Genomic DNA, 144179 nt, shown 5'->3' with positions numbered 1-144179 from the left:
CACTGAGATATGCCGTTATAACCTATGACACCAGTTGGTAGCAGACTCCAGGCATTAAAGGGGAAGGATATATGATGAGCTTCCTGTTCCTGTATGGCTGACAATAATGAATATTAATGACAAATGAAAAATGCATTAGTCTGGGAGATGTTGTATCTGCTATGTAATGTTTTTCCATGGGAGCTGAGAGGAGCCAAAGATGCCCTGTGGTGGTGGGGCAGAGAATAGAACATAAACCAAGAGGTGTCTTGTCTCCATCACTGTGTGGCTAGTCTGCTAGCAGGACAGGGTTTTAGATAATAATGTAAAAACACAACACTATCAGAATATTTCAGGATTATTCTTTTTTTCTCCCTTTATCATTTTACCAGTGTGTCCCACTGAGATTGTTTTAAGGACAAAAAGTGAATGTTTGAGACTAAACTGCTTTGAAACTGTAATGACGTGCGCTGAGAGTCGGGAAGCAAGTTCAGGGAGTGAGTGTTTCAATAAATAAATGAAACATAATACAAAACAAGAAACACGAGCAACGCACAGACAGGAAACAGAAACAATGACGCCTGGAGAAGGAACAAAAGGGAGTCCCTTTTTCAGGACGCTGTCTTGCTAAGATAATTTGTAAAAATCCAAATAACTTCATAGATCTTCATTGTAAAGGGTTTAATTACTGTTTCACATGCTTGTTCAATGAACCATAAACAATTAATGAACATGAACCTGTAGAACGGTCGTTAAGACACTAACAGCTTACAGACGGAAGGCAATTACGGTCACAGTCATGAACATTTAGGACACTAAAGAGGCCTTTCTACTGACTCTGAAAAACACCAAAAGAAAGATGCCCAGGGTCCCTGCTCATCTGTGTGAACGTGCCTTAATTGCAATGTCTGTACTGTGAGATGCCTAAGACAGCACTACAGGGAGACAGGACGGACAGCTGATCGTCCTCACAGTGGCAGACCCCGTGTAACAACACCTGCACAGGATTGGTACACTTAAACATCACACCTGCGGGACAGGTACAGGATGGCAACAACAACTGCCCGAGTTACACCCGGAATGCACAATCCCTCCATCCGTGCTCAGACTGTCCGCAGAGAGGCTAGACTGAGGGCTTGAAGGCCTGTTGTAAGGCAGGTCCTCACCAAACATCACCGGTAACAACGTCGCCTATGGGCACAAACCCACCGTTGCTGGACCAGACAGGACTGGGAAAAAGTGCTCTTCGCTGACGAGTCACAGTTTTGTCTCACTAGGGATGATGGTCGGATTCGCGTTTATCGTCGAAAGAATGAGCGTTACACTGAGGCCTGTATTCTGGAGCGGGAACGATTTGGAGGTGGAGAGTCCGCCATGTTCTGGGGCGGTGTGTCACAGCATCATCGGACTGAGCTTTTTGTCATTGCATGCAATCTCAACGCTGTGCGTTACATGGAAGGCATCCTCCTCCCTCTTGTGGTACCCTTCCTGCAGACTCATCATGACATGACCCTCCAGCATGACAATGCCACCAGCCATACTGCTCGTTCTGTGTGTGATTTCCTGCAAGACAGGAATGTCAGTGTTCTGCCATGGCCAGCGAAGAGCCCGGATCTCAATCCCATTGAGCACGTCTGAGACCTGTTGGATCGGAGGGTGAGAACTAGGGCCATTCCCCCGAGAAATGTCCGGGAACTTGGAGGTGCCTTGGTGGAAGAGTGGGGTGACATCTCACAGCAAGAACTGGCAAATCTTGTGTAGTCCATGAGGAGGAGATGCACTGCAGTACTTAATGCAGCTGGTGCCCATACCAGATACTGACTGTCACTTTTGATGTTGACCCCCCTTTGTTCAGGGACACATTATTCCATTTCTGTAAGTCACATGTCTGTGGAACTTGTTCAGTTTATGCCTCAGTTGTTGAATCTTGTTATGTTCATATAAATATTTACACGTTAAGTTTGCTGATAATAAACGCAGTTGACAGTGAGAGGACGTTTCTTTTTTGCTGAGTTTATATAGGGCAGGTAAACAAGGAAGTGATGGAGTCCAGGTGAGTGATGACTCGCGAGTGGTAACAGGTGTGCGCCATTACGAGCAGCGTGGTGACCAAGAGGCCGGAGAGGGAGAACAACGTGACAGAAACGATCAGCAGTGTGGTGCTGCAGATTTGAATCACCAGTTAACCATCCACATAGCTTACATAGAGGTATTGTTCACCTATAGTAGTAATTCATGCATGCTTGTGTGAAGTGGTTATTTAGCAGAGAGCATAGACCATTAGTGGTCTTTGAAAACTGAAAAACTCAGGGACTTAAAAGTGCCAATTAGCGGAATCAGATTATTAAATTGATACACCACTGACTAAGTGACTTATTTGTCATGTAAACAAAGCCACAGCCAATGCAATGTACTTTCTTCAAACCAAGTGTTTGATCTAAAATGCCACCAGCTATGCTTCGGAAGGTGACGATTGAATCATCCAACACCCGTGGCGAGTGGAGCGAAGACTAGCCAATCGCCAAGCGGCACTGACAATTACAGACACCACCTGCGGATTTGGAGAGGGGGGGGCGGCACGGAGAACAGAAGGCTACAGAGACTGGTAGAACTCCCCTTAGAAACAAACAGGGAAAATAAAGCCCACTAAACTCAATTGACTTTGAATTAACTCGTATGATAGACTGAGCCCCTACAGTGAAGTGTTTGATTGAGAACTGGGTGTGTTCTTTTTCATGAATACCAAATCAAGGACAAAAATATTCCCTCCTTAGTTTATAATTGGTTTGAATATGTGCATCATACTTGATGTGGGAAAATTGAATCCAAACTGATTGAATCAAATTCAACTCTCAGTTGGGTACTGTATGTGTTGTGATTAGCATTCAGAGTGGTTTGCCACAGGTACTGTAGGCTACCTGAGGAGTTTCTACTGTCAGATATGCACTGTGTACAAAACATTAGCAACACCTTCCTAATATTGAGTTGCACCTCTTTTTGCCTTTAGAACAGCCTCATTTCGTTAGCGGCGTGGACTCCACAAGGTGTCAAAAGTTCTTGACACTCAAACTGGTGAGCCTGGCATCTACTACTGTACCCTGTTCAAAGGCACTTAAATCTTTTGTCTTGCCCATTCTCCCTCTGAATGGCACACATACTCAACCCATGTCTCAATTGCCCCAAGACTTGAAAATCATTTAACCTGTCTCCTCCCCTTCATCTACACAAGCATTTCGTTACACCCGCAGTAACATCTGCTAAACATGTATTTTTTTTAAACCTTTATTTAACTAGGCAAGTCAATTAAGAACAAATTCTTATTTTCAATGAAGGCCTAGGAACAGTGGGATAACTGCCTTGTTCAGGAGCAGAACGACAGATTTGTACCTTGTCAGCTCAGGGATTCAAACTTGCAACCTTTTGGTTACTAGTCCAACGCTCTAACCACTAGGCTACGCTGCCGCCCCTGTGACTAATACATTTGATTTGATTTACAATGATTTAAAAGTGGATTTCACAAGTGACATCAATAAGGGATCATAGCTTTCACCTGGATTCAACTAGTCAGTCTATGTCATGGAAAGAGCAAGTGTTCCTAATGTTTTGTACACTCAGTGTAGAACACACAGACTACCCCATTCAGGGTTGGATCCAATTCCATTTAAGTTTGGTCAATTCAGGAAGTAAACTGAAATTCTAATCTCAAAATTGAAACTTTCCTAATTGAAAATCACTTCCTCGTTTATAAAGAATTGACCCCCCATCCCTGACCTCAACGCCAAATTACCGTCGTCAGGGAGTTGACTATTAAGATGTGAAGCAAAATAGAAGGTTAAAATGTGTAGAGAGAGAGAGAGACATTTTGGATGAGGAACTACTATATTGCATACACAATGGCAAGAAAAAATGATTCACTGTGCCAAACTTCACAGTAGTCCCTCGTGAACTACACGCTCAGCGGTCTGAATAAGTGATGATCCTCTTGAAAGGTTTGGTGCTCCAAGGGCAGGCTGTTCCCTCTGCCTTAGCAGTAACTTTCCTGCAGTTCTGTCCCAACAAGGAAACTTCATGTGCAGGACTCTCACTCCAAGACCCCACAGTTCTTTTCCACTGGAGGCACATGCAGGGAAATCTCCTGTAAAGACACAAGCAGCGTACAAGCCTGTTACTGTAACCGCCTTTTCACCCACTCTAATCCAGAACTATCTCTGTGTGTGTGCAGACTGCAGAATTGTATCAGATTACTACCGTTGTAGTTAACACACACTAAACCAGTTCCTAATGCCTGTGTGTGTGTGTGTGTGTGTGTGTGTGTGTGTGTGTGTGTGTGTGTGTGTGTGTGTGTGTGTGTGTGTGTGTGTGTGTGTGTGTGTGTGTGTGTGTGTGTGTGTGTGTGTGTGTGTGTGTGTGTGTGTGTGTGTGTGTGTGTGTGTGTGCGTGCGTGCGTGCGTGGAAAAGCATTGTGCTGAGCTTTAATGGGAGGCAGGAATAGCTGAGAGGGCTTCCTATGTTTTCCTACTAACATTTCACACAAGGTTAATATGTTCCATTAGGGTTCATATGTTCCATTAGGTATAAAAAAAATAAATAAGAGAAAATATTGAAATAATAAATGGTGAAAAATAAATCATAAGGAATAAGGTTTTGAAGAGTATGTCCTATATCTAGACAGATATCTCTAGCTTAACTTGAACGATTTTGATAGGGATTTTTAAAATTATGTTACTTCAATTGACGCAAGGGTGTGTCAAGAGACTCTAGGGGGTTAAAAAAAAACATTTATTTTAATTTAACTAGGCCTACCCCAGCCGAACACGGACGACACTGGGTCAATTGTGCGCCGCCCTATGGGACTCCCAAACACGGCCGGATGTGATACAGCCTGGAATCGAACCAGGGACTGTAATGACGCCTCTTGCACTGAGATGCAGTGCCTTAGACCGCTGCGCCACAATAAATGGATTTCCAACTAATTTGATGTGTACATTTCTATCAGGAAATGTTCACTACTTCCACTAACAGGAGCAGTAGAACAAATACAGTTAAGTATGAGCTCTAATCAGAAGTCACCCCTTTTTCTTCTCCTTTGATTGGATGGATGATATGCAATCACAAATCAGTCACAAAGGTTTCAAATTCTGTAACAAAATCACCTTGGGCCACATATGTATCCTGGTAGTTGGGGTAAGTGGAAAGTGGTTTCATGATTTACACAAAATACATACACAATAGTAGAGACACTGATGCAAAGGGATCATATTTACATATGATACATACCTATAAAGAAAGCGCCGATAATACTGTTCCCGCTATTATCCTAATGACGACTCTTTACAGCTAAATATCTCGAAGTAGAGGCTGGAAATTTGCCATTGTGATAACAAGTGGGTGTGTGGTGCACAACTCTACATTTCTATCTTTGGGAAATGGAAGAAAGCGTAGAAATAATTAAGGGGTGAGAAGCTTGTGTTAATTGCCTGCTTTGTGGGTGACACAGCTGTGTTGCCGAAAAGCTTGGTGTGTTTGGCAGCCAACCAGGTCTGTGTCATGTTCATTAGTGTACACCGTAGCAAAATGTTTTGCAATGGGAAACAAAAATACGTTTTTCTTATTGGATGAGTTCAGGTAGTCCCAACCCTGTTTCTTATATTTTTCTTCTTCTTCTCCTTTGGTGCCTTATGAATACGACGCTGGTTTTCCGTCTCCAGGAAACCTTATCGCTCATTCCTGTACGGCAGATAAATGAGCAAATCTCTTTTTCACTAACACAAGGACACCGGGATATACACACGGTTCGGTAGGGATATACACACAGTTCAGTAGGGGTATACACACGGTTCGGTAGGGATGTACACACGGTTCAGTAGGGGTATACACACGGTTCAGTAGGGATATACACACGGTTCAGTAGGGGTATACACACGGTTCAGTAGGAATATACACACGGTTCAGTAGGGATATACACACGGTTCGGTAGGGATGTACACACGGTTCAGTAGGGATATACACACGGTTCAGTAGGGATATACACACGGTTCAGTAGGGATATACACACGGTTCAGTAGGGATGTACACATGGTTCAGTAGGGATATACACACGGTTCAGTAGGAATATACACACGGTTCGGTAGGGATATACACACGTTTCGGTAGGGATGTACACACGGTTCAGTAGGGATATACACACGGTTCGGTAGGGATGTACACAAGGTTCAGTAGGGATATACACACGGTTCAGTAGGGATATACACACGGTTCAGTAGGGATATACACACGGTTCAGTAGGGATATACACACGGTTCGGTAGGGATGTACACACGGTTCGGTAGGGATGTACACACGGTTCGGTAGGGATGTACACACGGTTCGGTAGGGATATACACACGGTTCGGTAGGGATGTACACACGGTTCGGTAGGGATGTACACACGGTTCGGTAGGGATGTACACAAGGTTCGGTAGGGATATACACACAGTTCAGTAGGGTTGTACACACGGTTTGGTAGGGATGTACACACGGTTTGGTAGGGATGTACACACGGTTTGGTATAATGGAGGCATTTCAATTCTTCTGTTGTGAAGAAATGCGTCCGGTGAGAATTGCAGGCTTTGCCACCACAGTGCTGTTAAAATGTGAATAGGTAATACACAGACATAGTTGAAGGCTGAAAAGAGGACAGTATGGGGTGGGTGTGGAAACATATTAAAGGGCATGGATGGCTATTCTTCTTTCTAGGAAGCAGTACACTCCTGTTGGAGCTAGTTCCACCCCTACTGTAACAAACCTGATTCTACTGATCGGCTGCTCCTCAGCACATTGACTAGCTGAATAAGGTGTATTATAGTAAAGATGGGGCAAAAACCTGCACAACCAGCTCTCCAGGAGAAGACTTGGTCGTCCCTGTTATAGGGTGACCTCTTTGGGTGAAATAAATACAGTAAGTATTTGAGGGGAGAGGGGTTGAAGTTATTGAGTGAATACATTACTGCTATTATCCCTGCAACAGGGATGTACACAGGCTTTTCACTCACTAATGATCCATTTGCTGCTAAGGGTTAAGTGTGAGAGAGGAGCTTAACACAAGGTTCATTATAGGGTGTTTCTTCTCACGCATGGTTTATATTTAACCAATAAGGTACGAGGGGGTGTGGTAAATGGCTAAGGGCTGTTCTTAAGTGCCTGGTTACAGCCCTTAGCCGTGCTATATTGGCCATATACCACAAACCCCAGTGGTTCCGTATTACTATTATGAACAGGTTACTAACATAATTAGAGCAGTAACAATAAATGTTTTGTCAAACCCGTGGTATACGGTCTGATATATCACGGCTGTCAGCCAATCAGCATTCAGAGTTTGAACCACCCAGTTGATAAAAAAACAATATAATCTTACCCATAAGGTAAGATATATACATAATCAATTATCATTTAATGATCCCTTAATCTCTCCAGTTTTGTCAAACAGTCTAAACAACCTGGTTATCCATCCCGTGACTGCATTAAGCCCTTAACTCAGCGTTTCCCAAACTCGGCCCCGGGGGCCCCCCTGGGTGCACGTTCTGATTTTAGCCCTAGCGCTTCACAGCTGATTTAAATAATGAACTCATCATCAAGCTTTGATTATTTTAATCAGATGTGTAGTGCTACGGTAAAAAACCTAAATGTGCACCACTTGGAGTCCCCAGGATCGAGTTTGGGAAACACTGCCTTAACTGTAGCTGTGTCCTTTATGTTTTTAACGAAATGTGTTGCACCCCCACCGATGTGTTGTCAATATGTATTTTTCTATTTCCGTTTATGAGTTGATTTTTTAAATGTTTTTTTATTTATTGTCTGCTTGGTCTGTAACGTTGTCACTTGTCTGCTGGTCTGTAACGTTGTCACTTGTCTGCTTGGTCTGTAACGTTGTCACTTGTCTGCTTGGTCTGTAACGTTGTCACTTGTCTGCTTGGTCTGTAACGTTGTCACTTGTCTGCTTGGTCTGTAACGTTGTCCCTTGTCTGCTGGTCTGTAACGTTGTCACTTGTCTGCTTGGTCTGTAACGTTGTCCCTTGTCTGCTGGTCTGTAACGTTGTCACTTGTCTGCTGGTCTGTAACGTTGTCACTTGTCTGCTGGTCTGTAACGTTGTCACTTGTCTGCTGGTCTGTAACGTTGTCACTTGCCTGCTTGGTCTGTAACGTTGTCACTTGTCTGCTTGGTCTGTAACGTTGTCCCTTGTCTGCTGGTCTGTAACGTTGTCACTTGTCTGCTTGGTCTGTAACGTTGTCACTTGTCTGCTTGGTCTGTAACGTTGTCACTTGTCTGCTTGGTCTGTAACGTTGTCACTTGTCTGCTGGTCTGTAACATTGTCACTTGTCTGCTGGTCTGTAACGTTGTCACTTGTCTGCTGGTCTGTAACGTTGTCACTTGTCTGCTGGTCTGTAACGTTGTCACTTGTCTGCTTGGTCTGTAACGTTGTCACTTGTCTGCTTGGTCTGTAACGTTGTCACTTGTCTGCTTGGTCTGTAACGTTGTCACTTGTCTGCTTGGTCTGTAACGTTGTCACTTGTCTGCTTGGTCTGTAACGTTGTCACTTGTCTGCTTGGTCTGTAACGTTGTCCCTTGTCTGCTGGTCTGTAACGTTGTCACTTGTCTGCTTGGTCTGTAACGTTGTCACTTGTCTGCTTGGTCTGTAACGTTGTCACTTGTCTGCTTGGTCTGTAACGTTGTCACTTGTCTGCTGGTCTGTAACGTTGTCACTTGTCTGCTGGTCTGTAACGTTGTCACTTGTCTGCTGGTCTGTAACGTTGTCACTTGTCTGCTGGTCTGTAATGTTGTCACTTGTCTGCTGGTCTGTAACGTTGTCACTTGTCTGCTGGTCTGTAACGTTGTCACTTGTCTGCTTGGTCTGTAACGTTGTCACTTGTCTGCTGGTCTGTAACGTTGTCACTTGTCTACTGGTCTGTAACGTTGTCACTTGTCTGCTTGGTCTGTAACGTTGTCACTTGTCTGCTTGGTCTGTAACGTTGTCACTTGTCTGCTTGGTCTGTAACGTTGTCACTTGTCTGCTTGGTCTGTAACGTTGTCACTTGTCTGCTTGGTCTGTAACGTTGTCACTTGTCTGCTTGGTCTGTAACGTTGTCACTTGTCTGCTTGGTCTGTAACGTTGTCACTTGTCTGCTTGGTCTGTAACGTTGTCACTTGTCTGCTGGTCTGTAACGTTGTCACTTGTCTGCTGGTCTGTAACGTTGTCACTTGTCTGCTGGTCTGTAACGTTGTCACTTGTCTGCTTGGTCTGTAACGTTGTCACTTGTCTGCTGGTCTGTAACGTTGTCACTTGTCTGCTGGTCTGTAACGTTGTCACTTGTCTGCTGGTCTGGTAACGTTGTCACTTGTCTTGTCTGCTTGGTCTGTAACGCTGTCACGTTGTCAACTTGTCTGCTGGTCTGTACTTGTCTGCTTGGTCTGTCACTTGTCTACTGGTCTGTAACGTTGTCACTTGACTGCTTGGTCTGTAATGTTGTCACTTGTCTGCTGGTCTGTAACGTTGTCACTTGTCTGCTGGTCTGTAACGTTGTCACTTGTCTGCTTGGTCTGTAACGTTGTCACTTGTCTGCTGGTCTGTAACGTTGTCACTTGTCTGCTTGGTCTGTAACGTTGTCACTTGTCTGCTGGTCTGTAACGTTGTCACTTGTCTGCTGGTCTGTAACGTTGTCACTTGTCTGCTGGTCTGTAACGTTGTCACTTGTCTGCTTGGTCTGTAACGTTGTCACTTGTCTGCTTGGTCTGTAACGTTGTCACTTCTCTGCTTGCAGCACAGTTCATTCCTCCATCTTGGCAAGGTCGTTATTGTAAAAGATCATGTATTCTCAATGACTTCCTGCATATAGCTAGTGGTTCAGTAACATAAATACCCAATGAGAGTGCATGTACTGTATGTTGATGGAGTAGGCTAAATACAAGTCACAATGTTGAATGTTGTCACGGTTGCTCAGTTTCGGCTGTGATTGCATCACAACCACACAGGCTTGTGTTTGATCCATCCGCCAAAATCTCCATGCCCCTGTGGCGGCTAACCGTCACCCCCATCCACTGTACCTTCACCACACCCTTCCTAAAACTGAGGTAACACATTGCTCCTCTGACAAACTAGCTTAGCACAAACAATTTAACAAAAAAATGAATGTCTGTCTCTATCAAAAAGGAGGAATAGAAATTAGGAATACACTTACAAGAATATGTTACCTCTCCCTGAAACAGACACGACAAAAACACAACAACTCTCCCTGCTCAATTCCCTAAATATAGGGCTTTTATTTTGAAAGGTTTGCCTGGCTTACGTCTGAGAGGGGATGCAGGTTGTCAGACCACCACAATGGCTTCCCCTCCACCACAACAACAAACACCACTCCCTCCCCATATACCTGACAGCTAACCCTGAGCAAATATCAATATAACCCGGCTATGTCCTCCTGTCAATGTGAGGATAAATCACAGTTGACCGCATAGTGCATAAAGGCAATGCCAAGAACCATTAATGTTGAGGTTTTTTTAGGCTCAGGTCACAGAGATGCGTCGGAAAAATCTATAATTCCTCTGATCGGTAGTTTACCTAAATTTAGTCCACTCAACTGTAATAGAAGTGAGCCATAGAGATGGCTAGAGGCACACTTGCCACAAAAGACTGTGATGGTGTGATGGCATAGGCAACACCATGGAGGGCTTTCACCATTTTCAAAGAGTTAACTGGGTGGGATTTGCTATGGTTTCTGAGTGATCGGGCAATGATCAACGCATAGTATTCTTCCTCAAATGCGTTTGTCTATACTTTGTAAGAATTGAATCCAGGTCAGTGGGAGGGATCAGCCAATGAAGTAATCTCCTGTTATAACATTCCAGCGTGACTTGATGTCAGTATATTGCCAACGATGGCTTTATGCTGGTTTGAAACACAAAATAAGACAACTGACTACTTATAATGGAGATAGCCATCCATGCTGCTGCCCATGCTGTCACAGAGCGATCAATGGCAAAGATAAGACGTGCACCATCAATCAATCAACCAATCAAATGTATTTATAAAGCCCTTTTGACATCAGCAGATGTAGATCGAGCCTAAAACCCCCAAACAGCAAGCAATGCAGATGTAGAAGCACCATCTATCCATCTCTATGATGTGAGCAGTTAAAAAAACAAACATATATAGGCAGAGGCCTGGTTTAAATCAGTAAGGGCTACCTGCAGGTCTACGGGTCAAGGTTTGTTGGCCAATCTTACAGTGGCAAGGATTTATAGAACACATCGCTATTGAAGTCCCCTGTCAGTCATACCATCTATCAAATGATAATATGAAGATCGGTGTGTGCATTATGGAACAATGTTACTCTAAGCCCTTACATACGGCATCATACTGTACTACTGTCTTTACCCCATTAGCAAGACATGTATCAATAATGTGAGGAATATATCAAATGTAATATCTGCTGTAGCAGGTCATTCTCTGTTTATTGCATGTGGCAGCAGTGGCTGTGTCCACAATGTATGTACCGTATGGTCAAACAAGTGGGGATGGGTTGAGGGAATCACTTCTGGACACACCCACATATGCACAAACACATGCACAGCTACACACACAGGGCCATATATTTCTAGTGTATATATGGCTCTACACACACACACACACTTATTTACTGTGCGCAAAATGCTACGGGTGATACTCTTTTCCTACTCCCGGTCGGTTCTACTCTATCGCTCCAGTCCAACGATGATCCTGAGAGGATTCTCCAACAGCTGTGCTGTTGTCACTGATATTTGGGCAGATTATGTCCAGGGGGCGTGTACACACACTAGCGTGCACGGTGGGAGTGCACGTCAGCACTCCTGATTAATAACCAACCAAGATGGTGGGTAAAACCCTTCTCTTGATAAGATTGTTTGGGAAAAACGTGACTCGATTCATGTTGTCCACGGCACTCGAGCCGTGCAACACAGGGCTGCCACGATGGGCATAGGGTAAGGACTTGTTGAGGTAGGACATCAGAAATCACTACACGCCACACGTGAACTGCGCAGTAGCCAACCATTGTTAGATAAGCAGTAGCTTCATGCAATGGAACTAGCAGGTCATCGTTTAAACCAATTCCCTCAACCCATCAAATCTCTAAGTAGTGATTTAATGGAACGCAGGCTACATACAGTACACAGTATTACTAACACAGTATCATTTCCTGATTTAAATCGTATGAACATCCATCCATGCACACTTCGCCATATGCATGTATTGCAAGTACATTCCAGTCAAGGTATGAGGCGAGTGGACATGTCTGAAGTGAAGTAAACGATACGTAGCACTAAGCACAAATGTCCCATTGGAGCGTTATCATCTCTGTCCGCCATGTGGATGGGTTTGTGGGTAGCCTAGGCAAACAGGGCAGGCCTTAGGAGAACACTGTAATCTGTGGCCAAGATTAAGCAGGTCCTATGTGCTTAATCCCTGAGCAGAGCACACTCTGATGAAACCCCAGCAGGCTAAATCAGGGCCAAATAATCCCACATCCCAATGAACGCATGTTTTAATTGAAAGGATTCTTTAGCTCCTGCTACTCCTAAACTACAGTATCAGCGGCTTGCGGCCGATAGATAAAAAGAGAATATGAGCATAACATTAGAAAAGGCTATAGAGTACCACAGTATGAGCCATAATACCCATATAACCTAGAGGTCAAACAGGGAAATGATTCCAATCATTTTTACACCATTCATTTTTCCCATTGGGGATTTTAGAATCACTTAAAATAAGGGCTGTGTTTTGTGTAGGCTTACCCTGGCTTGACGTTTTTATAACCATGTAAATCTCTCTAGGGCAAGGTGACTTTTCTCAATATATTTGACTGTATTTACTCCCCCAAAAAAATAAATGCAAATTAGCTATGTGTCTATCATTAAGAACTACAAATCCCATGATGGTCTGGATGAGACTTCCCAATCAACGCTAAAGTAAGAATCTCTGGATTAACTATCTAATGTTAGCTAAATGTAGTAATGAATAAATAGGCTACATTTCTTTAAATAGACAATTCTGTGAACTGTCTTGTGCAAGTTTTAAATTGACACAATACCTGTTAGCAAAGGTATCAGCTATGCAGGAGCTTGCAGGGATTCATAATATATTGATAAAAGTCACCTTGTCCGAGAGAGATTTACATGATTTTCAAAACGTCACGCGAGAGTAAGCATACACAAAACACAGCCCTTTATTTGAAGTGTTTCTAAAATCCCCTATGTGAAAAATGAATGATGGAAAAAACGATTGGAAACATTTCCCTGTTTGACCGCTAGGTTTTATGGGTATTATGACACCTCCACTTTGGGACTCTATGAACAAACGCTTTAAAATGATTAGTTTGGTGCTGCAATGCAACAGCGGGAACCAGCACTAATATAAATGCTACAGCTTTAAGAATGGAGTAATCTAAGAAAGGGAAAATTGTATGTAAATCCCAACTATCATCAGGATAGGCATACTTTAGGGTTGTTTTTATTACAGAAAGTTCTCTGTCTTCAGTTCCCTTGTGAAAAGCAATGATTGGACACATCTGTGATTCTTATTGTTTCAATTTAACCCTAATGAATGAAAGTGTCATCCAACTAATACATCAACAGCTGTCCTATTCTGATCTTTCTCCAAAATAATAAAGTGTTCCCGCCAGCTAGCAGACAAAGCACCTGACCACTGTGCTTTGTGTGGGGTACAAGGCCTGGCTGTCTCAGACAAGGCACCATCAGTTTAGTTGGTGATTCTCAATTGAGGGCTTTGGCGCCACTAGGTGGCCAGATACCGTAGTCCTTGTGCATCTCTGAAGTTGCATGTCATGGTTGTGTTCAATTGGGCACACCATAGTTAAACATTTTGCAACTGTGTGTTCTTATTGGATAAGTTTGGCTAGTAGCTCCACACTGAACACACCACAGCTGTGAATGTTGGTTCCCCTTTTAAAATGATATATATTCTGCCTGTGCAGATGGATGGAGTGATTTGAGCGAGACAGAAGCATGCAGTGCACCCATCTGCCAACCCAAGTTCAGCGTCTGGCTTGGGTCACTCTGTGCCACACCACCAGAGGAATCATCTGTTCTCTGTTCTCATTTGACGTGATTAAAAAGAAAGATCGGAAATGACCTCAACCCCAGCCGGGACCCCAAGCCTCCCAAGCCTTTCAAATCAGTGTAAACAAAGTCCTAAAATAAAGAGCTATTTTTGTGTACTTCCTCTTAGGATAGGGGTGGCATAGGCACTAGTTTGAGGCTGTCAACACAGCGACCACCAGTACAAAATCTACACAAAACCTGTGTGACTGCCAGATTGATTAAATATATTGCATCCGCCACTGTTCCACTCTTGATGTCCCGTCATATTTACGTAGTACAGTCAAACGGTTGAGGGATTTAACAGAAAACACAATTGTGTTGATGTACGCACTACTCCTCTTTAAACGGAGGTACTCAAAAGGAGAAGTACAACTCATAGATATTCACGATCTGTGATGCATAAAGAGTATGAGCTGTGTAGAATTTGTGGTTTAGAGATCATAGACAACAGCACCCTACGGTCCCCAAGAGAGTGAAGGATTGTTGTATTTTATTGTTCATGCTTTTAGGCACAGGTCCAAATACGCTGTCACTAAAAAAATGAGATATCAAATGATAAAGGGTTTAAAACGTGAAGTTGAGGGATTAAATCAAACTAATCTCCTGACATTTTTTGGGGGGAGGGGAGTGTATATCCTGAATTGTTCAACTAGCCAACTGATGTCAATTCAATTTTGTAATACACGGTTTTTGTTTTGTTTTTACAAAAAAAGAGAGTTGATCATGTTGCACATATGGTCTATTGTATAAAAGACAAAGGGGAATAATTTAGAACAACCATAACATTGAGACATATACAGTGTATTCGGAAAATATTCAGACCCCTTCCCTTTTCCACATTTTGTTACATTACATCATTATTCTAAAATTGATTCAATAGTTTTTTCCCATCATCAAGCTACACACAATACCCCATCATGACAAAGCAAAAACAGTTAAAAGAAAAAAAAGAAAGCTAATTTATTTAAAAAAAATGTTTTACATAAGTATTCAGACGCTTTCCTCAGTACTTTGTTGAAGCACATTTGGCAGTGATTACAGCATTGAGTCTTCTTGGGTATGATGCTACTAGCTTGGCACACTTGTATTTGGGGAGTTTCTCACATTCTTCTCTGCAGATCCTCTCAAGCTCTGTCAGGTTGGATGGGGAGCGTTGCTGCACAGCTATTTTCAGGTCTCTCCAGAGATGTTCGATCAGGTTCAAGTCCGGGCTCTGGCTGGGCCACGCAAGCCTCTCCTGCATTGTTTTGGCTATATGCTTAGGGTCATTGTCCTGTTGGGAAGGTGAACTGTCACCCCAGTCTGGGGTCCTGAGCGCTCTGGAGCAGGTTTTCATCAAGGATCTCTCTGTACTTTGCTCCATTTATCATTATCTCGATCCTGACTCGATCCCAGTCCCTGAAGCTGAAAAACATCTCCAAAGCATGATGCTGCCACTACCATGCTTCACCGTAGGGATACTGCCAGGTTTCCTCCAGATGTGACTCTTGGCATTCAACATTAGTTTCATCAGACCAGAGAATCTTGTTTCTCATGGTCTGAGTCTTTACAGTAGGTGCCTTTTGGCAAACTCCAAGCAGGCTGTCATGTGTCTTTTTACTGAGGAGTGGCTTCCCGTCTTGCCACTCTACCATAAAGGCCTGATTGGTGGAATGCTGCAGAGATGGTTGTCCTTCTGGAAGGTTCTCCCATCTCCACAGAGGAACTCTAGAGCTCTGTCAGAGTAACCATCGGTTTCTTGGTCACCTCCCTGACCAAGGCCCTTCTCCTCCGATTGCTCAGTTTGGCCGGGTGGCCAGCTCTAGGAAGAGTCTTGGTGGTTCCAAACTTCTTCCATTTAAGAATGATGGAGGCCACTGTGTTCTTGGGAACCTTCAATGCTGCAGAAATGTGGTACCCTTCCCCAGATCTGTGTCTCGACACAATCCTGTGGGACCTTACATAGACAGGTGTGTGCCTTTCCAAATCATGTCCAATCAATTGAATTTACCATAGGTGGACTCCCAATCGAGTTGTAGAAACATCTCAAGGATGATCACTGGAAACAGGATGCACCTGAGCTCAACTTCAAGTCTCATAGCAATGAGTCTGAATACTTATGCAAATAAGGGATTTGTTTTTTATTTTGAATACATTTGCAAAAATATCTAAAAACCTATTTTCACATTGTCATTATGGGGTATTGTGTGTAGATTGATTTTAGTTTTTTTCTTATCCATTTTAGAATAAGGCAGCAACTTAACAAAATGTGTCAAAAGTCAAGGGGACTGAAGACTTTCCGAAGGCAATGTAGAAACTGACTGTAGAGACAGTCTGTAATTATTTTCTGGCACAAGTAACAGAGAAATGAGAGTTATTTGCCTCTCCAACAGAGATAAAAACATAAGAAATAATTATGAGACTCAAGGGAAAGAAAATGTCTTAATTGTGTCCATTCCTGGAATTAAATCACTTTTCACACAGAAAATGGATTAAATTGAGATTAAGGTGACGGTAAATGAATCCTCTCCAATGCAGTAGAGTACACAATTGATATGTTGACATGTCGTAAATGCTGTAATGGACAAAGATAGTGTGATGTAAGTGAGTAGATCATCATCATTTTGCTCATATTCATCATCATTATCATTGTCATCCTCGTCACGGTGCTCCTGTTTGGCTCAGTTAGTAGAGCATGTCTCTCTTCGTGGGTTCAATACCTGCTGCCATACAAAAATGTATGCATGTACTGCTATGAATTGCTTAGGATGAAAGTGTCTGTGAAAGGGCATATATTGTTAAGATATATATGATATATCATGTTGTTGATTTTAGTGGGAGGTGAGACATCATGGAAAATACAGTCTAGTTCATTGTCCAGAGATGGATCATTAAAAATGATAAGTGATATTGGCCCTCCTCCAGAGTTAAATTATATGATATTGGCCCTCCTCCAGAGTTAAATTATGATATTGGCCCTCCTCCAGAGTTAAATTATGATATTGGCCCTCCTCCAGAGTTAAATTATGATATTGGCCCTCCTCCAGAGTTAAATTATGATATTGGCCCTCCTCCAGAGTTAAATTATATGATATTGGCCCTCCTCCAGAGTTAAATTATGATATTGGCCCTCCTCCAGAGTTAAATTATGATATTGGCCCTCCTCCAGAGTTAAATTATGATATTGGCCCTCCTCCAGAGTTAAATTATGATATTGGCCCTCCTCCAGAGTTAAATTATGATATTGGCCCTCCTCCAGAGTTAAATTATGATATTGGCCCTCCCCCAGAGTTAAATTATATGATATTGGCCCTCCTCCAGAGTTAAATTATATGATATTGGCCCTCCTCCAGAGTTAAATTATGATATTGGCCCTCCTCCAGAGTTAAATTATATGATATTGGCCCTCCTCCAGAGTTAAATTATGATATTGGCCCTCCCCCAGAGTTAAATTATATGATATTGGCCCTCCTCCAGAGTTAAATGATATGATATTGGCCCCCCTCCAGTTAAATTATATGATATTGGCCCCCCTCCAGTTAAATGATATGATATTGGCCCTCCTCCAGAGTTAAATTATATGACATTGGCCCTCCTCCAGAGTTAAATGATATGACATTGGCCCTCCTCCAGAGTTAAATGATATGACATTGGCCCTCCTCCAGAGTTAAATGATATGACATTGGCCCTCTTCCAGAGTTAAATGAGTGAGGGACTTTGAGGCTCATAAAAGCCTAAACGTTTTTAACTGCACTGCAACAAGAAGTGAAAATAGATGAGTGATGCTGACAACAGCACTGCTAGTCATAACATGCCGTATACCGGAATTGAGCCATTCCTGACAATTGAATGACTGATTCTATCATCAACATTAACGAGATTAGAGGACTTTACCATTTGGAGGAAAGCGGGAGTGCAACAAAATGTGTGAACATGACTGTGACAATAGTAAGCCTGCTAGTCATGGACATGTTCAGGAGGAAGGAGCGGACGGTGGAAGAGCAGCTGGAGTTTCCCATCAAAAGTATCTGGCGATACCCCATCGTGCTGTTCACTGGGGGTGACGCTCTGAGGGAGGAGGACTCGAGGATAGAGCAGCTCTTGGAGAGAGAAGCCAGCTGGAAGCAGCTGGTGGAGAAACGCAATAACAGGTACCATGTGTTTGACAATGTGAGCGGGGACAATGATGTCAAACAGGTCAGAAGGCTGCTGGAGAGGATAGAGGTGATGTCGGGAAACAATGGCAGATGCTTTGAAATCAATGACAGTCTGGGAAAATGTTGAACATGAGGAGGGAGATTGAAAAAAGGGCAGATGATAGACTGAAGTGGGCCCAAAGAGGGACATAGACACTCAGAGCTCTTCTTCACTCAGGTGAAAAACGCTCATTTCAACCAAACACACAGAACAGTACATATTTGTAACAAACTACTGTATTTTGGTTAGATTTGGATGAGATCTTATGTCTCACTGTCTCACTCATAGAAGCAACCCACAGACTGACAGAGCTAAGGATTTTGCTCCTAGGAGGAAAATATGATGGAAAAAGCTCTGCGGTAGCGTGGTTGACACTGGGCTGGGGCTGGCGCTCCGTGCAGGACAAGTCTGAGCGGGTGAAGCGGGAGGTGGTACGCAGCGTTCATCTGTCTCCTCCGGAGACTCACGCCCTCCTCCTCGTGGTCTCGGGTGACATGACCTTCACAGAGAGCGACAGGCAAGCTTTGGAGCAACATCTGGAGCTACTGGTCCTAGGGGTGTGAACCCTCACCCTGGTACTGTTCACCATGGGGGACTGCTTCAGAAAGGTCACCCCTGAGGAGCACATCGAGAGCTGGAGTGCCCTCCGGTGGCTGGTGGAGAAAAGTGGGAACAGGTACCACGTCATGGAGAATGAAAACCCAGTGAATAGCCAACAGGTGGCTGAGCAGCTGGAGAAGATTGAGATGGTTGTGAGCTCCTTCTCACAATGTACCAGCAGGCGGAGGAAAGCAACCTGGAGCGAAAACTGTTATGTGAGGACAACCTAAAGACAATGGCGAGCATGAGGAAGTCTATCAAAGAGAGGGAGGAGAAAATAAAAGAGATGGAGGACATCTACGAGAACGAGATAGAGTGGTTGAAACGTGTCTAGAGAAAGACAAAGTCATCAAGGAGATGGAAACTAGTTTTAAAGCGGACAACAGCGGTGTATCCGTCAATGTATAGACAAATGCACAATAGCTGAAAAACTCTGTCAGCCAATAACTATTGTTTTGGCAATGCAGGTAAATATATAGATCCTTAACTAAAAACAGCCTGCAATAGGGGGTTGTTTTAAGATGGTCACACCATGGCTCATTTAGCTATTTGGCCTTTACTAGTATAGCCCATAGAAACACATTGAATAACACAAATGGCATTAATGGCAAAAAAAAGACAGTCAGAAAAAACATCATAAGGAATAAGTTTTTGAAGTGTTTGTCCTACAAATGGAGCTGGCTGAGGCTTAAACTGGTGATCGTCGATGGGTATAGGGATATTGTTATCCATGTCGGTTCCAGCGATGTTAGGACGAAACAGTCAGAGGTCACCAAGCGCAACATAACTTCCGCGTGTAACTTAGCTAGAAAGATGTGCTGGCGACGATAATTGTCTTTGGCCCCCTCCCAGTTAAGGGGGAGTGATGAGCTCTACAGCAGACTCGTACATCTCAATCGCTGGTTGAAAACTGTTTTCTGTCCTCCCAAAAGATAGATTTTGTAGATAACTGGCCCTCTTTCTGGGACTCACCCACAAACAGGGCCAAGCCTGGCCTGCTGAGGGAGTGACGGACTCCATCCTAGCTGGAGGGGTGCTCTCATCTTATCTACGAACATAGACAGGGCTCTAACTCCACAATGAAATAGGGTGCAGGCCAGGTAACCAGTTAGCCAGCCTGCCAGCATAGTGGAGTCTGCCGCTAGCACAGTCAGTGTAGTCAGCTCAGCTATCCCGATTGAGACCGTATCTGTGACTCGTTCTAGGTCGGGAAAAACGAAACATGGCGGTGTTCGCTTTGGCAGTCTCACTGGAATAAAGACCTCCTCCATTCCTGTCATTATTGAAAGAGATTGTGATAATATCTCACATCTCAAAACAGGACTACTTCATGTTAGATCCCTCACTTCCAAAGCAGTCATTATTCAATGAACTAATCACTGATCATAATTCATAACCTTAATGTGATTGCCCTGATTGAAACATGGCTCAAGCCTGACAAATTTACTGTGTTAAATGAGGCCCTCTCCTCCAGGTTACACTAGTGACCATATCCCCCGTGCATCCCACAAAGGTGGAGGTGTTGCTAACATTTACAAAAGCCAATTTCAATTTACAAATGGAAAAAAAATGACTGTGTTTTCATTATTGAGCTTCTAGTCATGAAATCTCTGCAGCCTACTCAATCCCTTTATAAAGCTACTGTTTACAGGCCTCCTGGGCTGTATACGGCGTTCCTCACTGAGTTCCCTGAATTCTTATCGGACCTCGTAGTCATGGCAGATAATATTCACATTTTTGGTGACTTTAATATTCACATGGAAAAGTCCACAGAGCCAGTCCAGAAGGCTGTCAGAGCCATCTTCAACTCAGTGGGTTTGGTCCAACATGTCTCCAGACCTACTCATTGCCACAGTCATACCCTGGATCTAGTTTTGTCCTGTGGAATAAATATTGTGGATCTAAATGTTTTTCCTCGTAATCGGACAACCATTTTAGTATGTTTGAAATTGCAACAAATTATCTGCTCAGACTCCAACCAAGGATTATCAAAAGCTGCACTGCAAATTCTCAGACAACCCAAAGATTCCTAGATGCCCTTCCAGACTTCCTCCACCTACCCAAGGACATCGGGGTACAAAAATCAGTTAACCACCTAAACGAGGATCAACATTTTTTTTGCGTAATAGTCGCACCTCTAAAAACATTTGTCTCAACAAAGTAGCTCCCTGGTATACAGAAAATACCAGAGCCCTGAAGCAAAGCTTCCAGAAAATTGGAATGGAAATGGCGCACCACCAAACTGGAAGTCTTCCAACTAGCTTGGAAAGACCGTACCATGCAATATCAAAGAGCCCTCACTGCTGCTCGATCAGCCTACTTTTCCAACCTGATTGAGGAGAATAAAAATAATCCAACATAAAAAATGTTATGCTGTCGAAAAGCAGCATTCCCCAAGTGAGGATGAACAAATACATGAACTTCTTCGCCGAAAAGATAATGTTCATTAGAAAGCAAATTACGGTCTCCTCTTGAATCTGCGTATTTTTCCAAAACTCACTTTTCCTGAGTCTGCACAGAACTGCCAGGATCTAGGGTCAGTGGAGACACTAGTGTTTGTTTATCCTGAATCTCTTGACACATTCACGAAAATGGTCATCATGGCCTCTCAACCTTCCATCTGCCTACCAGACCTTATTCCAACTAAACAACTAAAAGAGCTACTTCCTGTGTTTGGCCCTCTTATGTTGAACATAATAAACGACTGACTATCCTCTGGATGTGTTCCAAACTCACTAAAAGTGGCGGTAATAAAGCCTCTCCTGAAAAAGCCAAACCTTGACCCGGCAAATGTAAAAAACAAACTATTGGCCTAGATCGAATCTCCCATTCCTCTCAATAAAATGTTTTTAAAAGCTTGTGAAGGTGGTACCTTTTAATGATACCTTTTAATGGTGTCAGCCCATGGTTCTACAACTGTCCTCATGCTCCTAGACCTTAGTACCGCTTTTTACACCATCGATCACTATATTCTTTTGGAGAGATTGGAAACCCTATTGGTGTATGCAGACAGGTTCTTGCCTGGTTTAGATCTTATCTGTCGGAAAGATATCAGTTTGTCTATCGATCACTACATTCTTTTGGAGAGATTGGGAACCCTAAATGGTCTACACAGAAAAGTTCTTGCCTGGTTTGATCTCATCTGTCGGAAAGATATCAGTTTGTCTCTGTGGATGGGTTTTCCTCTGACAAATGAATGGTAAGTTTCAGTGTTCCTCAAGGTTCCGTTTTAGGACCACTAAATGTTCCTAAAATATGCATGTGTGTTTTGTGTGTGTGAGTGTATATATGTAGTATGTGAGTGTTTGTGTGTGTGTGTGTGTGTGTGTGTGTGTTTGTGTGTTGGAGTGTCGGTGTGGTATGTGTGAGTGTGTGTGTGTGTGTGTGTGTGTGTGTGTGTGTGTGTGTGTGTGTGTGTGTGTGTTTGTGTGTTGGAGTGTCGGTGTGGTATGTGTGAGTGTGTGGGTAGAGTACATTGAGTGTTCATAGAGCCTGAGCAAGAATGTCAGTGCAAAAACAAGGGGGGCAATGCAAATACTCCGGTGCTCAGCCCTCCGTTTCCTGTAGTCCATGCTCAGCTCCTTTGTCTTGCTGACGTTGAGGGAGACGTTGTCCTTGCACCACACTGCCAGGTCTCTGACCTCCTCCCTGTAAGCTGTCTCATCATCGTCAGTGATCAGGTCTACCACGGTCCGTCGTGTCATCGGCTAACTTAATGATGGTGTTTGAGTCGAAGATGGGCACGCAGACATGGGTGAACAGGGAGTAGAGGAGACTAAGCAGGCGCCCCTGTGTTGAGGTTCAGCATGGCGGATGTGTTGTCAGAATGTCCAGGGTCCAGTTGCAGAGGGAGGTGTTTAGTCCCAGGGTCCTCATCTTAGTGATGAGCTTGGAGGACACTATGGTGTTGAACACTGAGCTGTAGTCAATGAACAGCATTCTCACGTAGGTGTTCCTTTTGTCCAGGTGTGAAAGAGCAGTGTGGAGTGCAATAGAGATTGCTTTAACTGTGGATCTGTGACATACAGGTGTAAATTTGGAATCATTCCTTTATCTATTTTTTTATTTGTCAGAAAGGCATGTCATTATTTAAATAAAACAAGAAGCCGAACTTTAAAGTACATAAAGACTGTTTTAAATGAAAATGTCCTTGGCTGAATTGGCCAGCGTAAATGCAAGACAATGGGCACAGCATCAGTGGTGTGGCAACTGTACAATAGCACATAGCAGCTCCAGTAATGATGTATTTTACAGTCAAATATATTATAGGAAATATATCAGTCAATGTATGTTGGTACTGTAATCTGATATTTCCTGCATCAACCTTAGTGCCTCGTAACAAATATAGCACTATTTATTCTCTGGTGTAGAGGGTGAATTAGCCTTGCCCACAATATTCAGGTGGTTGAGTCGCGCCGTCACCTTGGCACCAAGTCTATTGGTCTGAGACTTCAGAAACATCTCCAGCTGCTGCTCTCTTGATTCCCTGTGGAAGTTATGAGTCAAAGTTAAAGACATATTAATAATCATACCTGTTGTTCTTGGTTTTGAAATCTTCCATTAAATAAAAAAGAGATATGTCTTAGATTAGAAAGAGAAAGAATCACAAAGTGTGTGTATATATGTGTGTGTGTGTGTGTGTGTGTGTGTGTGTGTGTGTGTGTGTGTGTGTGTGTGTGTGTGTGTGTGTGTGTGTGTGAGATAGTAGTTGATGCTAACACCAGATGCTGAGTGGGAGGGAAAGGAACAGTGTTGTGTTCACCTGGAGGTGTTTACTGTACTGACAGGCATCCTCTGGGGAGTTTTACAGGGACTCAGGGAACTAGCGGAGGGTGGAGGAGAAGCAAAATGAGCTGTTGTTATCTCCACTTTAATCTAACCTTTATGTAACATCCTCTTTTACAATCCCAACCTGGCCACAAGAGGGCAGTAGTACAGCAGCATAATAATAATTCTGTATCTCTTGACTAATTTTGCATCATGCTGATGTAACGTCATTATTTTAGCCAAATTAGAAGAGATCATTTGATTATAATATGATTTTTGACAAATCCAATTACTAACAATTAGTATGCCACACCATCAATAGAAGTACAGAGATAACGACAAACCAAACATGAAGGAAGAAACAGAAAATGGAGTGCGTGACATAAATGCTAATTGAAGATATTGATTGATGACAATTGGCAAGGACTCAAGGGAAGGCACACTGATTGAGTTGTAGGCTAAATTAAATGCAAGTATTCCTCATAGGGATTAGAGGTTAATTTAGTGGAAACACAGATGCATGATGTGTGTGTGTGTGTGTGCGCGTGCGTGCGTGTGTGTGCGTGTGCGCGCGTGCGAACAGTATACCTCCTGTCATCTTTAGAGCTGTCGTCTTTCAGCTGTCTGGGAGTGGAAGGTACATTCTCTGGCAGGGGAAACTCGGCTCGGATCATCTCAGGCGTGAGAGATACTCCCGTGCTTTCAGACCTGGTAAAACACATCAGTCACACAAACCTCTGAAATGGATTCCTGTTACTTTCAGTCCGCCTGCCTGTCAGTGTGTGTTAGTGCTTACGGTCCATCCAGTAGCTCCTCTGTCATATCTTCTGGAAGGCCATTCAGAGCTGTGGGCGCCATGGTGGGCAGAATGTCACTGTTGAAGGGGTCAGACCTGGTGGAGCACACGGTTAGGTGATAGAGACTCGGAGATCATTAAAGGACTGGTACATTAACTGACTCAATGACTCAACTCTATTATATCAACTGTATTTATAAAAGGTAACACAATTTCAGCCCATGTTGTACAGCTGAGTATAAACATACAGGCTAACATCCTGTTGATGTTTGCAATATCTTCACGTCAGATGACTAGGCAGCCCTATGGTTTGTTGTAGAGGCCTACTTTAACTGATAGGCAACATTTCACTTGGACTTGTTTGGACACTACTTCAACAAAGCAGAGGATATAGCGCTGGCTCTTAGTAACCCTGGTGTTGGAATGGATTCCAGAAAGGAGTCTGCACCATGGCCATAAATCTTAGACAAGGGAACAGAGTGCCGGTCCCCCCTCACCCTGTAAATATGAAGTAAATCACTGTGTTTCCATTCATAAGTCTGTCTGTGAGACTTGCACTGGTCTGAGCCTGTAGCTAACGTGCTACAGCTTAGCATTAGCCATTCAAATGATCTGGAGGCAGAGAAGAAGCACGCAAGTACATCCTTGGAAGAAGTGGACACGCACAAACACACTGAGCCAGCTGGTGGAAGTTTGTGGATGACAGTGTACTTCCTAAGGAGCAAAAGGGTTTTCCACGTTCGTCAAGTCAAAATGCTCTGAGGAAGGGTAGGAGGTTTTTTAAGTGCAACTTACTGGTTGCGTGCGGTGCCTTCATTGAAGCTCTATGCAATCAATGGAAAATCTGCATATAATAGCAAAACAATCCTAACTAACTATCTCCCACAGGAGACGGCTGAGGGGAGAACGGCTCATTATAATGGCTGGAATGGAGAAAATGGAATGGAATCAAATGCCTGGAAACCACGTGTTTGATGTATTTGATACCATTCCACTCATTCTATTCCTGTAATTCCCACGAGCCCGTCCTCCCCAATTAAGGTGTCACCAACATCCTGTGCTATCTACCTACCCATAGCATCCCAGTACCATGAAACCTCGGCTGTGAGCTGGTCAAACCAGATGATCAAACAAGATAAGCTCATTAATAAATAAAAAAAAGTGTTCAGTTGTGTGTGAAGAACAACAGTCTATACGTTGCACTGTTTACTCAAGAACACATAGTATAGATGAGTTAGTACATCAGGATCCGTTAAGACACTGTCACTTTAGCGGTCGCTTTACGCAGCTGTATGTGTGGTGTGAGGCCTGTAAAGCTGTGCTACTGGATCCTTACATGCGCGGGGCCCAGCTACTGGTGAGTGTGGGACTGTTGGACAGAGAGGCCAGGGCAGCCGATGGGAACTTCTTCCAGGTCATCACGCCTCGGATCACATCCTGCAATTTGATCAGGATAAAGAATTGTGTAATTGTTGTAAAAACGACTTTGGCTTTAGTCTTACCACAAATGTCCACATTGTGTGAAAAATCAAGGTATTCTATCCTATTATTTTTAATTCTATTTTAATTATATAGAAATGCAATGCTAGTACACAAAAATGTGAGAGTTTTAACTCCTCTTGATATGAGAGACCTACTGTTCGGTCTAAAAATGTCTTCTGAGTGCTGGGGGTGTGCATTCCAAACACAGAGGGCTTTGGGATGGTGTACCGGGGCAGTGGACACAGGTGGAACTCCAGATCACACTCTAGGTAGAGGGGGTCTGCTTTGAAGGCATGGAGACCTGGGGGCTGGGTTCTACAGAGCAGAACAAAGTCCAACATGGAACACGAACAGTATAAATGATCAATGCAAAATTATTCACAATTATCGATATTCTCAGGCCCGGTGAAGGATTCCACTATTGGCAAGAGGAACAGCTGTTGTGGGCATCATCAGGACAGAGATTCCAACAAAACATTTCCAACACTATGCATGATGGTAACACCAATCATTACAACTACATCTACTGCATACAGCCTTATAATGGACAACCTGGAGATATTTACTAGAGATATGACATAGACGTGGTCCATACTGTAGATATGCATGATGAACACATTTATTTATACAGCAGTGGAGGCTGGTGGGAGGAGCTATAGGAGGACGGGGTTGTTGTAATGGCTGGAATGAAATATTGGAACAGAGTCAAACGTGGTTTCCATATGTTTGATGTGTTTCATACCGTTCCATTTATTCAATTCCAGCCATTACAATGGGCCCGTCCTCCTATAGCGCCTCCCACCAGCCTCCAGTGATATACTGTAAATAAATAAATACATGTGTTCTATCATATTCTGTGATATTCCCTTACAAAGATTCCGAGGGGGTGTGCGTAGGGAGGCTTCATCAGGGCGGTGGGGGCCGTGAAGCTCAGACTGGGACACTTATCCTCGTCGCCCTCTGGCTCGGCCACTGCACACCCCGAGGGAGAACGGATCACCCTGGGAAACAGTTCATCCTGAAAGAGAGGGACACAACCACGTAAGCAACCAGTGCATTAGGAGACTGAAACAGGAGAGACGACCTGAACTCAATACCAAACACACATTTTTGTTTTCTGTTACAAAATGTTTTTCTACAGTGTTCCCTAATGAATATGACCCAGCAGAGAAAAAAATAAAAAAATATTTATCAGTCTTGTATAACAGCCATGCTGGCAAGATTAGAGATACACTATAAAATGAGATGGGGCCAATCTATTAGAAACTCTAGTTCTGCAATTGCAAAAAACCTACTTGACGTTGTCCTAAAGTAAGATCAGATCTGACAGTTGTAGGATGTTCCTGTAATAAGTATTGTTGTGGTAAAGAGTTTGCTATGGAGAGCTGCCTGCAAATGAGTAAGTGTTTGTATGATGGGAGTTAAGTGGGGACCATGAGCTCTGGAGAAGGGTGATTAATGGTTGTCTTGTCACGGTCTTGTCAACCATGGGAAACTATAGGAACATTAAAAAAAATAATGGTTTGATTACATAAACAACGAGGTTATTGCTGCATCAGTTTGAGCAAATACACACACGCTATTGGATGTCAGAGGAGCAGAGCAGATCCTAGTCTCTGACAGTGACACCATTAAGTAATCAATCAAACCATTCAGAGTTCTCAAGGTTATTGCTGCTTCACATCATTGTTTATGTTATATCACTTGTACATCGTCTCATAAAAGGCTTAAAGGATTGACTGTGATGTATTTCCTTTGTATAAATGGATCTGTGTATTACACACCACCTACGTAAGTGTCCCACAGTGTTGCTGGTGAGTTGTCTCTTGGCTCACCTGTGCCCCAGTGCATAGCGTCCTGGGCTGGGATGGGGGGGGAATGTAGCTAGCGGCAGCCTCAAAGGCCCGAAACAGGCTTGTACCCCATTAACTTGTAGTGCTGGGGAACCTTGAGAAACAACACACGTAATGGGACACAAGTGAGCACGTGACTGTACAATTTCTAAGCAAAATCCCTGTCATCATCAGCGGGTACGTTTAAATGAGTGACTGAAAGGCAAACGTAGCTCGTTGTTAGTGCTACAATGTACAAGCAACATCAACGATTCTTTATTCAGGCAAAGACCTCTCATGTAAACATACCTTCAGGTTGAAGAACGGAGTGTGTCGTTTGACCAGGGCCTCAATGGGCCTAACAGGGACGGCACCCCGTGCATTGGGAGCCTGGGCATACAGTACAAGGCCAACACTACGTTATGGTCATTTTCACTAAATCATTTCAATGAATACAAGCTACTGGGCAAATCAAATCAGTGTCCCTTCTTTTCAAGTAGTCCACGCAAGAACAAGATGGCTTTTTATCAAAGTGCACTGCATTTACCAGTTCATCAGACTGGTTAGGAAGAGAGAAGATGGGGAATGTGAAAGGAACCACGTTGTCTGGTGAGATCTTCGGGGGGGATGAAGGGGCTCCTCCTCAACTGAAAACAGAAAAATGCATGCATCTTGCTTGCTTCCAACATCAAAATGACTTGGGGGTTCACATCATTTGAAAATAGATTTTTATTTTATTTTGGCACAACAAATGTGTGTGCTGCATCGTTCAGGTATGTATTTTGATCATATGCCTGTGTCAAATAGAGAACACATTTGCCCTGTGGGGTCTCAACAGTGCAATACCTCTTACTCCTGTGGACAGGCGCTTCAAGCTTTGAGTCAGCTGCCTCAACGAGACCAGTCTGTTGTTCACACGACATTGAATCACCACCTGAAACACATGGCGCACTCACTTAGAGGTCGTGTTGTTTCGAAAGGTTATGCATGTTTATGAGTAAACCCTCTTCCTGCTGCATGACATCTGTTACGGTACATGTTTCTTGCTCAAATAGACAATGATATAAATACAAAACCCCCAAAAAAATTCAAGTATGTATTGGGATACATTTTATATTAAAGAGAACCAGGACTTGGACATTGTCAGCTTTCCAACTGCCTATGAGATATTGTATAACATACTGGTTTTACAGTTTGTCATTTGGTTGAATGTAGGCTACATCATTAAATATAGCTTACCTTAGGAATTCCCATCCCAGACATACGACAGGGACTACTACATGGCTTAAGATCGTTATCATAGAGAGTATACACACCGCCTCACAGCGTTTTGGCTTGTGGTTTGTGAGTGAAACCGTTGTGTTGAGTGGGCTGGGATGAGGCACTCGATGCCTATAGGGCCTAATCTAAGGCCAATGGAGTGAAAGAGAGAGGGCTAAGTACTGTACCTTGTGGGCTGCCTGCTGGAAGAGTCTCAGAGCTCTCTGCCTGATCTCCAGATGACTGCTGGAGTACATGCGAAAGGAAGGCGTGCCCACCGGTGCCTGGAAGGTACAAACAGAACAGACGTTTTGATTGTGAAAAAGAAAATGGATGAAAGCAGCTCTCATACTCAAGGGGGAAAAAGCAATATGCATTCCATTTGAAGCCATTTTAGAGGCAAACAGGTCAGTTTTGACTTCGACATGGTACCTGGCCTGTGTTACGCAGGACCCGTCTGGTAGAGAGCTTAGGTTGGCCTCTAGCAAAGTCCCTCTCCTTCCTCACCTCTCCTTTTCTAACCTGGAATTAAGACGGGCGTTCGTCATGTTCAGAATACGAGCAAGTGTGACTAACAGGGATCAATCCCGGGAGAATGCATTAGCCCACTAAGCCAAAGCCTAGGCGTTTGCTAGGGGAGCCATTGCAACTCTTCAAGTCTCAGGTAAGGTTACTGATCATCACACTAGCATGGTCACTAAACTACCTCTGTTATACAAACGTATGAAACAGATGAGGACAAGGCATAGGGAAGAGGTGTAAAGGCTGTTTGGGTTCCTGGCCTGAGCTCCAGATTCCAGAGAAGACACATGAAAGGAGTTTATCCAATCACCAAGTGGAGTGATTGGCCTCTCTAAAAACAATGGTGGCCTGTAAAGAACAGAGTAAATACAGCCAATAAACAGAGAGAGGGGAGAGGAAGTGCTGTTAAGTGTCCTGGGAGAGATCTGTCATCTGTTCCCCTTTAGAAGAAACAGCAATAGCAGTAGCTCTCCCTGACATTACAGCGTCATGTTGTATATCTAATTTAAAGTCACTATGGTTGGCTTTATACATTTACTGGCCGTTCTCAATAAAACTCAAATACAGTTGCACAGCCTGACTTCAAACCAAATCAAATCAAATTGTATTTGTCACATGCTCCGAATACAACAGTGAAATGCTTACTTACAAGCCCTTAACCAGCAATGCAGTTCTAAGAAAAATAACTTAATACACTACACACACAAAAGTACGTGGACACCCCTTCAAATGAGTGGATTTGTCTATTTCAGCCCCACCCGTTGCTGACAGTTGTACAAAATTGAGCACACAGACATGCAATCTCCATAGAGAAACATTGGCAGTAATTCTACTGCCAATGTTTCTCTATGGAGATTGCATGTCTGTGGAGGATGTTGCAGGCAGCAGAACGTTAAGGACATTACATCAAAGTTGGAACAGCCTGTAGTGTGGTTTTCCACTTTAATTTTGAGTGTGACTCCAAATCCAGACCTCCATGGGTTGATAAATTTGATTTCCATTGATCATTTTTGTGTGATTTTGTTGTCAGCACATTCAACTATGTAAAGAAAAAAGTATTTCATAAGAATATTTCATTCATTCAGATCTAGGATGAATTATTTTAGTGTTCCCTTTATTTTTTTGAGCAGTGTATATACACACATTTGAAGTTTACATACACCTTAGCCAAATACATTTAAACTAATTTTTTCACAATTCCTGACATTTAATCCCAGGAAAAATTCCTGTTTTAGGTCAGTTAGGATCACCACTTTATTTTAAGAATGTGAAATGTCGGAATAATAGTAGAGAGAATGATTTATTTAAGCTTTTATTTCTTTCATCACATCCCCAGTGGGTCAGAAGTTTACATACACTCAATTAGTATTGCCTTTAAAATGTTTAACTTGGGTCAAATGTTTCAGGTAGCCTTTCACAAGCGTCCCACAATAAGTTGGGTGAATTTTCCTGACAGAGCTGGCGTAACTGAGTCAGGTTTGTAGGCCTCCTTGCTTGCACACGCTTTTCAGTTCTGCCCACAAATTTTCTATAGGATTGAGGTCAGGGCTTTGTGATGGCCACTCCAATACCTTGACTTTGTTGTCCTTAAGCCATTTTGCCACAACTTTGGAAATATGCTTGGGGTCATTGTCCATTTGGAAGACCCATTTGCGACCAAGCATTAACTTCCTGATGTCTTGAGATGTTGCTTCAAAATATCCACAATTTTCCTCCTTCATGATGCCATCTATTTTGTGAAGTGCACCAGTCCCTCCTGCAGCAAAGCACCCCCACAACATGATGCTGCCACCCCCGTGCTTCACGGTTGGGATGGTGTTCTTCAGCTTAAAAGCCTCCCCCTTTTTCCTCCAAACATAACGATGGTCATTATGACCAAACAGTTCTATTTTGTTTCATCAGACCAGAGGACATTTCTCCAAAACGTACAATCTTTGTTCCATGTGCAGTTGCAAACCGTAGGTAGTCTGGTTCTTTATGGCGGTTTTGGACTAGTGGCTTCTTCCTTGCTGAGCGACCTTTCAGGTTATGTCGACATAGGACTCGTTTTACTGTGGATATAGATACTTTTGTTCCTGTTTCCTCCAGCATCTTCACAAGGTCCTTTGCTGTTGTTCTGGGATTGATTTGCACTTTTCGCACCAAAGTACGTTAATCTCTAGGAGACAGAAAGCGTCTCCTTCCTGAGCGGTATGACGGCTGCGTGGTCCCGTGGTGTTTATACTTGCGTACTATTGTTTGTACAGATGAATGTGGTACCTTCAGACATTTGGAAATTGCTCCCAAGGATGGACCAGACTTGTGGCGGTCTACAATTTTTTTTCTGAGGTCTTGGCTGATTTCTTTTTTTCTTTCATCCACAGGTACACCTCCAATTGACTCAAATGATGTCAATTAGCCTATCAGAAGCTTCTAAAGCCATGACATCATTTTCTGGTTTTCCAAGCTGTTTAATGGCACAGTCAGCTTAGTGTATGTAAACTTCTGAGCCACTGGAATTGTGATACAGTGAATCATAAGTGAAATAATCTGTCTGCAAACAATTGTTGGAAAAATTACCTGTCATGCACAAAGTAAATGTCCTAACAGACTTGCCAAAACTATAGTTTGTTAACAAGAAATGTGTGGTATGGTTGAAAAACGAGTTTTAATGACTCCAACCTAAGTGTATGTAAACTTCCGACTTCAACTGTATATCTGTAACTTAGTAACAGCAAATACAGTCTGCAGCAGACCCAAATGGCAATGAATTAAGCATTCCAGACTTTGAATCATCTGAGTTAGCTTTCAGTCATACTAGCAAACAAGTCATCCGACAAACCCCGTTTCTCCCCTCTTTACATGTAGTGAATAGTGAATGACACTCCTTCATCTCTTAGAGAAAATCTCATGTATGTTGATTACTGGTGTAAAACTTGTCCAGGTACCTTCCCTTAGGTCTTTAGAGCTCAGTTTATCAGTCCATTGTATCCGTATCTTGACCACTCCAGCAGGGGCGGACACATCAACTGCTGTCTTCAGGCTCAGCTTCGCATCACTCTCTCTTCTCTCCCTTACAGTCTATTGAAATCATACAATACCAATCACACACCAGATATGTTCCTATTCGTATGATTACCTCAGTATCTACGTCATTGTATAGTCTGCTAAATGAACTGGAGTGAGTTTCTGGAAAGCCCTGTCGCTAACATTGTCCTTTATTTCTAGGATGACTCTTATCTCTGTGCAGCTGGGTTTGCAAGATAAATAAGGTGTGATGTCAGCTAGAAGGCTTTCTGGAAACGCACCCCTGGTACTGCAGGAGTTAAATGGTTGCAGTACCTTTGACTTTTCAGGTGTCCGCATTGACCTCTGCTTGGTTTTGGTCAGAGGCTGTCTCAAGGGGACAGGTGGAGGCCCTCGACTGTCAACAAACAAAACTTATTTTGCGTGTCCCATGTCTTTCTCCTGTTGACTGGGTCAGAAACAACACCAATAAATGTATGTAGCACATTTCCTGCAGTCAAATTACCAAATTACCCTCTAGTGGCTTCATCTGTGGAATGTTACTCATATATTTTTGGGTAATTTCATAATTAATAAACTTTTTTAAATTTTTTAAATGCTGAAAAGCCGATGTTTCTATGCCAAACGGTTTTGTAATATTGGGATGCAAACTGAAAATGTAATACATTTTAACGCTATATCTGACATGGTACAGGTGTCTTCTTTTTTTAAGCCCATAACCATGTATGTGAGGTGTAAACTTATGTTTCACAGTAAATTTGTTTAAGAATACCAAGAAACACTCTGTGTGACCCTGATTTAGCCCACTGCAGTAAAATGTCAATAATAGTTTGTTTCCATCACTCTAGGCCAAGGGCCCAAACCTAATGCTAACGGAGTAAAAGAGAGAGGGATAAGTACTGTACCTTGGGGACTGCCTGCTGGAAGACCTCCAGAGCTCAACATAGCTATAGTTGACTAACAACTTACCAGGCTTTATCTGCCATTAATAACTTAATTGTGTACTTAGCTAATAATTTGACTTTGATACTGTCATTGGGGCTGTTGGCATTGTATGAGTAGATATATCCTATCAATATTTGCAAAAAAAATAAACAATCATCTTCAAAATGGTATCAGTGTAGATGAAGGGGAGGAGACAGGTTAAAGAAGGATTTTGAAGCCTTGAGACAATTTAGACATGAATTAGATATGTGTGCCATTCGGAGGATGAATGGGCAAGACAAAATATGTAAGTGCCTTTGTATGGTAGTAGGTGCCAGGCGCACGGGATTGAGGGTGTCAAGAACTACAATGTTACTGGATTTTTCTAGCTTGACAGTTTCCCGTGTGTATCAAGAATAGTCCACCACCCAAAGGGCATCCAGTCAGCTTCAAATCAAATCAAATTGACACAACTGTGGGAAGTATTGGACTCAACGTGGGCCAGCATCCCTGTGGAACGCTTTTGACACCTTGTAGTCCATGCCCCGATGAATTCAAATCAAATCTATTCATATAGCCCTTCGTACGTCAGCTGATATCTCAAAGTGCTGTACAGAAACCCAGCCTAAAACCCCAAACAGCAAGCAATGCAGGTGCATTGAGGCTGTTCTGAGGGCAAAAGAGGGTGCAACTCAATCTGCCAATTCTTCAATTAACTCATTCATATCTTATCTTCACATCTTTTATTGCGAGTCCAGGGAGAAGTAAACATGGGAATATTTGATCCGAAGCACACACATTGAATGGATTGGATACCGATGCATTTTGATATGACTGCACTTCCCTTGCTTGATAAATCATTAACTTCTCTTAGTCATAACACAGGGGAGTAAAACTTATTCACTGTCAGTGATGGAGTGCACCCATTTTCTCATGGGAACTGAATCAAGAAATGATATTTTATATACAGACTAGAAACAAGAATAACCTGTTTATCAGTACAAGTGACTGTGCATGGTTTTGAGTCTGTAGCCCAGGACTAAACAAAGAAGTTAGCCATGAACAGAAATCAATGAAACAAAAGGATATCATCATAACTAGAATCGTGCAGAAGAACCATATATGTGCATTTTCAAGAAATGTAGATAAACATGATACATCATCATAATTTTTCAGGGGGGGGGGGGTTTATTCAAGTATCTATCAACTATAAAATCCCTAATGTGTTATATACACACTTAGAAACAGAAAAAACATTTGATTATATGAACATGGAACAGTATGCACTTGTATGGTTCTTCTCTGCAAGAGTTCATTTTTATCTCTCTAAATGTTTGTACAATTTCTATTTTCAAAGTTTGCAGACAGAGAGTTTCAGAACAGTACATGTGCTGCACTTATGTGCATAGCACTCGCTCTAGGAAATGTGCGTAAGCATTGTTTACACAAGGATATTGTAACCACTTAACAATCACATATTTTCCATTCTTATCAGTGAAGAAATATATTTGGCTCAGTGCATCAATTGACGGAACTCACAATGACACAAAATAACAAGCAATAACGTGACACAAACCAAGAAAACAGGAACTTTGCTGACCATATATCAAATATGTACATAATTGTAACTATGACCTGGTAAAAAATGGCATAATTCAATATAGTGTTTGATGAACTAACCTTTAACATTTCAAAATGGTTCTGGCATACGTAAGTGTCAGGTGGGGGCGAGGAGGACCCGCTGAGGCTGCAGACATAGGGTTTGGAGTTGAACTGGGAGATGACCACCTGTAGAGTGACCTGGGACGTGTCATACTGGAACGGTCTGAATGTGACGGTCACCTCCACCTTCCCATTGGCTGGAATCACTCCTAGAATCACAAACAAACGATTATACCGGTCTTGACAAACTCAGAATTTTGACCAATAATGCATTTTTGAAAGGAAAACATTGCGTAGGCCTACCTAAACTCAACACTTCGAACCCCTCAAACCACGGAAAACCTAGAGATAGGCTTTCAGATCTCTCTACCTAGTCTGAGTACTAGGCTATTTGCGTAACCCAGGAAATCCAGCATCACTCATTGTCTGGAAAGCATCACCATCAATGCCAGGGACAAAACAGCACAGTTCCCCCTGTTCTAGATGCACCGAGTCCCTGACTGCTTTATGTCAATGTGGCTGTTGCAGACCATGAGCATCTTTCCACAGTAATTCAGACACAAGACATGGTGGTGGTGTTGAGGAATCACAGGTCAGGGCTAGGTAATGAGCTAATAATATTACGTGAGTTCGTAGAGGTTAGTCTGGCTGACAGCAACAACAACAAAAAAAACGAAACGAATCACCTCAATTAACTAACACCAAAACATAGTCGGAACCTTTTTGTGAACCAGAAATGATTCTACCGTCAAATACTTCAAAATAAATTGATACACATCTGGCAATGAGACTCGTGGGCTTAATACATTAATCACAGAATATATACCAACTGTAGATAGAATAATACAGGTGTTATCCTCACTGTCTGTGTGACTGAGCTGTTAAGATGTTGTTGCTATCTCCTTCTAACATAATGGTGTTATTACCACTTTATTCAGTGGCCTAATGTAAAGTGCTACCAAGTCTGTTGATTGGAGTTACCTGACAGGGGCTGGACAGAGAAGGCCTTGTGTGGCTGGATGATGTACACCTGGAACTCAAAGTCAACGGGACAGCTGCAGCTCAGAGGGATCACATGGTTGACACTGGAAGGTCAAAGACGAGTCAAAGGTCAAAGATAACAAGCATAGATATCGCACAGCCCCAGAAAGGGCAACAGCCTACATGTTCATTGTGACCTACAATGTAAAGCTAAATCAAATTCAGTCGGCCACTCAGTTCAAAAGACAATCATTTTCATCAAGAGATAAAAATACCCTCCGAAAAAAATCTGTAAAATGAATAATAAACAATTATTATATCTCTAGGGCTCTACAAATGTTTATATTCTGATATTTGTGAAGTATTCTCTTTCCAAGCGTATTGTTTTAACTGAATATTGTTGAATATGCAAGACAAATACTACTGACCCTAGCATATACCCCAGCATACGTCTTATTTAGAGAACTACGATTAGCTATCTACCTGTGCAAATGGACTCTAATATATTGACTGCCCACCGCATCATTAGTGTCAACAGAGATTATTAAAAACAAACGTTTATGATCCGTTACATGACCATAATAACACACTGAGTTTATTCCACAAACAAGCCTTTGTTGCCACTCATCATGTTTATCTGGCGGGCTAATTCAGAAACTGGTGCACTTAGCAAACACTTAGCAGACTAGGCTGTAGCTGTTGCCTATCCCTTACGGAAAAAACACATGAATTTCACATGTAAACACATGTGAAGTGTTCCAAAAACACATGTGAAGTGTGATCATATGTGATCTTATGTGAAGTTGTGATAAAATGTGACAAGATTTAAAGCAACATGTGAGAACATGAAACTACACATGTGGAAATGTGATCATATGTGAAGTGTTCTAAAAACACATGATTTCACAAATGATGTGTTTTTTTCTGTAAGGGATATGAGTGGCCATGCAACTCATGTACAATCCTCTTAACAAGTTTCATTGATGGGTTTAAAGACTATTCAAAAGGCAAAGATGCACAGAGAGGCACAAATGTCTACTTCACCTCACCTTTGGCCCAGTGGGACAGCTGGTATGGTGATGTGTGTTGGGATGTGCAAGTCATCGATGATGGGGTAGGCATGGGCTGGAACCTGTAAATTATCTTCCCCCTGGAGAGAGATTGAGAGAAAATAACAACGCTCCCTGATGCATTCCTTTAGTGGAGTTCTAAGCAAGGCGAAACCTTCTAGCAGTACCCTGGTCCCAGATCAGTTTGCAATGGAGTGACAATAACCTTAGTTGGCAAGACAGCACAAACAGATCTGGGACCAAGCTTACCTTGCAGCAACTATGGAGAGAAACGTTGACAACAAACAACTTCTAATGCATAAACACAGCAAATTCCTATTTTGATTGACAGTTGAATAGATTAGAAGTAGAAGTTGAAGACATCAATGTCAGGCATGACAGCAAGCGAACTTGATTAGAAACTAGCATAGCACTGGATTCCAACCTTGCAATGAACCCGAATACAGTCATAGAAGTAGCGCCATTCGTCAGGACAGAGGTGTACTTTCACTGTGTAGGACAGTCCGGGGACAAGACGATGCTGCACAGAATATCAAAATGGAGGAATTAAGCATCAACGCTAACACTCATACGAATCAAAGATGATAGTCGGAATGCATAACATGACATCAAATAGTAATAAACAAATACCTGTTTTAAATATTTTGTTTTGAAATGCTTTGTTTGGGTGGGGATAATGTGAATGTTGATCACTTAAGATGATATGTTGATAAGCTTCCGAGGAAGATTAAAACAAAGATGAATTAGATGATGCCTTGTATAAGAATGTACTGGTAGATGAAGTGCATATAACTACACAATCGTATCTAAAAAGTCAGTGCTTTGTCTTTTGTTCTCTTGGAACAGTCAACACATTGCTGAAGCTCATTGCTGAAGCTCACCAAGCTCCTCTGATAGACCTTCCCCAGTTTAAACCCACTGAAGTGAAGTGCTGGGGGTTCTGCTTGGATTGCACTGTTGCTCTTGAGTTTGGTATAGGTTTCTGGAAGGTATAAGTATAATATAAATGAGATATATGTATTCACCATCTGCTTAGTCCCATGTGGCTCAATTGGTAGAGCATGGCACTTGCAATTGTCAGGGTTGTGGGTTTTATTCCCATGGGAGACCAGTACAAAAAAAAGTATGAAAACGTATGCACTCACTACTGCAAGTCGCTCCGGATAAGAACATCTGCTAAATGACTAAAATGGAAATATAAGAAACCAAAAGGCCTGAGGAGCCACACACTGTATAATGTAGGCTATGGGAACTCAGATAGCAGCATGAGCATGCTAGCCCATGCACTCTACTACAATAAACATATTCTTCTTGACTGAATATAGCCTGTCAAACATATGACTGAGACGTAATCAAATCGTTCAAGTGTAAGGGTCCTACGGGTCTCTAGTAGGTGATGAGGGACATCAGAGGGACTTCTTTTTCTGTCCTCCACCAGTTGGCACAGGGGTAGAGGATGTCTTCTTCCTTTGACTGTCTGTGAATGTCTCTGATGCAGTGTGCCACTTCCATCACTTCTACATTAAAAACAGGGCTGAAGAAGATCGCAAACAATAATCACAAATCACATCACATCAGATATGTAAATGCTTGCATTTCAAAGATGCAATGTTGTCCATATTATAATGAGAAGAACCAAATGACACAAAGCTAGCAAGCCAACGTTGTGCATGTGCAGCTACAGTGGTTGACACTGGAAAGTAAGCAAACTAGCGAGGGACGGGTTAGCAAGAGAGAGTGGAAGCTAGCACAACATAGAGGAGCAGCTAGCAAAGAGGAACAGCTAGCTACTATAACGTTCGATTGTTATCAAACTACTTGACACCCGTGGGATTTTCTGGATATATTAGTCTGTAAACAGTTTTTGTAGGTTCGATTTGGTAGCTCATAAACAACACAAGTTTTTATTCGTTGCATGATGTCGGTGCTTTTCAAGGTTAAAAACGGCCCGTACCTGTTGTTTCACCTACAAAACATCCACCAAACACTCTCGTCGTCATAGTAATGCTTCCGTGGGACGTGGATAGTACTAGCAAAGAGTTTCTAAACCCAGAGGCGCAACATCGCCAGACTTCTGTGGACGCTTGCAAAACAGACCCAGCATATAAAACCGGGTTTGGGGGGTTGAGAAGTGAATGAGAGAAGCGAAACATTATTCTTTAGTGGTTAATTTATCTAAAGGCACAACCTAGATTCGAGACTATGTATTAAGCAGTTGAACATGGTATTACTACAACCTCGTGAAAGTGAAAACAACGTTATATCGAAGGAGTGCCTTTGATATGATGGCACGCACATGCGCAGTACAGCGTGAGACGACCGTTAGACCCGATTACGTATTTCTGCGCATGAATTTAGCGAGCCAACATCACCATGACTTCGCCTACAAGCGTTTTCTAGGATTTCTGTTGGAGAAGCAGTTTCTGCCTATCTTCATACTGTATTGTCTTTGGTACTAGTCTATTATAAAAAGGTCAGGTGTAATAACCGCACAAACAAAACACATGCAGTTGGTTTGGACAAAGACAGTGGATGCTGATTGATGACTTGCTGCTTTGAATAGGACGATTATTTCATACTTTTAGTACCGAAAGTCAGTTTACAGTTTCTTCAAGTCTATAATTAAGTTACATTTTTTGGGGTAAATGATGATTGTGACTGACAAAATGCACATTGGAATTATTGGAATCCTACTGGGCATGTACTTAAAGGTAAGAATGCACACGCGTGTTTGAAAAAGCTGGGCATGTTTGGCAAAGGTACATACATATACACTCCGTGTAAGAAACATTAGGAACACCTTCATAATACTGAGTTGCAGCACCTTTTGCCCTCAGAACAGCCTCAGTTCGTCGGGACATGGACTATAAGGTGTCAAAAGCGTTCCTAAGGGATGCTGGCCCATGTTGAATCCAATGCTTCCCACAATTGTGTCAAGTTAGCTGGATGTCTGTTGGACCACTCTTAATACACACGGGAAACTGTTGAGCGTGGAAAAACCCAGCAGTGTTGCAGTTCTTGACACACTCCAACTACTACCATAGCCTGTTCAAAGGCACTTAAAAATGTTGTCTTGCACATTCACATTTGAATTGACACATATCACAATCCATGTCTCAAGGCTTCACAATCATTCTTTAACCTGTCTCCTCACCTTTATCTATACTGAGTTGAAGTGGATGTATCAGGTGACATCAATAATAGATCATAGCTTATACCTGGGCAGTCTACTATGTCATGGAAAGATAATCTAGGTTGAAGGTTATGCCTTTAGATTTCGAGAAAATTAGAAACTAAGGAATACTTATTTTTATGTTTTGTGCACTCAGTGCCTTCAGAAAGTATTCACATTGAACCTTTTCCAAATTGTGTTGTTACAAAGTGGCATCATTTAAAAAATGTTTTTGTCAAATCTACACAATACTTTAATATAGAAGCGGGGGGAAAAAACAAAAATGTAAAAATATTTGTATTTTTATATATATTAGGAAGGTGTTCCTAGTGTTTGGTATACTCAGTGTATATTATTTTCACATTTAGTGGAGACTACAGCAGTGAGTCTTATCTGGGTATGTCTCTCTAAGAGTTTTCCACAGCAGGATTGTGAAACATTTGCACATTATTCTTTTCAGAATTCTTCAAACTTGTCAAATAGGTTGTTGATCATTCCTAGACAACCATTTTCAGATCTTGCCATAGGTTTTAAAGCAGATTTAAATCAAAAACTGTTACTCGGCAATTCAGGAAAACTCCAGTGTAGATGTGACCTTATGTTTTCTGTCATTGTCCTGCTGAAAGGTTAATTAATCTCCCAGTGTCTGGTGGAAAGCAGACATAACCATGTTTTCTTCTAGGATTTTGCCTGTGCCCATTCCAATGATTACAAGCATACCCATAACATGATGCAGCCACCACTATGCTTGAAAATATGGAGTGGTATTCTCCACGTGTTGTGTTGAATTCCCCCAAACATAACACTTTGTATTCAGGACAAAAAGTACATTGTTTGCTAAATTCTTTGACGTATTACTTTAGTGCCTTGTTGCAAACAGGATGCATGTTTTGGAATATTTTTGTTCTGTACAGGCTTCCCTTTTTTCACTCTGTCAATTAAGTTAGTATTGTGGAGTAACTACAATGTTGATCCATCCTCAGTTTTCTCCTATCACAGCCATCAAACTCTAACTGTTTTAAAGTCATCATTGGCCTCATGGTGAAATCCCTGAGTGGTTTCCTTCCTCTCCAGCAACTGAGTTAGGAAGGACGCCTGTATATTTGTAGTCACTGGGTGTATTGATACGCCATCCAAAGTGTAACTAATAACTTCGCCATGCTCAAAAGGATATTCAATATCTGCTTTTTAACATTTTTACACTTTTTTTGCGAGGCATTGGAAAACCTCCATGGTCTTTGTGGTTGAATCTGTGTTTGAAATTGACTGCTCGACTGGGGGACCTTACAGATAATTGTATGTGTGGGGTACAGAGATGAGGTAGTCATAAAAAAAAATTAAAAAATAAACATGCAACTTATTATGTGGCTTGTTGACAGATGTTTACTCCTGAACTCATTTAGGCTAGCCATAACAAAGGGGTTGAATACTTATCGACTCAAGACATTTCAGCTTTTTATTCATTTGTAAACGTAAAAAAAACAAAACATAATTCCTCTTAATTCCAGTGACCAGAAAAAAACAATTTAATCCATTCTAAACACAGTCTAACAACAAAATGTGGAAAAAAGTCAAGTGGTGTGAATACCTTCTGAAGGCACTGTAGGCTATGGGGAGATGACACATGCACACATTCTTTTTCTTTTCAACTGTGAAAGGTTCAAGCAGACTGTGAGCCGTACATCATCCTTATTAGAGAGGAGGAGAGATGCCTTCATGAGTTGCAACTGCATAATGTGTCCAAAACTCCCCAACCAGGTGAGATGAGACCGTTTGTAATTCTTCCCCCCTTAGAAATTCATACCCAGCATGGTTTGTCATGTTTTCCTACGCTAAACAAATATAGGTTAACATGTTCCTTCTCTATTCCATAATAGTCAATGTTCTTAGAATTTGTTTATTTAATGGCATTATATGATATGCATACCACATAAGAGTAAAATCATTTCCAGTCCCACAGGTATCAAAATCTGAAACAGCACCACACATCAGCACATCACTGGGAACCAGGCCAGTTTGACTGTGGACTAGGTTTCCCTCTAGTGGCAGTATAGAGTAGGTTACATCTCAACATACAACATTATCGTTGTAGTTACTTCCCCACTTTGAGTTCAACATTACTGTCATGTTGGTGAGAACAGTTCATCAGATTATCAGAGCTGTTTGTCTTGCTCCTCTTGTTATTACTGGACTATTGGCGGCAGGTAGCCTAAGATCATTGGGCCAGTAACCCGAAAAGTTTCCTGGTTCGAATCCCCGAGCCGACTAGGTGAAAAATCTGTTGATCTGCCCTTGAGCAAGGCACCCAAACTGCTCTTGTAAATCACTCTGGATAAGAGAGTTTAAATGACTAAAATGTCAATTATTCACAACGACCAAACAAGGACTGCCGTTGTACTGTTTGTCTTATAATTTTGACAACAAACCACCAAACACATGTATTTATTTTTATTGTTTTCCCTTTATTTAACCAGGCAAGTCAGTTAAGAACAAATTCTTATGTATAGATAGGCCCCCCCATTAAAAAAGATATTTACACACTTTGATTATAATTTGAGAGATACAAGAAAACAGTACCTGATTTGTTTTTCTTATTCAGACTGCAAGGGTATGTGGGACCACTTGAATTGCTGGTCTCCTGCTTTTGTAGGGGAAACTGCATCACAGAACTGTCCCAATTTCTTCAAATCAGAAGGTGAGAAACCCCCATCACGATGTGTGTGTTATACCCCCCCCCCCAACCCCTGGCTGTTATTTGTTAGACCCCACCCCACCCCTGGCTGTTATGATGTGTTATACCCCCACTCCACCCCTGGCTGTTACGATGTGTGTGTTATACCCCCCCCAACCCCTGGCTGTTATTTGTTAGACCCCACCCCACCCCGGTCTGTTATGTGTTAGACCCCCACCCCACCCCTGTCTGTTATGATGTGTTAGACCCCCACCCCACCCCTGGCTGTTATGATGTGTTAGACCCCCACCCCTGGCTGTTATGATGTGTTAGACCTCCACCCCACCCCTGTCTGTTACGATGTGTTAGACCCCACCCCACCCCTGGCTGTTATGATGTGTTAGACCCCCACCCCACCCCTGGCTGTTATGTTGTGTTAGACCCCCACCCCTGTCTGTTACAATGTGTTAGACCCCCACCCCACCCCTGGCTATTATGTTGTGTTAGACCCCCACCCCTGTCTGTTACGATGTGTTAGACCCCACCCCACCCCTGGCTGTTATGATGTGTTAGACCCCCACCCCACCCCTGGCTGTTATGATGTGTTAGACCCCCACCCCACCCCTGGCTGTTATGATGTGTTAGACCCCACCCCACCCCTGGCTGTTATGATGTGTTAGACCCCCACCCCACCCCTGGCTGTTATGTGTTAGGCCCCCACCCCACCCCTGTCTGTTATGTGTTCGACCCCACCCCACCCCTGGCTGTTATGTTGTGTTAGACCCCCACCCCTGTCTGTTATGTTGTGTTAGACCCCCACCCCTGGCTGTTATGTTGTGTTAGACCCCACTCCTGGCTGTTATGATGTCTTAGACCCCCACCCCACCCCTGGCTGTTATGATGTGTTAGACCCTCACCCCACCCCTGGCTGTTATGATGTGTTAGACCCCCACCCCACCCCTGGCTGTTATGATGTGTTAGACCCCACCCCACCCCTGGCTGTTATGATGTGTTAGACCCCCACCCCTGGCTGTTATGATGTGTTAGACCCACACCCCTGTCTGTTATGATGTGTTAGACCCCACCCCACCCCTGGCTGTTATGATGTGTTAGACCCCACCCCACCCCTGGCTGTTATGATGTGTTAGACCCCCACCCCACCCCACCCCTGGCTGTTATGATGTGTTAGACCCACACCCCTGTCTGTTATGATGTGTTAGACCCCCACCCCACCCCTGGCTGTTATGATGTGTTATACCCCACTCCACCCCTGGCTGTTAGAATGTGTGTGTGTTATACCCCCCCCAACCCCTGGCTGTTATTTGTTAGACCCCCACCCCACCCCGGTCTGTTATGTGTTAGACCCCCACCCCACCCCTGTCTGTTATGATGTGTTAGACCCCACCCCACCCCTGTCTGTTATGTGTTAGACCCCACCCCACCCCTGGCTGTTATGATGTGTTAGACCCCACCCCTGGCTGTTATGATGTGTTAGACCTCCACCCCACCCCTGTCTGTTACGATGTGTTAGACCCCCACCCCACCCCTGGCTGTTATGATGTGTTAGACCCCCACCCCACCCCTGGCTGTTATGTTGTGTTAGACCCCCACCCCTGTCTGTTACGATGTGTTAGACCCCCACCCCACCCCTGGCTATTATGTTGTGTTAGACCCCCACCCCTGTCTGTTACGATGTGTTAGACCCCACCCCACCCCTGGCTGTTATGATGTGTTAGACCCCCACCCCACCCCTGGCTGTTAGGATGTGTTAGACCCCCACCCCACCCCTGGCTGTTATGATGTGTTAGACCCCACCCCACCCCTGGCTGTTATGTGTTAGGCCCCCACCCCACCCCTGTCTGTTATGTGTTCGACCCCCACCCCACCCCTGGCTGTTATGTTGTGTTAGACCCCCACCCCTGTCTGTTATGTTGTGTTAGACCCCCACCCCTGGCTGTTATGTTGTGTTAGACCCCCACTCCTGGCTGTTATGATGTCTTAGACCCCCACCCCACCCCTGGCTGTTATGATGTGTTAGACCCTCACCCCACCCCTGGCTGTTATGATGTGTTAGACCCCACCCCACCCCTGGCTGTTATGATGTGTTAGACCCCCACCCCACCCCTGGCTGTTATGATGTGTTAGACCCCACCCCTGGCTGTTATGATGTGTTAGACCCACACCCCTGTCTGTTATGATGTGTTAGACCCCCACCCCACCCCTGGCTGTTATGATGTGTTAGACCCCCACCCCACCCCTTGCTGTTATGATGTGTTAGACCCCCACCCCACCCCTGGCTGTTATGATGTGTTAGACCCCCACCCCACCCCACCCCTGGCTGTTATGATGTGTTAGACCCACACCCCTGTCTGTTATGATGTGTTAGACCCCCACCCCACCCCTGGCTGTTATGATGTGTTAGACCCTCACCCCACCCCTGGCTGTTATGATGTGTTAGACCCCCACCCCACCCCTGGCTGTTATGATGTGTTAGACCCCCACCCCACCCCTGGCTGTTATGATGTTTTAGACCCCCACCCCACCCCTGTCTGTTATGATGTGTTAGACCCCCACCCCACCCCTGGCTGTTATGATGTGTTAGACCCCCACCCCACCCCTGGCTGTTATGATGTGTTAGACCCCCACCCCACCCGTGTCTGTTATGATGTGTTAGACCCACACCCCTGTCTGTTATGATGTGTTAGACCCCCACCCCTGTCTGTTATGATGTGTTAGACCCACACCCCTGTCTGTTATGATGTGTTAGACCCACACCCCTGTCTGTTATGATGTGTTAGACCCCCACCCCACCCCTGGCTGTTATGATGTGTTAGACCCTCACCCCACCCCTGGCTGTTATGATGTGTTAGACCCCCACCCCACCCCTGGCTGTTATGATGTGTTAGACCCCCACCCCACCCCTGTCTGTTATGATGTGTTAGACCCCCACCCCACCCCTGGCTGTTATGTTGTGTTAGACCCCCACCCCACCCCTGGCTGTTATGATGTGTTAGACCCCCACCCCACCCCTGGCTGTTATGATGTGTTAGACCCCCACCCCACCCCTGGCTGTTATGATGTGTTAGACCCCCACCCCACCCCTGGCTGTTATGATGTGTTAGACCCCACCCCACCCCTGTCTGTTATGATGTGTTAGACCCACACCCCACCCCTGGCTGTTATGATGTGTTAGACCCTGGCTGTTATGACCCCACCCCTGTCTGTTATGATGTGTTAGACCCTCACCCCACCCCTGGCTGTTATGATGTGTTAGACCCCCACCCCACCCCTGGCTGTTATGATGTGTTAGAACCAACACCCCTGTCTGTTATGATGTGTTAGACCCCCACCCCAACCCTGGCTGTTATGATGTGTTAGACCCCCACCCCACCCCTGGCTGTTATGATGTGTTAGAACCCCACCCCACCCCTGTCTGTTATGATGTGTTAGACCCCCACCCCAACCCTGGCTGTTATGATGTGTTAGAACCCCACCCCACCCCTGTCTGTTATGATGTGTTAGACCCCACCCCACCCCTGTCTGTTATGATGTGTTAGACCCCCACACCCCTGTCTGTTATGATGTGTTAGACCCCCACCCCACCCCTGTCTGTTATGATGTGTTAGACCCCACCCCACCTGTGTCTGTTATGATGTGTTAGACCCACACCCCTGTCTGTTATGATGTGTTAGACCCCACACCCCTGGCTGTTATGATGTCCCACCCCTGGCTGTTATGATGTGTTAGACCCCACCCCACCTGGCTGTTATGATGTGTTAGACCCCCACCCCACCCCTGGCTGTTATGATGTGTTAGACCCCCACCCCACCCCTGGCTGTTATGATGTGTTAGACCCCCACCCCACCCCTGGCTGTTATGATGTGTTAGACCCCCACCCCACCCCTGGCTGTTATGATGTGTTAGACCCCACCCCACCCCTGGCTGTTATGATGTGTTAGACCCCCACCCCACCCCTGGCTGTTATGATGTGTTAGACCCCACCCCACCCCTGGCTGTTATGATGTGTTAGACCCCCACCCCACCCCTGGCTGTTATGATGTGTTAGACCCCACCCCACCCCTGGCTGTTATGATGTGTTAGACCCCACCCCACCCCTGTCTGTTATGATGTGTTCGACCCCCCACCCCACCCCTGTCTGTTATGATGTGTTCGACCCCCACCCCACCCCTGTTTGTTATGATGTGTTCGACCCCCACCCCACCCCTGTTTGTTATGATGTGTTAGACCCCACCCCACCCCTGGCTGTTATGATGTGTTAGACCCCACCCCACCCCTGTCTGTTATGATGTGTTCGACCCCCACCCCACCCCTGTCTGTTATGATGTGTTCGACCCCCACCCCACCCCTGTCTGTTATGATGTGTTCGACCCCACCCCACCCCTGTTTGTTATGATGTGTTCGACCCCACCCCACCCCTGTCTGTTATGATGTGTTCGACCCCACCCCACCCCTGTTTGTTATGATGTGTTCGACCCCCCACCCCACCCCTGTCTGTTATGATGTGTTCGACCCCCACCCCACCCCTGTTTGTTATGATGTGTTCGACCCCACCCCACCCCTGTTTGTTATGATGTGTTCGACCCCCACCCCACCCCTGTCTGTTATGATGTGTTCGACCCCACCCCACCCCTGTTTGTTATGATGTGTTCGACCCCACCCCACCCCTGTTTGTTATGATGTGTTCGACCCCCACCCCACCCCTGTTTGTTATGATGTGTTCGACCCCCACCCCACCCCTGTTTGTTATGAGTGTGTTAGTTAGTTAATGATCCACCACCAAGATCATCTGTTTCCATTCAATACAAAAATGTTTGTCTTTCTACCATAAACTGTCGATTGATGCTCATACAGGCGATAGACTAAAAGGACAGAGGAGTGGTATAGAGTTCATAAAAGGTCTGCTTGTGGAAACAGCGGCATCGTGAAGTGATTTATGACAACCTTACATAACACAAATGACGCCTGCAATAACTATTGCCTGCACTAAAATACCTGAGATACTGAAACTGCATAATACCTGAGATACTGAAACTATGTAGGTCTTAGAAAATCTTAGGTCTGTTCTATGGTCAAGTTTTTTTTACTCTGATGCTGACTATTTTCCCGGCCATAATTAGTTTATTTGAACAGTACAGCAAGTAAGTATTGATGAGGCTGTATGATTTTCCAGGTAAAGTGGACCGGAACTGCACAGACACGGGCTGGACGGACCCATTCCCTCCTTACGAGCATGCATGTTTCAACGAAACCTTCCACTTACTTGGAGAGGTGGGTACATGTGTACTTTTCGTATGTGCTACATTACTGGTTTTGTCTTTGATTCAGGACAAGTACTTCAAAACAAGGGAAAGCCATATCAGTGTTGAGCATTGATGTAAAAATACATGGACAATTTATGTAAAACAATTCTTACCCCGGGCCTCTTTTTCCTCCCAGTCACATGACTCCCACATGTACTTCCCCTATGTGAAGACCATGTACACTGCAGGCTACGCTCTCTCTCTAATCTCTCTCACCATCGCCATCACCATCCTCTGTCTCTTTAGGTGAGAAACAGAGAATCAAGTCCAAGAACTGTTATGATAAAAAATATGATAATCCATTTGGGTACTCAATAAACTACACTGTAATCAACATGCGTATCTTAATATTGGGTCTCAGTGGGGGATTAAACATATTACAAAAGCATGTTGGTCAAGGAGGACATTTTAAACTGCTTTTACACTTTTCCTGTTGTCTAGGAAACTGCACTGCACCAGAAACTACATCCACATCCAACTCTTCGTTTCCTTCATCCTGCGTGCTACCTTCATCTTCATCAAAGACTCTGTGCTCTTCACCGATGAAGACTTCTACCACTGTGACGACTACCCAGTACGTATCTACTGTACTTCGTAGTGACTGTCAATGCATGTGTGAATGGATGAACACATTGATAGAGAAATGTGTAATTTAGTGTGTGAATAGCTGTGTTTTGATAAAAGTTGTTCATCTTTCAACATGATATGGACATACTAAAATACCCCTCCTATATACACACAAAAGTATGTGGACAACCCTTCAAATGAGTGGATTTGGCTATTTCAGCCACACCCGATGCTTACAGGTGTATAAGATCGAGCACACAGCCATGGAATCTCCATAGAGAAACATTGGCAGTAGAATAGCCTTACTGAAGAGGTATGTGACTTTCAACGAGGCACCGTCATAGGATGCCACCTTTCCAACAAGTCAGTTAGTCAAATTTCTGCCCTGCTAGAGCTGCCCCGGTCAACTGTAAAAATGGTCTGTCCTCGGTTCCAACACTCACTACTGAGTTCCAAACTGCCTCTGGAAGCAGCGTCAGCACAACAACTGTTCGTCGGGAGCAGTGGAAACGTGTTCTCTGGAATGATTAATCACACTTCACCATCTGGCAGTCCGACGGATGAATCTGGGTTTGGTGGATGCCAGGAGAACGCTACCAACCCCAAAGCATAGTGCAAACTGTAAAGTTTGATAGAGGAGGAATAATGGTATGGGGCTGTTTTTCATGGTTTGGTCTAGGCCCATTAGTTCCAGTGAAGCGAATCTTAACGCTACAGCATACAATGACATTATAGACGATTCTGTACTTCCAACTTTGTGGCAAGAGTTTGGGGAAGGCCCTTTTCTGTTTCGGCTTGACAAAGCCCCCATGCACAAGCGAGGGCCATACAGAAATGGTTTGTCGAGATCGATGTGGAAGAACTTGACTGCCCTGCACAGATCTCTGACCTCAACCCCATCGAACACCTTTGGGATGAATTGGAACGCTGACTGCGAGCCTGGCCTAATCGCCCAACCTCACTAATGCTCTTGTGGCTGAATGGAAGCAAGTCCCCGTAGCAATGTTCCAATATTTAGTGGAAAGCCTTCCCAGAAGAGTGGAGGATGTTATAACAGCAATGGGGGTAGGGTAGGGGGGGGGGTGTACAACTCCATATTAATGCCCATGATTTTGGAATGAGATGTTTGACTAGCAGGTGTCCACATATTTTTGTTCGTGTAGTGTATATGTCTTTTCTCATCATATCCTGTAGGTGGTGTGTAAGTTAGTGGTGATGTTCTCCAACTACTGCATCATGGCTAACTACAGCTGGCTGCTGGTGGAGGGACACTACCTCCACACCCTGGTCAGCCTCTCCTTCTTCTCCAAGAAGAAACACCTTTGGTGGTACATCGTCCTGGGCTGGGGTACGGACACCTGTCCACTCTACATTACAACAACACCACTGATACCATGTCATTGTCATCTAGCAATGTCATGTCATTTTGATCAGTTAAGAGACAGACTTGATAGTGAACTATTATTAACTGAAATGAGAGGGATTGGATTTAACTAAACCATTTTTGTTTTGTTTTTCTACATAGGTTTGCCAATGATTGTCATTGTATCCTGGGGCTTGGCAAAATACTTCTATGAGGATGAAGGGTAAGATACAGATTAATGGGATGTCATAGACTATTTTAAACAGATGACAATTGCATCATCATAGTTCACATACATGAATATGTTTCCCTTTCTCCTCAAGCTGCTGGGAGACAAGGGTACATGACTGGGTTTGGTGGATTCTCAGATTACCAGTCCTACTCTTCATAATCGTAAGTGCATCAATCGCTGTTGATAACTAATGATTAGGCCAATGCATTGTTCAAGATTGTTCAAGACGGAATACCAGGGCGCCTTCTCAGAGCATGCGCAGACCAGCTGGCAAGTGTCTTCACAGACATTTTCATCCTCTCCTTGTCCCAGATTATAATCATAACATGTTTCAAACTGACCACCATTGTACCTGTTCCCAGGAACTCCAAGGTAAACTGCCTAAATGACTGTCCCCTTGTAGCACATCACATCTGTAATTATGAAGTGCGTTGGAAGGCTGGTCATGTCACACATCAACACCATCATCCCAGACACCCTGGAACCACTCCGATTAGCGTACTGCCCCAACAAATCCACAGATGATGCTCTCAATTGCATTTTACACTGCCCTTTCCCACCTGGACAAGAGAGGAAATAACTATGTGAGATTGCTGTTCATAAACTACAGCTCGGCCTTCAACACCATATTCCCCTCCAAGCTCAGGACCCTTGGACTGAACCTCTGCAACTGGATTGTGGACTTCCTGACAGGCCGGCCCCAGATGGTGAGGGTAGGCAACAACACTTCCGCCATGCTGACCCTCAACACGGGGGCCCTACAGGGGTCTGTGCTTAGTCCCCTTCTGTACTCCCTGTTCACCCACAACTCCAACACCATCAAGTTTGCTGACGGCAACAGTGGTAGGCCTGATCACCGATGGTGATGAGACAGCCTACAAGGAGGTAAGAGACTTAGCAGTGTGGTGCCAGGACAACAGCCTCTCCCACAATGTCAGTAAGACCAAGGAGCTGAGCGTGGACTGCAGGAGAGAGGGAAGAGCATATCCCAATCCACAATGACGGAGCTGTAGTGGAGCAGGTTGAGTGTTTCAAGTTCCTTGGCGTCCACATCATTAAGAATTTAACATGGTGTAAACACATATCCACAGTCGTGAAGAGGGCACAACGTCTCTTACGCCTTGGGCCGAAAAGATTTGGTATGGGCCCTCGGATCGTCAAAAAGTTCTGGGCTCAACCCCCTTCAGCGCCTGCACCCGGGGGCGCCCTGTGCCGCCCACGGCAAGACGCCGCCCTGGGCATCTGCCCATGTCGTCCGTACCTAAATCCGCTACTGATTTGTATTAGTCTATAAATAACTCTTTGCCAAAACTCGTCATCTCTCCCATGTCTTATTCGACTAGTGTTTTTGAAAGTGTCAGGATAATAATTCAGCCACAGTTGTTCTGAAATGTTTATTGCTTGCCAACATTTTATTCCCTCTATGTTTAATATAACACACATACATTCATTATTCATTTCGGTTCCTCTGTTTAATTTAACACACATACATTCATTATTCATTTTGGTTGCCTATCCTGACGTGAAGTTTGTTCTATAGAAAGTATTTGACTCTTATGTGTGCCACAGAAAGTATTTGTCTCTAGCCACAAAATTAAGGAAATTAGAAGGGGGGGGGGGGGGGGGGGGTCTGTCACGGGGGAGATTCTCGTCACAACACCAGCCCCAGGATCTCCATATCAGGCAGTGTCAGAGGAAGGCCCGAAAAATTCCTAAAGACACCCACCAAAGTTCACTGTTCACTCTACTACAGTCCAGCAAGTGTTACTGGACCATCATCTCTCCGACAGGCTCTGAGACAGCTTCTACCCCAAGCCATAAGACTGCCAAATAGCCATAGATAGTACGGGTAACCATTTAATTAACTATGTGCATAGACCCTATCTTGCACTGACTCATTTAGTTTTTCTTTCTTTTTTACTATTTTCTGTATTGTAGAATAATAGTGAAGACATCAAAACTATGAAAACACATGTACTAACCTTTTTTTTTTTTTTTACAAATCAAAATATATTTTAGATTCTTAAAAGTAGCCACCCTTTGCCTTCATGACAGCTTTGCACACTTTTGGCATTCTCTCAACCAGCTTCACCTGGAATGCTTTTCCAACAGTCTGGAAGGAGTTCCCACATATGCTGAGCACTTGTTGGCTGCTTTTTCTTTACTCTGTCGTCCAACTCATCCCAAACCATCTCAATTGGGTTGAGGTTGGGTGATTGTGGAGGCCAGGTCATCTGATGCAGCACTCCATCACTCTCCTTGGTCAAATAGCCCTTACACAGCTTGGAGGTGTGTTGGGTTATTGTCCTGTTGAAAAACAAATGACAGTCCCACTAAGCGCAAACCAGATGAGGCATATCGCTGCAGAATGCTGTGGTAGCCATGCTGGTTAAGTGTAACTTGAATTCTAAATAAATCACAGACAGTGTCACCAGCAAAGCACCATCACACCACCTCCTCCTCCATGCTTCACGGTGGGATCCACACATGCAGAGATAATCTGTTCACCTACTCTGCGTCTCACAAAGACACAGCAGTTAGAAACAAAAACCTCAAATTTGGACTTATCAGACCAAAGGTCAGATTTCCACAGGTCTGATGTCCATTCCATTCCTCGTGTTTCTTGACCCAAGCAAGTCTCTTCTTATTGGTGTCCTTTAGTAATGGTTTCTTTGCAGCAATTCAACCATGAATGCCTGATTCATGCAGTCTCCTCTGAACAGTTGATGTTGAGATGTATCTGTTACTTTAACTCTGTGAAGCATTTATTTGGGCTGCAATCTGAGGTGAAGCTAACAAACGTATCCTCTGCAGCAGAGGTAACTCTGGGTCTTTCTTTTCAGTGGTGGTCCTCATGAGAGCCAGTTTCATCATAGAGCTTGATGGTTTTCGTGACTGCACTTGAAGAAACTTTCAAAGTATTAGACATTTTCCAATTGACTGACCTTAAAGATGTCATTTCTCTTTGCTTATTTGAGCTGTTCTTGACATAGCCCTATTTGGTAAAAGACCAAGTCCATACTATCGTCTGTATACCACCCATAACTTGTCACAACACAACTGATTGGCTCAAACGCATTAAGTAAAGAAATTCCACAAATTAACTTTCAACAAGGCACACCTGTTAATTGAAATGCATTCAAGGTGACTACCTCATGAAGCTGGTTGAGAGAATGCCAAGAGTGTGCAAAGCTGTAATCAAGACAAAGGGTGGCTACTTCGAAGAATATTAAATAGATTTTGATTTGTTTAACACCATTTTGTTTTCTACATGATTCCATGTGTTATTTCATAGTTTTGATGTCTTCACTATTATTCTGCAATGTAGAAAATAGTCAAATAAAGAAAAACCCTTGAAAGAGTAGATGTCCAAACTTTTGACTGGTACTTTATACACACATACACACACCAAGTGTACAAAATATTAGGAACACTTTCCTAATATTGAGTTGAACCCCCCCTTTTTTGCCCTCGAACGGCCTCAATTCATCGGGGCATGGACTACAAGGTGTCAAAAGCATTCCACAGGGATGCTGGCCCACGTTGACTCCAATGCTCCCCACAGTTGTGTCAAGTTGGCTGTCCTTTGAGTGGTGGAGTGTTCTTGATACACAAAGGAAACGGTTGAGCATGAAAAACCCTGCAGCTTGCATTTCTTGACACATTCAAACCGGTGCACCTTGAACCTACTACCACTCCCCATTCAAAGGCAGCTACATCTTTTGTCTTGCCCATTCACCCTCTGAATGGCACACATACTCAATCCATTGTCTCCGCCCCTTCATCTACACTGATTGGAGTGGATTTAACAAGTGACATGAATAGGGGATCATAGCTTTCACCTGGTCGGTCTGTCATGGAAAGAGCAGGAGTTCTTAATGTTTTGTACACAAGAAAACATCCTCATATGCTGCTACTCTGTGCATTATTAGACTATTATTATGTATCCTGATACCTAATCACTTTACCCTGCCTTCATGTACATATCTACCTCAAATACTATGCCGCATACCCCTGCACATTGATATGGTACTCCCTGCTACAGTGCATTCAGACACCTTGACCTTTTCCACATTACATCCTTATTCTAAAATAGATTAAATACATTTTCCTCATCAATCTACACACAATGAGGTGGAAGGAATTGTCCGTAGAGCTCAGAGACAGGGTTGTGTCGAGGCACAGATCTGGGGAAAGGTACAAACAAGTTTCTGCGGCATTGAAGGTCCCCAAGAACACAATGGCCTCCATCATTCTGAAATGGAAGAAGTTTGGAACCACCAAGACTTCCTAGAGCTGGCCACCCAGCCAAACTGAGCAATCGGAGGAGAAGGGACTTAGGTAGGTGACCAAAAACTCGACAGTCACTCTGACAGAGCTCCAGAGTTCCTCTGTGGAGATGGGAGAATCTTTCGGAAGGACAACCATCTCTGCAGCACTCCACCAATCAGGCCTCTATGGTAGAGTGGCTAGACGGAAGCCACTCTTAAGTAAGAAGCGCATGACAGCCGGCTTGGAGTTTGTCAAAAGGCACCTAAAGACCCCCAGACCATGGGAAACAAGATTGAACTCTTTGGCCTGAATGCCAAGTGTCACGTCTGGAGGAAACCTGGTTCCATTCCTACGGTGAAGCATGGTGGTGGCAGCATCATGCTGTGGGGATGTTTTCAGCGTCAGCAACAGGGAGACTAGTTCAGGATCGAGGGAAAGATGAATGAAGCAAAGTACAGAGAGATCCTTGATGAAAACCTGCTCCAGAGCACTCAGGACTTCAGACATTGGCGAAGGTTCACCTTCCAACAGGACAACAACCTCAATCACACAACAAAGACAATGCAGGAATATCTGCAGAGAAGAATGGGAGAAACTTCCCAAATATAGGTGTGCCATGCTTGTAGCGTCATACCCTAGAAGACTCGAGGCTGTAATCACTGCCAAAGGTGCTTCAACAAAGTAGAGTAAAGGGTCCGAATACTTGTGTAAATGTGATCAGTTAATTTTTCTATACATTTGTAAACATTTTTAAAACCGGTTTTTGCTTTGTCATTATAGGGTGTAGATTGATGGGGGGGGGGGGGGATCTATTTAATACATTTTAGTAAGGCTTTATCGTTTAAAAAAATCAATGCTTCTGAATACTTTCCAAATGCACTGTAGTTCATTTTTGTATTTATTTATTTTTTACTGCATTGTTGGAAGAGGCTCGTAAGCAAGCATTTTCACCGTTAGTCTCCACCCATTGTATCCGGTCGATGTAACATATAAAAAAACAAAGTATATAACTGATAATGTAAATATTAGTTTTACTCCGTACGGTATTCATTTGTTGCCATTTCATTGCAGATTAATTTGGTATTTTTTCTGAGTATCATAAGAATTCTGGTGGGGAAACTGCGGATGCCAGACATGCATGGAAATGAATTCAGCCAATACAAGTGAGTTGTCAACATGACCATACTGTACTAATGCCAAAGGATTTCAAGGATGTTTATTCTGTAGGCTAAAATAATAAATAACTTAATTGCTTACGAGTGTTATAGTACCTGTGCCAACTTTCTGGAAGCGTTGCCCAGTCAAACCTGAAAGACCAGCACAACGGCAAACTAATGGAATCTCTCAAAACATGTGTACAGTATTGATTCGTGTCTTTTGTGTATTGTAGAATTGAATATTTTCCTTTGATATTTGCAGGAGACTTACCAAATCGACATTTCTTTTGGTGACCCTCTTTGGTTTGTACTACATCCTCTTTGCCTTCTTACCCATCAAAGTCAGTGGTTTAACTTACAAAATATGGACCTTTGTTGAGCTGGCTCTTGCATCAACACAGGTAATTTTGACTTTTCATTTTATTTTTATTTAAAACTTTGCGGGAATACTATTTGATGTCTATATTCCACTTTCTTCCTTTCCAGGGCTTTGGAGTTGCTGTTCTTTACTGTTTTCTAAATGGGGAGGTAGGTTTTTGTCCCATTTCTTAAAACTATTATGTAAGTTGAAATAAGTGGTATAAATGTGCTATTGCTAATATTATGCAGCAGCCCTGATTAACTAGTGTCGATGATACACTATCTCCATCCCCTCCAAACCTCCACACACAGGTACAGTACGAGGTACAGAGGAGATGGCGCAGGTGGAGGCTGAAGCAGCATCTACATGAGGAGCCCAGACAGCATGGTTCCATGAGCCAAAGCGTCTCTCCCCTTACCCAGGTCTCCTTGCTTCCCTGTTCCGGACCGGCCAGCCTGGCATGACCTTTGACACACCCCCTTCAACCCACCAAATCACTGGTGATGTCCTAGACATACCGGTTAAAAAACACTTACACAGATGACTCTCTCAAGACATCAAATTAACTTAAGTTCTGGAACTTTCTTGAACTTGAGGAATGGTCCACAGAATCACTTGGCCACTCTTGAAGACTTGGACATGGCATGGGAAACAGCACTGTACTGTGATTTTGTGCCATTCCCTCAAGCAACATTTCTAGGACTATGGACAGTGGACTTGGCCTGAAGATCTAAGACATTTGGGTTCAGTGGAAATCCTAAGAAATGGGAACATGTTCAAAAAGCAGAAGTAGGACTCAGATCTTCAACATCAACATGTGAAAGAGAAATCCTGGAAAGAGGTCTGGTTATGACCAGCCTTTTGTCCAGAGAATTTATCAACATGATTGAAAATTCTCACTTTTTATTATACTTTGAAGACAGATCTTTTAAGAAACATAATTTACTGTTCCTTTGCACCAATGTACTGTATAAAAAATAAAGACATTTTCTGAAATAAATACCAAGATCAAGAGCTTCACTTTTTCAACAGGATAACAACAAATTGCTGGTGAGTGGTCTAAAACTGTGATCTTGGTTGTCTCCACATTTTACCCATGTCAATGTCAGATTTGATCCTTCTTGTTCATTGTAACTTATTATAAATTGGGTGGTTCGAGTCCTGAATGCTGATTGACTGACAACCATGGTATATCAGACCTTATACCACGGGTATGTCAAAACATTTATTTTTTACTGTTCTAATTACATTGGTAACCAGTTTATAATAGCAATACGGGACCTCTAGGATTTGTGGTATATGGCCAATATACCACGGCTAAGGGCTGTTCTTAGGCACAACGCAAAGTGGAGGCCATATACCACACCCCCTCGGGCCTTATTGCTGAATTATAAAATGGTTCTTCTACGAAAAATGTGCACTAATGTCCTTAAGATAACCTCTACATTGGGTACTTTGCTTTCATTTCTTCCACAAAGGCAATATATTCTTTTATGGCATCTTCTTTGGACTTTCCTATTGGATTGAAAACAGAAACAGGACACATTGAAGATTTGTGTTACATTCAAAACAGAGAGAGTGGAAAAGCAGAATAATACATTGTCCAAAATACTTACCTTCCTGTGCTTTCCAACCATCCCATTTAGATTTTCCTTGGAAGTCAAATATTCCCGGACGCTCTGTGGACACAACGGATACATCTCAAAGTTACTCTTACAACAAAAGATATTGCTTTAACTGGCAGGTATTGGCATTCTGAAAGCCCATCGGACAAGTCGGGAGTCTTTTTTGGTTACCTGAAGATTATGATCCCTTGATTGTTAATGTAAAAAATAAGCTTCACTGAATAAAAATGTAAAAAGCAACCATTTCTACGAATTTACTGACTTACATTTCATGTAATTGAAAATAAATTCATTAGGCCCTAATCTATGGATTTCACTGGGAATAGAGATATGCATCTTTTGGTTACAGAGATCTTAAAAAAATTAAAAGAAAGTAGGGGCGTGGATCAGAAAACCAGTCAGTATCTGGTGTGACCACCATTTGCCTCATGCAGCCCGACACATCTTCCCATAGAGTTGATCAGGCAGTTAATTGTGGAATGTTGTCCGACTTGCCTTCAATGGCTGTGCGAAGTTGCTGTATTATGGCGGGAACTGGAACACGCTGTCGTACACGTCCATCCAGAGCATCCTAAACATGCTCAATGGGTGACGTGTCTGGTGAGTATGCAGGACATGGAAGAACTGGGACATTTTCAGCTTCCAGGAATTGTATGCAGATCCTTGTGACATGGGGCCTGTGCATTATTATGATGAAACATGAGGTGATGACAGCGGACAAACGGCACGACAATGGGGCTCAGGATATCGTCACGGTATATCTGCATTCAAATTGCCATCGATAAAATACAATTGTGTTCGTTGTCCGTAGCTTATGCCTGCCCATACCATAACCCCACAATGGGGCACTCTATTCACAATATTGACATCAAGCAAATCGCTCACCCACATGCTGTCTGCCATCTGCCCAGTACAGTTGAAACCGGGATTCATACGTGAAGAGCACACTTCTCCAGTCTCCCTCGAAGGTGAGCATTTGCCTACTGAAGTCGGTTACGACATCAAACTACAGTCGGGTCAAGACCCTGGTGAGGATGACTGGCACACAGATGAGCTTCCCTGAGATGGTTTCTAACAGTTTGTGCAGAATTCTTTGGTTGTGCAAACCCAATTTCATCAGCTGTCCGGGTGGCTTGTCTCAGACCATCCTGCTTGTGAAGAAGCAAGATGTGGAGGTCCTGGGCTGGCGTGATTACACGCGGTATACAGTTGTTAGGCCAGTTGGACGTACTGACAAATTTTCTAAAATGACGTTGGAGACGGCTTATGATAGAGAAATTAAGAACCAATTCTCTGGCAACAACTCTGGTGTACATTCCCGCAGTCATCATGCCAATTGCACATTCAGTAAAGACTTGAGGGACAAAACTGCACATTTTAGAGTGGTCTTCTGTCCCCAGCACAAGGTGAACCTATGTAATGATCATGCTGTTTAATCAGCTTCTTGATCTGCCACACCTATCAGGTGGATGGCTTATCTTGGCAAAGGAGAAATGCTCACTAACAGGGATGTAAACAAATTTGTGCCCAACATTTGGGAGAAATACACTTTTTTTGCATATGGAACATTTCCGTGATCTTTTAATTCAGCTCATGAAACCAACACTTTACATGTTGCATCTATTTTTTTTCCTAGTATATTTACATGCAGAAGTGCCATATATTGCTAACCTTCCACATACACGGGAGGAATCTGAAAAATAAGGTTGTTATCAGTAAATACATTCTCAGAGCAGGCTCAACTTGCCCGACTGCCATACAATGTCCGTCTTTCACAAAGATCAGTTTCAGGCTTACTGGAATCCTTTGCAATTTGGTTGTTTTCACTTCTTAAATCACCTGCCCAATGGGGCAACCTCACCATCCTCAACTGGTGCAACTGTTCAGGTCACTTGCCGCAGGAAATAGGGCAACCCTTCATGTCAATCCCTGAATGGTTTACTCACAGTCAAAAAAGGCAGCTAAACAATTGATAAGTCAATACATTTCGTAACTCTTGAGAAATGCACATCCGAGACAAAATGATAAGCCTTGTAATAAGACACTATAAAAGCACTGCTGCAGGTAGGACATCCCAGAAATATTCTGTAATTGTCAATTAGGGGCAGTTTAAGGGAGAGTTAATGAAACCAACCATGGAAGTACTATATGTTGTAGCAAACTTTGGGGGTAGCCCCAACCGAGATTTGAACCTGTGAATGTCAAGCCAACAGATGAACCGTTAAGCCAAGAGCGTACAGTTAAGGTGTTGGCTTGACAGTCGCTGGATCCGGGTTCGAGTCCTGGGTCGGGGCTACTCCCCGAATTCACTGCAATATACTTTCATGTCTGGTTTCAATGACTCTCCCCTTTAACTGCCCTTAATTTACATTTTTATTTGCTACAACTTCCGAGTCCGTTGGTGAGGAGTACAAATAGTATTCCCTGCCAAATAATAGACTTTGTGCGATTAAGATTCACAGAGCTACGCCTCCTCTGGCTTAAGCGATCACCACGCCAACCAGACATAGATTGATTAAGTGGAGACAGCTTGTGTCAATTGCAGAACATTTCCTTCCTGCAGCAGCACTAGTGGACAATGCTGGAAATATCAGTAAAAGCATAGTGCCTCAAAGTGCTCCAAAACTCCTGGCCATACTTATAAGACGTTGTAAGTACAGTATATTCGGAAAGTATTCAGACCCCTTGACATTTTGTTACATTACAGACGTATTCATACATGGATTCAATTGTTGCTTCTCCTCAACAATCTACACACAGTACCCCATAAAGACAAAGCAAAATCAGGTTTAGAAATTCTTTCAAATTTATATATATATATATTTTTAAATGTAAATATGACATTTACATAAGTACTCAGACCCTTTACTCAATACTTTGTTGAAGCACCTTTGGCAGTGATTACAGCTTCAAATCTTCTTGGGTATGACGCTACAAGATAGCACACCTGTACTTGGGGAGTTTCTGCCATTCTTCTCTGCAGATCCTCTCAAGCTCTGTCAGGTTGGATGGGGAGCATTGCGGCACCGCTATTTTCAGGTCTCTCCAGAGATGTTATGTTCAAGTCCGGGCTTGGATGGGTCACTCAAGGACATTCAGACACTTTTCCGAAACCACTCCTGCGTTGTCTTGGCTGTGTGCTTAGAGTCTTTGTCCTGTTGGAAGGTGAACCTTCACCCCAGGCTGAGGTCCTGAGCACTCTGGTGAAAGGATCTCTGTACTTTGCTCTGCTTATCTTTCCCTCGATCATGACTAGTCTCCCAGTCCTGAACAATGAAAAACATCCCCACAATATAATGCTGCCACCACCATACTTCACCGTAGAAATGCTGCCAGGTTTCCTCCAGATGTGACGCTTGGAATTCAGGCCAAGGAGTTCAATCTTGGTTTCATCATAACAGAGAAGCGCTCTGGAGCAGATTTTCATTAAGAATCTCTCTGTACTTTGCTCTGCTTATCTTTCCCTCGATCCTGACTAGTCTCCCAGTCCCTGCCAATGAAAAACATCCCCACAGCATGATATTGCCACTAGCATGCTTCACCGTAGTGATGGTCTTTCTCATGGTCTGAGAGTCCTTTAGGTGCCTTTTGGCAAACTCCAATTGGGATGTCATGTGCCTTTTACTGAGAAGTGGCTTCCGTCTGGCCACTCTACCATAAAGGCCTGATTGGTGGAGTACTACAGAGATGGTTGTCCTTCTGGAAGGTTCTCCAATCTCCACAGAGGAACTCTGGAGCTCATCCAGAGTGACCATCGAGTTCTTGGTCACCTCCCTGACTAAGGCCCTTCTCCCCCGATTTCTCAGTTTGGCTGGGTGGCGAACTCTTGGAAGATTTCTGGTGGTTCCAAACTCCTTCCATTTAAGAATGATTTAGGCAACTGTGTTCTGGACCTTCAATGCAGCATAGGTTTTTTGGTACCCTTCTCCAGACCTGGCCTTCGTCACCATCCTGTCTCGGAGCGCTACGGACAATTCCTTCAACCTCATGCCTTGGTTTTTGCTCTGACATGCAAGGTCAACAGTGGGACATTATATAGACAGGTGTGTGCCTTTCCAAATCATGTCCAATCAATTTAATTTACCACAGGTGGACCCCAATCCGGTTGTAGAAAAATCTCAAGGATGATCAATGGAAATAGGATACACCGGAGCTCAATTTCAAGTCTCATAGCAATCAAATGTATTTATAAAGTCCTTTTTTTCATCAGCAGATGTCACAAACTGCTATACAGAAACCCAGCCTAAAACCCCAAACAGCAAGTAATGCAAAGCACGGTGGCAAGGAAAAACTCCATAAAAAGAAGGAACCTAGGAAGAAACCTAGGCTCTGAGGGGGGGCCAGTCCTCTTCTGGCTGTGCCGGGTGGAGATAAGAGTACACGGCCATTTAAGTCAAGATGGATAGATGACCAGCAGGGTCAAATAATAATCACATTGCTTGTAGGTCAGTACCTCAGGAGTAAATGTCAGTTGGCTTTTCATTGTCGAGCATTCAGAGGTTGAGACAGCAGGTGCGGTAGAGCGAGTGAGTCGAAAACAGCAGTTCCGGGACAAGGTAGCACGTCCAGTGAACAGGTCAGAGTTCCATAGCCGCAGGCAGAACAGTTGAAACTTGAGTAGCAGCACGACCAGGTGGACTGGGGACAGCTAGGAGTCATCAGGCCAGGTAGTCCTGAGGTATGATCCTAGGGCTCAGGTCCTCCGGTAGGGGAGAGAGGGTGAGAGAGATTTAGAGGGAGCATATTTAAATTCACACAGGACACCAGATAAGACAGGAGAATTACACCAGATATAACAGACTGACCCTAGCCCCCCGGCAGACTATTCCAGCATAGATAATGGAGACAGGGGTGGGTCGGGGGACACTGGACCCCCGCCCGGCGATACCCCCGGACAGGGTCAACCAGGCAGGATATAGCCCTACTCTTTGCTAAAGCAGAGCCCCCACACCACTAGAGGGATATCAACAGACCACCAACTTACTACCCTGAGAAAAGGCTGAGTATAGCCCACAAAGATCTCCTCCACCGCACAAGCCCGAGGGGGTGCAAAACCGGACCAGAAGATCACATCTGTGACTCAACCCACTCAAGTGACGCACCCCTCCTAGGGACAGCATGGAATAGCAATAGGGTCAGAGGCAGAGAATCCCAGTGGAGAAGTGGGAGCCGGCCAGGCAGAGACAGCAAGGGCAGTTTGTCGATCCAGTTCCTTGCCGTTCACCTTCGCACCCCTGAGCCAGACTACACTCAATCATAGGACCTACTGAAGAGATGAGTCTTCAGTAAGGACTTAAAGGTCGAGACCGAGAATGCATATCTCACATGGATAAGCAGATCATTCCATAAAAATGGAGCTCTATAGGAGAAAGCCCTGCCTCCAGCTGTTTGCTTAGAAATTCTAGGGACAATAGGGAGACCTGTGTCTTGTGACCGTAGCGTACGTATGCATGTATGGCAAGACCAAATTGGAGAGATAGGTAGGAGCAAGCCCATGTAATGCTTTGTAGGTTAGCAGTAAAACCTTGAAATCATCCCTAGCCTTAACAGGAAGCCAATGTAGAGAGGCTAACACTGGAGTAATACGATCACATTTTTTGTTTCTAATCAGGATTCTAGCAGCCGTGTTTAGCACTAACTGAAGTTTATTTAGTGCTTTATCCAGGTAGCCGGAGAGTATTGCAGAAGTCCGATCTAGAAGTGACAAAAGCATGGATTAGCTTTTCTGCATCAGTTTGACAAAAAGTTAGATTTTTGCAATGTTACAAAGATAGAAAAAAAAAAGCTGTCCTTGAAATATTATTGATATGTTCGTCAAAAGAGAGATCCAGAGTAATGCCGAGGTCCTTCACAGTTTTATTTGTGACGACTGTACAACCTTCAAGAATATTTGTCAGATCCAACAGCAGATCTGTTTCTTGGGACCTAGAACTAACTATTTAAAAGTAAAAAATATTCCGCCCTCCACTTCCTTATGTCTGAAACAGGCATCCAGGGTAGGCAATTTTGGGGATTCACCATGTTTCATCAAAATGAACAGCTGTGTGTCGTCCGCATAGCAGTGAAAGTTGGCATTGTGTTTCTGAAAGACATAACCAAGAGGTAGAATATATAGTGAAAACAATAGTGATCCTAAAATTTTACCATGAGGAACCCTGAAACTTACAATTGATTTGTCAGAGGACAAACCATCCACAGAGACAAAATGATGTCTATCCGACAGATAAGATCCAAACCAGGCAAGAACTTGTCTGTGTAGACCAATTAGAGTTTCTAATCTCTCCAAAAGAATCTGGTGATCAATGGTGTCAAAAGCAGCACGAGAACAGATGCAGAGCTTTGGTCTGATGCCATTAAAAAAGGTAATTTACCACCTTCAGGAGTGCAGTCTCAGTGCTATGATGGGGTCTAAAACCAGACTGAAGCAATTCGTATTTCATAATTTTTTTTTCAGGAAGGCAGTGAGCTGCAGAGCAACAGCTTTTTCCCCAAACAATTTTTTTAGAGGAATGGGAGATTCGATATAGGCAGATCGTGACTTACATTTTCTGGGTCAAGGTTTGGTATTTTCAAGAAAAGCTTGATTTCCATCACTTTTAGTGAGTTTGGTACACATCCAGTGGATAGGGAGCCATTTATTATGTTCAACATATGAGGGCCAAGCACAGAAAGTAGCTCTTTCAGTAGTTTAGTTGGAATAGGGTCCAGTAGGCAGATGGAAGGTTTAGGAGGCCATGACTATTGTCTCCATTGATCCTAAGTCCTGGCAGTTCTGTGCAGACTCAGGACAACTGAGCTTTGGAGGAATACGCAGATTCAAAGTGGAGTCCGTAATTTGCTTTCTAATGATCATGATCTTTTCATCGAAGAAGTTCATGAATTTATCACTGCTCAAGTGAAAGCTATCCTCTCTTGTTGAATGTTGCTTTTTAGTTAGCTTTGCAACAGTATCACATTTTTGGGGGGATTGTTCTTATTCTCCTCAATTAGGTTGGAAAAATAGGATGATCGAGCAGGGCTCTTTGATTTTGCATGGTACAGTCTTTCAAAGCTAGTTGGAAGACATCCAGTTTGGTGGAGCGCCATCTCCATTCCAATTGTACAAAACTAGATCCAGACTGTGGCAGTGAGTAGGTCCGGAGACATGTTGGACAAAACCCACTGAGTCGATGATGGCTCCGAAAGCCTTTTGGACTGGGTTCTGTGGACTGTTCCAAGTGAATATTAAAGTCACCACAAATGTGAATATTATCTGCCATGACTACAAGGTCCGATAGGAATTCAGGGACCTCAGTGAGGAATGCTGTATACGGCCCAGGAGGCCTGTAAAACTGTAGCTATAAAAAGTGATTGAGTAGGCTGCATAGATTTCATGACTAGAAGCTCAAAAGATGAAAACGGCGTCATTTTTGTTGTTATTGTAAATTGAAATTTGCTCATAAATGTTAGCAACGCCTCCACCTTTGCGGGATGCGCGGGGGAAATGGTCACTAGTGTAACCAGGAGAGGCCTCAATAAACACAGTAAATTAATCAGGCTTGAGCCATGTTTCAGGCCAATGACATCAAGATCAGTGATTAGTTCATTGACTGACTGCCTTGGAAGTAGGGATCTAAAATGAAGTTGCCCTATTTTGAGATCTCACAATCTCTTTCGATAATGACAGGAATGGAGGTGGTCTTTATTCCAGTGAGATTGCTAAGGCAAACACCACCATGTTTTGTTTTGCTCAACCTAGGTCGAGGCACGGTCTTAATGGGGATAGCTGAGCTGACTATACTGACTGTGCTAGAGGCAGACTCCACTAAGCTGGCTGCCTGCACCCAACTCATTGTGGAGCTAGAGGAGTTAGAGCCCTCTCTAAATTGAAGAATAAGATGAGAGCACCCCTCCAGCTAGGATGGAGTCCGTCATTCTTCAGCAGGCCAGGCTTGGTCCTGTTTGTGGGCGAGTCCCAGAAAGAGGGCCAGTTATCTACAAATTCTATCTTTTGGGAGGGGCAGAAAACAGTTTTCAAACAGCGATTGAGTTGTGAGAGACTTCTGTAGAGCTCATCACTCCCGCTAAATGGCAGGGGGCCAGAGACAATTACTCGATGCCGACACATCTTTCTAGCTGATTTACAAGCTGTTGCTCTTGGTAACCTGTGACTGTTTCATCCAAACATCATTGGCGCCGACGTGGATAACAAAATCCCTATAAGCTCTACACTCGCCAGTTTTAGCCTTAGCCAGCACCATCTTCATATTAGCCTTTACTTCGGTAGCCCTGCCCCCTGGTAAACAGTGTATCATCGCTGGATGATTCTTTTTATGTCTAATATTGCAGGTAATGTGGTTGGCCAATGACTAGGGTTTTCAATTTGTCAGCTAATGGTGGGAGGCATCGGCGGCTCAGACCCCGTAACGGGTGGAGAGACGTGAGAAGGCTCGGCCTCAGACTCGTTGCTTAATGGGGACAAGCGGTTGAAAGTTTGAGCGACACCGGTTGAGCATGCCGACAGCATTTCTTTCCAGAAGCCTTGAGAAAATTGTCTGGATGCGTGGACTGTGCAGGGGATTTATACTACTATCTGTAGTTACCTGGAGGCACAGATGCTGTTCATCCTTTCCTACACTTAAATTGCCCTTGCCTAACGATTGCATCTGAAGCTGTGCTTGCAAGACTGCTATCCTGACCATAAGGCGATAGTTCTCCTGTATATTAGGAGTACAGAGACTGCAATTAGATGGCAATGTTAATTTAACTACTTTGCTTTTTCGGTTGGTGGAGGTCCTGTAGAACCATGTCCAGATAAAGCGTCCGGGGTGAAAAAGTTGAGCGAGGATAAAAACGAAGAAATTGGTAAATGTATTAAAAGTAAAAACCGAACATTTTGGCAGATAGCAAAGTAGCAACAAACAGCACGGAGACAAGTCCGGAAGATGAGGGCGGAACGATTGAGTCGGGTTTGTCCCCACAGAGGATGAAAGGGTCCGAATACTTATGTAAATAACAAAAATGTTATACATTTGCAACAATAAAAAATAAAAAACTGTTTTCACTTTGTCATCATTATGGGGTAGTGTGTGTAGATTGATTTTTTAAAAATGATTTCACCTTTATTTAACCAGGTAGGCTAGTTGAGAACAAGTTCTCATTTGGAACTGCGACCTAGCCAAGATAAAGCAAAGCAGTTCGACACATACAACAAAGTAACACATGGAATAAACAAACATACAATCAATAATACAGTAGAAAAATCTATATACAGCATGTGCAAATGAGGTAGGATAAGAGAGGTAAGGCAATAAATAGGCCATGGTGGCAAAGTAATTATAATATAGCAATTAAACACTGGAATGATAGGATGTGCAGAAGATGAATGTGCAAGTTGAGATACTGGGGAGCAAGATAAATAAATAAATACAGTATGGAGATGAGGTAGATTGGATGGGCTATTTACATGTACAGGTGCAGTGATCTGTGAGCTGCTCTGACAGCTGGTGCTTAAAGGGAGGTAAGAGTCTCCAGCTTCAGAGATTTTTGCAGTTCGTTCCAGTCATTGGCAGCAGAGAACTGGAAGGAGAGGTGGCCAATGGAAGAATTGGCTTTGGGGGTGACCAGTGATATATACCTGCTGGAGCGCGTGCTACGGGTGGGTGCTGCTATGGTGACCAGTGAGCTGAGATAAGGCGGGGCTTTACCTAGCAGAGACTTGTAGATGACCTGGAGCCAGTGGGTTTGGCAACGAGTATGAAGCAAGGGCCAGCCAACGAGAGCATCCAGGTCGCAGTGGTGGGTAGTATATGGGGCTTTGGTGACAAAACAGATGGCACTGTGATAGACTGCATTCATTTTGTTGAGTAGAGTGTTGGAGGCTATTTTGTAAATGACATCGCCGAAGTCAGTGTCTAACCAGACACCTAGGTATTTGTAGTTGTCCACATATTCTTAGTCAGAACCGTCCAGAGTAGTGATGCTGGACGGGCGGGCAGCGATCGGTTGAAGAGCATGCATTTAGTTTTACTTGCATTTAAGAGCAGTTGGAGGCCACGGAAGGAGAGTTGTATGGCATTAGAGCTCATCTGGAGGTTAGTTAACACAGTGTCCAACGAAGGGCCAGAGGTACACAAATGGTGTCGTCTGCATAGAGGTGGATCAAAGAATCACCAGCAGCAAGAGTGACATCATTGATGTATACAGAGAGGAGAGTCGGCCCGGGAATTGAACCCTGTGGCACCCCCATAGAGACTGCCAGAGGTCCGGACAACAGGCCCTCCGATTTGACAAACTGAACTCTTATCGGAGAAGTAGTTGGTGAACCAAGCGAGGCAATCATTTGAGAAACCAATGCTGTTGAGTCTGCCAATAAGAATGTTGTGATTGACAGAGTCGAAAGCCTTAGCCAGGTCGATGAATATGGGAAATGTTTTATTTTATCCATTTTAGAATAAGGCTAATGTAACAAAATGTGGGAAAAGTCAAGGGGTCTGAATACTTTCCGAATGCACTATATGCAATTATATCTTGATGCTTAAAGTGGTACAAGAAAGATTAGGCAATAATCAGGGATTTGGCTTCGAGTTGCAGCCTGTAGAACAGGTTGAACAGAATGACTCACCCGTGTTGACGTTGCCAAGTGTTGCCTGCTTGTACAACCCATATACTACTGCTAGTTCAGCGTAGCTAGGTTGTACCGTCAACCTCCTCACCTCATCGGCAGCCTTTTCAAATTCAGCCTTGAGAAAAATAAAACATGTTTTGTATTGCCATCTTTGTGGGGACCAAATAATTGATTCTCATCCAAAATCCTATTTTCCCTAAATCTAACCATAACCCTAAAACCAACCCCTATACCTAACATAGCATTTTTGTTTATTGTGGGGACCGACAAAATGTCACCACTTGTTCAAATTGTCCTTGTACAATCCTTGTGAGGACTTCTGATAGTTCCAACATATATACAAAAATCCATATATACGGACAATATGTATAAATAATAATAATACTTGTACACCACGTTGTGCCATGTGTTAAAATGATTTGTAACCGATTGAAAATAGGATGAATACCTTAACACACAAAAAACATCTCACTATGACAAAGTCAATCCTGTGGCACACAGTGAAAATGTAAATCTACACTAAGCTACATGCAGTAACTTCATAACAGGTAAACTGCAACAAAAAAACTTTTAAAATGAAATGCACAGTAGATTCAGGTATTAACACCTGGAAGGTATTAGTAACAATTTGACGTATGACTTTGGGTTAGATACTGCACAAATAAAATATAAAACTACGTTTCTGCTTACCATAGACATGTTGTTCCCCAGAAACAAAGACCCAGCTACTCCTTGCATGTGGAAATGCTCACTTCCGCGATTCTGTCTTACCTTTCACCTTTGAGTGGGTGGTGACATATCAAATTCCACTGGAAATGTTGAAGGAATGGGGAGGTGACAAATGCAATAGCCTATAGCTACCACAAGAGGCCAGCATGTGTCCACAGTCGATCTCCATGTCAGTAAGAATAGTGAGTGGCAAGTAAATACATTCATGAACTTCTGCATAACAAAGAATGGGTAAATTGTGGAAAATAGTGTGTTTATTCTGCCAATAAGCACTATAAGAATATACATGTCTTTGATTTCCTTTTGTGGATAAACCTATGGAACTTATTGATTTAACAGAAGAAATGTAACAGTCAGAATATAAAATAGCTCTTACAATTTCACATGTACCATAGAGTCACCATGACAGCCGGTCAGTTTGATTGTTCAATAAAATTAGTACATTTTATACAATGTCATCATATTTAAATTATACTTATAACAGTCTAACTTCAACACAAAAACAAAACATGAGCTATCCTCGATTGGGTTTGGTGCCAGCAACAATTTGGGACTCGATAGTACAATTTTGCAATCTTCGACAATATATTTTCACAATCTTTGGTACACATTTGATCTCTGAAAGACTCTGACCAGGTAAAGTATAATCATTATAGTGCATTCATTGACACATCAAAACAATGCAACAATAGCCTAAGGCAAAAAAATTTAAAGGTCTATTTTTTTTTTTAACACATCGCCGATGCAGTAAGAAGTGATTACACAGCAGAAGCAGGCATGACACCACCGAACAACCGATGACATTGCTGTGAGGTGCAACATTTTAGCTCTGACTGACCACAGCAGGCAAATCAGACAGCTGAGCCAGATTCAGCCACGAGCAGGGCAGACAGAGCTGAGGCATCTAACAGCACTACAACTACAGTGTTGGATGCCCAGGCTTCCCTCACGTTGAAGTGTAAGCCTGAGACAGTACAAGGTTGTTGTTTTTTTACCTGATAGCATTGGATGCCCAGTATCTGACTGGCTAAGACACCAGTAGAAAGACAATGACAATGTCTGGTTTCCAGTTTAGTTAAAGGGAGTAGTGGCAGCGAATTAAACGCAGCACTATAATAGTCATCTCCAAAATGCATCACTGTACATGTGTCGGAGGCTTAGTGAGCAATAGAACCATGGTATATTTATCAAGAGAAATTAACTAAGTTAGATGGTAGTGCTAGAGATGACATGTCTACCAAACAAGAAGCATGTTCACGAGTATAACAAAGGCCAATGAAATCCCTAAATTGCTTTTGATGCATAAGGCTACTGTTGGTGAGATTACATCCCTTAATATGACACAGTCAGTACTTCTCTCCCATCTCCACTTGCCTGCCTCTGTGTGTGTGTGTGTGTGTGTCTTCCATGCTTTCTTCATTCAATCCTGCATGTAAGACTAAACCAAGCATCTCTCAAACATTACTGATGTCCTCCTGTGATGGCCCATTACGCTCGTCCTCAGGCAGTGTGAACCGGATGGCTCGGCTTTTCTCCCAACCCCTCCTGATACGACTCAGCCGGAGAGCCACGCACGGCAGGGACAGAGCCAGCCTCCCCAGCAGCACAGCCAGCGGCAGGGCCAGCACCAGCAAGAAGGTGGGAGGGAGGTAGAAGCGATACTGCTCCGGGTCCAAGCCCCGGTCCCAGCCGTAGGTCAGCGTGTGGAGGGTGGCCATCAACAGGGCCATGTAGCCCAGTCTGGACTGGAGGGGAGAAAGAGAGAGGACCATGATAATTAATAACTTTGAGTTGAACTGAATCTGGGTGATAGCCAGCTTCAGATGTACTCACAACAAATTAATTTGGTTTGAAATCCAGCATTTTCATTCAATACAATGTCAGGTCATGAGATCTGATGGCCAATTTCAAATTAAATAATAAAAAGTAACAATAACGAGGCTATATACAGGGGTACAGATTATCGAATCAGTGTGCGGGGGTACAGATTTATTTGTACATGTAGGTAGGGGTGAAGTGACTATGCATAGATGATAAACAGCGAGTAGCAGCAGTGTACAAAAATGGAGAGGGGGATCAATGTAATAGTCTGGTGGCCATTTGATTCATTGTTCAGCAGTCTTATGGCTTGGGGGTAGAAGCTGTTAAGGAGCCTTTTGGTCCTAGACCTGGCGCTCCGGTATCGCTTGAAAATGTCAGTTTAGACACTTTTAGCCCCGCGGCTTCGTGAATGTTGACCTGTTTAAAGGTCTTGCTCACATCGGCTACCGAGAGCGTTATCACACAGTCATCCAGAACAGCTTGTGCTGTGCATGTATGTGTTGCTTGCCTCAAAGCTACCGAGAGCGTTATCACACAGTCATCCAGAACAGCTTGTGCTCTCGTGCATGCTTCAGTGTTGCTTGCCTCGAAGCGAGCATAAAAGGCATTTAGCTCATCTGGAAGGCTCGCGTCACTGGGCAGCTCGCTTCTGGGTTTCCCTTTGTAGTCCCTAATAGTTTTCAAGCCCTGCCACATCCGACGAGTGTCAGAGCCGGTGTAGCAGGATTCAATCTTAATCCTGTATTGATGCTTTGCTTGTTTGATGGTTCGTCTGAGGGCATAGCGGGATTTCTTATAGGCGTCCGGATTAGTGTCACACTCCTTGAAAGCGGCAGCTCTAACCTTTAGCTCGATGCGGAATTTGCCTGTAATCCATGGCTTCTGGTTGGGATATGTACATACGGTCACTGTGGGGATGATGTCTTCGATGCACTTATGGATGAAGCCGATGACTGAGGCGGTATACTCCTCAATGTCATTGGATGAATCCTGGAACATATTCCAGTCTGTGCTAGCAAAACAGTCCTGTAGCGTAGCATCCGCGTAATCTGAACACTTCAGTATTGAGCGAGTCACTGGTACTTCCTGCTTTAGTTTTTGCTTGTAAGCAGGAATCAGGAGGATAGAATTATGGTCGGATTTGCCAAATGGAGGGCGGGGGAGAGCTTTGTATGCATCTCGGTCTGTGGAGTAAAGGTGGTCTAGAGTTATTTTCTTCTGGTTAAGTTTGCCTGCATTAAAAGTCCCCGGCCACTAGGAGAGCCACTTCTGGGTGAATATTATATTTTATATTAAACGTTAAAATACACTTACAAACTCTTGAAATTATTATAATCCCCCCCCAATACATTGCCAATCAAACCCCTTTATGAAAGACTAAATGCAAATGAAGTTGGCCTACCCAGATGTACAGAACACCTGGGAGATGATTGTTGACCTTTGAACCTTCTACATAACCTTTTAGTAACTCAACATCTTAGTGAGGTGAAAGGAAGTGGTGATTTGAGTGGTATATTATATGTGCAGTATATTAGCTCATCATGGAAGCACGAGTGTAGTAAAGAGGCCCAAGGGAACAGTATGACCTACAAGCTCAACATTTGTCCTTAATGAGCCCCTGTAGTCAGCGTGTGTGTGTGTGTGTGTGTCTGTGTCCGTGTGTGTTCCCTCTAATTATTAGCACAGTACAGGGCACTACAGAGAGCAGCTGAATTATAATTACCCTTGACAGGTGGGAAGGTTCAGTCGTGACTCACCCATTTCATCCTCATCCCTAAATATACACGGAACAAAAATATAAACGCAGCATGTAAAGTGCTGGTCCTGAGCTGAAATAGAAATGTCCAGAAAATGTCCATACACTAAAAAAAGTGTATTTCTCTCAAATGTTGTGCACAAATTTGTTTACATTCTGTTTAGTGAGCATTTCTCCTTTGCCAAGATAATCCATCCACCTGACAGGTGTGGCATATCAAGAAGCTGATTAAACAGCTTGATCATTACACAGGTTCACCTTATGCTAGGGACAATAAAAGGCCACTTTAAAATGAGCAGTTTTGTCACACAACACAATGCCACAGATGTCTCAAGTTGAGGGAGCGTGCAATTGGCATGCTGACTGAAGGAATGTCCACCAGAGCTGTTTCCAGATAATTGAATCTTCATTTCTATACCATAAACTGCCTCCTTAGTCGTTTTAAAGAATTTGGCAGTACGTCCAACCGGCCTCACAACCGCAGACCACGTGTAACCACACCAGCCCAGAACCTCCACACCTGTCTTCTTTAACTGCGGGATCGTCTGAGGGGGGTGCATCTGCCTGTAATAAAGCCCTTTTGTGAAGAAAAACTCATTCTGATTGGCTGGGCCTGGCTCCCCAATGGGTGGGCCTGGCTGCTAAGTGGGTGGGTCTACGCCCTCTAAGGCCCACCCATGGTTGCACTGCTGCCCAGTCATGTGAAATCCATAGATTAGGGCCTAATTAATTTATTTCAATTGACTGATTTCCTTATGAGAACTAACTCAGTAAAATCTTTGAAATTGTTGCATGTTGCGTTTATATTTTTGTACAGTATACGCGTGTATTACTTAAAATACTTAATGTATCTAATTTTACCAATAATTATACAAGGCTCTGTTAAGAGTCAGTGCGAGTTAACAGTTCCTAATACCAGCCTAACTCACTTAAAGCGATGGCCGTCTGTCGTCAGCACTACGAATCAGCTGGACTGAACTCACTACACTGTCTGGCTGGCAGCAAGCTTAAGGGACTGCAGGACTGTAATCTTGATGGAGAATAATGCTCAAATGTTTTACTGCGGCTTCGGGCTGTAGGCAGACAGGCCATTCTGACAGGCCAAGCAGAACCCAGGCCTTTTATCACACGAACTAGCAGCATGTGACTAATCTGGCGCCGACTGGATCAGCTTAGCATACATATGAAGGGAAAGTTCTAAATGCTCCAAAGGAGGACAAATCCCTGGAAAATGGAACCATAACAGTAAAGTTCCCCCTTTATGAATTCCGCAGCATGCGAGGAGAAGAGTTGACACACAGCTCAGAGGTTGTCTTTCTACAGTAGGCTACAATGTTAAATTTGTTTTGCCAGTCTTTGACTGCTTCATTGAACTACTGCTCATGTACACAGAAAAGGTGTCTGTGCAAATGCGCTGACCTGTACGAAGCTGAACTCCCTCCAGTTGAGCGAATTGCCCACAGTGGGCAGTGAGGAGATAGCCAGCAGAGAGAGAAGGCCCAGGGCCAGGATGCCTATAGACAGATACAGCTCCATCCTCCACACCTCCTCCTCTACCCACGAGTCTTCCTGGCCTAACTTCACCTGCACAGTAAACACACATTGTTGCTTACTGCAATGTCAAGTGGTTACACTATGAATAAGCCATTACAAATGTTTTACCATATTGAAAACGTTCTAAATGCTGATGTAATGTAATGTTTTTAATGCTTTAGAACTATACTATTTATAATAGCAAGACTAATTCATTAATAGTATGTAGGCTAAACTATTTATAAATAGTTTACTGATGCTTTTCTCACCTGTTTGAAGGCAGCGTTGAGCAGATTGTAGCGAGCAGACCTGCGCATGGGCAAACACAGGCTGTAGACGGCGTGCAGCGCCGCGCAGAGGAAGGCACAGAGGCCCAACTGCTTCCGCTGCTGCAGCCAGCGATCCAACCAGTTGGGGAAACGCCTGTACTTGGTGCCCCACGACAGCTGCAGGAAGGCAGCCACAAGGCCGGGCAGGTAGACCAGAGCCAGGGTCACCAAGGCCACCGAGGGGAGTGTCACGTTTACCATCTCCACCGGAATTTTGTAGAATTTGCTCTTCCCTGCCGTGGCATACGGGTGGACGACGTCACGAAGAAAGTTGTAGGCGTAGAAGAAGAAGAAGAGGCCGAGGGTAGAGAGACATGGGACGCGCCACGAGGGGAAGAGGTACAGGGGGGTGTTCTCTATCTCCTGGGCAGAGGAGAGGCGGCCCGTGTCAACAGGGATGAAGCCCAGACTGCGGCAGATCTGGAGTACAGTGCTCTTGGCCTTACTACTGTCACTGCAAATCAGCACCTGGATAGTAAAGAGGCGAGTGTCACAGAAGAGTGTCAGGGAAGGGAATCTTCACCAAGGAGAACCCAACTGAAGAGACAATACTTTACCAATAGCCTACATCACATAGTTTAGCTACAATAACACCATATGACCAACACCTGTGATAATATGGTTGCAACATGAGAATATGTGAAACATGTAACATTAAATAAACTGTGGACATTGTCCGGTTTAGAGCAAAAGACTATAAAACAGTACATCCAAATGTAATTCAGAGTAGTAATGTCTGTCTGTCTTCTCTGGCACTGTTGTGTGTGTAGAGGACTTAGGCTTTACCTGTCTGCTGCCGTCCCTTGGCCCCGTCTGCAGGCTCCAGGCCGAGATCACATTGAAGGCCTTCACCACACTGCTCTCTGGGAAGATATTGGCCAGCTGCTCCGCGTAGGACTGCTTATCCCTTTTGATCTTAGTACCATTACTAACATCCACCAGAGTCTTCCCCACTAGCGGCTCCCTCAGCCCAGCCAGGGTGGAGTAGTGCTCGGGGAAGAGGGCTACGAACACCAGGTCAGCCTGGGTGGCAGCCTGGTGCTGGGTGGTCACCTCAGCCTCCTCGGGAAAGAGGGAGGCACAGCGCTTGGGGTTGCGGCTGCCCACTACCACCCGGTACCCAGAGGCTACCAGTCTGGTGGCTAAAGAGCGGGAAAAGTCACCTGTGCCCAGGATGCCAACCAAGGGGGTACCTGGATCAGAAATTGAGGTTTTGAGGTGTCTGGGGCTGGCACCACCAAGTATAAGAGGCTTCTTCATCTCCTCCTGGGGCATCCTGTCCTGAGCTGAAAAGAAAATGAAAGGTCGCTAACATTGTTAAATGTCTATCAATAGACAATTGTGTCTGTGCAGCATTCAATGTAAAGATGATTTTGTTATTGACACTGATTAACACTGATGTAACGTTGATTCAACTGGCAAACTAGCTAACGTAAACTCACCCCATTCCGTACAAATGTGCGCAACCGCAACATTCAAACGAGGCTACAAAGGAAACTAATGGGACTGTAGCGATTTTGTTGACTTCAAAATCGGGGGTGTGAACTACGTTTCTATTCAAGCGTTGATCGACATGGTAATGGCTCTTTAGTATTGGAGAAAAGTTGAAAAAAAAACGGTCCCTCCGTTACATCATGTCGTAACGTACAGCACGCATAAAGAAACTAGTTCTGTATTACAATCACTCTCCACCAGGTGTAGCACTTCTCTCATCATTTAAAAACAAGAAATTGACAGTGACGGGGGTAAGGGGGGATACCTAGTCATTTTTTGCATCATCATTCTCAAAGCCACTGTTTACTTCTAAGATCACCTTACCACCGCCCTAAAAACCAGATTCGACACAAACCTTCAAATAGGTATGTAATGACACATTATATAAACTCTTTGTAGTGTTTTATTTACATTTTATAGTTGATAAGGTTATAAATTGCACAGATAGAGTGGAAAAAAAGGCAATTTTCCCACACAACATCTCTCCTTCTCACTATCACGCATTAATTTCGGTTCCCCACCCGCCATTTTTAAAAAGACCCTAAGCATTGCCTGCTTGAATTATGCATAAACGGGCAGCGTTTAGGTCATGTAATTGATTCTGTTGGAAAGGGGAGAAATTGTGCTTTACAGCGGTATTGACATTACAGTTGATCTGGAAGTATTATGTTTTGGGCGAGCTAAAATAAGGGCAATTGTACGGACCAAGGCGATGTACGAGTTTACGTGAATTTACGTTAGCTAATGCAACCTGCTTAAAACTGCTATAACTAACTAGCTAGCGAACTTGTTACTAGCTATACATCCTTTATTTGTGCACACCTCAATACTTAGACATTGAGGTATTGAAGCCAGGGCTGCGCATATTGATATTCTAGCTAGCTAACGTTACTCCTACTCAAAGGAGAGCGAACGCTAAGTTACTTAGCTATAGCTAACAGTTAGCTAGCTAGCTGTGCAGGCTAACGTTACCTACCTGTTATTGCTTGGTTGAAAGCAATGCTTGCTAGCTAACTTTTTGCTACAAAATAAAGAACACGGAACTACCAACTCTTTTCGACAAACTTGGCCAACTTCTAAAAATGTCCTATTTCTACTTTAACTAGCTAGCTACAGCAAAACAGTGGCCACAAATTATTGTTGAATTCGTGTTGTTTGGCTCACCTTTCTCGACGTCTGTGTATTTATGTCTTGCGCTCAGAAATCCGTCCCCGCCCCAACTGCCCCCTCTGTGTGAAGAAGATAAGTTCTTCCCCAAACTGACATGAGAGTTGGCCTACAATAGGCTAGGACTGGCCATTCAGTTAACAGTATACGTAATTCCTATCAAGAAGACAGCAGTCAACCCATAATTAACATGGTTCGAAAAGCTCTGACTCGTATGTAAAATTGATTGCAGTGTCTGTGGGTATTTAGGATTTTTCTTTCAAGATGTTCTCTGTGGTGCATTCATTTTACATTGGATGTTTGACTTGTGTTGATGAATAAGTATATGAGAAGCTTATTTTCCATGGGGATCTTAAATGCTGCTGTTTTAAAAGTCAGCCCTGGGATTTACTGTAAATTAAAAACATAGGCCCACTAAAAGTAAAAGGGAGATTTGACTGCAGGTCAGAAGCTGTCAGCACTTGTCTGCCTTTGCCAACTGTAGAAGGTTAAATGTATCCTTCAGGCTTACATGGTTTCGTCTGTCTCTCTCTCTACTCACAACCTACATTTGTCCATTTTCTATCCATTTGTAAATGATGGATTTTGATGATAATTGATTAACATATTTGACCTATGACTATGACCTATGATGGACATTTTTTTTTTTTTTTCCACCTTTATTTAACCAGGTAGGCTAGTTGAGAACAAGTTCTCATTTGCAACTGCGACCTGGCCAAGATAAAGCATAGCAGTGTGAACAGACAACAGAGTTACACATGGAGTAAACAATTAACAAGTCAATAACACAGTAGAAAAAAAAAAAAAAATGGGCAGTCTATATACAATGTGTGCAAAAGGTAGGCGAATAATACAATTTTGCAGATTAACACTGGGGTGATAAATGATCAGATGGTCATGTACAGGTAGAGATATTGGTGTGCAAAAGAGCAGAAAAGTAAATAAATAAATCAATAAAAACAGTATAAAAACAGTATGGGAATGAGGTAGGTGAAAATGGGTGGGCTATTTACCAATAGACTATGTACAGCTGCAGCGATCGGTTAGCTGCTCGGATAGCTGATGTTTGAAGTTGGTGAGGGAGATAAAAGTCTCCAACTTCAGAGATTTTTGCAGTTCGTTCCAGTCACAGGCAGCAGAGTACTGGAACGAAAGGCGGCCAAATGAGGTGTTGGCTTTAGGGATGATCAGTGAGATACACCTGCTGGAGCGTGTGCTACGGATGGGTGTTGCCATCGTGACCAGTGAACTGAGATAAGGCGGAGCTTTACCTAGCATGGACTTGTAGATGACCTGGAGCCAGTGGGTCTGGCGACGAATATGTAGTGAGGGCCAGCCGACTAGAGCATACAAGTCGCAGTGGTGGGTGGTATAAGGTGCTTTGGTGACAAAACGGATGGCACTATGATAGACTGCATCCAGTTTGCTGAGTAGAGTGTTGGAAGCCATTTTGTAGATGACATCGCCGAAATCGAGGATCGGTAGGATAGTCAGTTTTACTAGGTAAGCTTGGCGGCGTGAGTGAAGGAGGCTTTGTTGCGGAATAGAAAGCAGACTCTTGATTTGATTTTCGATTGGAGATGTTTGATGTGAGTCTGGAAGGAGAGTTTGCAGTCTAGCCAGACACCTAGGTACTTATAGATGTCCACATATTCAAGGTCGGAACCATCCAGGGTGGTGATGCTAGTCGGGCATGCGGGTGCAGGCAGCGATCTGTTGAAAAGCATGCATTTGGTTTTACTCGCGTTTAAGAGCAGTTGGAGGCCACGGAAGGAGTGCTGTATGGCATTGAAGCTCGTTTGGAGGTTAGATAGCACAGTGTCCAATGACGGGCCGAAAGTATATAGAATGGTGTCGTCTGCGTAGAGGTGGATCAGGGAATCGCCCGCAGCAAGAGCAACATCATTGATATATACAGAGAAAAGAGTCGGCCCGAGAATTGAACCCTGTGGCACCCCATAGAGACTGCCAGAGGACCGGACAGCATGCCCTCCGATTTGACACACTGAACTCTGTCTGCAAAGTAATTGGTGAACCAGGCAAGGCAGTCATCCGAGAAACCGAGGCTATTGAGTCTGCCGATAAGAATATGGTGATTGACAGAGTCGAAAGCCTTGGCGAGGTCGATGAAGACGGCTGCACAGTACTGTCTTTTATCGATGGCGGTTATGATATCGTTTAGTACCTTGAGCGTGGCTGAGGTGCACCCGTGACCGGCTCGGAAACCAGATTGCACAGCGGAGAAGGTACAGTGGGATTCGAGATGGTCAGTGACCTGTTTGTTGACTTGGCTTTCGAAGACCTTAGATAGGCAGGGCAGGATGGATATAGGTCTATAGCAGTTTGGGTCCAGGGTGTCTCCGCCTTTGAAGAGGGGGATGACTGCGGCAGCTTTCAATCCTTGGGGATCTCAGACGATATGAAAGAGAGGTTGAACAGGCTGGTAATAGGGGTTGCGACAATGGCGGCAGATAGTTTCAGAAATAGAGGGTCCAGATTGTCAAGCCCAGCTGATTTGTACGGGTCTAGGTTTTGCAGCTCTTTCAGAACGTCTGCTATCTGGATTTGGGTAAAGGAGAACCTGGAGAGGCTTGGGCGAGGAGCTGCGGGGGGGGTGGAGCTGTTGGCCGAGGTTGGAGTAGCCAGGCGGAAGGCATGACCAGCCGTTGAGAAGTGCTTATTGAAGCTTTCGATAATCGTGGATTTATCGGTGGAGACCGTGTTACCTAGCCTCAGTGCAGTGGGCAGCTGGGAGGAGGTGCTCTTGTTCTCCATGGACTTCACAGTGTCCCAGAACTTTTTGGAGTTGGAGCTACAGGATGCAAACTTCTGCCTGAAGAAGCTGGCCTTAGCTTTCCTGACTGACTGCGTGTATTGGTTCCTGACTTCCCTGAACAGTTGCATATCACGGGGCTATTCGATGCTATTGCAGTCCGCCACAGGATGTTTTTGTGCTGGTCGAGGGCAGTCAGGTCTGGAGTGAACCAAGGGCTGTATCTGTTCTTGGTTCTGCATTTTTGAACGGAGCATGCTTATCTAAAATGGTGAGGAAGTTACTTTTAAAGAATGACCAGGCATCCTCAACTGACGGGATGAGGTCAATGTCCTTCCAGGATACCCGGGCCAGGTCGATTAGAAAGGCCTGCTCACAGAAGTGTTTTAGGGAGCGTTTGACAGTGATGAGGGGTGGTCGTTTGACTGCGGCTCCGTGGCGGATACAGGCAATGAGGCAGTGATCGCTGAGATCCTGGTTGAAGACAGCGGAGGTGTATTTGGAGGGCCAGTTGGTCAGGATGACGTCTATGAGGGTGCCCTTGTTTACAGAGTTAGGGTTGTACCTGGTGGGTTCCTTGATGGTTTGAGTGAGATTGAGGGCATCTAGCTTACATTGTAGGACTGCCGGGGTGTTAAGCATATCCCAGTTTAGGTCACCTAACAGAACAAACTCTGAAGCTAGATGGGGGGCGATCAATTCACAAATGGTGTCCAGGGCACAGCTGGGAGCTGAGGGTGGTCGGTAGCAGGCGGCAACAGTGAGAGACTTATTTCTGGAGAGGGTAATTTTCAAAATTAGTAGTTCGAACTGTTTGGGTATGGACCTGGAAAGTATGACATTACTTTGCAGGCTATCTCTGCAGTAGACTGCAACTCCGCCCCCTTTGGTAGTTCTATCTTGACGGAAGATGTTATAATTGGGTATGGAAATCTCTGAATTTTTGGTGGCCTTCCTGAGCCAGGATTCAGACATGGCAAGGACATCAGGGTTAGCAGAGTGTGCTAAAGCAGTGAGTAAAACAAACTTAGGGAGGAGGCTTCTGATGTTGACATGCATAAAACCAAGGCTTTTTCGATCACAGAAGTCAACAAATGAGGGTACCTGGGGACATGCAGGGCCTGGGTTTACCTCCACATCACCCGCGGAACAGAGAAGGAGTAGTATGAGGGTGCGGCTAAAGGCTATCAAAACTGGTCACCTAGAGCGTTGGGGGCAGAGGATAAGAGGAGCAGGTTTCTGGGCATGGTAGAATATATTCAGGGCATAATGCGCAGACAGGGGTATGGTGGGGTGCGGGTACAGCGGAGGTAAGCCCAGGCACTGGGTGATGATGAGACGGGTTGTATCTCTGGACATGCTGGTTGTAATGGGTGAGGTCACTGCATGTGTGGGAGGTGGGACAAAGGAGGTAACAGGGGTATGCAGAGTGGGTCTAGGGGCTCCATTGTGAACTAAAACAATTATAACTAACCTGAACAACAGTATACAAGGCATATTGACATCAACAAACAGCAGGTAAAATGGCGTTGACTAGGCAACGGGGCCGACAGGTAAGACAAACAAGCAGAAAGGAGTACCGTGATTAATGGACAGTCCAGCGTGCGTCAGCTATGTAGCCAAGAGATCAGTGTCCAGGGGGCAGCGGTGGATGGGCAGGGGGGCTGGGCTGGCGAGTGTTATCCAGGTTTTTTTTTTTTTTAACTAACAATGACTAACTAGCTTGTAGCTAGTTAGCTGGTTAGCGTCTGGAGGTTCTTGAGTGTGTCATAAAAATAAAAATAAGAGTAAAAGTAACAGCGATTCCGTATCACATTGGGTGAGGCAGGTTTCCGGAAGGTATAAACAAATTAAAAATCAAAAAGAGATAGAAAGTAAATGGGGTCAGAGACTGATTGGGACGCGGTGGTTCAGACGGTTAGCAGGCCTGTGCTAACAAGCTAACAGTTCGTAGGCCCGAGCTAGACAAGGTAGCAGTTAGCGGACCGGAGCTTGACAAGCTAGCCGTTAGCAGGCCGAATTAGCAAGCAGGGAGATAGCGAGGGCTAGAGAGTTAACCTTTGGGGGACGTCGCGATGGGGTGAGTCTGTTTATTCCTCTTCATGCGGTGAGCTGGAGATACAGCGATTCAGAAAGCTCGCGGGCCTTGGCCAGCAGATGGATCTTTGGCGATGTCGCAGCGGAAAAGCCTGTTGAAACCCCCTCGGACGATTATGTCGGCGGACATATTGTAATCTAATTTTGGAAAGTCATGTGGCATTGATTGCGCAGTATGTTTTGACGTGAGTAGGCTACATCTAAATGTTATGTGACTCCATTGCCATGCCTCTCCTATGTCAGACATCGCCATATATTGCTGCAGCATTTAAGGCCACTTTAAACTCTGACTTTACACTCCGAGATCCGTTATGGCATCAAGTGTTTGTGGTTAACTTTCATCTCAACCGACAGCTCTATCTGGGCTCATGTTGGATGCCAGGCATGTCCGAACCATTTCCCCGCCTGCCTTGCTACCAAGCCCTGGCTGCTCCGCCGCATTACTGTAACCTTCCCGGCTCCATCGGTCAAGAGGAGCGCGTAAAGCTGTGATTTCTGTGGAAAGCCTCAGCCTTGATCACAGAATCACACAAATATATGACCATCGGCATCCTTTAACTCGTCCGTGACTGATTTGGAGTATAATATCACACTAATCCCTCTTGTAATCTATAAATCACAGAGCATTTAATGTGTTTTATTGGAAATAAATGACACAGGACCAACGTTTTTTCATGAAGATTGTATACATATTTCATATACATGAACCTGTGTTTCAGTCTATTTTAACATGTAATATTTCCCTTCGTGCCACCAACTGTAAGAATACATTTGCCTACCAGCAGCAGAGAACCATTGCCACATTCAGTTTACTTACAGTGAGGGGCTAAGTTATTTCTCTTCTACAACATGTTTTAAGTGTATAATGTAAAGCCTTGATTTGTAACAGAACAAGGGACTACTCACTCTGTGACCTTTAGGGTTAAAGGTCAACAGAGATCCAGCCAAGTCTAAAAACCTTCGTCCACGTCATTCACTGGCACCACTGCCCAAATCTTTCTCCCAGACTGAGGACATGTTGTCATTATGAGCTGGGCAGTTGGCGCTAATGCAGCCCAGCAGACCTTGACTCTGTGAGTCAGTCTCACTACATCAGATAACGTAGACTGGGCTGGAGAACTGGGTCAGGCTAGAGTTGGAGCCTGGGAGCAGACATGCAGTAGCCAGCAGTAGCAACAGTAGTAGCAACTCATGGTCAGCGTATTGACAATGGAACACTTTGGTGCTTCAAAATTTGGACACCAACACAGGCAGCGGCGCAGACCAACGTAAAATTCTGTGTTTACCGGGGATTTTTCTGATGATATTTCAATGGGCATTGCTCACATGATTTAAAAAAAAATCTATTGCATTGTACCATATGTCAGTCTGCATGTTCCTAACTAAGGTTGGATATACTGTACTGGGCTATGTGACATTTGATTGAGTCCTCTACCTCCATTGGCCTCTGAAAAAATATAATCCTCGTAACGAGATGTGTGATTAGGGAAATTGTACCCTATGAATCTACCACAGGGCAGCGGTCGGTTCATTGCAATGACCTCCATAGCATGGATAGTGGTGCGCCCTTGCCTCCCTCTTTCCATGGGTGTATTGTTCAAATCCCTGGTAGTTCACATCAGCAGCCATGTGAGTAATGAGGCAGTAAGCATTTATCCTTTGTTGATGGAAACAAATGTGTTGATACTGAACTGGGTGGAGCACAGAGAGAGTTCGGTTTCACTTGTGCTATATGAAACAGGTCCAACTTAATGTAAAATTGATCCTCAAATTCGTTTTTCTTCTAGATCTAGATAAAAGCTCATAGATTTAACTTGTATACTTTTGTGAGTGGTGTATTTCTTTGATTGGTTAAAATGTAATGTATGCTATATATAGAAAACAGAGGGGAGTTTTGAAATCCATTATAAACATTGTGGATCGTATAAGAACCAGTGTACCGGAGTTTCCTTTTCCTTTTCGAAAACACCAGCCTGCCTTTTCTTTGGCCACTAAGAAACGTAGTTACACAGATGTGTGTAAACCATGTCCTGTTGGCCTTCTCTTTGAGGAACTGTTTCATCTTGACTTGAAATGACTAATACAAACCTACATACTTTGATGACCACTAATCTCTTTGTGTATGTTTTCAGTGACCTGTTACTATATCATTTTGGATTATTGAGATATTCACACAGCTAAAGTGATAACATGAGATTGAATCTGTCTTGGAGATACCCAGGCCTGTTGATGATGAAATTATAGCTCAAATCCAACCACATCAGAAAAACTGTTTTCTGCCCCTCCCAAAAGATAGAATTTGTAGATAATTGGCCCTCTTTCTGGGACCAAGCTTGGCCTGTTGAGGAGTGTCGGACTCCATCCAAGCTGGAGGTGTGCTCTCATCTTATCTACGAACATAGACAGGGCTCTAACTCCACTAGCACCACAATGAAATAGGGTGCAGGCCAGCCTGCCAGCTTAGTGGAGTCTGCCATTAGCACAGTCAGTGTAGTCAGCTCAGCTATCCCCATTGAGACCGTGTCTGTGCCTCAACTTAGGTTGGGCAAAACTAAACATGGCGGTGTTCGCCTTAGCAATCGCACTGGAATAAAGACCTCCTCCATTTCTGCCATTATTGAAAGAGATTGTGATGCCTCACATCTCAAAATAGGGCTAATTAATGTTAGATACCTCACTTCCAAGGCAGTTACGGTCAATGAACTGATCACCGATCATAATCTTGATGTCATTGGCCTGACTGAAACATGGCTTAAGCCTGACGAATGTACTGTGTTAAATGAGGCCTCACCTCCTGGTTACACTAGTGACCATATCCCCCTCACATCCCGCAAAGGCGGAGGTGTTGCTAACATTTATGATAGCAAATTTCAATTTACCCCCCCCCCCCAAAAAAAATCATATGTTTTCGTCTTTTGAGCTTCTAGTCATGAAATCTATGCAACCTACTCAATCACTTTTTATAGCTACTGTTTACTACAGGTCTCCTGGGCCATATTCAGCGTTCCTCACAGAGTTCCCTGAATTCCTATCGGACCTTGTAGACATGGAAGATAATATTCAAATTTTTGGTGACTTTAATATTTACATGGAAAAGTCCACAGACCCACTCCAAAAGGCTTTCGGAGCCATCATCGACTCAGTGGGTTTTATCCAACATGTCTCCGGACCTACTCACTGCCACGTCATACTCTGGACCTAGTTTTGTCCTGTGGAATAAATGTTGTGGATCTAAATGTTTTTCCTCATAATCCTGGACTAATCGGACCACCATTGTATTGCGTTTGCAATCGCAACAAATAATCTGCTCAGACCCAAACCAAGGATCATCAAAAGTTGTGCTATAAATTCTCAGACATCCCAAAGATTCCTAGATGCCCTTCCAGACTCCCTCCGCCTACCCAAGGACGTCAAAGTACAAAAATCAGTTAACCACCTAACTGAGGAACTCAATTTAACCTTGCGCAATACCCTAGATGCAGTCGCGCCCCTATAAACAAAACATTTGTCATAAGAAACTAGCTCCCTGGTATACAGAAAATACCCGAATTCTGAAGCAAGCTTCCAGAAAATTGGAATGGAAATGGCGCAACAAGTCTACCGAATAGGTCTTCCGAATAGGTTGGAAAGACAGTACCATGCAGTATCGAAGAGCCCTCAATGCTGCTCGATCATCCTATTTTTTCCAACTTAATTGAGGAAAATAAGAACAATCCAAAATGTATTTTTGATACTGTCGCAAAGCTAACTAAAAAGCAGCATTCCCCAAGAGAGGATGGCTTTCACTTCAGCAGTGATAAATTCATGAACTTCTTTGAGGAAATCATCATGATCATTAGAGAGCAAATTACGGACTCCTCTTAAATCTGCGTATTCCTCCAAAGCTCAGTTGTCCTGAGTCTGCACAACTCTGCCAGGACCTAGGATCAAGGGAGACACTCAAGTGTTTTAGGACTATATCTCTTGACACAATGATGAAAATAATCATGGCCTCTAAACCTTCAAGCTGCATACTGGATCGTATTCCAACTAAACTACTGAAATAGTTATTTCCTGTGCTTGGCCCTCCTATGTTGAACATAATAAACGGCTCTCTAACCACCGGATGTGTACCAAACTCACTAAAAGTGGCAGTAATAAAGCCTCTCTTGAAAAAGCCAAACCTTGACCCAGAAAATATAAAGAACTATCGGCCTATACGAATCTCCCATTCCTCTAAAAAAAGAAAATGAAAAAGCTGTTGCGCAGCAACTCACTGGCTTCCTGAAAACAAACAATGTGTACTGATCTCTCTTTTGAAGAACATATCAAGACTGTTTCAAGGACAGCTTTTTTCCATCTACATAACATTGCAAAAATCCAAAAATATCTGTCCAAAAATGATGCAGAAAAATGTATCCATGCTTTTGTCACTTCTAGGTTAGACTACTGCAATGCTCTAGTTTCCGGCTACCTGGATAAAGCACTAAATAAACTTCAGTTAGTGCTAAACACGGCTGCTAGAATCTTCACTAGAACCCCAAATATTTGATCATATTACTCCAGTGCTAGCCTCCCTACACTGGCTTCCTGTTAAGGCAAAGGCTGATTTCAAAGTTTTACTGCTAACCTACAAAGCATTACATGGGCTTGCTCCTACCCATCTTTCTGATTTGGTCCTGCCGTACATACCTACACGTACGCTACGGTCACAAGATGCAGGCCTCCTTACTGTCCTTAGAATGTCTAAACAAACAGCTGGAGGTAGGGCTTTCTCCTATAGAGCTCAATTTTTATGGAATGGTCTGCCTACCCATGTGAGAGACGCAGACTTGGTCTCAACCTTTAAGTCTTTATTGAAGACTCATCTCTTCAGTAGGTCCTATGATTGAGTGTAGTCTGGCCCAGGTGTGGGAAGGTGAACGGAAAGGCTCTGGAGCAACGAACCACCCTTGCTGTCTCTGCCTGGCCGGTTCCAAGTTCTCCACTGGGATTCTCTGCCTCTAACCCTATTACAGGGGCTGAGTCACTGGCTTACTGGTGCTCTTCCATGCCGTCCCTGGGAGGGGTGCGTCACTTGAGTGGGTTGAGTCATTGACGTGATCTTCCTGTCTGGGTTGGCGCCCCCCCTTGGGTTGTGCCATGGCGGAGATCTTTGTGGGGTATACTCGGCGTTGTCTCAGGATGGTAAGTTGGTGGTTGAAGATATCCCTCTAGTGGTGTGGGGGCTGTGCTTTGGCAAAGTGGGTGGGGTAATATTCTGCCTGTTTGGCCCTGTCCGGGGGTATCGTCGGATGGGGCCACAGTGTCTCCCAACCACTCCTGTCTCAGCCTCCAGTATTTATGCTGCAGTAGTTTGTGTCGGGGATCAAGGGCAAGTCTGTTATATCTGGAGTATTTCTTATCCGGTGTCCTGTGTGAATTTAAGTATGCTCTCTCTAACTCTCTCTCTTTTTCTCGCTCTCGGAGGACCTGAGCCCTAGGACCATGCCTCAGGACTACCTGGCATGATGACTACTTGCTGTCCACAGTGATGCTGCTCCAGTTTCAACTGTTCTGCCTGCAGATATGGAATCCTGAGCTGTTCACCGGACGTGCAACCTGTCCCAGACCTGCTGTTTTCAACTCTCTAGAGACAGCAGGAGATGTAGAGATACTCTGATGGATCGGCTACTGAAAAGCCAACTGACATTTACTCCATTTACATTTACTCCTGAGGTGCTGACCTGTTGCACCCTCGACATCCATTTTGACCCTGCTGGTCACCTATGAACATTTGAACATCTCCACCCGGCACAGCCAGAAGAGGGCCACCCCCCATAGCCTGGTTCCTCTCTAGGTTTCTTCCCAGGTTCTGGCTTTTCTAGGGAGTTTTTCCTAGCCAATATGCTTCTATACCTGCATTGCTTGCTGTTTGGGGTTTTAGGCTGGGTTTCTGTACAGCACTTTGAGATATCAGCTGATGTAAGAAGGGCTTTATAAATACATTTGATTTGAAATGTGATATGTCTGGATCTGACAGTGTGCCAGCAGCAGCTCATGTCCTCCACGTGTTAGTTTATCAACAATGGGACTCTGATAGTGTTGGGTTGAATCACCCTTTTCGTGTCTGAGATAGATATTTTTTTCCCTTGCAATGGTGGAAAAAGCAGCACATCAAAAGCAGGACATCAACTATGTCCATCACCTTATTTGTGTGGGTTTATTCCTCTTAGAAAAACCTACCAATGTCACAGCAATACAAACTGTCACGATCGTCATCAAGGAAATGACCGGACCAAGGTGCAGCGTGGTAAGCGTAATTTTTTAAATTTTAAATGTCGCCAACAAAACAATAAACAGAACGAACGAGAAGCTATGTAAGGCTATACATGCCACTAACAAAGACAACAACCCACAAATAAGAAAAGGAAAAAAGGCTGCCTAAGTATGATTCCCAATCAGAGACAACGATAGACAGCTGTCCCTGATTGAGAATCATACACGGCCAAAAGCAACAAACCAGAAAGCATAGACTTTCCCAGCCGAGTCACACCCTGACCAAACAGACAGAGAACACAAACATCTAAACTGGCTACTGTTTCACACATCATTTTGGTATCCAACAGACTGATCGTGTGGGATTGCTAGGTTAGAATCTACTGTAGTTAAAATGAATAAATAACAGGCATAGGCAAACTTGTTCTCATTGGATTTTATTATGTAATATAAAACCAATCGGGGTATGCTTGAGTTTATTTATTTAAAAAAAATATGCTATGCTCCACTGCGTCCTTTTTTTTCCGGCAAAATAGCTTATGGGAGAAAGAAAAAAAGTTTGACATCCCTTACCACAAACATACTTTACTGTTGAAAAGGTGGACTTACAGTATATCAACCACTGTAATTACATTTACTGAAATAGATTCATTTGGATTGTTGTGTCAAAAAGGTGAGCTGGATTAAGTCATGTAGTACCTTAAAGGGCTTAAAAGGCCCAGCGGAAGAGTCAACCCATGTAGAAGGGAGTCCTAGGGTGATCCCCAGCAGAGTCCCATCCACCATCATCTGAACACAATTCAAGAGAGCCTTAATCAATTGTTACACCAAATGTAAACCATGTGCTACCAATTAGGATTTAGAATAGTCAATGGTGGACATTATTTTGTTCACCAGCCCAATCAGGCTTGTTACGAGAGTAGAGAGGATATTTACTGTTCAAAAGGGCACTTACCTTCTGGCACGCGCATCGGTGAGAGGGGTCTGAGCATGTGAACCAGGGAAGCGTCTGATATTCCAGACCCAGCTTTGGTAGTTGTACATGGATAACCTGGGTATTTGCCCATTGGAGCACCTGTTACTAATGTAAATCAGTGTTATATAAGGTAAATGACTAGCTGAAATCTCTCACTCTCTCTCTCTGTGAAATGTGAGCTAGCTAAAGCACAATCACCTGCTCTCATTGAATATGGGTTAACTCCATTTTGGGCCGTTTGGCAATCCTGTGGTGGAGGTGAATTGAGGAAATTCTGTGCCCACTGACATCCCTGTGGTGGAGGGAAAAAATCCAATTGGCAGGGAGGAAGTAGAGTAGTTCTGACCTTTGGAACTGAAGTGACTTTTTGTCTTTTTTTATGTCGCTGTGTCAGACCCTTCAGCAGTTCATTTTTCTGCGGTGGTGGGACAAACTGGCAAAGGACATAAACATGAGAATTGCTGATTGCAGTTAAAATAGGACTTTGATTTACATATTAAAAAAGGGACAGTTTGGAGTGAGTAGCCTACCTCAAATCCATGAAGAGTCTCAGCTACCACTGGACACATGGGCAGCTCCAACATGGCGTGCTTCACTGGTGGAGAAATGGGCAGTTCAACCACAATGGGCTCCACTGGAGGTGGAGGGAAGAAATCTGATAGGGTGGGAGGAGGCTGAGTTGTTCTGGCCTGTGGAACTGAAGTTTCCATGTCTTTCTGTCTTTTTCTGTGTCGCTGTGTCAGACCCTTCAGTGGCTTATTTTTCCGCGGTGGTGGGAAAAACTGGAATAGGACATAAACAAATCAAATTGTATTCGTGAATACAACAAGTGTAGACCTTACTGTGAAATGCTTACTCACAGGCCCTTAACCAACAATGAAGTTAAGAAATTAATAGTTAAGAAAAGATTGACTAAATAAGTCAAATAAAAAAGCCCACATAAATGTGTGAATTTCTTATTGGAGTTAAACTAGGACCATGATTTACATATTAAAAGAGAGATAGTTTGGAGTGAGTAGCCTACCTCAAATCTCTGAAGCGACTCAGCTTCCACTGGAGCGACAGGCAGCTCAAACATGACGTGCTTCACCGGTAGAGAGATGGAACGCTCAACCACGATGGGCTCCACTGGTGGAGAGATGGGCAGATCAACCATGATGGGCTTCACTGCTGGAGAGATGGGCAGCTCAACCATGACGTGCTTCACTGGTGGAGAGATGGGAAGCTCCACCACGATGGGCTCCACTGGTGGAAAGATGGGACACTCGACCACAATGGGCTCCACTGGTGGAACGATGGGCAGCTCAAACATGATGTGCTTCACTGGTGGAGAGATGGGACGCTCGACCACGATGGGCTTCACTGAAGGAAAGATGGGCTATATATAGTGGTTTAGAAACAGAAGGTTAGTCCAGAAACAACACAAATAAATTACCATGTAATTGACACATGGCCTAAAACGTACCCGTTTGCTTACTTATGAAAATGCAAACCATAATAATCATCCCCTCCCTCATCATCCAGCTTAACTCCTGCGGTCTCATCCAATGAAGAAACGTACCTGTGCCCTACTCTGTGTGCACAACAGGGTAACACAACACCACATGACGAACTTAGATTGGTACTCCTGACACTTCTGCCATGCAATCTCAATCATCTCCTTAAGAGTCCCAACACTACAGGAGAGGAAACACACCAGGTTGTTTAGAATGGGTGGAAGGAGGCTTCACACCGTGAATACAAAACGGTCTTTAGATTTCAGACCTGAACTCAATCTAGATACTCTGGGTAATCGAGGTAATCTGAAACTCCATTACATTGGTCCAAAATCTCAATGTAAAGGCAGTGTAATCATAGCACTCCAAATCCCAACATTAATGTACTAGAAGACAGTGTAGCTGTGCAGATGTCATTGTTGTGTTAATGAACAAAGTACTTACTTTGCAAGAAGCCCAGAGGATGCTGTGAGGACTCCAGGCTGTTCCTGTGCGCTCTGCTGAGGGAGATCAGAGGAAGTAGGGAGGGGGAGATAGGCAGGAGCATCGACAATCTGAGAAGAACCAGCCTCTATTCCCCAGTTGGCCCATTGATCAGGTTGATGCTGGTGGTTCAGAGGTGGAGCGATGGGAAGCTCAAACGTGATGTGCTTCACTGGTGGACAGATGGGCCGATAAACAACGATGGGCTTCACTGGTGGAAAGACAGGAAGCTCAACCACGATGGGCTCCACTGGTGGAGAGATGGGCAGCTCAACCACAATGGGCTTCAATGGTGGAGAAATGGGCAGCTCAACCACAATGGGCTTCACTGGTGGAGAAATGGGCAGCTCAACCATGATGGGCTTCACTGGTGGAGCGATTGGCAGCTCAACAATTATGGGCTTCACTGTTGGAGAGATGGGCAGATCAACCACGATGGGCTCCACTGGTGGAGAGATGGGCAGCTCAACCATGATGGGCTTCACTGGTGGGGAGATGGGCAGCTCAACCATGATGGGCTTCACTGGTGGGGAGATGGGCAGCTCAACCATGATGGGCTTCACTGGTGGGGAGATGGGCAGCTCAACCATGATGGGCTTCACTGGTGGAGAGATGGGCAGCTCCACCATGATGGGCTTCACTGGTGGAGAGTCGGGCAGCTCAGCTAAAATGGGCTCCACTGGAGGTGGAGGGAAGAAATCCTCAGCCCTTTGGCATCTCTTTGGTGGAGGGAAATAGTCCGATAGGGCGGGAGGAGGCTGAGTATTTCTGGCCTGTGGAACTGAAGTTTCCGTGTCTTCCTCTCTTTTTCTACGTCGCTGTGTCAGACCCTTCAGTTGCTTATTTTTCCACGGTGGTGGAGCAAAGTGGGAAAGGACATCAAGAAATCAATTTTGCGTTTGTCACATGCACCGAACACAAGTGTAGACCTTACCGTAAAATGCTTACTCACAATGAAGTTGAGAAAATATTTACTAAATAAGCTAAAGTAAAAACAAAAAGACCATATTCAGAGGGGTTGGGTTAAATGAGGAAGACACATTTCAGTTGAATGCATTCACATGTACAACTGACTAGGTATACAACTTTCCCTCTCCATATAAACGTGAGAATTGCTGATTGCAGTTCAAATAGGACCATGATTTACAAATTGAAAGGTATAGTTTGGAGTGAGTAGCCTACCTCAAATCTCTGAAGCGACTCAGCTTCCACTGGAGCAATAAGCAGCTCAACCACAATGGGCTTCACTGGTGGAGAGATGGGCAGCTCAACCACGATGGGCTTCACTGGTGGAGAGATTGGCAGCTCAACCACGATGGGCTTCACTGGTGGAGAGATGGGCAGCTCAACCACGATGGGCTCCACTGGTGGAGAGATGGGACACTCGACCACGATGGGCTTCATTGGTGGAGAGATGGGCAGCTCAACCACAATGGGCTTCACTGGTGGAGAGATGGGCAGCTCAACCACAATGGGCTCTACTGGTGGAGAGATCGGCAGCTCCAATACCGTGAGCTTCACTGGTGGAGAGATTGGCAGCTCAACCATGATGGGTTTCACTGGTGGAGAGATGGGATGCTCGACCACGATGGGCTTCACAGAAGGAACGATGGGCTATATATAGTGGTTTAGAAACATAAAGTTAGTCCAGAAACACAAATAAATTACCATGTAATTGACACATGGCCTAAAACACACCTGTTTGCTTACTTATGAAAATGCAATCATCCCTCCCTCATCATCCATCCTAACTCATGCGGTCTCATCCAATGAAGAAACGTACCTGTGCCCTACTCTGTGTGCACAACAGGGTAACACAATACCACATGACGAACTTAGATTGGTACTCCTGACATTTCTGCCATGCAATCTCAATCATCTCCTTAAGAGTCCCAACACTACAGGAGAGGAAACACACCAGGTTGTTTAGAATGGGTGGAAGGAGGCTTCACACCGTGGATATGAAACTGTCTTTCAATTTCAGATCTGAACTCAATCTAGGTACTCTGGGTAATCGGAAACTCCATTTCATTGATCCAATATCTCAGTCAACTTAACTGTAAAGGCAGTGTAATCATAGCACTCCAAATCCCAACATGAATGCATCTGGTGGACAGCGTAGCTGTGCAGATGTCATTGCTGTGTTAACGAACAAAGTACTTACTTTGCAAGAAGCCCAGGGGATGCTGTGCGGACTCCAGGCTGCTCCTGTGGGCTCTGCTGAGGGAGATCAGAGGATGTAGGGAGGGGGAGATGGGCAGGAGCATCGACAATCTGAGAAGAACCAGCCTCCATTTCCCAGTTGGCCCCTTGACCACGTTCATGCTGGTGGTTGTAATAGTCCTTCCCGTTCTCATACTTGTACGCATACTCATACTTGTACTCGTTGTTGTTTAGGGTCCACCTCTCTGTAAAAAAGAATGAGAGCAGAAGCTTTATCCTCTCATATCCATAAAGGACTGTTAATAAAATGATACAACCAATACTTACCCCATTGGCCATGTTTTTCATTCCAGTGGAAATATCCATAATCGTCGCCCTTGTAAAACCCGTCCACATCAGCCTTAACAATATAAATCAACACGGAGACAGTCAAATGAGAACAACTTTAAAGAGAGTAAAACCTGTTACTGAAGCAAAATAGCTGGAAGGTACAGTTTAAATTGAATCCCTTTTAATGTTATCCGAATGTATTGGGGGAAATCAAATCAAATTGTATTTGTCACATGCACATGGTTAGCAGATGTTAATGCGAGTGTAGCGAAATGTTTGTGCTTCTAGTTCCGACAATGCAGTAATAACCAACGAGTAATCTAACCTAACAATTCCAAAACTACTACCTTATACACACACAAGTGTAAAGGGATAAAGAATATGTACATAAAGATATATGAATGAGTGATGGTACAGAACGGCATAGGCAAGATGCAGTAGATGGTATCGAGTACAGTATATACATACATATACATATGACATGAGTAATGTAGGGTATGTAAACAACGTGGCATAGTTTAAAGTGGCTAGTGATACATGTGGCTAGTGATACATGTATTACATAAAGAGTCCTTAATTTAAACAATAACAAACTGGAGATGCCGCCTCTGTTTTGGGGAGAGAGAAAAAACAGAGGAATGGGCCTGGAGAAATGTAACCACTCAAATTCAGACGGAGCTGGCCATCCATGATATCCAAATGAGTTTTAACCATGTTTTAAGGTTATACAGTGTTGTTTTCATGACATTTACATCGTTTAAACACATTGGAGTAAAACAGTGCTTATATATGTTGTGTTCTGATACGTATGACAATTGAATTAAGATCATGAGGCATGTACAAGTTATATTCTATAAGAATCAAAATGGGTATATTTCATTAATTAATAAATAACTAAGGGTGGAACCAACCAGCTAATGTTGGGAATATCTTGAAAAACTCCTGATGTCAATGTTCGGTTACAACCAAACAGGGATCAAACTGGAACATTTCCAGGCCTATGTCCCTGGAATGTTCTGACCGCAACATCATTCTACTGATATTCCATGGACCTACAGGAAACGTTTTGAATGTTGCCAGAACTTTAGAGCCCTGAATGCTGATTGGCTGACAGCCGTGGTATATCAGACCAAATACCGCATATATGACAAAACATGTATTTTTACTGCTCTAATTACATTGGTAACCAGTTTATAATATCAATAAGGCACCTCAGGGGTATGTGGTATATGGTCAATATACCACAGGCTAAGGGCTGTATCCAGGCACTCCATGTTGCATCATGTTAAGAGCAGCCTTTAGCCGTGGTATATTGGCAATATACCACACCCCCTCAGGGCTTATTGCTTAAGTAACCCACTGGGCACAGACATCATTTCAACATCTAGTTTCAATTTAATTTTGGTTAAGTTGTCAACTAAGGTGAACTCAACAGCAAAAATCACTGGGTACTTGCTAACTCTGGTCTATGGTGATAGTGTGGAGGAACGCACACTTCCGCCCTGGCCCAGAGCTAATAGGCTACTTGCTACCGCCCTGCTCCAGAGTGAAGTGTTTGATTACTCACATTATATGGATCCATAGTTGCTGGATCCATGTTTAGTCAATCTTCAACACAGACGCACTGCACCATCCAACATATCCGGTACAATTTCCGGTAAGGTCTCCAACATTCGGAACAACAGACCTTAATAATGTTTTCAGAGAGTGATCCAAGTAGTCGCTCTCCAGAAACAAGTCGATTTAAACTAGCATTGATTGCTCGGGGTTATTTATAGGCTAGATAACGTCACAATACTCATCGTCAGATTGGAACTCACGGAGATTCTGTAACTCATTATGTAAATGTGGTAACACAACTTTGAGTCATAATGCAAGTAATCACACTGCACGCGACCACTATTGACATGGGACGGGTTGGTAAATTTGAGTCAAATATTTGGCCACTTCCTTGTGTTTAAAGTTGAAAATCTAGTAGCCTAGCCTAGGCCTAGCCAACAAGACAAAAAAGGGTTCAAGGGAACACTCACAGTAACACATTAAATTACTATTCTGGTCTATTTAAGTATATGGGAACACCCATGGGGAACATACATAGGAAATATTTAGTCGGTTTGCATTACCAGTGTATATTGGTAGCCGATAATGACAGACTCAATAACAAGGAATGACCTGGAATAAATTTTAGTTTAGCTGTTAGCTGATTGCTTAGCTGCTAAAACAGGGTGTGAGATGTTAAACCCCAGCTCTGAAACAGAAGGATTAACAGATTTGGTTCAGACATGAAACCGTCAAATTCTTAGAGATTGAAGACAGAATACAAGAATGTGTGAATGTAAATGTAGGTTGACATGGATGGTGTGGGGTATGCCATTTGTTACAAAGAGGAGGTGACGAACTAATATTTCATAAAACAAATATTAGATAGGCCTACAGTAAAATTACTCAATTGTTAAATTCATTTTCAAGCGCATTGATACCATAGGCTAAATGTTTTGATTCGTGTTGATTTTCAGCGTTCTAATGATTGGGAGTTGTGCTGAAAGGACAGCTCCTGCCCCATACATAGAGCTTTTCGTTTCGCAAAAAAATATTAATGGCTATTCTGTTCTATTTAATTATATGCAAGTAATCACACACATGTTCTGTACAACCACGTGGTTTACATGTAACAAAATATAAATGGCGGGATCAAAGTGTTTAATGCTTTCTAATTCCATATCTTCCTTGCTGTAATATTAGGATTTGTAATTCATACATAAAGATTGCCCGATTATTGTTTCGATCTTAATCCAAATTGCAAAAGGCTTTACTCCGCATGTGTTACGTCAGCGACCCCCGTAGGACTGGAATAGAATAGGAGCGCTCCAAATCCTTGCTGAGAACCAGCGAGCGCCCATCCATGCCAATATTCGTACCCTTCGTCTGTCTGCTCTGGCACGAATGCCTAAGGCTTATGGACAAAACAAAATAGAATAGTTGCCTTGAGGAAGAAAATATATTTGGAGTCCGTTTTTTTCACTTCTAATTACCCACGCTAACCTTCCACTATTACTCCTCCAAGCTCAGCTGACTTTCTATCGCTTGCTTCTCGGATAGTCCAGAGGAAGCGACTTGTGGCCGCTGTGGTTGGCATCGTCATGGTGTTGGCCCTTATCATAGTAATACCGCTGCTTGTGCAAAGTACCAAGACTTCGGCTCACTATGAGATGATGGGCACCTGTCGAATGATCTGTGATCCATACAGTTCGAAACCCGCCAGCGCCACGGCCATGGAGCTTATGCAGGACCTGAATGCCATCCCGCCGCCAATGGCGCATGGCTCCAAAGGTGAATTAGGGCGACCTGGGAAAGCGGGACCAAGGGGTCCACCGGGAGAACCAGGACCCCCTGGCCCAAGAGGACCACCGGGAGACAGGGGTGATTCCGGGAAAGCTGGTTACCCCGCGGTAACGTCAGGGACTGCAAAGACCGAAACGGACACGGACGAGGTTAACATGGCACTCGGTGAAACAAAGGTTGCGTTCTATGTCGGGTTGAAGAACCCACACGAAGGATATGAGGTGCTTAAATTCGACGATGTTGTCACAAACTTGGGAAATCAATACGACCCAACCAATGGCAAGTTCACTTGCCAAGTGTCCGGAATGTATTTTTTCACATACCATGTGTTAATGCGAGGAGGCGACGGGACAAGCATGTGGGCAGACTTGTGCAAAAACGGACAGGTAAACATTATTTCATTAAATTAGCATATACGAAAATATTGTATTCTCATTCACGAATTTATTTGGAAACAATTAATGTCTATAAAATATGATAAATGCATGCAAAAACCCAAAGGGTATGAAGAAAAACGAATACTTTACGCACTAATTTTACGCACTCACTTTATATAATTTAGCTAGTGAACTTTTTGGCTTTATATTAAGACATTTTACGTCCCTTCGCATTTGCTTAGCAATGGTAAACTCAGTTAAATCGGGTAGGCTATACATTAGATTACCACAGTAAAGAAAGGCTCGAACATTTATCTGATTAAGCCTTTGTTCCCCCTTCTGTGATGTCCAAAGTGACATAATATCATCTATTCTACAAAGTGGTAGTGGAGGAATTTGTCTGACAATAAGATACGAAATCAAATAACCAGAAAATGTCAAGCTAATGAGGATTATGCTTATGTTGTGTGTCCCTTCCACTACACAGGTTCGGGCAAGTGCTATTGCACAGGACGCAGACCAGAACTACGATTACGCAGGTAACAGCGTGGTTCTACACCTGGATTCCGGAGATGAGATTTATGTCAAACTGGACGGTGGCAAAGCACACGGAGGCAACAACAACAAGTACAGCACCTTCTCTGGATTCATTTTGTATCCAGATTAAATAGCCTGACAAGTTTGAGGCTACCCATGACTCTACCTCCAAATGAGGTCCAAACAGAGCTTCATCTTTAATTTCGCTCTCTCATTTCCTTTGAAGAGCAAGGTGCTTGTAATGGTCTTCTAACCACCAATAATATATAGGATAAATAGGCTATATAGCAGTTGAGGTTGTTTGATTGAATGTGGTAAACATTACTTTATGCAGTAGTTTGTTTTACTCGATAGGAACCCCTTATGTGGAGAAATAGCCTATATGTAGCTACGGTCAAAAGCACAGAGATAGAATCATATAACCCATGTGTTCGGTACGTTCAGAGTCCAGAGTTGTGTTTTATATTACATCTCTAGGCCAATAATGCATTATATTTTGTCCTCATGTACCAATAAATATTATTTTACAGTATGTCTCATTGAATGTTTTTTTCAAATATTACATGACAGAGCAAGTTACAGTAAGTAGGGACTGCATACATTTTCGTACTGGTTCCCCGCGGAAAACCAACCCACAACTCTGGCGTTACATGCACCATGCTCTACCAACTGAACAACACGGGGACCACAGCATGGCTGAGTCTTATGGAGCAACGCTGCAGGTTAGAGTGACAACCTGCCATCCAATACTAGCACTAGTGAAGGTGCTCCTCACGTATACATTCTATCAGAGTCAAGACTGAAATGTGTGATTTTCCTTCACACATTTTATGTTTTCTTTACGGCTTCACTTCAAAAGAAGTGCACAGCCTTAGGGTTAGTTTATGTTGAGGATCCTTATTTGCTCAATCTCCACAAGATTAGTGGCTATTTGACAAAGAAGGCAGTGGTGTAAAGTATTTAAGTAAAAATACTTTAAAGTACTACTTATGTCGTTTTTGGGAGTATCTGTACTTTACTATTTATATTTTGGGCAACTTTGACTTTTACTTCACTACATTCCTGAAGAAAATAAGTACTTTTTTACTCTCCATTTTCCATGACATCCAAAAGTACTAGTTGCATTTTGAATGCTTAACAGGATAGGAAAATTGTCCAATTCGCACACATCAAGAGAACACCCCTGGTCATCCCTATTGCCTCTGATCTGGCGGACTTACTAAACACAAATGCATCTTTTGTAAATTATGTTTGTGTTGGGGTGTGCCCCTGGCTATCCGTACATTAGTAAAAACAAGAAAATGATGCCGTCTGTTTTGCTTAATATAAGTAATTTGAAATGATTGATACTTTTACTTTTGATACTTAAGTATATTTAGAACCAAATACTTTTAGACTTTTACTGAAGTGGTATTTTACTGGGTGACTTCCACTTTTACTTGAGTAACTTTAAGGTGTCTATACTTTTACTCAAGTATGACAATCGGGTACTTTTTCCACCACTGAAAGACGGTGATAATAATCTGTCCTTTCTACTACCTGAGGCCGCAGGTTTGTTTAGATTTCGTTTGTAGTTTAGGGTTGGGTTTAGGAATGTGGTTTAAGGTTGGGGTAAAGTTCAGGGTTATGGGCACTCATAAATTGACTCACAGAGGCCCACATGAAAAAATACTACAGTTTACTACAGAATACTACAGTACTTACTATGGAATTATATAGTAAACTGCAGTATACTGTAGAAAACAATATTACACACTGTAGTGTCCCTCAATCATGTGTAATACTTACTATAGAATGTTGTAGTATACTGTAGAATACTATAGCAAATACTACAGCATTTTCCTAAAAAAAAAACACTGTAGTAAATTCTACAGTAAAGACTACAGTAATGTCTGCAAAAACACAACACGTTTCTAAACTATAGTAAACACTACAGTATTTAATTAGCATTTACCCTGCACATTCCCCCATTTTGCAATTTGTGCCACCCATAAGTAAGAAACCTACATGCCAAGTACAGACCACATATTGTGTTCCCTACAGGTTATAGAAAAGAGCAGAAGCTCTGAACTATCTGTTCAGACACAAGTCCTACCTACCTACCTACCTACCTAGTTAACTGTAAATAGTACAGTATACTACCGTATACCACAGTAAATATTCACTGTAGTGTTTTTACAGACTTGAGTGAATACTACAGTAATGTCTGCAAAAACACTACAGTGAATACTGTAGGCCATATTTTTTTATATGGGGGTATAGGGGATTTTATCATACATACATTCAAACATTACAAACCCATGAGTCACATATGCATGTTTTTCTCTCGTCTGATGTTTTTTCTGTGTTTTAATATGGTCTTCCTACTGGTCCAAGTGAGGGAGTTACAGTACAATATACATGATACAGTCTACACTGAGTGTACAAAACATTAGGAAGACCTGCTCTTTCCATGACATAGACTGACCAGGTGAATTCAGGTGAAAGCTATGATTCCCCTTATTCACTTCAATCAGTGTAGATGAAGGGAAGGAGATGAAGCCTTGAGACAATTGAGACATGGATTGCGTACGTGTGCCATTCAGAGGTTGAATGGGCAAGACAAAAGATTTAAGTGGTTTGAACTGGGTATGGTAGTAGATGCCCGGCACACTGGTTTGAGTGTGTAAAGAACTGCAATGTTGCTGGGTTTATCACACTCAACAATTTCCTGTCTGTATCAAGCAAATTGGTGCGTTCACCTTAAGACATCCAGTGGAACAGCCACTTTACAATAGTGCATCTAAATCTTTTAAGGGGGGGGGGTGAGAAGGATTACTTTATCCTATCCTAGGTATTCCTGAAAGAGGTGGGGTTTCAGGTGTCTCCGGAAGGTGGTGATTGACTCCGCTGTCCTGGCGTCGTGAGGAGTTTGTTCCACCATTGGGGGCCAGAGCAGCGAACAGTTTTGACTGGGCTGCGCGGGAACTGTACTTCCTCAGTGGTAGGGAGGCGAGCAGGCCAGAGGTGGATGAACGCAGTGCCCTTGTTTGGGTGTAGGGCCTGATCAGAGCCTGGAGGTACTGAGGTGCCGTTCCCCTCACAGCTCCGTAGGCAAGCACCATGGTCTTGTAGCGGATGCGAGCTTCAACTGGAAGCCAGTGGAGAGAGCGGAGGAGCGGGGTGACGTGAGAGAACTTGGGAAGGTTGAACACCAGACGGGCTGCGGCGTTCTGGATGAGTTGTAGGGGTTTAATGGCACAGGCAGGAGCCCAGCCAACAGCGAGTTGCAGTAATCCAGACGGGAGATGACAAGTGCCTGGATTAGGACCTGCGCTGCTTCCTGTGTGAGGCAGGGTCGTACTCTGCGGATGTTGTAGAGCATGAACCTACAGGAACGGGCCACCGCCTTGATGTTAGTTGAGAACGACAGGGTGTTGTCCAGGATCACGCCAAGGTTCTTAGCGCTCTGGGAGGAGGACACAATGGAGTTGTCAACCGTGATGGCGAGATCATGGAACGGGCAGTCCTTCCCGGGAGGAAGAGCAGCTCCGTCTTGCCGAGGTTCAGCTTGAGGTGGTGATCCGTCATCCACACTGATATGTCTGCCAGACATGCAGAGATGCGATTCGCCACCTGGTCATCAGAAGGGGGAAAGGAGAAGATTAATTGTGTGTCGTCTGCATAGCAATGATAGGAGAGACCATGTGAGGTTATGACAGAGCCAAGTGACTTGGTGTATAGCGAGAATAGGAGAGGGCCTAGAACAGAGCCCTGGGGACGCCAGTGGTGAGAGCGCGTGGTGAGGAGACAGATTCTCGCCACGCCACCTGGTAGGAGCGACCTGTCAGGTAGGACGCAATCAAGCGTGGGCCGCGCCAGAGATGCCCAACTCGGAGAGGGTGGAGAGGAGGATCTGATGGTTCACAGTATCGAAGGCAGCCGATAGGTCTAGAAGGATGAGAGCAGAGGAGAGAGAGTTAGCTTTAGCAGTGCGGAGGGCCTCCGTGATACAGAGAAGAGCAGTCTCAGTTGAATGACTAGTCTTGAAACTGACTGATTTGGATCAAGAAGGTCATTCTGAGAGAGATAGCGGGAGAGCTGGCCAAGGACAGCACGTTCAAGAGTTTTGGAGAGAAAAGAAAGAAGGGATACTGGTCTGTAGTTGTTGACATCGGAGGGATCGAGTGTAGGTTTTTTCAGAAGGGGTGCAACTCTCGCTCTCTTGAAGACAGAAGGGACGTAGCCAGCGGTCAGGGATGAGTTGATGAGCGAGGTGAGGTAAGGGAGAAGGTCTCCGGAAATGGTCTGGAGAAGAGAGGAGGGAATAGGGTCAAGTGGGCAGGTTGTTGGGCGGCCGGCCGTCACAAGACGCGAGATTTCATCTGGAGAGAGGGGAGAAAGAGGTCAGAGCACAGGGTAGGGCAGTGTGAGCAGAACCAGCGGTGTCGTTTGACTTAGCAAACGAGGATCGGATGTCGTCGACCTTCTTTTCAAAATGGTTGACGAAGTCATCTGCAGAGAGGGAGGAGGGGGGGGGGGGGGGGGAGGAGGATTCAGGAGGGAGGAGAAGGTGGCAAAGAGCTTCCTAGGGTTAGAGGCAGATGCTTGGACTTTAGAGTGGTAGAAAGTGGCTTTAGCAGCAGAGACAGAAGAGGAAAATGTAGAGAGGAGGGAGTGAAAGGATGCCAGGTCCGCAGGGAGGCGAGTTTTCCTCCATTTCCGCTCGGCTGCCCGGAGCCCTGTTCTGAACTTGACACAACTGTGGAAGCATTGGCGTCAACATGGGCCAGCATCCTTGTGGAATGCTTTCAGTACCTTTCAATACCTTGTAGAGTCCATGCCCAGAATAATTGAGGATGTTGTTCTGAGGGCAAAACGGTGTGCAACTCAATATTAGGACGGTGTTCCTAATGTTTTGTACACTCAGTATACATGAGATTGTGACTAGGGTTTTGCTGGTGCTGTGAAAATGTGTACATAGAGTAATGTAATGGTAAACCAACCAAATGGACTTCAACTGAAGCTTTTAACTTCTCAGATATATGTTGTCATCTGTAGGAACTGAATAAGATGACTGTACACATTAGACCTCTACTGAAGGGCTTATTACTTTTAGGTGACTGCTGTGGTCCATCTATATTCCCAGACACTGTTGCAAAGCTGTCCTCTTATTCCTTTTCAACAACGGTCCCCATATGTCTCAGGGGCTGTCAGTGGCTTAAAGAGGATGATAGATGGATGTGTGTTTAAGGTGGAGGAGAGAGAGATAGAGAGAGAGAGAGAGAGAGAGAGAGAGAGAGAGAGAAGGAGTCGACTAATGAAGGTACATCTGCAACGGACAAGGTGTGTCTTTTCACTTTGACATGATGAGTTCATTGTGACGTATCATCAAATCAACCCAAGTTTATTGGTCGCGTACACAGTTTAGCAGATGGTATAGCGGGTATAGCGAAATGCTTGTGTTACTAGCTCCTAACAGTGCAGTAGAATGTCAAACAAGCACACAAATAATCAAGACTTCAATCAATAAATGTCCGAAAACCCAAATAACTCTGTATCAGTCATCCAAATGCAATCAATCATGGGAGGTGAATGATGGTGTGTAGACCTGGGTCATGTTCAGTAGGGCACACCATAGCAAAACAAAAAGGAGCATTTCTTATTGGTCAAGTTCAGATGGTACCTCCCTGTCACAAAATGTTTTAAAACATTTTCTTCCAACTGAACATAAACCTGGATAGGAATTGACTGAAAATTCATTAAGAGTCCTTGGAGGAACCATGTCTAGCCAACAGCACACCTAGTTCCTAAGAGGATGACTGTGTTGTGTCTCTAAGTGATGATTTCACCAGCTTTCCACCTGGAGGCAGGCAGATTGAACAGCTGTCGATCAATTAAACAGCAATCATGCAAAACAAATATTAGCCAGTCTGGTTCAGCATGGCTCTGGCTAAGTTGTTGATTTATTTCGCTGTGTTCAAGATGACTAAATTCATACCCTACTATTATCCCCAAAATAACCACCTTGATAAAAGCCTTTCTGGCATGGTTTCATCAAATACACTCAATCGTCAATATGGAAAACTTTTGTCCATTTCCTTTTTACATAGGAGACTATAATGTATCCACCTTTCATGTATCCTACTCATTACCAATGGCGTCAAAGTGCTACCAACACATATTACACACAGAACATCCCCTGGAGAGTGTTGTGGTGTGTGGTAATGATACCTCTCATCACCCCGCCTCATCACTTCTTAATTAAGGGAGGAAGTGGAGCTGCCTGCATCGACTCACCCGAACATATCACCATGCACACAGGCACATTTCAAGACTCAATCGAATCTAATACAGACCCCATCCGGGGGAGCTGTGGGCTATGTAAACGTCCTGGTGTAATGTCACGGATAGAGATGCCCTGAGAGCCGGACGGTTTGCAGAAACACTCATAAGTATGGTGGACCCAGGGGGCAGGCAGCTGACAAGGTGACAAAGAAGTGCTAATGACACAAGTGACCACAGGGAGTTCTATTTTCGGAACTCTTCAAAAAAGTCCCGTTGTTGATGCATAAGTTGCCACAGGGAGGTGTCCTCATTTTGCATATCGACATGGTTTTCAAAAGGAAAAACGCAAACGGGCCAGAGAGATTTGAGATCAGTGATACTGAGCTGTCTGTTTTCTGTTGTCGAAGCAGAAACAGTTAGAGGCATGAGATTGAGGGAAAAACAACAGTCTGGACAGTAAATTAGGTTCCGGGGGTGTTTGATGATAATGTGGAAGATCTCCAGACCAAAAGAGTTTGATGTCAGTAAACATTCAGGTAACAGATAAATTACTTAAGGCATTTTTTCAAGGCTACATTAGCCCACTGAGCCTATAGGCATTTGATCAACTTACCATATACTCAAACAAACTGGCCAAGAGAGGTAACGTACAGGGCACAGATGTTAATGCAACGTCTATTCCACGTTGGTTCAACGTAATTGCGTTGAAGTGGCATGGAAACAACATTGATTCAACCAGTACGTGCCCAGTGGGAATTGACTTGACCCGAACCCTACACCTTTGATATTGTGTAGGGGGAAATGCAGCTGAAAAGGCCATCTATGCTATAAACACTCATATGCATTCCCCCTGTAAAACCTTGTGATGTGATGACCTTGTCTCGACTGCAGTCGCTCACTAAAAACAAAACATGAGGGAGAAATGTTCTCCCTCACTCCAATTGAGACATCAACAACAGCAAGGAGGTGTCACTTGCCACAAGATGGAGGGCCAGAACGATCCTTCCTGGATGAGGGTGAAAGATTGGAGGGTGACAGGCAGTCTGGTAAAGCTCCTTGATAGATGAAAGGACGAGTCTGGCTCTTTGCTCTGATGTGATTCAGTCTGACAGGCTTGAGTTGCAGGCAATGTTGTCCTGTCCCGGGAATGATCGCTTCTGCCCCGAGTCCGCTGCTCTGCCTCGTGAGTGAGGCAGTCTGACTGTGACTGGTCTTCTCCTGCTCTGAAAATTGAGAAATGCATTTTGAATCATGTAAATACAGTACTAGGTATCACATACATACACACAACACGACAAAGTACTTAAAGGAAAATACCACTCAAAAACTATTGGCATTTGTTTCGTTAGTCCTCTGTTGATACAATCCCAACATGCTTTGCATGTCAGCAGTCAAGATTCAGCATGTTGATCTTTCAAAACACAGAAAGTGTCACAGAACGATGATCATGTTGATGACGATACTGTGACACTTTATGTATTTCGAAAGTTCTACATCTTGAAAGCTTGATTGCTGACATGAAAATCATTTTAGGACCATTTACCAAAAAAATCGTTTTTGAGTGGTATATCCCTTTAACTTCTGTTTGGAAGAAGGAGGCTCTGCTCAAGGCCGTTAGAGTTTCCCATTTGATGCATTTTCTCCAATCTCTTATGGGCTGAGCTACTAAGAGGATAGTTCAGTTTCCCATTTATCAGTCTGACATTATTTTCAGATAAGTGTCAGTGTCAGTTTCACTAAACGCCTCTCAGTTTGAGTCAACGCGTAATCGGATAGCAGGGTGACATCCAGACGGGTCACCTCCAGACGGGTCACATATTATTTCTGATTTAGGGATTGAGGGATTCAAATAAAGTTTGTTTTGTTTAGTCTCTGGGCGGAAATCATTCAGATCCACTGTTACATATCTCTACAATAAATTCCACAAATCCAAGACATCAGTTTGTCTCTCCTTCTGACTTTTATTTCCTTTTCAAAGTCAATGGAGGGAAATTTTGATTGATAAATAAAGTACTGCCAATCCCTGGGGAGTTTAGTGTCTGTCTTCATCTCTCGTTTAAGAATTGGTTAATCGTACATCGCCCAAAAAATAGTGTGTGACGGCTCAGATCATAACAGAAGCCAGGAGAGTTGCAATTGAAAATCATTACGATGCACCATCTCATTGCTCTGTGGTTTCCAAGTCTCGCTCGGACTTCTGTTCTGTTTGAGAGACTTTAAAGGACGGGACCCCAAAGACAGTGCTACTGGTTGCAAATTACGACTCGGAAGCCAGACCTGGGATCCCATGCATTGCACACTAATGAAAGACCTGTTTCGTTGCTACAACGCAATACAGATGCCATAACGAGTTGCTGTGTAGAAGTTTCGACTCAGCAACACGATGTGCCATGACATCACAGAGTCTTCAAATGCCTATCAACACTGAGAGCTTGTTGATTTAATAACACTTTTCAGTGGTCATATCATCCTCACTTGCATCTGTTAAATTAACACTTTTCACAGCTTCCCGGTTCTCTCCTCTACAGGGTTACATTTAATGCTTGGAATCAAATGATCTGTCCCCAGTGGAAGCTCTTCTCACTTTCTGTAGATCCAGAACAATCACATACCACCTTTAGCATTCTGTAGCATTGGTCTTTGAGGACACTTATCAGCCACCACTGTCACACTTTGTCCCAGCACCTCATTTTCTCCTAACACGGTCCGACTCTGGAGATCCATAGCCTCCGGCTGAATTATGTCCCTCAATCTGCATTGTGCTGCCTGTTGGAGCCAGAGATCAGATGATTCATCGGGTAAAGAATGGGCCACATGGCATAGAGCTGTCAAAAACACATCTCTGTTAGGTTGTACCCTGTGCATGATGAGGAGCTCAGAGGGATACGGTGATCCATCATGACACCCCATCCCCTCCCTTCACCCCTCGATCCATCACCCCCGGGTACAAGGGAAGGATCGCTCATACCTCTCAGAACTGGGGGTTCCCATCACTCATTCTGCACTCTCCATCACCTCTACACACCTCCCTCTCTCACCCCTTTCTCTTTATCCCCCTTCATCCCTCTTTTCCTCCCGCCGGTTACCAATGGGGGCTCTCACTCACTCCTCTCAGACTCTCAGTTCAGGGGGTTGCCTTCTGCATGGCCCTCAACCACCTCTACACACCTCCCTCTCTCATCCTTTTCTCTTCCTCCTCGGGCACTGATCATCATCACTTGTGTATGACACATAATCGTTCAGCTTCTGCAAAGAGTCTTCAACTTTTTGATATTGAGTTTTCCGGCTTTGAGATGATCACGCTTGTGTGGCCCATTCATCATTCTATTGTATTTTTTTTCTCATTTAAAAAAAAAAACTTCTGATTGAGGTGAAACCATTTATTCTGATAATCAAACAGGGGTTTGAGTAGAAATGCATCAAACGTTTGGTAAAAGGAGAAAGAAAAGGATGATGAAACTAGAAGACATTATCCCCCCAAAAAGAATAAGTAAACACAGAACTCTTACAACACCATCAACTCAATCAGATCAGGGTTAGGATTGCAAAATGTATGTTTTCCCCGAAACCCTGGATGGAAGATTCCTGCATTCTTGTGGTAAACTTCCAAACAGGATTCCTGGGAATCTTAGGAAAGTTACCTAGAATTGTGCAACCCTAATCAGGATACAATATGCCTAGCAGAAAAACAAGTAAAACAAATCCCAAACACTTATTAGGGAAACTAAGACAAAGACACTTCCACTACCTTTGTTTTAAAGCTCACCTCAACACAAATTGCATTTAGCCGCCCTTTAACATTGAAATTGACATGGCTTGTATACAAATGAGATAGTTGCTCCTCCAGGGGCATTGAGAAAGGTTAGTGGCTCCACAATGCTGAATGGGAGATGAGGTCCCACATCCACAGGCTACTAATGAGCCTCAACAGCTAAAGAACAAAAATATGTTTGATTAGTAAGAGCAAATGAAACCTCCCTATCTGGGATTTGCCGTTCAAATGGGGACTTCACCAACACAAAGGACTAACTGGAAGGGGATATTTCCTGTTGATCAGTACATCCAATGTTGAAATTGCAGAGGGTGCTTTTAATTGTAGCAATGATCAATGAAGAAAAGGACTCAGAAAAGAACAGGGTTTGGTCAAATTACGGTAATATTGTTCTGTGCAGGACTCACTGTGATAATGTGGGCATTCTTTACTTGAGGGCATTGTGTTTCAAGAGAGTACAGTTCCTTAACCAATCTAAGCATGGCAACTACTGCCGACGAGGCACATATTTTCTTCTTCCATGGTCGGCAATCAAAATATGACAAGTACGTCTACAGACGTCATGTCTAACAATGATAATCAAGTCCCATTTTGAAACGACATCACAAAACACAAGAATCCCACATACCAAAAACGAAATCGAAACAGTGTGCCGTCCCTCATTTTGACGACTCGTAATTATGACTTCCGACTGCAATCACTTATTGTTTGTGTTTTGCTGTGGGTTGAGGGGACGGAGGGCCACGGAGTCACATGTATGAGTTCTCTCTAAAGTTCGCCAGACCTTACTGTGGGCAAAGTGATTCAATTGTTAGAATAAAGAACACATGGAAGAAATAAAGAAAGAGGAGAGGAGTTGAAGAGGGTGTAGTAGTCACAGATACCTTAAAAAAAGGTAGAGGTGTGTATCAGAAAACCAGTCAGTACCTGGTGTGACCACCATTTGCCTCATGCAGCACGACACATCTCCTCAAATCAAATTTTATTGGTCACATACACATATTTAGCAGATGTCGGTGTAACGAAATGCTTGCGTTCCTAACTCCAACAGTGCAGTAGTATCTAAAAACAATTCACAGCAATACAAACAAATCTAAAAGCAAAAGAATAGAATCAAGAAATATATAAATATTAGATCGAGCAATGTCAGAGAGGCATTGACTAAAATAGTGTCATTGACTAAAATAGAGTTGATCAGGGTGTTGTTTGTATCCTGTGGAACGTTGTCCCACTCCTCTTCAATGGCTGTGTAAAGTTACTGGATATTTGCAGGACCTGGAACAAGCTGTCATACACGTTGATCCAGAGCATCCCAAACATGCTCAATGGGTAACATGTCTGGTGAGTGTGCAGGCCATGGAAGGACTGGGACATTTTCATGGGGGCCGTGCATTATCATGCTGAAACATGAGGTGATGGACGGCAGATAAATGGCACGAGAGTGGGCCTCAGGATCTGCAAGTGTGTTCGAGGTCTGTAGCTTATGCCTGCCGATACCATAACCCCACCGCCACCATGGGGCTCACCATGTTAACATCAGAAAACCACACGCCCACATGTCATCTGCCCGGTACAGTTGAAACCGGAATTTATCCGTGAAGAGCACACATCTCCAGCGTGTCAGGGGCCATCGAAGGTGAGCATTTGCCCACTGAAGTTGGTTACGATGCTGAACTGCAGTCAGGTCAAGACCCTGGTGAGGACAATGAGTACACAGATGAGCTACCCTGAGATGTTTCTGACAGTTTGTGCAGAAATTCTTCGATTGTGCAAACCCACAGTTTCATCAGCTGTCCGGGTGGCTCACCTGCAGACGGTCCGGCAGGTGAAGAGGCCTTGTGTGGAGGTCCTGGGCTGGTGTGGTTACACATGGTCTGCGGTTGTGAGGCCGGTTGGACGTGCTGCCAAATTCTCTAAAGCAATGTTGGAGACAGCTTGTGGTAGATTGCACATTTTACAGTGGCCTTTTATTGTCCCCGACACAAGGTGCACTTGTGTAACAATCATGCTGTTTCTTGATGTGCCACACCTGTAAGGTGGATGGATTACCTTGGCATGGCAAAGGAGAAATGCTCACTAACAGGGATGTAAACACATTTTTGAGAGATATATGCTTTTTGTGACTATGGAACACTTCTGGGATTTTTTTATTTAAGCTCATGAAACATGGGACCAACACATTACATGTTGCGTTTATATTTTTGTTCAGTATAATTTATCACATGGGGATGTCACAATCGAATGCCAAAACTCCCTCCCACCAAAACAGTTTTTGACCGCACTGTGCCTTTAAATGAATGATTTTTTCATCTCATAAACTGGGTGCTGCACATACTCAGAGAGGCTGAAGAATAAGAAAGGTACTGCGTGAAATGAAAGCCATGACCCAAGTCACGTAGCAGTGTCACAGTGATGAGTGCTGTGGTAGTCACAACAGCAGCCTGTTGTAAACAAGGTCAAAACCTGCCATGATAGGTGGCTGAAAAGCACAACAACCGTAACCTTGTGTTCAGTGGTGAAAGGCACAGAAACTACGACGGGTTTTCTTCCTCTGAATGACTTCAAGTTTAGGAGACGACAGTTGAAAATGATTGAAGATTGAAAGTGTCCTTTCTTTTTCACAGGCAAGGGTATGCAATAAAACAAGCTCTATAAAAGAAACGATGAAAACATTTGTCATTACGTATTATATGAAAGTATAAAATGTAGTGAATACAATACGTTTAGTGTGCATCCATCTTCCCACTCCCTTCCATTGCTCTGTCAGACCGACCCTTCAGCCTAAGCTCTACGACAAACTCCACAAGCTCTCCTTCATCACCTACAATCTATTGCCAGACCCCCACCTCTTTCTTCACAAATAAATATTGAGAAGAGGAGAGAGACCCTATCCCTTACCACCCATTTAGTCTGAAATACATTTAAATGGCTTCATTATTTATCTGCATTAACTGATAAATTATACATAATAGGTGTGGGGGTCAAAGATCACTGTGCGCCCAGCTCCCACTGATTAATACATGTTTTATGTTTTATTTCCTGGAAGTGCTTAGAGATGGAGTGTGTGTGTGTGTGTGTGTGTGTGTGTGTGTGTGTGCGTGTGTGTGAAAGAGAGAGTGATAGAGTGTGTGTGAGAGAGAGAGAGAGCGCAAGAGAGAGAGAGAGATAGAAAGAGCGAGAGAGGGAGAGAGGACAAGAGAGAGATGGAGGACAGGGAGAGTGAGAGAGAGTGAGAGAGTGGAGATCGGAAAGAGAGTGAGAGAATGAGAGAGAGAGAGAACAGAATGATAATTCCCGTTTAGTATGCAAACATCTCTACCTCTCTGGAATATAAATGTCTGAGGGCTGAGATGTGGGATTGTGTGCATACTGCTTGCATTTCAAGAGTGTGGCGAGACTATCAGAGGTGGATGATAGTGGGATGTGTAAAAACCTTGGCTGTGACAACCTTGGCTGAGACAACCTTGGCTGAGAGAGGTTTTGAATAGGATTTATTTTTTACAATTCTGTATGTCTGTGTAGACATCTTCAACAGAAAATCCAGACAGATCATTTAAATGAAATCTGACAGTAATATGACCCAAATTTACATTTACATTTAAGTCATTTAGCAGACGATAGTGATTGTATGCATCACAGCCGGCTGGTGGTAACTTAATTAGGGAGGACGGCCTAATAGTAGTGGCTGGAACAGCATAGATGGAATGGTATTGAACTAATCAAACACATGGTTTCCATGTGTTTGATACCATTCCATTCACTCGTTTTCAGCCATTATTATGAGCTGCACCTCCCCGCAACAGCCTCCTGTGGTGTGGATGTTCATTGCATTTCTCCAGTAGCCCTGCATGTTCAACTCAAGGCTCTACAGTCGTCCTGTCTATTGATTGGCATGGCATGAAATAGAAATAAAGGTCATCATTGAGAAGAGCAACAGAGGAAGACAGTGGTTATGGGGCAGGGAGAGGGTATCATTCAATCTGCATGACTTGATGACAAATGCCATCTTATCTTTGGAATATCTCTGTAAATGATTGATTATGGCTGTGTCCCAAATAGCACCCTATCCCGTATGGGCTCTTGTCAAAAGTAATGCACTACATAGGGCATAGGGAACCATTTGGGATGCTCTGATGTCTTTATTCGTAGCCTAATTATCAATACTGCTCTGCTGGCTAATAGGTTAATAACTACAATATAGGAGGGATTGAGAGCCTGTCATGGGGCATGCTTGCTCATCAATAGGAAGTATTTAGTTCCATTGTGAAATGTATGTGTCTCACACATACTTTATGTACAGCAATGTTATTTTATGTACAGCAACTTACAGCTATGCTTAATAATGCTTACTCCCTTGATAGTTTACATGCTTGTTTGTATCTTACGTTTGCTTGTGGTATATGGCTATGCTACCACCGCAAAAAACGTTCAACTAAAAGCGTGCTACAGAACTGATTAACACTTATTAGCGATTGTCTGCCATCTACTGGACATGACTAGAAAATCCCTGTTTGAATTTCCGAAGCGCAATGCTTTCTCGATTCCTTACTTCCTCCCTCCGTCCTATCCCTCCTTCATTCCTCCCTTCTGTACAAGAGGAGCCCACTTACAAGAATGACCACAAGATGTCGCCCAAGTTTGTTTTATTAATGTAATTGGTAAATTGCGAAGACTTGCCTGTAGCTGTGTGTCGGCCAAAAACCAGTGACGACTATAAAGACAACGATGATGATGCATAACTAATAATAATAATTTCCAATTACAGTCCAAAATTCCAACTTGACCATTGATAAGAGAAACTGTTTGCACAAGAAAATATATAGATCTTGAACTGTATAACATTCACATCCATCTATTCTAACTAAACAAAAATAACCTCAAACTTTTATAAAAATCCGTCCATTATATGAAGGGGAAAAGGTAGGCTTAGGTCCACACATGACCTAGTAACGTATTTCAACATGCAGTACATGATTTCCACGTAATTTCGACGGTGACACCGTTAATGGTTTTTTAATATTAGCATCATCATTACTATAAATAGTTGAACGTGACTGGAATGGGTTCACTGGGAATGAAAAAAGCCCATTTCTTGAAGCGGCCACTGGAGGACAGCACAATTCCGGTATTGTATCTCGATGTCTCGCACTGTATCGCGCCCTGTAGCCTATCCGAGATGGCAGGACACTTTTCAACACCAGTTCGAATCTCTAGAATAGAATAAACAACGTGTAACCGATCTGAAACTTGATAATTGTCTACATGAAATACACCTAGGCCTATATGGGCCTAAACGCTACATATCAGTAAGCCTAGCAGACGAAGCGTTTCCTTAAGAGGTGACTTTATTTCATAATTACAAGTAGTATACAATTGAATCATTTAAAATGCATGTACTTTTTTGGTAATAAAATGGTTGTATATAGCCGAATGTAAATATTGTTCAAAGCTAGCCAAGATATAGGCAACACACAATCGCAATGGGCCTGGTTCTGAACAGCTAATTTAGGCCTGCTGTATATGAAGCAACGGTCGTGAATAATTACAATTCACAATGGTTATTTAGCTCAATAGCATATTGATCATTTATTATGGATAGTCTCTTAATTAAGTACACTAGCTTTTGAGATAAGCATTTCAGTTTTTGCATTGTGATGATCAATCTACCCAATACTTTTTAATATAAAATGTGTAGGCTTTAGCTAATGTATTATAAGAAAATACATGATCGTATAATATTATATGACATAGGATTAGATCACATGAAATGTAATACTAACATATTATAATTGTTTATAATAAACTAGGCCTATAAAATAATACAATATCACGTTAGTTTATATTATGTATTCTTTGAATGCAAAGTTATTCAATAAATAAAGTTGATTTTACAGTTATTTCGCAGTAGGCCAATTGCTTTATGGTGTCTTGCATATTTCTCTGTACTAAAAAGATAAGCATTGCAAATGCTTCAACGGCTAACCATGGTCATCCTTTCCACAGGAAAAAGAGTTCAAGATGCAAAGAGACAGTACCGTTATTCATTCGCTTTATGATAGTTAGGCTACCAATTTCTTTTTTTTACCAAGTTTGATATTTTGTTCAAATGAAAGAATGCTTTTCATGCCATTGTGCTCTGTTCTTCTGACTGCAGATACACCTTTGTTTTAGGAAATAATACAAACTGATATTGCTGTTGCCAGTAGCCTGGGTTTATGATTATTATTCGCAAGACATTATAATGTCAAAATACGACCAAATGTAATTTAACAGACAACGTCCTTCATCAAAAGGTAGCGATTCATTCGGGAGTGAATTCTGTAAATTTTTGCCCAGACATTTTTTGTTTGTTTATTCGACTAAATTATGGGATAGACATTAAATGGTAGTGTTTTGAGATTCCACAAATAACCGAATAAACCAATGTTTTTCAACTGTCTTTGCAACTTCATCCGATAGCCCAAATCACTGATCAATGCCCACAACGATCATTGGATTTTACAAGTGCTGTGTGCTGACGTGCTCTGAGTGTTCCTGCTCTGACTGCTTTGGGACATGGTGCAGGTTGACCTTTCGTTGCCTAATTGTTATTGTGTAGCTGACTCCACTCTATTTACATTCAATTGTACGAAACCACAAGTTATCTTAGACTGGGATGCAAGAGACAAATGTATATTGAGGTCATATCCTTGAACGTTTCTATTCATGTGGGCTGTCTTTGTCCTGATGGTCATTTACGCATCCAGCCAGCGGTTTCATTCCACCACACACCTACAAGTCTCACAACCCCAACAAAAAAAATATATTATTCCAGTCTGTTGTTTTTTGCAAAATAGTAAAGCTATCGAAAATGAAAGCAATTCGACCATGGCCTCAAACTTAAATAGAAAGTGTCGAAGCATTCGTTTAAGAATTATCTGGGGTCTTTTCAGCTAACGTTAGTGAAGGAAGAAGTGTGTGAGTGTGTGTGTGTGTGTGTATATATATATATGTGTGTGTGTGTGTGTGTGTGTGTGTGTGTGTGTGTGTGTGTGTGTGTGTGTGTGTTTTGTTGCACCCTAGCCCACCATATTCAATAATACGAGCTGCAGGCCGTCAGTGCATTTATCATCCTATTACTGCAACAAATCCAGGTCCAATACATGAAGGGTAAAATGAATTACCAACGTTAAGCCGTCAATAAAGTCATTTCTGTAAATGGTGTCTCAGAAGACTCGCCGCGTTATTCAACCGGCTTTATCAGCACCTTGGAAATTACGAGCGGTCCTCTTGAGCGCATAATATTGCCCTGCTTACTTTGATTAAGCGCCTTGCCAGGCAATAGTGACAGTGCTTTTGACCGGCTTTTATTCACTCTACTGTGATGAACGCCAAGCTGATCAGGCGGAATGAAGAGTAATTAAAAGCTATAAATTATATTTTGCGGTCCCTCTCAAGGCGTCTCTTTGTGGGCAAGATAAGAACCGGAGTCCTCATTTACCGCCTGAAAAGGGACTACGTCTCCACAATGGCTACTTGGCTAAATAGCATATTGATAGTGTCCCAATTATAATTTAATTAACTACCCACACTAACGCTATAGCTTTTGGGATAAAGATTTCAATACTAGCATGTTGAATGTGAATCAGTCCTATAGTTTTGAGCAGAATACATTATTTCGTGACTAATTACTCTTATTTATGTGTCATTTTTTTATTGTATCCCTAAGCATGGACAAAAGTTGTCACACAACAAAGAAGCTCGAGCGTCTACCTTGTTGCAAAAAAAATATGAGGTTCTCAATGAACAAACATATAAGGCCTATGTCTCCAATATGTGTTTGTTTCGTTTTGTTTTGTTTGCTGCTATATCTATGTTTCAATCTGGGATTGTAATGTTGGATTTGTAGTGATTTTTAATTAGACTCTCTACCCGCACCCAACTGCACCTGTGGTGTAGCCTATAGACGACAGTGACACAGATATAGGCCTATAGAAATGCAAATTGTATGCCTGTTTAAACTTAATAAAAACGAGAATGAACATAAACCATGTTCAATTTTACGATACAGGCCACCTTGGAATGGGTTTATGAATGATTAGCCTGATTAGAGATATTTTACATGAACACGTCACCATTAGGCCTAATACTTCTTATTATATGTCTGATACAAACGCTCAAACAGACCACCTCCATCACCCCCTACCACCTCCGTCAACTAACCTAACTCAACTTGTCCCCCTGTTTCTTTATAGCAATGTAAATATAGCCTATACCTACAAGCACGTGACCGGTCAAAGTCAGGCTACGCACAGGTGAGGATGATTACAAGCGTTTATCAAGTGATTTATCCATTTGGAAAGCAGAAATTACGCATGCGTAATTATACAAATATCATAGGGGTTTTGTAGCCGAGATGAGAGTCATTTAAGACATGGGTTGCCAATTTGACACACCCATTATTTTAGATACAAAACAGGAAAAACATAAAGTAGAGTAGGAAAAATGTCATACTGCATGTCAATTGTATAGGAAGATATGTATAGGAAAATGTGGAGGAAGAGGACTTAAGAAAAACATACACATGTCACCTTTCAGTGGTAAGAGAGTGGATGACAATCAAGTCGATAGACAAATTAACGGGAACCATTTGTGGCCTAAATGTATAGGTAGCCTATAATATTTCTGTACAAGCCCAATGTCCCTACCATGTTTTCCCCTATCGGTGATGAGCACGGTCATTTGGTATGGAAGAAAAGCGCACCGCTGAGACCCCTTGTTTTGTGCCTAAAAACCATCAATTATTTATTTGCTGAGATTCGTAAAATTCGATTGGACGTCGTCACTTCTGACAGCGCGGATCTGCACAAGTGATTGGTCTATTGCACGTGTGTTGGCACTCACGTGCTTCCGGTTGGTGTGAGAAAAAAAGTGTGTGAGAGGGATAACGGGTTTTAGGAGAGTTTAGAAAGATCGCGCCGACATACATTAGAAAAAGCTAGCGACGTCGCTGCTGCGCGCGATGTGTAGTCATTCGTGGTAGCGCAGGGCTATTGTGACACTTGGATCGCTTTAGTAGGCTAACATGTCGACAGTGTAGAACATTGTCACATATATCAAAAGTATTTGATATAGGCTTCCTTCATAATATAGTCAGATATCTTTTTTTTGTTTGCTATTATTCGGATACGGCATTGAGCAACAAGTGGAGTTTGGCGTGGAGAGTTTGCGCTCCAGCCAAAAGTGTACCAGTTATGGAAGAGCGAATTGATCAGAACAGCCGTGATTCGACTGAGGGAGAGAGCGTGTCCCTCTCCCCGAATCTACCATCTCCTCCAATTTTGCCCCACCAGGCAGCACAGCAGGTACATAGAACGACAAACTTTTTTATTGACAATATTCTGCGGCCAGACTTCGGCTGCAAGAAGGAGCTTGGGAGTCGGGAGCGGGCGCAGACCTCCGGCAGAGAAAACGTCAACCCCTTGGTAATCAGGCCATCTCACGCGAGCAGCCTTTGCCAGGATTCCAACTGCAGTAGTGACAGTACTTCTTCGTCGTCGTCCTCGCCGTCTTCGAAACAGAGCTCGACAAAACAAGGTGAAGGGAATGGGACTACCACAACGAGATATGGAGACACCGCGTCAATAGTGGTTGTGAATGCCAGTAATGGAGGATCTCCACCCGCTAAAGAATCTACGCCGATGTTATGGCCTGCGTGGGTTTACTGCACGAGATATTCGGATCGACCATCATCTGGTATGGCGCTAGTTTCCGAATCATTTTACCCCTGCAAGTCTGAAATGTGAAAGTCCGTTATTTTGGTTATGTTTGGAGTAGGCCTAGCCTGTAGGTCAATTTGAACATCGTAAACATCTCTCTCTCTCTCTCTCTCTGTCACCCCCCCCCTCTCTCTTTCTCTCTCGCGTCGCTTCCTTGTAAATGTATTCAGTTCGTGAGCGTCACGCACGATAGGCTAAATGAAGAAACATACATTGAAAAAGCTAATAATAACAACACCAGCCAAAACAACAAATGATGATAGGCCTGGATTATCATAGTAGGCTAGACTAGACATATGCCTATAGTATTTGCCATAATCTCTCTAACAGTAACAGTAACACAAACAAACACACACATTTGCCACTTTGTTTTGGTGAGAGCATGTATAAACGATATATTAATAAGACTTGGCAGAGCATGTTAGGAAGACCAACCGGGCTTCAATTTGATTCTCCTCCTAATTTGTATTATTCTCCTCAAACCAAAGCAATGGCGAAAACCGGTCCTCCATGTTATCACATTGTTTATGTAAAACTCATTGAAAAGTTTTGCATGGACAAGACAAACTTGAACGGAGTGGACACCGAAACGTCCACTTTAACTGTCGTCGTTTTGTTTTACTATCTTGTTTTACTTCACACCATATACCTATACCTACTGTTAACTGTTAGGCAAGCCTTCGATGTAGGCCGTCTCCAAATTACCCAAACTGCTAAATCAAATAGTTTAGTCTATATTATCTACATAATCCAACCATTATGTCCTTCGATTCGGCCACAATAGCTGACTTTCTTTTCACCTGACGAGCATATTGTTGGGCCTATGGTGTAAATCAGGGTTTGTATAGACTGCCTTGTCAATATGTTTGGGTGTTTATTTTCCACAGTCTTTCTGAATTTGACATGAGATTCAGAATTCAGAAAATATGTATTGATTGACTAAAGTGATTGATTGACTGATTAAGCTATAAGATTTAGGCCTAGGCTATATGAATTGGGAGAAAAACACTAGGCCTATTGGTTTCGATATCTTTCGGGAATGAAATCTGGTAAAACAATGTAGTACTACGAAAATGGAATTAACCCGACAGACTATATAAATGTTTTAGCTAATCAAATAGCCTAGGTTATGTTTTCGGCAAGTAGGCCCTGGCCTAGCCTGTGTATGTGCTTGCTATTGTAGTCCTATTACTGTTATTGTATTAAAAAATAGCCTATATCTGCAGGTAAACGTGACCTCATGTCGTTACATGTTAAGCTATTTTGGCTCATGTTGTTCCAAATGACAAAGATAAAGATGACGTAGGGCTACAGTCCATAACGGGGATGAAAATGTCCAATACCAATATCCCGCCAATTAAAAAGAATAAGGCTATATATAGCCTAGCCTTTGTGTTTATGATAGCAGTAGAAGCATATAGTTGAGTTTCACACAATACAGTATCAAACTGATTTAAACCGTATCCTACAATGCACTGACTGAATTGGGATCCGAGCTTGTTTTTGCAATATACGACCTAATTGTGTTTTTTAGCCTATAGAAATAGTTTTTTCCCCCTGAAATGACAGTCTACATGTTGTTATGTTGTCTGCGTTTTTGGAGAAGTCAATCGAATGGCTGAATAGTAGGCCTTTATAGCTGTTAGGTAACACGTTTGCAGAAAGTGGGCATAAAAATATAAATGATTAATTAGCCTATATCCATGTATCTTCTTCATCGCGATATTAGCCCCGTGTATATGCTACATTATGAACCTCTCAGATGTAATCATGTGCACGCTGCATGGCTGTGGATAGAATAAGCCAAGTATCTCAATACCAGCTTTCAAAACAGTAGCCTTTACGTTCCAGTGCAATGGCGTTTTAGACAGACCTATTGCAATCTAGGTCTAAGCATAGACTAGTGAAATAGTAAATAACCAAATATGTTGCCTTAGTTTGTTTACTTTGACATTTTATGGCACCGAGTTTTTATTACACACGTTGATGGAATGAGCTCGTTAACTGACGGAGGAATAGTGGCTGAGCTGGGGCATAGGTCTACTTGTGCTAAGGAGGACTAACACCATACTGTGTGTTCTCTTGCTTGCACCGGTCTGCAGGGTAGGCCTACAGAAAAAAAAGGCTTGCAAATAACAACAATAGTCTGTTAGTAAGTATAGGCATTTAGTTTGATATTATATTGTTATTATTGGTATTACCAATAGGAAACTATGAAATTCTTAGACCACATATAGCCTAGGCCAAAACATATGCGTACAAAAATAGGCACGCAAACGAGGATAACGGTCTGTCACACCGCTAGGCCTACATTTTATTTAGTTTTGACGTTGCTGATATGTTTTTGGTTATGTATTATGTAATTGGAAGATATGTGTTACTGCATTTATGAAATTATGAATATTCAAATGAATAAATTATGTCAATACAACTGTTCATCATTTAGCCTTGTTTGAACCTTGCGTCTGGGGTAAAATGGTCGCAATGACTGCAAACACACATTTAGCCATGAACAATATTTATTACATTGCAATACTCCATTGTTTTAGTCATGTGTAAATTCATGTTTGTTGGGCCTAGGACTAACTGATATTTACGTGTTCGTTTCACTGTTGTTTCTACATCAGGCCCAAGGACACGGAAATTGAAAAAGAAGAAAAATGAGAAAGAAGACAAGCGACCCAGAACCGCGTTTACGGCTGAACAACTGCAGAGACTTAAGTCCGAGTTTCAGGCAAATCGCTACATAACAGAACAACGGAGACAGTCACTGGCCACAGAACTGAATCTCAATGAATCCCAAATCAAAATTTGGTTTCAGAATAAGAGGGCAAAAATCAAAAAGGGGAATGGCTACAAGAACGGCCTGGCTCTCCAACTCATGGCCCAAGGACTGTACAACCATTCCACAACCACGGTCCAAGAGGAGAAGGATGATAGCGAGTAAATTCCCCCCTCGTGCAGGGCAAAATAGACGCTGAACTGAAGCAGAGTGCTTGAACTCTTTTGTGAACTGAAAACGAAAGAGGTAAATACGATTTGACTGGGACAGATGCTATTTAAAACCGATTTCTGTTTATGATACAGTATATGGACATAATTATATAAAATATGAACATTATTAAAGTTTATATATAGCCAAAACAATATGACGTTGTATATATTTAATTTCAGGTAAGGTTATGTCTGTATCAATCCCTACTTGCTGGAGATTTAAACTTTTCTTTTTCTTATGATGTTGTTGGCCATTGTTTTAGTATAAGTGTCTGACTCATAGATTTTTTTGTGTGATTTCTGTCGCCCCTCTCCCCAATCTCTCACAATTCTACAGACTGCGTTTCTGAACCGACGTGCCAAGCCAAAGATTTTAATATGTTCAGAGAATATGTAGTCTGAAATAAATAAAAATGTAGAATGTGCTACAGCTTCATTCCTCATTGAAATGCTATACACAAAGCGTAGTTTGTGAATCGATTATAACTATTAGCTTTCAAGGCCCAGGACTAACACTATGTCGTCTAAATAAAGACCGAAGAGACAATGACCAAATATGGGGTATTTTGTTGAGCTTTCGGGACAAATATACAACTTCAGTGACATAATTATTTCTTGTAATGCAAAACAAACCTACCTTTTTACATTTTGTTCTGACATCTAAGACATATTCTTCATCATAGACTACGCGTACCTTTTTAGTGAGTTAATTCAGATAATGTTGACATGCATATATTTCCCACGAGCTATGCCATTTGCTATACAAACATTGCTTGTTTTAATAGGACAGAAGGTCCAGGCGTGCCTCTCTATGTGCAGCCTAGCCTACCTTAAAAAGCCTACACACTCACGGAAACCATGTACTCTATAGGCAGGCCTATATCCGTCAAGGTCACAGTGTACTCACGGAAGTTATTTTTTATTATTCGTTTATTGGGGGGGCGACAGTAGTAGTAGTATTACGATTAGTAGGCCTATTGTTATTGTTCTTTCTTCAATAATATTGTATTACTATGAGTACACGCATTATCTCGGCCCTCATCATTGGGATACACTGTATGTCTACATTTCGGCTAATGGTATAAAACATGGTGATGACGTTTCTAAATGGCAGTGGTGGAAAAAAGTACCTAATTGTAATACTTTTCAAAAATATGCCTTTATACAAAATGCCTTTATACAAAAGTAAATGTAATTGCTAAAATATACTTAAGTAAAAGTATAAATCATTTCAAATTCCTTATATTAAGCAAACCAGACGGCACAATTTTCCTTTTTTCTTTCATTTACGGATAGCCAGGCCACACTCCAACACATTTACAAACGAAACATTTGTGTTTAGTGAGTCCTCCGGATCAGAGTCAGTATGGATGATCAGGGATGCTCCCTTGATAAGCAAGTGAATTTGACAATTTTCCTGTCCTGCTAAGTCCTACTTTTGGGTGTCAATGAAAATGTATGGAGTAAAAAGTACATTATTTTATTTAGGAATGGAATGTTGTGAAGTAAATGTAAAAGTAGTCAAAAATATAAATAGTAAATTAAAGTACACAGATACAAAAAAAAACTATTTGAGTAGTACTTTAAAGTATTTTTACTTAAGTTCTTTACACCACTGGTGGCTGGTGTCTTCTCCAAGAAACTGCGTGGCTCAATTCAGAAAGTCAACATCTCTGTGCAGTGCTTTAAATAGCACTTTCAGTCTCCTCCTGAAATATATAAGGATAATAAAGTCGACACGCTTAGGTTTTTTAAAACTTGACTACATGACTACAAAAGTATTAAAAGCTTTTAGAGATAAACATACATGTAACAGAAGATTAAGTTCCACTGAAGTGAATAGTGAACACGTTGCAAGAATTCACCATATGAGTTAAAATGCTTAAGAAAAAAAATCTAAAGCTATATGCAACGGATGAGCAGGCGGACACACACATACACACACACACACCCACACACACACACACACACCACACACACACACACACACACACACACACACAAACACACACTGTATTACATGATTGCATTGTATAGGATACTATCTCAAAACTTGGCCTTGTTGTAAAGCGATATTATTATGGCAACCATCAAGATGACGTTCCGGCCAAAACAACATCAATTCTGCTCTTGTTAAGTCAGCGTCCCCTCCCTTACAGACACACACACACACACACTGTATTGTATAGGATACTGTCTCATAACTTGGCCTTATGTATATTTATTCATTTCCTGTTTATTGGGTGCTTTCTCGAGTCAGAGTTATGTTGTCCTTTTGTCTAGTTCCCTGCCCTGCCACCGTCACCGGACATCTTAACACGTGGTAGCTATTTTTCCAGAATGGATCTCATTTCACTTATTAAACTATTCTCGGCATTTACAAGATTCGATTAGGCACGCAGGCGGTATGGAGGAACGCCAAAAGAGGCAGAACATCTAAGAAAGGGACATTTTATTGGTCAGAAAATCAGATCTTTAAAGAGCAAATTTACGGAATAAAAAAAAATCAGAAATCAGATTCCAACTTTATTGTTGGCGCCTTTTCCGTGCACTCTTGTCAGTTTCAAAGCTCAAATTCATTAGTCTTTCTGCACAAAGGGACGTATTTCTATTCAATGTAGGCGCTATATAGGCTACTCTTGCCCTACACTAGCCTACGTGATTATTTTGGACTAGGTTCAGCCTCCCCGTGCACCATGCGACATGACACGCGTTGTTTTCAATGCCAGTATGTTGCTCATTGGGATAGCCAATAGCTTAAATGTCCCGACCAGGCAGCACCGGTCTTTGTGTCTGCGTCTCAAAGCCCATGGGCAAGCCATAGGTCAGACCGGGCAGTCAAAACAAGTCATTTCTATTTATAGCACAACCTATAGGCTACATTAGGCCAACCAGACGTTCATTTAAATTCAAGGACAGCGATACTTGTTATTTTCTTTGTTAACTTCCTATGTTAAAATGTTGAAATTTGAACTTTGTGTAATGATTATCAAATAGGTTACTGCGTTAATCAGACATACGCCAAACAAAAAAAAAGTTAACTTTCCCAGGTTAGCACTAAAGGACACACATTCACAAAAGTATATATTAGTAGATATTTTGCAAAAAAAATGTAATAGAACATGGTAAGAAAAAGGTTTACTAAAAGCTTGTACAGACCAATCCTAGACCGGAGTATGATATGGCTAAAGTAGATTTGGCACTTTATTTGACTTAACCTTTATTTAGACAGGGTTCCATTGAGACCAAGGTCTCTTTTCGAGAGAACCCAAGACCAAGCAATTACAAAATCATAGCAGGAGCGTAGGAAACACACAAAGGTAAATATCTAAAAACAGCCAGATTCCTCAGTGAAGAGGTCCCCTACCAACAACCTGAATTACCCTTAAGGAACCATTATAGGGTGTTCTGAAAGTGAGGGGCGAAGAAACTAAACGCCATGGGCTTCTGAAACGATAGTTGTAGTACGAACAATGCCTATATCATCCTGCAACTTTCGTTGAAACAGAGTCTAGGCCAGCCTACTTCACCGACAGAAGAAGTAGGCCTAGTAGCTAAACTCACATAACACACTTTTATATAGCCTTCGTTTGAACTTGTTCACGTATTAGAGTTACCTAATAGGCTACGTAATACGACTGCTCTGGATGAGTGTCCACTTTTATCGAATATTATGGTATTGTTTTAGTTCTCCAAAATACCTTCAACGTAGTTATCAATTGGTGAACACTATGCTTTGCAGATGGGTATGGGATTTAGGTGCTTTCCTGCGTAGGCTTGCAGCATTATCTTCTTTAAAATATTCCCTGTGCGACTAAATACGCCAGGATATTGCTATTCCCTGCAAATATGTAGCCTAGCCTAGCCTACAGCCTACATTTCCTTCATCTTTATACCCCATGAAAATGGTTAATTCATTAAATCAATTTATCTAAGTTAAATGTACCTTCAACAACAAGCCTACAATGGGACCTATATTGTCTAGATAACTCATAGTTTCTCAAAATTAGGGTAGGCATATGCTATTACATGTGGAAAACCACATATTTTTGCATTACCCCAAAATAACATGATCTTACAACTTGACAACGGACGTGGTTCGTAGCATAGTGCAGGTAAGAGAAAACAATGGTAAAGTTTAAATTAATATAATACGACATGGATCATTTGTTCGTAATTTCCTCTCCGTTCAAGATAAAACGCTTCTACCTTTTTGAGGGCAATTAAAAAATAAAAACAATTGATACATAAGTCCCTATTTATTAAAAATTACTTTTACTTTTTGATACTTGCTTACTCAATCAATTATTAAGGATGACTGCGTAATGCAGCAAGCCTGGCACAAGTGCAATACATTAGAAATGGTAAACTATGAACAATTGACAAAAACAAACCTTGAATTTCAGGATATGGGCGGCAGGGTAGCCTAGTAGTAACCGGAAGGTTGCAAGTTCAAACCCCCGAGCTGACAAGGTACAAATCTGTCGTTCTGCCCCTGAACAGGCAGTTAACCCACTGTTCCTAGGCCGTCATTGAAAATAAGAATTTGTTCTTAACTGACTTGCCTAGTTAAATAAAGGTCAAATAAATAAATGAATTCCTTTTTTCATACCAATTGATCTTCTATAGGCCTATAGCCTATTGATTACTGGGCGTACTTCTGAAAGTGCAATTGCATTCATTAATTCATTTGATCATTAATTCACAATACAGATTTTCCAACATAATTTGGCTCCGTCCAACACACACAATAAAGCCTATTCAATTTAAATACATGGTCATGTACCTAGTTTATTTCGTTGGTCCTAATATAAGCCTATCTGTTTGTTACGTAACCAGAAATGAGTTCGGATTTAATTAACGGTTGCCCACTTCTCTGGAGAGGACAGCAGCCCAACCATTTAACCGCCCCTGGGCTTCTCCTCGGTTTTGTTTTTAATTATTTCCAATGTTGTTCGAACTGCTCTGGGTTTCGACGTTCAATTAACTCCCCGAGTTTTAATAAACACACGCACACCACTCATGCATCATTTATTTGAATAACTTCTGTTAACATTGGACTTAGAATTATGGGCGGAGTAGCCTGGCAATTAATGAAAAATGTACAGCATGAATTAATTCAAGACTTCTTAAGGACCTTTCCAGCCACCATAAGCTTATTAATGTAGTCTAGTTAATGTAGACATGTCAATTCAATGCATTATGACATCGCAATAAGACATCTATAGGTAGATAGACACAGTTCATACGGTACCTATACGCACAATACATTGTTATCCAGCTCAGTGATTGTTGCAGAAAAATATAATGGTACGGTCGTACGCAACAACTCTTTCAAGTATACTCGGTGACGCCATTTCTCTATGGTTGTTTCTACCACGTTGTCTATGCGTTAGCTAATGCTATCCTTTTTTTTGTTTGCATTGGCAATTTCAAGACGAATTACGTTTATAGCCTAGGCCCACTATCAATGGACGAATGTAATATGCATAGCCTAATATTCAAATACAACGTTGAACTTACAATCAAAAGTGCGGTGAAGTTCCCAGCACGATCAGTAAAGGCCTACTGGAGCTGCACAGTGGACAGGTAAGCATTTGACTTGACATTACATTACATGATGTGACATGCTTGCCTCTTCATCATCTATTGGTCTGACAACACAGTGCAGTAAGTTGGAAAAAAGTAACTGAAGATAAAAAAATATATATATTGAGTATTTGACATGCTACGTGTGCAAACCCGGATACGAATTTACGAAAAAGATCTCGGGAATCGCAAGGTGCAATCTACATTGCCCTAGAATAGCACGGAGTGACGCAAAGGGGGAAGTTATTCAGCCAATTAAAAATGACAAGGATACTTTCCCCACCTAATCATTTAGCAGATGCATGAGGTTTATGTATAAAACAATGGAACCCTGGGATCCAGTGCATACTTAGCATAGTCTGCCTTACAGCTACAATATGCATTTAATTTATATGCAAATTAAAGCAATAAAAGAAGACTCTGGAAATTACTCCATTTGAAGGGGGAGCTGTAAAAAAATATATATTTTCAGGTAGAGTGTACTGGATGCTGAATGTACTAGCCGGATACAGAATGAGGATACAGAATAATAAAAAAGAAACCAAATATCGTTTTGTTATTCACAATGTTGAGAGAATGGATTGGGAATATAGTTGGGGTCTTTTGAGGTTGCAGGCTGCATCACCAAGGAGAATTGCAGGTTCGCATGGTGTCCCTTTTGTGTCTCCTCCCTGACCAGCAAAGTCACGCTAGGGCAATCAAAGTGATGCGGAGACATCAAGTGACCCTCAACAGGGCTAAAGTATGCAAATGCACCGGCCAAGTGAGCTTTAATCCTGTTAGAGTACAATGTGGATGGAGGCTCAGGGGTCCAGGTTCTGTCTTGTTTTAATTCCTCATCTTCCCTGACCCTGTGTTTACTGTTAGGAACCCATTTCAAATCCATAATAGGGCCTCGGACAGATGCAGATCAACATACATGGACAGACAGACAGACGCACACAGAAACCTGGCATCAGACACAGAAAAATCCACTCACATACACAACAAAACACACACCTACCTACATGCACATGCCCGCACGGTTTACATATGCATGCGCGTACGCAGAGACACACACACACAACACGCACGCACGCACGCAGACAGACAGTTGAAAAGAGCTCCTTAGATCACTACCCTGTGACCATCCCACTGCTAAGTACAGAACCTTAGAGTAATCCCCTTCCAGCTGCTGCCTCCTGAATTATGGGAGATTCCTCTTCAGGGGGAGGGGGAGGGTTTAGGGAGACACAGGCCAACAGTTTCAACACCCTCTCTTCTCTCCCACCCATTGGAAAGTCATTTTTTGTTTTCCATCCAGAAATGAACCACATTCAAGACTGAAAACTAAACTGATAACCAATAAGGTGGTAAAATGGAAACATGAAAATTCTTTCTTCAAGTGGAAAGAACAAAGTTTCAGAAAAGTTTCTAGGCTCAAAGTGGATGTAACCGATTCTCACTCTTAAAAATTTTAGAAGGTTGTGGCGGTGTGTCAGTGAGGGATTGAAGCCCTTAGCTGATTCCCCTTCAGCCCCCAGGATTGTTGTCAGAGAGAGAGAGAGAGAGAGAGAGAGATAAAGAAAGAGAGAGAGAAAGCGAGAGAGAAAAAGTGAGGGAAAATGAGAGAGAAATATCGAGAGAGCGAGAGAGAGAGACAGAAAGAGAGAGACAGAGAGAGAGGAGACAGACACAGAGAGAGAGCGAGAGAGAGAGAGAGAGATAGCGAGAGGCTGGAGGGGGCTCTAAGGAGCATGCATGTGCCATGATCTCCATGGCAGAGAGGATAGGGGGAAGACGGGAAGATGACTCATTGCATTTTATGGCCTGTCAATTGCACCGCTCTATCTTTGGGAGCAACACAACAAAGGTGGCATTGACAGAGAACCTCCCACGGCGCAGCTGAGATGTTCTGGGGGCCCCGGGCAAAAACAGCCGTAAATATCCGACAGATAAGTACAAATTACATGGCGGATATAGGCAGCGCCACTTGTTTGTTCTGCAAGTCAAATTCTCTGCTGCCTGTGCCACCGGCAGCAGAAACACAGACTTGCACATGTCAGCTTATGTGTGAGGGAAGGGAAACTCTCAGCTTTGGAGAGCAGCCTATGGCGATAGTATGGTCACATCTTATTGTGAAAGGGGATGAGTCCTGTTCTGTGCAGAAAATAGCCACCAATGGCCAAAGAGTCATTCCCCATTTGCTGGTGGGTGAGAGTACATTTGTAGTGAGTATAAACAAGTATATTTTCTACAAATTCAACAAGTAAGCTAAATTCAAATAATATTTTTGATTAAAAAGACAATAGAAAATCTGACCTTGTCTGCTGTTTTATAGTTAACTAATTGAAATAATGCAACTACCCAACGTAATATCAACTGCTTTTATTTTCCCACTGAGTGATGAAAATGCTTTGTTTTTGTCATCGTCGGTCTCCAAGAATATGACGCGGTGTCCTCGATAACCCCAGTATCCATAACCTTCCCTTGCTCTCTCTGAGGCGCACATGCCACTCATAAGGAAAATGAAGAAGTGTAAAGGTTATAATTTGCTACATCGAGCGTGCTCTTTGGTAGACGGGATTCTTTTGGACAGCTATATGTCTTTAATTGATAAGGAAGCGACTTCAAATTATAGTATGTCCCACCACAGCTATGTGACAGTCACAAAATGTATTCTTCCACTTAAGTCGAGGCTGGAAGAAAACCAGAAGAGTATGTAAGTTTTGATCTTTTTCTTAAGAGAGACTTGGTTGTTTATGGTGTAGTTTATCCACTCAATTGTTGGATCAATGTCAAAATACACAAGCTAATATCTATACAATATAAATCATCATCTTGAAATAAGATGTTATAGTATGCTCATAATGTGAAACATTTACATTTGAGTCATTTAGCAGACAGTCTTATCCAGAGCAATTAGGATTAAGTGCTTTGCTCAAGGGTTCATGGACAGATTTTCCACCTAGTCAACTCGGGAGGGTTGAACCAGCAATCTTTCTGTTACTGGCCCAACGCTCTTAACCACTAGGCTACTTGCCACCTCCGTAAAATGAATAAATACCTGGGTTAATAAAATAATAGTTAAATCAGTCACTTTGATCCATTCAATTCTGTCCAATAATAGTTAATGTACTGTTTTATAAGTAGACTATTAAAGTCACGATTTAAACTGTGGAATTGTATATTATGTACATTATCATTGTGTAATATAGCTGTACAAAACAAAACAAAAATATATATATTTCTGTAGAAAACTTTTGAAAGTTTCAATTTATATATAGAAAAAATAGCTCTGGATTTAACATGCTATATTTATAAATATATAACATAATACATATGTAATGTATATAGACATTATTCAATTTATATCTCACAAAATCTTATGAGAGATTTAGAAACTTGTTGAAAGGCATTATGAGTCACAAAAATAGATCACAGAGAAATGCAGCACTTATAATTGGCTAAGAATGCCATCAACATAACCACATGCCTAACCATGACCAATCAGAAATAGCATTATTAACAAGTTCACCAGTACCCAGATTGAATAAATGTTAAAGCAGATTTCCTTCGACCGTCCCACTTGAGTGAAGACAGACACAAAAAGACACAAACAACTTCTCTTGAGTTGATGAGTTCATGTTGCCTCTCATCCTTCGACAATGGCTGCATTACTCCAGTGGTGACACATTTATATTCCTTACAGGAAAAAACTCCACACATTGAAGGCTGGTGGTAAAATGTTAACTCCGTCCACAATGACATCTGTGGCGCACATTTCACATTGTCCAGACTCATCTTGACATTCTCTTTAAATGAAGGTCCAGTATTATGTACACAGACAGATAAAGAGTAAGATCTGGGATTATCAAAGAGGCATATTGTACGGGTGGTCAACAGCACCTTCATCTAACATGTCTTGGACATATGGAATCACTTCATGGGATGGTGAAGTGAAGAGTGGAGAGATGGAGGGATGGTGGAGGAGACGCTAGGGGGATAGTGGCGTGGGCGGGCAGCTTGGCTGGCCATGTTTTCACCCCAGCCTCCTCACTTCAAAAGCAGGGGCTGTTGGGTAGATTTCTCCCTCGCTCCGTCTTTCATCGCCCCGGCCTCGGAGGTGCCGAGAGGTGATGCGGGAGGCGATTAGTCATATACAATTTACATACGCTTGTCATGGGCTCTCGTTACAGACTAGTGATGTCATTGCTAAATTGGCCCTCTGTGACCAAAAAGTTTGGGGAGTTATTCTGTACGTTTTGGCGCAGCAAACTAGCTCCTCACATGGCGTACGTATAGACGCAGCAAACTAGCTCCTCACATGACGTACGTATAGACACTGCAAACTAGCTCCTCACATGATGTATGTATAGACGCAGCAAACTAGCTCCTCACATGATGTACGTATAGACACTGCAACTAGCTCCTCACATGGCGTACGTATAGACACTGCAAACTAGCTGCTCACATGATGTACGTATAGACGCAGCAAACTAGCTCCTCACATGATGTACGTATTGGCGCAGCAAACTAGCTCCTCACATGATGTACGTATAGACACTGCAAACTAGCTCCTCACATGATGTACGTATAGACGCAGCAAACTAGCTCCTCACATGACGTACGTATGGACGCAGCAAACTAGCTCCTCACATGATGTACGTATAGACGCAGCAAACTAGCTCCTCACATGATGTACGTATAGACACTGCAAACTAGCTCCTCACATGATGTACGTATAGACGCAGCAAACTAGCTCCTCACATGACGTACGTATAGACGCAGCAAACTAGGTCCTCACATGATGTACGTATAGACGCAGCAAACTAGCTCCTCACATGATGTACGTATAGACACTGCAAATTAGCTCCTCACATGATGTACGTATAGACGCAGCAAACTAGCTCCTCACATGATGTACGTATAGACACTGCAAACTAGCTCCTCACATGATGTACGTATAGACGCAGCAAACTAGCTCCTCACATGATGTACGTATAGAAGCAGCAAACTAGCTCCTCACATGATGTACGTATAGAGGCAGCAAACTAGCTCCTCACATGACGTACGTATAGAGTCAGCAAACTAGCTCCTCACATGACGTACGTATAGACGCAGCAAACTAGCTCCTCACATGACGTACGTATAGACGCAGCAAACTAGCTCCTCAAATTATGTTCGTATAGACACAGCAAACTAGCTCCTCACATGATGTAGTATAGATGCAGCAAACTAGCTCCTCAAATTATGTACATATAGACGCAGCAAACTAGCTCCTCACATGATGTACGTATAGACGCAGCAAACTAGCTCCTCAAATTATGTACGTATAGACACAGCAAACTAGCTCCTCACATGATGTAGTATAGACGCAGCAAACTAGCTCCTCACATGATGTACGTATAGACGCAGCAAACTAGCTCCTCACATGATGTGCGTATTGGCGCAGCAAACTAGCTCCTCACATGATGTACGTATAGACGCAGCAAACTAGCTCCTCACATGATGTACGTATAGACGCAGCAAACTAGCTCCTCACATGATGTACGTATAGACGCAGCAAACTAGCTCCTCACATGATGTACGTATTGGCGCAGCAAATTAGCTCCTCACATGATGTACGTATAGACGCAGCAAACTAGCTCCTCACATGACGTACGTATAGATGCAGCAAACTAGCTCGTCACATGATGTACGTATAGACGCAGCAAACTAGCTCCTCACATGACGTACGTATAGACGCAGCAAACTAGCTCCTCACATGACGTACGTATAGACGCAGCAAACTAGCTCCTCACATGATGTATGTATAGACACTGCAAACTAGCTCCTCACATGATGTACGTATAGACGCAGCAAACTAGCTCCTCACATGATGTACGTATAGACACTGCAACTAGCTCCTCACATGGCGTACGTATAGACACTGCAAACTAGCTCCTCACATGATGTACGTATAGACGCAACAAACTAGCTCCTCACATGACGTACGTATGGACGCAGCAAACTAGCTCCTCACATGATGTACGTATAGACGCAGCAAACTAGCTCCTCACATGATGTACGTATAGACACTGCAAACTAGCTCCTCACATGATGTACGTATAGACACTGCAAACTAGCTCCTCACATGATGTACGTATAGACGCAGCAAACTAGCTCCTCACATGATGTACGTATAGACGCAGCAAACTAGCTCCTCACATGATGTACGTATAGAAGCAGCAAACTAGCTCCTCACATGATGTACGTATAGACGCAGCAAACTAGCTCCTCACATGACGTACGTATAGACTCAGCAAACTAGCTCCTCACATGACGTACGTATAGACGCAGCAAACTAGCTCCTCACATGACGTACGTATAGACGCAGCAAACTAGCTCCTCAAATTATGTTCGTATAGACACAGCAAACTAGCTCCTCACATGATGTAGTATAGACACAGAAAACTAGCTCCTCACATGACGTACGTATAGACGCAGCAAACTAGCTCCTCACATGACGTACCTATAGACGCAGCAAACTAGCTCCTCACATGATGTACGTATAGACGCAGCAAACTAGCTCCTCACATGATGTACGTATAGACGCAGCAAACTAGCTCCTCACATGATGTACGTATAGACGCAGCAAACTAGCTCCTCACATGATGTACGTATAGACGCAGCAAACTAGCTGCTCATGATGATGTACAAATTAGCTCCTCACATGATGTACGCAGCAAAACTAGCTCCTCACATGATGTACGTATAGATGCAGCAAACTAGCTCGTCACATGATGTACGTATAGACGCAGCAAACTAGCTCCTCACATGACGTACGTATAGACGCAGCAAACTAGCTCCTCACATGACGTACGTATAGACGCAGCAAACTAGCTACTCACATGATGTACGTATAGACACTGCAAACTAGCTCCTCACATGATGTACGTATAGACGCAGCAAACTAGCTCCTCACATGATGTACGTATAGACACTGCAACTAGCTCCTCACATGGCGTACGTATAGACACTGCAAACTAGCTCCTCACATGATGTACGTATAGACGCAGCAAACTAGCTCCTCACATGATGTACGTATTGGCGCAGCAAACTAGCTCCTCACATGACGTACGTATAGACACTGCAAACTAGCTCCTCACATGACGTACGTATAGACGCAGCAAACTAGCTCCTCACATGACGTACGTATAGACGCAGCAAACTAGCTCCTCACATGATGTATGTATAGACGCAGCAAACTAGCTCCTCACATGATGTACGTATAGACGCAGCAAACTAGCTCCTCACATGATGTACGTATAGATGCAGCAAACTAGCTCCTCACATGATGTACGTATAGACACAGCAAACTAGCTCCTCACATGATGTACCTATAGACGCAGCAAACTAGCTCCTCACATGATGTACGTATAGACACAGCAAACTAGCTCCTCACATGACGTACGTATAGACACAGAAAACTAGCTCCTCACATGATGTACGTATAGACGCAGCAAACTAGCTCCTCACATGATGTACGTATAGACACTGCAAACTAGCTCCTCACATGACGTACGTATAGACGCTGCAAACTAGCTCCTCACATGATGTACGTATAGACGCAGCAAACTAGCTCCTCACATGATGTACGTATAGACGCAGCAAACTAGCTCCTCACATGATGTACGTATAGACGCAGCAAACTAGCTCCTCACATGATGTACGTATAGACACAGCAAACTAGCTCCTCACATGACGTACGTATAGACACAGCAAACTAGCTCCTCACATGATGTACGTATAGACGCAGCAAACTAGCTCCTCACATGACGTTCTCACGTATAGATGCAGCAAACTAGCTACTCACATGATGTACGTATAGACACAGCAAACTAGCTCCTCACATGATGTACGTATAGACGCAGCAAACTAGCTCCTCACATGATGTACGTATAGACACTGCAAACTAGCTCCTCACATGATGTACGTATAGACACTGCAAACTAGCTCCTCACATGATGTACGTATAGACGCAGCAAACTAGCTCCTCACATGATGTACGTATTGGCGCAGCAAACTAGCTCCTCACATGACGTACGTATAGACACTGCAAACTAGCTCCTCACATGACGTACGTATAGACACTGCAAACTAGCTCCTCACATGACGTACGTATAGACGCAGCAAACTATCTCCTCACATGACGTACGTATAGACGCAGCAAACTAGCTCCTCACATGATGTACATATAGACGCAGCAAACTAGCTCCTCACATGATGTACGTATAGAGGCAGCAAACTAGCTCCTCACATGATGTACGTATAGACACTGCAAACTAGCTCCTCACATGATGTACGTATAGACGCAGCAAACTAGCTCCTCACATGACGTACGTATAGACGCAGCAAACTAGCTCCTCACATGATGTACGTATAGACGCAGCAAACTAGCTCCTCACATGATGTACGTATAGACGCAGCAAACTAGCTCCTCACATGATGTACGTATAGACACAGAAAACTAGCTCCTCACATGATGTACGTATAGACACAGCAAACTAGCTCCTCACATGATGTACGTATAGACGCAGCAAACTAGCTCCTCACATGATGTACGTATAGACACAGCAAACTAGCTCCTCACATGATGTACGTATAGACACAGAAAACTAGCTCCTCACATGATGTACGTATAGACGCAGCAAACTAGCTCCTCACATGATGTACGTATAGACGCAGCAAACTAGCTCCTCACATGATGTACGTATAGACACAGCAAACTAGCTCCTCACATGATGTACGTATAGACGCAGCAAACTAGCTCCTCACATGATGTACGTATAGACACAGCAAACTAGCTCCTCACATGATGTACGTATAGACGCAGCAAACTAGCTCCTCACATGATGTACGTATAGACACAGCAAACTAGCTCCTCACATGACGTACGTATAGACACAGCAAACTAGCTCCTCACATGATGTACCTATAGACGCAGCAAACTAGCTCCTCACATGATGTACGTATAGACACAGCAAACTAGCTCCTCACATGATGTACGTATAGACACAGAAAACTAGCTCCTCACATGACGTGTGTATAGACGCAGCAAACTAGCTCCTCACATGATGTACGTATAGACGCAGCAAACTAGCTCCTCACATGATGTACGTATAGACGCAGCAAACTAGCTCCTCACATGATGTACGTATAGACGCAGCAAACTAGCTCCTCACATGATGTACGTATTGGCGCAGCAAACTAGCTCCTCACATGATGTACGTATAGACACTGCAAACTAGCTCCTCACATGACGTACGTATAGACGCAGCAAACTAGCTCCTCACATGACGTACGTATAGACACTGCAAACTAGCTCCTCACATGACGTACGTATAGACGCAGCAAACTATCTCCTCACATGACGTACGTATAGACGCAGCAAACTAGCTCCTCACATGATGTACGTATAGAGGCAGCAAACTAGCTCCTCACATGATGTACGTATAGACACTGCAAACTAGCTCCTCACATGATGTACGTATAGACGCAGCAAACTAGCTCCTCACATGACGTACGTATAGACGCAGCAAACTAGCTCCTCACATGATGTACATATAGACGCAGCAAACTAGCTCCTCACATGATGTACGTATAGACACTGCAAACTAGCTCCTCACATGATGTACGTATAGACGCAGCAAACTAGCTCCTCACATGATGTACGTATAGACACTGCAAACTAGCTCCTCACATGATGTACGTATAGACACAGAAAACTAGCTCCTCACATGATGTACGTATAGACACAGCAAACTAGCTCCTCACATGATGTACGTATAGACGCAGCAAACTAGCTCCTCACATGATGTACGTATAGACACTGCAAACTAGCTCCTCACATGATGTACGTATAGACACAGCAAACTAGCTCCTCACATGATGTACGTATAGACGCAGCAAACTAGCTCCTCACATGATGTACGTATAGACGCAGCAAACTAGCTCCTCACATGATGTACGTATAGACACAGAAAACTAGCTCCTCACATGATGTACGTATAGACGCAGCAAACTAGCTCCTCACATGATGTACCTATAGACGCAGCAAACTAGCTCCTCACATGATGTACGTATAGACACAGAAAACTAGCTCCTCACATGACGTGCGTATAGACGCAGCAAACTAGCTCCTCACATGATGTACGTATAGACACAGCAAACTAGCTCCTCACATGACGTACGTATAGACACAGCAAACTAGCTCCTCACATGATGTACGTATAGACGCAGCAAACTAGCTCCTCACATGATGTACGTATAGACACAGCAAACTAGCTCCTCACATGATGTACGTATAGACGCAGCAAACTAGCTCCTCACATGATGTACGTATAGACACAGCAAACTAGCTCCTCACATGATGTACGTATAGACGCAGCAAACTAGCTCCTCACATGATGTACGTATAGACACAGCAAACTAGCTCCTCACATGATGTACGTATAGACGCAGCAAACTAGCTCCTCACATGATGTACGTATAGACGCAGCAAACTAGCTCCTCACATGATGTACGTATAGACACTGCAAACTAGCTCCTCACATGATGTACGTATAGACACAGCAAACTAGCTCTTCACATGATGTACGTATAGACGCAGCAAACTAGCTCCTCACATGATGTACGTATAGACACTGCAAACTAGCTCCTCACATGATGTACGTATAGACGCAGCAAACTAGCTCCTCACATGACGTACGTATAGACGCAGCAAACTAGCTCCTCACATGATGTACGTATAGACGCAGCAAACTAGCTCCTCACATGATGTACGTATAGACACTGCAAACTAGCTCCTCACATGATGTACGTATAGACGCAGCAAACTAGCTCCTCACATGATGTACGTATAGACACTGCAAACTAGCTCCTCACATGATGTACGTATAGACGCAGCAAACTAGCTCCTCACATGATGTACGTATAGACACAGAAAACTAGCTCCTCACATGATGTACGTATAGACACAGCAAACTAGCTCCTCACATGATGTACGCAGCAAACTAGCTCCTAGATGATGTAAAGACACTGCAAACTAGCTCCTCACATGACGTACGTATAGACACAGAAAACTAGCTCCTCACATGACGTACGTATAGACGCAGCAAACTAGCTCCTCACATGATGTACCTATAGACGCAGCAAACTAGCTCCTCACATGATGTACGTATAGACACAGCAAACTAGCTCCTCACATGATGTACGTATAGACACAGAAAACTAGCTCCTCACATGACGTACGTATAGACGCAGCAAACTAGCTCCTCACATGATGTACCTATAGACGCAGCAAACTAGCTCCTCACATGATGTACGTATAGACGCAGCAAACTAGCTCCTCACATGATGTACGTATAGACGCAGCAAACTAGCTCCTCACATGATGTACGTATATGTTACGTGTAATTGAGTGAAGAGGTGTGGAGTCAGGTGCAGAGAGCAAAGGATGTGGGAAAAACAACACGCTTTAATGTCCTGGAAACATAACATGAACAAAAGTGGAAACACAAATGAACAGAATTATAAACGGACAGCGTGAAACCCAAATGCCAACAAAAAATACACTCAAATAAAGAAACAGGAGAACAAGCCCGCACGAAACAGAAGCGGGCTGAACAGACTTTATATAACCCTATCCTAACAACCAAACAAGAAACAGGTGATACCAATTAGACAGAACTAAACGAACACAGAACAACGGATCAGCGATAGCTAGTAGACCGGCGACGACGACCGCCGAGCGCCACCCGAACAAGAAGGGGAGTCACCTTCGGTAATATTCGTGACAGTACCCCCCTCCTGACGCGCAGCTCCCGCAGCGCGCCGACGCCGGCCTCGGGGACGACCCGGGGGCCGAGGCGCTGGGCGATCCGGACGGAGGCGATGGAATTCACTCAACATAGATGGGTCTAGAATATCCCTCACCGGGACCCAGCACCTCTCCTCCGGACCGTACCCCTCCCAGTCAACGAGGTACTGCAAGCCTCTCACCCGGCGTCTCGAGTCCAGAATAGCTCGTATCTTGTACGCCGGGGACCCCTCGATGTCCAGAGGGGGCGGAGGAACTTCCGGAACCTCATCTTCCTGCATAGGACCAGCTACCACCGGCCTGAGAAGAGACACATGAAATGAGGGGTTAATACGATAATACGAAGGAAGTAATAATCGATAACAAACCTCATTTATTCTCCTCAGGACTTTAAATGGCCCTATACACTGCGGACCCAGCTTCCGGCAGGGCAAGCGGAGAGGCAGGTTTCGGGTCGAGAGCCAGACCCTGTCCCCAGGTGCAAACACGGGGGCCTCACTGCGGTGACGGTCAGCGCTCTTCTTCTGCCTTATACTCGCTTGGCGTAATGACTCTTGGACCGCCCTCCAGGTCTCCTTAGAGCGCTGTACCCACTCCTCCACCGCAGGAGCCTCAGTCTGGCTCTGATGCCACGGTGCCAGGACTGGCTGGTACCCCAACACGCACTCAAATGGTGACATGTTGGTAGAGGAGTGGCTTAGTGAGTTCTGGGCTATTTCTGCCCAGGGAATATATCTCGCCCACTCCCCTGGCCGGTCATGGCAATACGACCGCAGAAACCTACCCACCTCCTGGTTAACTCTCTCCACCTGACCATTACTCTCCGGGTGATACCCTGAGGTCAGGCTGACCGAGACCCCCAGACGTTCCATAAATGCCCTCCAAACACGGGAGATAAATTGGGGGCCCTGATCAGAAACTATATCCTCGGGCACCCCGTAGTGCCGGAAGACATGGGTGAAAAGAGCTTCCGCAGTCTGTAGGGCCGTATGGAGACCGGGCAATGGGATAAGACGGCAGGACTTAGAGAACCGATCCACAACGACCAGGATTGTAGTGTTACCCTGAGAGGGGGGAGGTCAGTAAGAAAATCCACCGAAAGATGGGTCCACGGCCGTTGTGGAACGGGAAGAGGTTGTAATTTACCTCTTGGCAGGTGTCTAGGAGCCTTACTCTGGGCGCACACCGAACAGGAGGAAACATAGAATCGCACATCCCTCCTCAAAGTGGGCCACCAGTACTTCCTCTCAAGACCTCTCACTGTCCTATAAATACCTGGGTGACCCGCCGAGGGTAGACAATGAGCCCATCGAATCAATTGATCACGGACAGCCAGAGGCACGTACCTACGACCCTCCGGACACTGTGGAGGCGCAGGTTCCCCCCTTAGCGCCCGCTCGATGTCCGCGTCCACATCCCATACTACTGGTGCCACCAGCTTAGCTGCCGGAATGATGGGAGTAGGATCGATGGACCTGTCCTCAGTGTCATAGAGTCTTGACAGCGCGTCAGCCTTAGTGTTGAGGGAACCTGGTCTATACGAGATAGTGAAACGAAATCTGGTGAAAAACATGGCCCACCTTGCCTGACGAGGATTCAGTCTCCTAGCTGATCGGATATACTCCAGGTTACGATGGTCAGTCCAGATAAGGAAAGGGTGCTTAGCCCCCTCAAGCCAGTGTCTCCACACCTTCAGGGCCTTAACCATAGCCAACAACTCCCTATCCCCCACATCATAATTCCGCTCCGCTGGCCCGAGTTTCTTTGAAAAAAAGGCACAGGGGCGGAGTTTCGGAGGCACACCCGAACGCTGTGAGAGCACCGCTCCAACCCCAGCCTCGGATGCGTCCACCTCTACTATAAACGCCAAAGAAGGGTCCGGATGTGCCAACACCGGCGCCTCAGTAAACATCGCCTTCAACTTATGAAAAGCTCTGTTCGCCTCTGCTGACCACTGCAAACGCGCCGGCCCCCCCTTCAGCAGTGAGGTAATAGGGGCAGCTACCTGACCAAAACCCCGGATAAACCTCCGGTAGTAATTGGCAAATCCCAAGAACCGCTGCACCTCCTTTACCGTGGTCGGAGTCGGCCAATTACGCACGGCCTTTATGCGGTCACCCTCCATTACCAAACCAGAGCTGGAAATGCGATAACCCAGGAAGGAAACTGATTGTTTGGAAAACTCACATTTCTCCGCCTTCACATACATGTCATGCTCCAGCAGTCGTCTAAGAACCTTGCGCACAAGAGATACATGCGCAGTGCGTGTAGCGGAGTAGATCAAAATATCGTCAATATACACCACTACACCCTGTCCGTGCAGGTCTCTGAGTATTTCATCCACAAAAGATTGAAATATAGCTGGAGCATTCTTTAAACCGTATGGCATGACGAGGTACTCATAATGGCCCGACGTAGTGCTAAATGCAGTTTTCCACTCATCTCCCTCCCGAATACGCACCAAATTATAAGCACTCCTGAGATCCAGTTTAGTGAAGAACTGCGCTCTGTGAAATGATTCCACTGCCGTAGCAATGAGAGGTAGTGGGTAACTAAAACCCACTGTGATGGAATTTAGACCTCTATAATCAATACACGGACGTAAACCACCATCTTTTTTCTTCACAAAAAAGAAACTCGAAGAGACAGGTGACATGGAGGGCTGAATGTACCCCTGTCCCAGAGCCTCGGTGATATATGTTTCCATAGCCACCTTCTCCTCCTGGGACAAAGGATACACATGACTCCTGGGGAGTGCAGCGTTAGCCTGGAGATTTATCACGCAATCCCCCTGCCTATGGGGTGGTAATTGGGTCGCTTTCTTTTTACTGAAAACGATAGCCAAATCGTCATACTCAGCTGGAATGCGCACGGTGGAAACCTGGTCTGGACTCTCCACCGTTGTCGCACCGATGGAAACCCCTACACACCTGCCTGAACACTCATCAGACCACTCCTGTAGAGTTCCCTGTTTCCACAAAATCGTAGGATTATGAATAGCTAGCCAGGGAATCCCCAGAACAACTGGAAACGCAGGTGAATCGATAAGGAACAAACTAATTCGCTCCTTGTGATTCCCCTGCGTAATCATCTCCAACGAAATTGTGGCTTTCTTCACCAGCCCTGACCCTAATGGTCGACTATCTAAAGAGTGCACGGGAAAAGGGGGGTCTACTTTTACTAACGGAATCCTCAACCTCTGAGCGAGTCCGCGATCTATAAAGTTTCCAGCTGCGCCTGAATCTACCAGTGCCTTATGCTGGAAAGAAGGAGAATAATTCAGGAAACATATTAATAGGAACATGTGACCAACAGGAAACTCTGGGAGAGTGTGGTGCTTACTCACCTGGGGTGACCGATGAGTGTTCAGCCTGCCCTCACGATTCCCAGATGAATTCCTCCAGCACCGACCAGACGTGTGCCCTCTCCGGCCACAACTGGTACAGGAGGAGCTTCCTCCTCCGATCTCCTTGACGCAGTCCCTCCTAGCTCCATCGGGATAGGGGCAGGAGGATCAGGAGGTAGAACTGACAGGACCCTTTCAGAACGTCCACGAGCAGCTAGCAGATGGTCCAACCGGATCGACAGGTCTATCAGTCCATCCAGGCTAAGCGTAGTATCCCGACAGGCCAGCTCCCTACGGACGTCCTCTCTCAGGCTACACCTGTAATGGTCTATCAGGGCCCTGTCGTTCCACCCTGCTCCCGCAGCCAAGGTCCGGAACTCCAGCGCGAAGTCCTGCGCGCTCCTCGTCCCCTGTCTAAGATGGAACAATCTCTCACCCGCCGCTCGACCTTCTGGAGGGTGATCGAACACGGCCCTGAAACGGCGGATGAACTCCGGGTAGTTGTCCTTCGTTGAGTCGGGCCCGTTCCAGACTGCATTAGCCCACTCCAAGGCTCTACCGGTCAGGCAGGTGATGAGGACCCCTACTCTCTCCTCCTCCGAGGGGGCCAGCCGAACGGTGGCCAGGTAGAGGTCTAATTGCAGCAGGAATCCCTGGCACCCCGTCGCTGCTCCATCGTAATTCCTCGGAGGCGTCATGTGCAGAGCGCTGGAACCGGATCCAGATGGGGGAGATGGTAGAGTTGCTGGTAGGAGGGTCGGTGGGGTAGTAGTAGGGAAACCATTCCTCTCCCAACGATCCATCCTCTCCATCATCTGATCCATCGCTGATCCTAGGCGATGGAGGATGGACGTGTGATGTTGAACTCGCTCTTCCATAGTGGGAAGAGGAGTGGTCGCTGCTCCTGCTGACTCCATAGGTGGGTGCGGGCTTCTGTTACGTGTAAATGAGTGAAGAGGTGTGGAGTCAGGCGCAGAGAGCAAAGGATGTGGGAAAAACAACACGCTTTAATGTCCTGGAAACATAACATGAACAAAAGTGGAAACACAAATGAACAGAATTATAAACGGACAGCGTGAAACCCAAATTCCAACAAAAAATACACTCAAACAAAGAAACAGGAGAACAAGCCCGCACGAAACAGAAGCGGGCTGAACAGACTTTATATAACACTATCCTAACAACCAAACAAGAAACAGGTGATACCAATTAGACAGAACTAAACGAAAACAGAACAACGGATCAGCGATAGCTAGTAGACCGGCGACGACGACCGCCGAGCGCCACCCGAACAAGAAGGGGAGTCACCTTCGGTAATATTCGTGACAGTATAGACGCAGCAAACTAGCTCCTCACATGATGTACGCATAGACACAGCAAACTAGCTCCTCACATGATGTACGCATAGACACAGCAAACTAGCTCCTCACACGATGTACGTATAGACGCAGCAAACTAGCTCCTCACATGATGTACGCAAACTAGACACAGCAAACTAGCTCCTCACATGATGTACGCATAGACACAGCAAAAACTAGCTCCTCACATGAATGTACGTAGCTACATGACGCAGCAAACTAGCTCCTCACATGATGTACGTATAGACGCAGCAAACTAGCTCCTCACATGATGTACGTATAGACGCAGCAAACTAGCTCCTCACATGATGTACGTATAGACACAGCAAACTAGCTCCTCACATGACGTACGTATAGACACAGCAAACTAGCTCCTCACATGATGTACGTATAGATGCAGCAAACTAGCTCCTCACATGACGTACGCATAGACACAGCAAACTAGCTCCTCACATGATGTACGTATACACGCAGCAAACTAGCTCCTCACATGATGTACGTATAGACGCAGCAAACTAGCTCCTCAAATTATGTACGTATAGACGCAACAAACTAGCTCCTCACATGATGTACGTATTGGAATTGGTAGGTGGGGGCAGTCACCAGTGCTAAGCTACGCTTCATCTCTTCTCCGGCCTGGGTCTGGCCACAATACTTCGTCCACATCACAAGATATGTTTTCTCTTGCCAAACATCGAGGGAGGTATCTCCTAGCATGGCGTATCCAACCTTGGACAGAGGCAACCTCTATGTCCCCACATGCGTCCTCCATTGCCTGGAGAAGCGGCATGTGGGCATAGGGTTGGCGATCATACAGTTTCCAGTGCCAGGCTGAGAAGAATTCCTCTATGGGATTTAGAAAAGGTGAATATGGGGGTAGGTACAAAACTATACAAAATTGTGGATGGATGGCAAACCAGTTTTGGACCAGAACAGCCCGGTGAAAACTAATATTGGCCCATAAAACCACAAATCTAGCAGGCTCCTGATCTGGATCAGGGACAAGCATTGTGTAAATTGCATCCAGAAAAGTGAGCATATGGCCGGTGTTGTACGGACCCGTGTGGCATTGTGATGGAGG

General features: G+C 43.6%; 5 protein-coding genes, 1 long non-coding RNA gene and 1 pseudogene across 8 annotated transcripts; 3 read left to right on the top strand and 4 right to left on the bottom strand.

The window, feature by feature from the left end:
• Window positions 1-22928: 22928 nt before the first annotated feature.
• On the bottom strand, window positions 22929-39560 carry LOC115129869 (cilia- and flagella-associated protein 221-like; annotated as a pseudogene).
• Window positions 39561-39651: 91 nt separating this feature from the next.
• Window positions 39652-57701, top strand: LOC115129729 (secretin receptor-like). Its single transcript, XM_065018811.1, has 13 exons — window positions 39652-39896; window positions 42016-42115; window positions 42957-43052; window positions 48220-48317; window positions 48486-48595; window positions 48791-48923; window positions 50111-50264; window positions 50442-50502; window positions 50603-50672; window positions 55855-55946; window positions 56203-56341; window positions 56427-56468; window positions 56613-57701. The coding sequence occupies exons 1-13, from the start codon at window positions 39831-39833 to the stop codon at window positions 56763-56765; spliced, it is 1314 nt and encodes a 437-aa protein (XP_064874883.1). The 5' UTR covers window positions 39652-39830; the 3' UTR covers window positions 56766-57701.
• Window positions 57188-69329, bottom strand: LOC115129731 (acyl-CoA-binding protein-like). Its single transcript, XM_029660396.2, has 4 exons — window positions 69223-69329; window positions 68530-68647; window positions 57918-57980; window positions 57188-57816 (listed from the first exon to the last, which is right to left on the bottom strand). The coding sequence occupies exons 1-4, from the start codon at window positions 69268-69270 to the stop codon at window positions 57743-57745; spliced, it is 303 nt and encodes a 100-aa protein (XP_029516256.1). The 5' UTR covers window positions 69271-69329; the 3' UTR covers window positions 57188-57742.
• Window positions 69330-69493: 164 nt separating this feature from the next.
• Window positions 69494-77466, bottom strand: LOC115129728 (metalloreductase STEAP3-like). 3 transcript variants are annotated; one of them, XM_029660395.2, is made up of 6 exons: window positions 77359-77466; window positions 75487-75986; window positions 74641-75168; window positions 74258-74422; window positions 72806-72856; window positions 70918-71006 (listed from the first exon to the last, which is right to left on the bottom strand). In XM_029660395.2, the coding sequence occupies exons 2-5, from the start codon at window positions 75973-75975 to the stop codon at window positions 72851-72853; spliced, it is 1188 nt and encodes a 395-aa protein (XP_029516255.1). In that variant the 5' UTR covers window positions 75976-75986; window positions 77359-77466; the 3' UTR covers window positions 70918-71006; window positions 72806-72850. The 3 variants fall into 3 exon arrangements, with proteins under 3 accessions (XP_029516253.1, XP_029516254.1, XP_029516255.1); XM_029660393.2 differs by lacking the exon at window positions 72806-72856 and having other exon boundaries at window positions 69494-71006; window positions 77359-77457; XM_029660394.2 differs by lacking the exons at window positions 72806-72856; window positions 77359-77466 and adding an exon at window positions 77171-77349 and having other exon boundaries at window positions 69494-71006.
• Window positions 77467-88900: 11434 nt separating this feature from the next.
• LOC115129974 (uncharacterized) lies at window positions 88901-90222 on the bottom strand. The gene is made up of 5 exons (XR_003863715.1): window positions 89975-90222; window positions 89643-89877; window positions 89424-89549; window positions 89168-89257; window positions 88901-89004 (listed from the first exon to the last, which is right to left on the bottom strand). It is a non-coding gene; the product is annotated as an uncharacterized LOC115129974 (long non-coding RNA).
• Window positions 90223-96811: 6589 nt separating this feature from the next.
• Window positions 96812-98701, top strand: LOC115129973 (complement C1q-like protein 2). Its single transcript, XM_029660764.2, has 2 exons — window positions 96812-97644; window positions 98123-98701. The coding sequence occupies exons 1-2, from the start codon at window positions 97057-97059 to the stop codon at window positions 98300-98302; spliced, it is 768 nt and encodes a 255-aa protein (XP_029516624.1). The 5' UTR covers window positions 96812-97056; the 3' UTR covers window positions 98303-98701.
• Window positions 98702-117154: 18453 nt separating this feature from the next.
• Window positions 117155-121404, top strand: LOC115129972 (homeobox protein engrailed-1-B-like). The gene is made up of 2 exons (XM_029660763.2): window positions 117155-117946; window positions 120597-121404. Exons 1-2 carry the CDS (start codon window positions 117445-117447, stop codon window positions 120914-120916), a joined length of 822 nt encoding a protein of 273 aa, XP_029516623.1. The 5' UTR covers window positions 117155-117444; the 3' UTR covers window positions 120917-121404.
• Window positions 121405-144179: the final 22775 nt, after the last annotated feature.

This window comes from Oncorhynchus nerka, linkage group LG5 (genome assembly GCF_034236695.1).
Source record: "Oncorhynchus nerka isolate Pitt River linkage group LG5, Oner_Uvic_2.0, whole genome shotgun sequence".
NCBI classification, from domain to species: Eukaryota; Metazoa; Chordata; class Actinopteri; order Salmoniformes; family Salmonidae; genus Oncorhynchus; species Oncorhynchus nerka.
The sequence above is the reverse complement of the archived record's forward strand: the minus strand, read 5'-3'. Positions and strand labels throughout refer to the sequence as shown.

Coding starts and splice junctions, on each gene's coding strand:
- LOC115129729 (XM_065018811.1), top strand. CDS start 39,831: ATGATGATTGTGACTGACAAAATGCACATTGGAATTATTGGAATCCTA. Junction 42,116..42,956: donor GTCCAAAACTCCCCAACCAG/GTGAGATGAGAC, acceptor TTTCTTATTCAG/ACTGCAAGGGTATGTGGGAC. Junction 48,924..50,110: donor ACCACTGTGACGACTACCCA/GTACGTATCTAC, acceptor CATATCCTGTAG/GTGGTGTGTAAGTTAGTGGT.
- LOC115129731 (XM_029660396.2), bottom strand. CDS start 69,270: ATGCAAGGAGTAGCTGGGTCTTTGTTTCTGGGGAACAACATGTCTATG. Junction 68,648..69,222: donor TGGGGAACAACATGTCTATG/GTAAGCAGAAAC, acceptor ATTTTTCTCAAG/GCTGAATTTGAAAAGGCTGC. Junction 57,817..57,917: donor TGGTTGGAAAGCACAGGAAG/GTAAGTATTTTG, acceptor TCAATCCAATAG/GAAAGTCCAAAGAAGATGCC.
- LOC115129728 (XM_029660393.2), bottom strand. CDS start 75,975: ATGCCCCAGGAGGAGATGAAGAAGCCTCTTATACTTGGTGGTGCCAGC. Junction 75,169..75,486: donor CAAGGGACGGCAGCAGACAG/GTAAAGCCTAAG, acceptor TTTACTATCCAG/GTGCTGATTTGCAGTGACAG. Junction 71,007..74,257: donor GGGAGTTCAGCTTCGTACAG/GTCAGCGCATTT, acceptor TCTCCCCTCCAG/TCCAGACTGGGCTACATGGC.
- LOC115129973 (XM_029660764.2), top strand. CDS start 97,057: ATGGTGTTGGCCCTTATCATAGTAATACCGCTGCTTGTGCAAAGTACC. Junction 97,645..98,122: donor ACTTGTGCAAAAACGGACAG/GTAAACATTATT, acceptor TCCACTACACAG/GTTCGGGCAAGTGCTATTGC.
- LOC115129972 (XM_029660763.2), top strand. CDS start 117,445: ATGGAAGAGCGAATTGATCAGAACAGCCGTGATTCGACTGAGGGAGAG. Junction 117,947..120,596: donor TTCGGATCGACCATCATCTG/GTATGGCGCTAG, acceptor TTTCTACATCAG/GCCCAAGGACACGGAAATTG.